At 35.1% G+C, this 144,179-nt stretch overlaps 10 protein-coding genes and 1 pseudogene across 15 annotated transcripts; 7 read left to right on the top strand and 4 right to left on the bottom strand.

Annotated features, from left to right (window-relative positions):
* The first annotated feature begins 27,437 nt into the window (after window positions 1-27,437).
* LOC145069202 (protein CANDIDATE G-PROTEIN COUPLED RECEPTOR 7 pseudogene) lies at window positions 27,438-28,968 on the top strand (annotated as a pseudogene).
* Window positions 28,969-32,760: 3,792 nt separating this feature from the next.
* LOC145090704 (peptidase uncH-like) lies at window positions 32,761-37,059 on the bottom strand. Its single transcript, XM_079028815.1, has 19 exons — window positions 36,700-37,059; window positions 36,429-36,616; window positions 36,228-36,332; window positions 36,077-36,148; window positions 35,821-35,968; window positions 35,605-35,687; window positions 35,466-35,521; window positions 35,220-35,350; window positions 35,042-35,132; window positions 34,887-34,952; window positions 34,583-34,805; window positions 34,404-34,505; window positions 34,093-34,178; window positions 33,893-34,015; window positions 33,734-33,803; window positions 33,545-33,636; window positions 33,365-33,469; window positions 33,163-33,278; window positions 32,761-32,995 (listed from the first exon to the last, which is right to left on the bottom strand). The coding sequence occupies exons 1-18, from the start codon at window positions 37,020-37,022 to the stop codon at window positions 33,165-33,167; spliced, it is 2,178 nt and encodes a 725-aa protein (XP_078884941.1). The 5' UTR covers window positions 37,023-37,059; the 3' UTR covers window positions 32,761-32,995; window positions 33,163-33,164.
* Window positions 37,060-62,333: 25,274 nt separating this feature from the next.
* Window positions 62,334-65,341, top strand: LOC145090676 (serine/arginine-rich splicing factor RS2Z33-like). Of its 3 annotated transcripts, none has more exons than XM_079028802.1 (7): window positions 62,334-62,422; window positions 63,238-63,351; window positions 63,970-64,009; window positions 64,129-64,224; window positions 64,307-64,503; window positions 64,594-64,689; window positions 64,777-65,341. In XM_079028802.1, exons 2-7 carry the CDS (start codon window positions 63,245-63,247, stop codon window positions 65,162-65,164), a joined length of 924 nt encoding a protein of 307 aa, XP_078884928.1. In that variant the 5' UTR covers window positions 62,334-62,422; window positions 63,238-63,244; the 3' UTR covers window positions 65,165-65,341. The 3 variants fall into 3 exon arrangements, with proteins under 3 accessions (XP_078884928.1, XP_078884936.1, XP_078884930.1); XM_079028810.1 differs by having other exon boundaries at window positions 62,404-62,422; window positions 63,700-64,009; XM_079028804.1 differs by lacking the exon at window positions 62,334-62,422 and having other exon boundaries at window positions 63,700-64,224.
* A 2,431-nt stretch (window positions 65,342-67,772) lies between these two features.
* LOC145090658 (valine-tRNA ligase) lies at window positions 67,773-69,205 on the bottom strand. 2 transcript variants are annotated; one of them, XM_079028796.1, is made up of 4 exons: window positions 68,919-69,205; window positions 68,480-68,655; window positions 68,214-68,406; window positions 67,773-68,139 (listed from the first exon to the last, which is right to left on the bottom strand). In XM_079028796.1, the coding sequence occupies exons 1-4, from the start codon at window positions 68,971-68,973 to the stop codon at window positions 67,898-67,900; spliced, it is 666 nt and encodes a 221-aa protein (XP_078884922.1). In that variant the 5' UTR covers window positions 68,974-69,205; the 3' UTR covers window positions 67,773-67,897. The 2 variants fall into 2 exon arrangements, with proteins under 2 accessions (XP_078884922.1, XP_078884916.1); XM_079028790.1 differs by having other exon boundaries at window positions 67,773-68,145; window positions 68,919-69,204.
* Window positions 69,206-73,285: 4,080 nt separating this feature from the next.
* Window positions 73,286-79,173, top strand: LOC145090633 (kinesin-like protein KIN-5D). 3 transcript variants are annotated; one of them, XM_079028775.1, is made up of 23 exons: window positions 73,286-73,474; window positions 73,837-74,007; window positions 74,120-74,249; window positions 74,340-74,498; window positions 74,583-75,038; window positions 75,122-75,219; window positions 75,292-75,448; window positions 75,533-75,602; window positions 75,677-75,753; window positions 75,972-76,004; window positions 76,085-76,165; window positions 76,254-76,365; window positions 76,436-76,522; window positions 76,612-76,787; window positions 76,868-77,029; window positions 77,112-77,219; window positions 77,318-77,476; window positions 77,571-77,654; window positions 77,725-77,930; window positions 78,063-78,164; window positions 78,287-78,387; window positions 78,499-78,650; window positions 78,733-79,173. In XM_079028775.1, the coding sequence occupies exons 2-23, from the start codon at window positions 73,865-73,867 to the stop codon at window positions 78,898-78,900; spliced, it is 3,021 nt and encodes a 1,006-aa protein (XP_078884901.1). In that variant the 5' UTR covers window positions 73,286-73,474; window positions 73,837-73,864; the 3' UTR covers window positions 78,901-79,173. The 3 variants fall into 3 exon arrangements, with proteins under 3 accessions (XP_078884901.1, XP_078884897.1, XP_078884908.1); XM_079028771.1 differs by lacking the exon at window positions 73,286-73,474 and adding an exon at window positions 73,519-73,656; XM_079028782.1 differs by lacking the exon at window positions 73,286-73,474 and adding an exon at window positions 73,621-73,757.
* Window positions 79,174-95,290: 16,117 nt separating this feature from the next.
* On the top strand, window positions 95,291-98,544 carry LOC145090625 (putative protein phosphatase 2C 48). The gene is made up of 4 exons (XM_079028763.1): window positions 95,291-96,208; window positions 97,142-97,509; window positions 97,749-97,985; window positions 98,114-98,544. The coding sequence occupies exons 1-4, from the start codon at window positions 95,899-95,901 to the stop codon at window positions 98,324-98,326; spliced, it is 1,128 nt and encodes a 375-aa protein (XP_078884889.1). The 5' UTR covers window positions 95,291-95,898; the 3' UTR covers window positions 98,327-98,544.
* A 3,691-nt stretch (window positions 98,545-102,235) lies between these two features.
* Window positions 102,236-105,266, top strand: PDE149 (integral membrane TerC family protein). Its single transcript, XM_079028755.1, has 14 exons — window positions 102,236-102,496; window positions 102,579-102,662; window positions 102,819-102,955; window positions 103,042-103,118; window positions 103,219-103,306; window positions 103,400-103,480; window positions 103,587-103,643; window positions 103,778-103,862; window positions 103,993-104,042; window positions 104,208-104,264; window positions 104,342-104,420; window positions 104,504-104,562; window positions 104,841-104,898; window positions 104,984-105,266. The coding sequence occupies exons 1-14, from the start codon at window positions 102,337-102,339 to the stop codon at window positions 105,073-105,075; spliced, it is 1,164 nt and encodes a 387-aa protein (XP_078884881.1). The 5' UTR covers window positions 102,236-102,336; the 3' UTR covers window positions 105,076-105,266.
* A 1,803-nt stretch (window positions 105,267-107,069) lies between these two features.
* LOC145090602 (Tmem18) lies at window positions 107,070-108,654 on the top strand. Its single transcript, XM_079028750.1, has 5 exons — window positions 107,070-107,207; window positions 107,581-107,745; window positions 107,918-108,023; window positions 108,132-108,280; window positions 108,403-108,654. Exons 2-5 carry the CDS (start codon window positions 107,605-107,607, stop codon window positions 108,496-108,498), a joined length of 492 nt encoding a protein of 163 aa, XP_078884876.1. The 5' UTR covers window positions 107,070-107,207; window positions 107,581-107,604; the 3' UTR covers window positions 108,499-108,654.
* Window positions 108,655-110,324: 1,670 nt separating this feature from the next.
* On the bottom strand, window positions 110,325-112,414 carry LOC145090593 (dynamin). Its single transcript, XM_079028740.1, has 7 exons — window positions 112,011-112,414; window positions 111,482-111,570; window positions 111,323-111,398; window positions 111,176-111,225; window positions 110,820-111,065; window positions 110,697-110,735; window positions 110,325-110,579 (listed from the first exon to the last, which is right to left on the bottom strand). The coding sequence occupies exons 1-7, from the start codon at window positions 112,144-112,146 to the stop codon at window positions 110,382-110,384; spliced, it is 834 nt and encodes a 277-aa protein (XP_078884866.1). The 5' UTR covers window positions 112,147-112,414; the 3' UTR covers window positions 110,325-110,381.
* Window positions 112,415-123,892: 11,478 nt separating this feature from the next.
* Window positions 123,893-128,987, top strand: LOC145069194 (uncharacterized). Its single transcript, XM_079016146.1, has 18 exons — window positions 123,893-124,428; window positions 124,586-124,655; window positions 124,730-125,215; window positions 125,346-125,528; window positions 125,620-125,733; window positions 125,842-125,900; window positions 126,077-126,143; window positions 126,265-126,316; window positions 126,408-126,500; window positions 126,611-126,694; window positions 126,777-127,183; window positions 127,273-127,334; window positions 127,406-127,475; window positions 127,886-127,966; window positions 128,059-128,160; window positions 128,285-128,409; window positions 128,500-128,581; window positions 128,678-128,987. Exons 1-18 carry the CDS (start codon window positions 124,382-124,384, stop codon window positions 128,771-128,773), a joined length of 2,280 nt encoding a protein of 759 aa, XP_078872272.1. The 5' UTR covers window positions 123,893-124,381; the 3' UTR covers window positions 128,774-128,987.
* Window positions 128,988-132,421: 3,434 nt separating this feature from the next.
* LOC145056801 (G-type lectin S-receptor-like serine/threonine-protein kinase At4g27290) lies at window positions 132,422-136,350 on the bottom strand. Its single transcript, XM_079004527.1, has 7 exons — window positions 135,027-136,350; window positions 134,363-134,503; window positions 134,111-134,268; window positions 133,825-134,035; window positions 133,504-133,738; window positions 133,257-133,407; window positions 132,422-133,152 (listed from the first exon to the last, which is right to left on the bottom strand). The coding sequence occupies exons 1-7, from the start codon at window positions 136,348-136,350 to the stop codon at window positions 132,835-132,837; spliced, it is 2,538 nt and encodes an 845-aa protein (XP_078860653.1). The 3' UTR covers window positions 132,422-132,834.
* Window positions 136,351-144,179: the final 7,829 nt, after the last annotated feature.

Raw genomic sequence — 144,179 nt, 5'->3', positions numbered from 1 at the left:
ATGTTTTTACTGCCAAGAGAAGGGGCATTAGTTGCGAAGCTGTCGTACCTACCTGAAGGATCAAGAGGATGGGAGAGTCAAGATATATGACTATGCTTCAGGTAAATCCACTATCTAACTTTATTAAGTTCCGATTTGGATATTCTTAATACATGATGTGATAAGATTACATTTTGATGTTTTGTGGGATCAAAGAAAAGAAAGGAAGCTTAAAGGAAAAGTGAGCTAAGTCTGATCACGAAGAAATAGGTTTCGATCGCATGGCTCGATGATCAGATTTTTGATCTGCTACTTAGAGAGTTATGATAGATTGGTTAGGAATATGTAATAACATAGTTTTCATTTGAATTACGCTATAAGGACAAGTTTTTCCGTGTTTTTATAAATAAAATAAAATTTAATTTTTTGTCTTATTTATAATTCCTTGCAATGGCATTTGTGAAAATTGATGTTTGTTTGTATTATTAGCAATGTTGAGATGGATGTGATTCTTAGTTATGTTATTTGTGGTAGTGTCGGAAATTTACAAAATAAGCAAAGATTTTCATCGCCCAAGTTTCAACTGAACAGAAACTTGGAATCATACAACTTGTATTGTGTGATGAATGAGAACCTTCGTATTTGGGAAATTAAGACTTATTCCTTGTTCACACAAGTATGTGAGTCAAGTGAAGGACTAAAGGACTAGAACACAATGTTGTGCACTGGTCAAGTCCACCACAAAAATGATAAGACTATTCGTCATAATTTACTAAAAGTTTAGTAAATATGGTCATGCTTACAAGATTAAGTGTGATTCTGAATCATTGGAAAAGTTCCAATGAATAGTAGAACGAATAAGAAGAATCAATTAGGTAGAAAGATAAAAGTTTCTCCAATTTGAAAAAAAGTTCCAATGAATAATAGAATGAATAAGAAGAATCAATTAGGTAGAAAGATAAAAGTTTCTCCAATTTGAAAAGAAGGGAGAGTACTTAAGTATCATGTTTTATGATCATCTTAGTGATTATGAAACCGTATCACAATTGATCCTCTAAGGACACCTTAGTGCATAAGTATGACTAAGAAGAGGAATTGGGAATTGGCGAAATGGTTAAATCAAAAGGATGAGTCATACTTCGTTCCAAAATCGAGTCTTAGAGTAATACTCCAAGATTGTGACTTGAGTGACAAAATCTTAAGAAAAGGTTGAAGAACACTCATCAAATGTGGAGTATAAAAGTTTCTTACTCTTGTACATTTGAAATTGGTAAGCTATGATGTCTTGGATAAGACAAAGACCAACTAGGACCAATTGTGTGAGGTGTTTATCATGATAAGAAACTGCACTAACTCTTGAATATTTGTTTGACAATAAATGTTTATTGACAAAAGAATCTTAAATGTCGAGAGGTAAGTGGGAGTCTTATTGATCTTGAAACCGCACTAACTCTTGAATATTTGTTTGACAATAAATGTTTATTGACAAAAGAATCTTAAATGTCGAGAGGTAAGTGGGAGTCTTATTGATCTTGAAAGGTTTCAAGAACTAATCAAGAGTAAACCTATTGTTAATCACTAGTTGACACAATTTTGTTTCTATGCCATTCCAGTAAAGTCACTTATGCATATGAGTTCTACGAGTTCTCAATTGACTGCATAAAGGCAAGCACCTTGTTCAATGAAAGACTAATATAGGTGAGCTGCTAAATAACTTGGAAGCAATGATGGGACCCTTGATGGCAAGAAATTAAGAATGAACAAGTTCTGTCCATAAGAGTTTGGATTTGTCTCAAACATTATCTTATGATTATGGTTATGACAATTCACATGGATAAGAGCACATACACCATAAAATCTAAGTGTCATAAGGTTTCTCTCCATTTCATGAAAATGATTGTGAGGAAACGCTTTCACTAAGAGAGATTTCAAGGAGATAGCAATTGTGATATTTGCGTTCTCAAATTCGATTATGATTACGGCATCCCTCTTCATAGTTCGAATTGTGAGATTTGGCAATTAGTCTAAACATTTATGACTTATTGCTATAAGTTTTGAATTAGTTTAGACATACATATGAGCTATCTAAGGAAAGGTGTATGAGTTTGAGAAGATTAGATAAAGGCTTATCGAAGCATATCGTATTAGAAATATGAACTTTGGAAGTCAATAAGTATTGATTTCTAGAAGTCCAACTGTTTTCTGAATATGTGTCAAAGCTAGTGGGAGCATAAATGTTATGCTGGTATGGATATAATATCATGTTAGTGGGAGCATGATTATTATTTTAAGTGTTGCAAGTTAGCATTATTAATTATAGAAAACAAAAGTTTCACTTTGCAAAGTTGCAGGGGTTGAAAAGTTGTTTTTCTATAATTAAGGGAGAGAATATTATACTTCATTTCAAAAATCTAAAAGATTGGATTGAGAAATTTTAGTTAAACTTAGTCAAAGGACATATATGGATGTTATGTTGAAACGGTTCAACTTAAAAGAATTCTATATATGACAATATTATAGCAAGAAACTGATAAAGTATCACGTTTTTTATGAATCGTGTCCCATACGCTTCTGGTATAAGATCGATTGCATATGCTATAATATTCGACCGTTCTAAATTTTCTAAATGCCTAGGGCATTAAGAGGGAAAAGGCCATAACCGGATATGACTAAAATAATCAAACAACTGTCAAGGACAATCTAAGGTTCGCCAAGGATTGGTCACTTGTGGGCAGTTGGAAGTATAGTAACGAATGGGCCATAATGAAATTATTATGATTAGATATCATTCTATTAATAATGAGTTGTCGTATGGAAAATATGGAAATGTTTCCATATTGGGAGTTTGATATCGAGAATCAATGTCTAGATTAGAAACTTTTATGCAAGAAGGATGTTCAAAGGAATGTACTTTGAATGTGAGACTTCATATCTATGGAATCGCCTTGTAACAATCTCCAATAGAGCGCTTTGTAATATCATTGGCAAAGTCTTGGTGGCTTTGGTGTTGTGACATTACGAAAGGATCGTTGCATAAAATGTTAGAATCTAACATATTCTAATAGTGGCAAGACTTTGGTATTCTTACGCTTATGACAAGGATTAGGAGTTGTGAAATGGGTATCATTGGAAATGTGTTCAATTGATCTATTTCACAAAGTATGGACCATAGGTAAACAGAGTGTGCATGCTTGGAGCATGGGACAACTGTTGTTCTAATTCAAGTAATAAGTTGATTATCCGAAACATTATACAATGAATAATGTGTGATCAATATGGTGACTAAATAAAAGGTGTTTTATTTATACTCAAAGGTTTGGGGCCATATTGGATTCGATTATTCTTGTGTTTCACTTTGCATGTTTTGACTTCCCGAATAATAAGATTATTCAAACCATCCACAGTCGATCATACTTTGGAAGTAGGTAATGAGGTAAGACTATCATGAATTCGATTGTAGATTGTCTGGAGCGTTTTAGACATAGCAAAAGTATGTTGCAGTGTTCATAAGTGCTCCTAAAATAAGATTTGAGTATTGGATTAAACTCACGCTCACTTGAATCACTTAATGGATTTTATCACGGGTGATTAGTGAGACAATAATATCTTATATTCTTGAAACCAAGACATGTGAATTGTAATTTACAAGTCGATTGCACATTGATAATATGTAAACGCACCAGTAACTTGGTGTTATAAAACATATTGTTGTGTGTGATTTGATAAGTAGATATAAGCGAGCATTTGAGACGAAGTTTATCCATTCCTTTTACCCAAAGTAGGATAAAAGTGATATTTGTTGGTCCCTCGATGATTTAGTGATGACTCCCTAAGCGTTTGGCCAAGCCTGGACTAAGTTGATGTGTTCAATGGTAGTCTGTTGCCAGTCGTCATAAATCGAAAAATCAGGAAACAACACATAGACAGAGAGAATGATTATAATCCATATCTTATGTCTATACGATATCTAGAATGGAGGAATATATGATCCCTTATCTAAAGGATGTGTTACTGATAAGATCAAAGTTAACAGTGGCTTTTGAAAGCTATGATTGATATTCGGATAATGAAGTCATATTTGCAAAATAGTTATCAGACTTATCCAAGTGGGAGACTGTTGGATTAGGTGTCTAAGCCCATAACTATTTTGGTATGTACTTGACCCGACTATGAGCATGGTCCTTTTGGGTTGCCTTCACTATAGCAACTAATAGGATGAATTAAGGAGAAAGAGGATTAGTTATGATTTATTAATATATTATATGAATAATATATTAAAAGAGAGATCATATTGTTTAATTAATACCGATCAAGATTTAATTTTGTGGTAAAAAAAGATTAATTAAATAAAGGGGACCGATACTGTAATTATAAGATAGTTACAAAGTTGGGCTTAGAATCCATAAGGAAGCAATGGAGGAATTCTATATGAGATTCCATATAGAAATTGTCCAAAGGGACTTCTGGAAGGATTTTTGGGTTGCTTAAGGAATAAGCAACTAGATTAGGGTTTCCTAGTTGATAACCCTAGAAGCCTAACTATAAAAGGAACCCTTAAGGCCACCAAATTCGTGCCTAACCCTATCTAGAGTACCTTGGGCGAATTTTGTGCCTCCTCCTCCCTCTCCTAAGTCATCTTGTTGCTAACGGTGTTTATGACTCCGTTAGAGGTGCAACATTTGAGGCACTAGGCTTTTAGAAGTCAAGATCAAGAAGGTTTGTGATTGTTATTACTACATAACAATCAAGGTAATATTCCTAACCCTATTCATATGTTAATTTCGATTATAGTATGCTAGATCTAGGGTTTATGAGTATTGGATGATTATTTCATGTACAACTAGACAAACTAGATCCAAAGCTTTAGGGTTTGCATGTGCACCATAGGATTGATTTAATGCTCAAAATCCATCAAAATGATCGTTGAATGGGTGTCCATTCTCATCCATTGTTGCCTTGTATGGTGGAGGGTCATTAGTTGAATGAATTTGATAGGACATAACCTCTAAAAGTATGATCACATAAAGTAACAAAACCATTAATAAATACCAACTCTAGTTACTTTAGGACAAATTTGTGAAATGTATGTTAATCCATGAAAACGCGCATGACTCTTTATATGTCGTTAGTGGAGCGTGCATGGTTAACCAGCACACTAATTTGGGACTATAAAGGTGAGTCACGGACAGATCAAAAATTATCATTGTTGATGGAGCGTGTGTGGTTTACCGGCACATCAATTTGAGATGATAAATGACATCGAGGTTATAAAGCGGGTCTGCATGGTTATTCACATCTTATTTGTGAACCTCGGCATCCTCGTCACAAATTTGAAGAACATAATCTGAGATTAAACATGTAATTGATAAGATTCAATGAATCTTAAATGACCTAGGAATTTCATGTTAGATTGAAATTGGTAAATTTGTATTACCTACCTTAATAAATTCGCAATTAGATTAAGGATTTATATCACCAACTAAAAACTATGTCTTTTTATATAGATGTCTGGAAACGGTGATCTCATTACTACTCAATCCGCCCCCACCAACTCAAACTTTTCTCTACTCTCGATTATGTCAAAAAAGAAGTTCACTGGTCCTAACTACATGGACTGGATGAGGAATTTGAAGATGACTCTTCGATACGATGGCAAAGAATATGTCCTCGATAAGCCTCTTGTTGAAATCGATCATTCCACCGTTACTCCTCAGGAAAGTGCCTCATATAACAAGCACTCTAACGATGCCACAAAGGCTGCATGCATCATGGTGGCCACTATGGAACCTGAGCTGGCTAAATTCTATGAGGACTACTGATCATATAAGATGGCTCTCGACCTGGCTGGAAAGTTCCACAAGAAGGCAAGACAAGAGTGCTTCGAAGTGGTCAAATCCCTTATGACATGCAAGCTCAAGGAAGTAGATTGTGTTTTCCCTCATGTGCAAAAGATGAAAAGGTACGTGGAGCAACTCCAAAGGCTCAATGTGTCGTTTGATGAGGAGTTGGCTATTGACATGGTCCTTAACTCCTTACCTCTTAGTTATGATCAGTTTGTTCTGACTTATCATTTGAACAACACGGAGACGACATTGACCCAGCTACATAACTTGCTACAAACTATTGACTCAGAGATGAAGAAAATTCATACCCATTTTGCAACAAATGCTCCTGTCCTGGCCATTGGATCTGGAAAAAGGAAAAAGAGGAAGGCTCATTCCCAATCCAACAGGAAATGGAAGGCCCATGCTGGAGGGTCTAGCAGTGGGTCCAAGTCGAAGCCCAACTTTGATGTCCCTGCGATCAGTGATCTAAAAGAGGAAACTTGCTTCCATTGTGGTGAAAAGGGTCATTGGAGAAGAAGTTTCCTGAACTACTTGCAGGACTTGAAGGATGGTAAAATCAAGGCGTCCTCTTCAGGTATTTAGTTTATTTAAGTTAATAACACATAACATTCTCATTCTTGGGTTCTTGATACAAGATATGGTTTCCACATTTGTTCTGATTTACAGAGACTAAGAGAAAGAAAGGAAGTGGATCATGGAAGGCAAAACTTGATCATAGGAAATAGGCAACCTTCACATGTTACCAAGAATGAGACTTATGAACTTGTGCCCGATAATGGTGTTACGGTTAATTTGATTAATTGTTGTTATTCGCTGGATATGACGCGAAACATTGTTTCATTTCATATATTGTTTAGACAAGGTTTTAGATATTCATTTAATAATGATATTGGATCTATTTCTTCTTTTCATAATGGTGTTTGTAACATCCCAAAATATCAAGAGTAGAGTTGAAGGGCTAAAAGAGTAAGTTGTGAAAGAGTGACTCGACGAGTCCATGGATGGAATCGGCGAGTAGAGTCGCGACTGGGTCGCGTGCTAAGTAGCCGACTCGGTGAGTCAGTGAGGAGGACTCGGCAAGTAGGCGCTGATTGGAGAAAACCCTAATTCTCGGGGTTGAGCCCTATATAAAGAACATTATGTTTTCCTCCCAGCCTCCTTATCACCCCTTGAGCCCCAGAAAACCCTAAATCGCGGAGAAGCACCATTGTTGAGTGGATTGGAGCTTGGAGAAGTAATTGTTGAAGGAATTTTGGGAGATTGAAGGCTTGGAGCAAGGGGCTTTGCTTGGATTCGAATTACATTGCAGTTGGGGCATCTCTTGGAGGTAATATCTCGTTCTTGGGCTGTTATTATGTGTTTCTTCATTTTGGGGTTAGTGGGAACTTGTCTATGGATGTAATGGGAAGTCTAGAGGTTAGATCTGAGGTTGCTACCTCAGATCTAGAAGGGAGAAGAATCAGAGAGCATGAAAGTCCCTGTGTTGGAGTGTTTAGTGAAGCTTTCATGTCCCAAACCCTAGCCCAATGTGCAAATGGCCTAGATCTCTTTGGATTCACGTAAAGTTTGCCACTTTACGTGATGGATGAGTGGTAGGAGGCTAGATCTATGTTTTTGAGCAATTGCATGGCCTGGAATGCTTCTGAATGGATTCAGACCGGTGGTACTCGGCGAGTCACATGGGTGTACTCGACGAGTTGGATGAAGATGGCCTGGAACTCGGTGAGTTGTATGAACAACTCGGCGAGTAGGTTGATGATAGTCTTGGACTCGACGAGTCTGTTCTTGGACTCAGCGAGTCTTGTCGAAGAGTCCCGATATTCCCTGGTTGAGTCGAGAATCGGTGAGTCAAGGCATGACTCGGTGAGTTGTGTGCGAGTGGACTCAGAGTTGTTGGACTCGGCGAGTCTCGGAGTGACTCGGCGAGTTAGGTCGCGGATTGAGTGAAGTTCTGATTATAGAAACTCGGCGAGTCATAGAGTTGACTCGGCGAGTAGGGTCAGTCAGGGGTTGACTTTGACTGAGGACTTTGATTTTGACCAAGGGTTGACTGTTGACTTTTAGGGTTTGGTCAGCGATGTGGCCTTTGGGCCAAGAGAGGGGTAAAATAGTCTTTTACCCTTAAGAGGGTGCATTGAGAGGATTGATTCTAGTCACGAGAGTTATAGTCATGAGAGTTTTGCCTTACGTGTTAGGCGGTGGCGAGTTCGAGATCCGAGTATGGAGATATCTGTTTTCTGCTTGCCAGGTGAGTCTTCTCACTATACTTTACCTTGAGTAGGTAACCAGAGTTATGTGACAGAGTATTTGTATGCTATGTATGTTATGTGTTGTACTGCATTATTTCTATGCGATTTATGTTGTGCATGTTTGCAGAGTTGGAACCGAAGGGTTCCTAGAGTTAGAACCGGAAGGTTCACAGAGTTAGAACCTGAGGGTTCATAGAGTTTGGGTGCACGGACCCATAGAGTTATAGCCTCAAGTGGCTTATATGTGTTATGTGTGTGGTATTTTGGGGAACTCACTAAGCTTCGTGCTTACAGTGTTTTGTGTTATGTTGTTTTCAGGTTTCTTTCAGTATCACGGTACGGCACCGGCTTGATTGTACACACCAGAGCAAGAGTCATATTTTGGAGGATCCTGGTTTTCTATGCAAGTGAAAATGGAGCTATGTTTTGTAATTCGATTATGAATGAGATTTTAAACAAGTGTTCTAAGAATAAAATGATTATTTAAAATGAAAATTTTGTCTTGAAATTTACGGTGTTACAGTGTTTTTATATTTAAAGCTTTACCTTGTAATGGTGTGTATGAAACTGTGACTTATGTGGATAATCTAGGCAATAGTGTGTTTCATATTGATTCGTCCAATGGTGTGGACAAGGCATGTTTGTGGCTTTATCGTCTTGGGCACATAAACAAGAAATGCATTTCCCAACTCCAAAAGGATGGAGTGTTGGAATCATTTGATCTTATGACAAATGATGAATGCTAATCTTGTCTTTTGGGCAAGATGACAAAATCACCTTTCACTAGATCATGTGAAAAATGTGAAGGGTTATTGGACCTAATCCATATGGATGTTTGTGGCCCATTTAGACCCACCACAGAGGATGCTAATTGATATTACGTGCCATTTACGGATGATTATAACAGATATGGTTATATCTACTTAATCAAACATAAAAATCAGAAACCCTTTGTGAAGTTCAAAGAGTTTAAGCATGAATTCGATAATCAATTAGGTAGGAAGATAAAGATGCTCAAATCTAATAGAGGTGGTGAGTATCTTAGTATTGAGTTCCAAGACTATCTTAAGGAATGCAGAATCATTTCACAACTAACTCCTCCCAGAACACCACAACTTAATGATATGGCTAAGAGGCGTAATCAAACCTTACTAGATAGGGTACAAGTCATAGCATACATGACTGAGCCAACATCGGAAACATATGGTAATCGAATCATCTCTTCTATCTCAGCCTCTTCTTTCCTTTGCCTTGCTCGATTTCCAAGACAAGTGTTGTGGTAGGAGTAGGAGTGGTAACAACCGACTTACCTTTAAGACCACTTTCTGCAGTCTTCAGAAGTCCTTGAAGTCTGTTGAGTGTAACTTCCTCCTTGTTCATGTGGTATGTTTTACGGAATTCATCATAACATGAAGGTAAGGAGTGCAAAATGATGTCCATTGCCAACTCCTCGGGGAAGTTCACATTCAGTTTCAGCAAACGGTCCACATACCTTTGCATTTTCTGCATGTGGACCGTGATGGGTTCACCATCCTTCATTCGGTTGGTTATCATAGAGGAGATGATTTCATATCTCTCTTGACGAGCATTCTGATGGTAGCGGTCCATAAAATCCTGGTGCATCTCAAAAGGAAAGTAGTCCTCATAGGACTTTTGGAGCTCAGCTGTCATAGTGGCCAACATGATGCATGCCACTTTGGTAGCATCTCTTTCATGGGCCTGATAATCAGCGATCTCCTCAGGAGTAGCAGACGGCTCGAGTTCTTTAAGCTCCTTGTCAATGACATATTCTTTGTCCTCATACCGAGTGACCATCCTGATGTTCCTGATCCAATCCAGAAAGTTGGATCCATCAAGATGACTCTCCCACAAAGGTTCATGAGAGAGAAGGAGCCGGTAGGGTTTGAGCCAGAAGCAGCATTATTGGAAGACATCTGAAAAGAAGAAAGACAAGATTAGATTAGATATAACGATAGTCCTTAATAAAACACCCAAATGTAATATTAAGGCTAGGACCCAACACAATATTTTATAACTTAGAAGAGGGATGTCGTAATCCAAACTATAGAATATTTGAAGGTAGCTAAATGATGATTCACCAATTTCCACCATGAAAAACGAAATAAATTATTAGGTTTTAATTGGTTTTGAAACTCCTAGATTATTTAAGATTCAATGAACTTTTCAATGTCATGTTTCAATCTCAAGTGTGCCCTTCAGGTTTTGTGACTGGAATGCTGAGGATCTCAAAACAAGGTGTGAAGTAACCATGCAAATTACTTGGTACCCTTAATATTTACCCCTCAATCGATGTGTCGGTTAACCACACGTGCTCCACCGATACTATGATAAATACTAAGTTACCCGTTGCCTACCATGTTAAGTGCAGGTTAGTGTGCCGGTTAACCACACACGCTCCACTAACGACTTAATCAAAGTGCAAAGTGTAATTTCATAGGTTAGCACCTTATTCACATTTTCCTAAAATAACTAAGATTGGGAATTTATAAAAATATTTAGTTACTTTATATTCATCATACTTTTAATGAAGACTTAAAGTCTTTGTCTTACCCGTTCGGCTAACGACCCTCCACCGATCAAGGAAGTGGTGGGTGAGAATGGACACCCATTAAGCTGCCATTTTATAAGTAGCAACCTTATACCCCCCTTATAGACGGGCTTCGTGAGTGAGGCCTACTAACGGTAAAACGACTTTTTCTTATATATAATTATTATTAAACTTATAATATTATAAAGTATAAGGGTTGAATTTTAACTTTTAAAATTCTTGGGGTTGGAACTAAAGTTTTTAGAGTGACTTTACATGTTCCAAAACTTGAGGGCAAGTTTTGTAACTTTCAAAACTTTTCATCTTTCATAACTTATGAGTTAAATGGTTTAATAAAATGAGTGGCTTTTCATTTTATGTAACCTATGAGTTTCTTTAATGGACTTTAAAAGAATGACTTCTTGTAATCCATAACTTGAGGACAAATTATGGATTCTATTAAAACACGTAATGATCAAGAATTAAACTAACAAGTAAGTTACAAATAATTCCTATGATCTTCTAAACTCATAAGTTCATGAACATGCATATCAACAATTTCAGGAATCATAAAATTAACCATATAAAACTTGAAATTTTGATAATAACTATGGAAAATGGATTAGCATAACCATTACACCATCTAAAACAAGTTTTATAGCACCAAAACAGTTTAGCGTACTGTTTCTAGTCCATTTCCAACAGCAAAACTCGAAAAACTTCATTTTATGGCTCCTACTCATCAAGTTCATGAACCTACTCGACGAGTAGGATGAGTTTACTCATGGACTCGGCGAGTTCATGCAGCAGAGTGCAGAAAAACTGAGGTTTTTTTCACAATTTTGCATCAAGTATCAAACAAACAAGCCTAGGCTCTGATACCACTGAAGGGTTTTATTCTAATACTCCTATGGTGTACATGCAACCCTAGAAACCTTGGATCTATGTTTTATCTATGATACATGCAAATTTGATTTCCAAGGTTTATATCCTATCTAACATACATGGGGAACTTTTAAACATAAAAGTAAGCAAGAAAACATACCTTGTAGTAGTTTGGATTCCTTGAAAACCTTGTGAGTCTAGCACCTCAAGTGTGATGCCTCAAATGTCTCACACAACACCAAATGCACTTGGAATAACTTAGAGAGAAATGAAGAACACTTAGAAATCGGCTATCCCTCACTTGTATATCTTAGTGGCCAATTTTGGTGAAGAACATGAAGCTTATATAGTGTGTTACAATTAGGGTTACACCATGTAAACCCTAATTGTCATGAGTTTTCATTTCCATGACCCATGGGTTCTATAAACACCATGGAGCATCCATGAAGCATCCTATGGGTTTTAGACCAACTTGATAATCCATGAAGCATTAACTCACTATATAAGTATGGATGATTTACACAATCAACCCATATATTTAATTAGTCTCTTTTGATCACTTAATTAATTCCAAATTAATTCTTGATCAATACTAATTAAATAATATTATCAATATATTAGAACTTATAATATATTAATAACCTTAAGTGTTATTTCTCTCAGTTTAGTCTATCCAAATGCATGATGTCATGCAACCCAAATGGACCATGCTAATAGATTTAATCTTCTCCACTGGTGAGAAGGTTTCATCATAGTCAACTCCCTATGTTTGGGTGAAGCCCTTCACAACCAATTGTGCCTTATAAGTGTGGACTTTCCCATCCATGTCAGTCTTCTACTTGAAGATCCATTTGCACCCGACTGTCTTACAACCCGGTACATTGTCAAACAAGTTCCAAACTTGATTGTCATACATGGACTGAATCTCGCTGTCCATAGCCTCTTTCCATTTAGCAGACTCAGAGCCTGCCATGGCTTCCTATAGTTGTTAGGTTCATCCAAATTTATCAGTGTACTATCACTGATAAATGTATCACCTTCTGAAGTAATATGGAAACCATAGTAATGCTCATGTGGATTCCTAACTCTTGTGGAATGCCTCAGAGGTACAGACTCGTCAGTCGGTTCAACAGGAGTTTCCTTATCAGGTTGATTGCTAGGGTTTGAGGTTCCTTCACCACTTGACTCTTGAAGCTCTTCAAGGTCAATCTTCCTCCCACTGTTTCCTTGGCTTATGAATTCTCTCTCGCGAAAGACCCCTATCCTTGCCACAAAGACCACATTTTCATTGGGTCTGTAGAAGAGGTAACCCAAGGATTTTTATGGGTAGCCAATGAAAATACACCGCTCACTACGAGGTTCAAGCTTATCGTGAGTCTCGCGCCTCACGAAAGCCTCGCAACCCCAAATCTTGATGTGGTCTAATGTGGGAGCTATCCCAATCCACATCTCGTGAGGTGTTTTGGCCACCTTTTTAGTTGGGACTAGATTAAGGATATGGGCATCTGTCTCTAAGGCATACCCCCAAAATGAGATTGGTAACGAAGCTCGACTCATCATGGAATGAACCATGTCCCACAAGGTTCGATTGCACCTCTCATCCACACCATTAAGGTGTGGTGTCCTGGGAGGTGTCAATTGTGAAACAATTCCACATTCCTTAAGATAGTCAAGGAACTTTGTACTGAGATACTCTCCACTTCGATCGGATCGAATCATCTTAATGTTCCTGCCCAGCTGATTCTCCACTTCCTGTTTAAACTCTTTGAGCTTTTCAAAGGTTTCTGACTTATGCTTGATTAAGTAAATATAGTCATATATACTATAATCATCAGTAAAAGGCACACAGAAGTGGCTAGCATCCCTTGTTACGATTTTGAAGGGTCCACACACATCTATGTGTATGAGGTCCAACAAACCTTCACCCCTAGCACAAGTACCAGTGAAGGGTGACTTTGTCATTTTACCAAGTAAACAGGACTCGCAACTATCATCCGACTTTAAGTCAAATGATTCCAAAACTCCAGCCTTTTGGAGTTGGCCTATGCGCTTATTGTTAACATGTCCAAGACGAAAATGCCACAAGGATGCTTTGTCCAAACTAGTGGAAGAATCAATATGCAATACATTATTTTCTAAGTTGTCTACAACTGACAAAGTTTCATATACATCATCACAAGGTAATGCTTTAAAATAAAAAACATCATTATAAAAAGCATTAATACCACCACATTCATTATCAAATGAAAAAGTAAATCCTTTCTTGTACAAACCATGAAAAGAAATAAGATTTCTCGGCATTTCAGACAAGTAACAGTATTTATACAAATCTAACATTAACCCACTACTCAGCAATAAAGAATAAACTCCAATCTTAGACAGGTGAAACTTTCCTATTCCCCATGATTAAGTTTTTCTTCCCGTGCTCCACATCCTCACTTCTTTTAAGGCCCTGCAAATCAGAACATATGTGAATTCCACAACCTATATCAAGGACCCAAGATATAGTATGTGGTGAGTTATTAGACAATATAGTGTAAATACCTGCATGGGTGGGTTTTACTTTCCCATCCTTAACATCCTGCAAGTACTTGGGGCAGCTTCGCATCCAGTTCCCCGTATCATGACAATAGAAACATTTAGCTTCTTTAGTGTTGGCAGATGGAGTAGCAGGACCACCTTTGGTTCCACTTGAAGAGGAACCATCAAGGGACTTTCCCTTGTGGCCCTTTGAATGGGTCTTCCTCTTCTTCACTTTACCTTTCCCGATTGCCAGAACATGGGCGGTGGTAAGAGTAGGAGTGGTAACAGCTGATTTAACTTTGAGACCACTTTCGGGGATCTTCAAAAGTCCCTGAAGGTTGTTGAGTGTGAACTCCTCCTTGTTCATATGATAGGTTATTCGGGACTGATCATAACATGGAGGTAAGGAGTGCAGTATGATATCAATAGCCAGCTCCTTGGGGAAGTTCACATTCAACTTCAGTAAACGGTCCACAAACCTTTGCATTTTCTGCATGTGACCCGTGATGGGTTCACCATCCTTCATTCGGTTTGTTATCATGGAAGAGATGATTTCATACCTCTCTTGACGAGCACTCTGATGGTATCTATCCATCAGGTCCATGTACATCTCAAAAGGGTAAAAGTCCTTATAGGACTTTTGGAGTTCAGTTGTCATTGTGGACAACATGATACATGCCACCTTGGTGGCATCTCTCTCACGAATCATAAAGTCAGCGATCTTCTGTGGAGTAGCAGAAGACTCATCAATTTCCTTCGGCTCCTTCTCGAGGACATATTCCTTGTCCTCATAACGTGTGACCATCCTGATGTTCCTGATCCAATCATTAAAGTTGGAACCATCAAAGATGACTCCCCCCCCCCCCCAAACATTCATGAGAGAGAAGGAGCTAGTAGGGTTTGAGCCAGAAGCATTGTTGGAAGACATCTGAAAACAAGGAAAGACAAGTTTAGATTAGATAATTAGACCTTAACAAGACACCCAAATGTAATATTAAGGCTACGACCCAACACAATATTTTATAACTTGGAAGAGGGATGTCGTAATCCAAGCTAAAAAATATTTGAAGGTAGGCGAATGATGATTCACCAATTTCCACCATGAAAAACGAAATAAATTATTAAGTTTTAATGAACTGAAATTCCTATATTCTTTTGAGATTCATTGAAGTTTTCAATGGAATGTTTAAGTATTGATTGTGCCCTTCAAGTTTGTGATTGGGATGCCGAGGATCACAAAACAATGTGTGAATAACCATGCAAATTAACTTGGTAACCTTAATTTTATCACCTAATCGATGTGCTTATTAACCACACGCGCTCCACCAATCTATGATAAACATTAATTTACCCTTTGCCACTCTTACTAGTCCATGTTAGTGTGTTAGTTAACCATACACGCTCCACTAACAACTTGGTAAGGTACAAAGTTTAATTTCATGGGTTAGCACCAAATTCACATTTTCCTAAAGTAACTAAGATTGGGAATTTATAAAACATTTAGTTACTTTGTAATAATCATTATACCTAATGAGAATTAGTGTCCTATCCTACCCGTTTGGCTAACGACACTCCACCAGTCAAGGAAGCGGTGGGTGAGAGTGGACACCCATTAAGCTGCCATTTTATAGGCAACAACCTTATACCCCCTTATAGACCGACTTCGTGAATGAGGCCTACTAACGGTAAAAGTGACTTGATCTTATACATACATACATACATACATACATACACACATACATACATACATACATACATATATACATACATACATACATACATACATATATATGTGTGTGTATATATATATATATATATATATATAATTAACTTATAATACTATAAAGTATAAGGGTTGAATTTTAAACTTTTAAAATTCTAGGGATGGAATTAAAGTCGTAATGTGTGTGAGACTTTACAAATTCCAAAACTTAAGGGCAAGTTTTGAAACTATTCAAAACCCTTCATTTCTATAACTTATGAGTTTTAATGATTTTAGTGGAAAAGACTCTTAGAATTCCATAACTTGAGGACAAGTTATGGAGTCCATTAAAAGGCATTCATGATCAATAATTAAACTAACATTCAATGTCAAATAATCTATGATCTATCAAAACTCATAAGCATGCATAGTCCATATCAACAATTTTCAAGAATCATATGAACTTAATATAAAACTTGAAACTTTGATAATTATCTTTGAAATTGGATTAGCATGATCATTACCACCTCAAAAACAGGTTTATAAGTTCAAAAACATTTAAGTATAATGATCCTAGTCTAATTCTAGCATTCAAACTCAAAATTCTGCACTCTGGGCCTCCTGCTCGTCGAGTGCATGAACCTACTCGACGAGTAGGATGAGTTTTCACATGGAATCGTCGAGTCCCCCTATGGACTCGGTGAGTTCACTGAACACTAAGTAGAAAATTTGATTTTTTTAGCAATTTGCATCAAGTATAACTGAAAACAAGCATAGGCTCTAATACCACTGATGGGTTTTGAGCATTCTAACACTCCTATGGTATGCATGCAATCCTAGAAACCTTGGATCTATGTTTTCTCTATTATACATGCAAACTTTCTTTTTCCAAGGTCTCATCCTAACTAGCATGTGATTGGGGTACATGTAATATAAAAACTAGTAGGATGACATACCTTTTCATGTAGTTGATTGCTTGGAGCTTTAAGATCCTAACACCAATAATGTGAATGCCTCAAGTGGAATCACAAATCACCAAAATAAATTGGAAGACTTTGAGAGAATTGATGGGTTTTGGACATAAGAACTTTCCCTATGTGCACATACAACCCTATAGCTTGGATCTAGGTTTTACTAATTGAACATGCCATAATTCCAAGACTTTCATGGCTAGATCTAAGAACAAAACATATGAAAAGAGATCTAGAATAATACCTTGAGTTACTTGCTTGAAACCTTCTTCTTCTTGGAGCTAAGAGTCACAAATGTCACTCCTCTAATGGCTTACAAACACCAACTAGCAAGAAGGTGACTTGAGAGAGATGAGGAAGAGGGAAGTCGGCTCTAGGGTTTCTCCAATCACAATGGTGGCCGATTTCCTCAACCCTATGGGTCTATTTATACTGTAAGCTCCTAGGGTTTCACCCTTAAACCCTAATTGGATAACTTAGCCTCAAAGAAATCCAAAGCAATCCAAATCCCTTTACTATGCACTAAAGAATACACTCCAATCTTGGTGACAGGCGTCGATCTTCTATTTCCCATGATTAGATTTATTCTTCCTTGCTCCACATCTCTATTTCTTCTTAGTCCCTGCAAATCAGAACAAATGTGGTAACCACATCCTGTATCAAGAACCCAAGAAATAGTGTGAGATGAATTACTAGATTTAATTATGTATATACCTGCAAAAGATGGCTTGATCTTTCCCTCCTTGATGTCTTGCAGATATTTCGGGCAGCTTCTCTTCCAATGCCCTATCTTGTAGCAATGATGGCACTCTGCCTCCTTCGGGTTAGGGTTGGGCTTAGTAGGATCAACTTTGGTCCCACTAGAAGAGGAACCATCTTGGGACTTTCCTTTGCGGTGGCTCTTTGAAGGAGCCTTCCTCTTCTTGCCCCTTCCCTGCCCTATAGCCAAAACAGGAGCAGCGGTTGATGCGGGAGTTGGTGCAACAGACATGTCCTTTAGGTTGCTCTCAACAGTCCTTAGGAGTCCTTGGAGTTTGCTTAGGGTGACCTCTTTCTTGTTAATGTGGTAGGTCATACTAAATTGGTTATAGCATGAAGGCAAGGAATGAAGAACAATGTCGATGGCCAAATCCTCCCCAAAGTTAACATTTAACTTGTGAAGACGATCAACATATCGTTGCATCTTTTGCAAGTGCACAGTCAACGATTCTCCATTTCCCATCTTAACGGTGATCATATTAGTAATGATCTTGTAGCGCTCTTGCCTCACACTTTGGTGGTACCTCTCCATCAAGTCTTGATGCATTTCATATGGATACATGTCCTCATAGGACTTTTGGAATTCTTGGTTCATAGTGGATATCATGATGCAATGTACATTCGTTGCATCACGTTCGTGTGTCTCAAAGACAGCCATCTCTTCGGGAGTAGCGATTTCTGGGTTGACCTTCTCGAGCTTTTCGTCGAGGACATACTCTTTGTCCTCATAGCATGCAATGGTGCGAATGTATCTTATCCATTCGCTAAAGTTGGTACCATCGAAGGTCACCTTTTGGCAAAGACTCATTAAGGTGAATGAGTTGGCAGCAACGTTGTTTGCGTTCGACATCTACAAATAGAAAGGACAAAGTTTGATTAGAATTTGGATCCCTAATTAAACACACAAAATGAAAAATTAGGGCTAGGACCCAACAACATTATTCACATATTAGAAAAGGGATGTCGTAATCCAATCATGCAAATAATTTGGAGGTAAGTGAATGAAGATTCACTAATTCTTCACCACGAAAACATAACTTTAAGTTTTATTGAGAATTCCTAGATTTTAGAGATTCATTGAACCTTTCAATGGCATGTTTAAATCTCGATATGCCCCTCTAGTTTGTGACTGGGATATCGAGGATCACAAAGCGGGTGTGAATTACCATGCAAATCTACATGGTGCCTTCATTGTTACAATCATCTATTCGATGTGCCGGTAAACCACACACGCTCCATCGAACTATGATAAACAATGAATCACTCTTTGCCACCTTTGCTTAGAACCAATTAGTGTGCCGGTAAACCACACACGCTCCACTAACTTCTTAGCAAGGGTGCAAAGTGCAATTCATGGGATTGCATAAATTCACTTTTCCTAAAGTAACTAAGATTGGGAATTTTATAAAATAGTTTAGTTACTTTATAGATTCATTATACTTATTAATGAGGAGAGAGATTTGCCCTATCCTACCCGTTCGGCTAACGACCCTCCACCGATCAAGCAAGCGGTAGGTGTGAGTGTAAACCCATTAAGCATCATTTTATAGGCAGCAACCTTATACCCACCTTATAGACCGGCTTCGTGAATGAGGCCTACTAACGGTAAGACTAGCATTTTAATCTCACTTATATATTTATTAAGCTTTTAATAATATAATAGTATAGGGTTTAATTTTAAACTTGTAAAACTCTAGGGGTTGAAATTTAAATTCTTCTAAATTAAACTATTAATCACAAAATTCAAATTTCAAAACTTCGGGATAGAAATTGAACTTTTCAAACAATAGGGATCAAATAACAAATAATTCAAATCAAACAATTAATTTCATAATTATCTATATTTGACCTAATCCAATTTTAGTCATTAGATAATTACCAAATAATCTTAAATAGTCAAATATTTATCATATAAATAATCAATATTTAAAAGATTTGAAATTATCTTTATTTATGTCAAGGATAATCATTAAATTAAGTTAAAATTCGGATTTTTACATAATAAAACGATTTAGGTATCAATCCAAGACAAAACAGCATCAAAATCCCGAATTATCCTTTGTCTGACGCTCGGACTCGTCGAGTCCAGCTTTGGGACTCGCCGAGTAGGGCCAACTCGCCGAGTCCAAAAACTGACTCGCCGAGTTGGGTCGACAGAGGGCAAGAAAAATGATTTTCATCAAGTAAAACAGTTAAGTATCATATTCAATTGAAACCAATCATGGCTCTGATACCACTGATGGGTTTTGGACATAAGAACTTTCCCTATGTGCACATACAACCCTATAGCTTGGATCTAGGTTTTACTAATTGAACATGCCATAATTCCAAGACTTTCATGGATAGATCTAAGAACAAAACATATGAAAAGAGATCTAGAATAATACCTTGAGTTACTTGCTTGAAACCTTCTTCTTCTTGGAGCTAAGAGTCACAAATGTCACTCCTCTAATGGCTTACGAACACCAACTAGCAAGAAGGTGACTTGAGAGAGATGAGGAAGAGGGAAGTCGGCTCTAGGGTTTCTCCAATCACAGTGGTGGCCGGTTTCCTCAACCCTATGGGTCTATTTATACTGTGAGCTCCTAGGGTTTCACCTTTAAACCCTAATTGGATAACTTAGCCTCAAAGCAATCCAAATCCCTTCCCAGATAAGGCCTTGGACGATTTCTAGGTGATCCATATCCCTAAAATCGTCCAACCCTATATCCATAAGGATTATCAGCTCAAAATACAACTTTCATACATTTGACAGTTTATACCCCTTTATTCAATTAATCTCTTTAAGTCACTAAATTAATTCCTTATTAATTTATGACTTATATTAATAAAATAATATATTTATTCTTTTAAGGCAACCATGGAGGGGTGGGATACCTGATTGAATGTATAATTCATTAACACCTACAGGTCGTAGACCTTCCCGTGCATGGTTCACTAACACCTACAAGTTGGGGACCTACCCATGTATTTAACACCTACAGGTGGCAAGCATGCCTGTGTTCTACCAAACAATCTAGAATAGTTTTGGGTCGTCGTCTATACTATTTTTGATGATTAATCTTTTAGTAGTACAATAATACAACACATGACAACTCACCATTATTTCATTTTCCACAACGCTTCACTAACCAATACAATATGATAAAATAAATACACAAGGAAAGCACATATCATATTATATCATCTAGAATCCCCAACAATCCCAATATCTACTGATCTATAGTTGCTAAGGAGTAACCAAGTAAGATCATATCGGAGGTAGGGTCCATTTGGTATACAAAGTATACTGTTTGAAAATCTCACTTTAAACACCTCAAAATCTAGCCTAGGCATCGCCCTAGTAAGTAGATCAATCGATATTATGAAAATGAATCACTGATAAATCTCATTTATAGGTTTATAATAACGCTTATAAACATAAATATAACTAAACTTGAAGTAAAATAAGTGCAGCTTAACTTACAGAGTTTTCTGACAAAAAGTCTGAACGTTCGCAGGCAGAACTCCAGCCAGAACGCTTCTATTTTTTGGACTCTACGACGAATCAAAGCCTCACTAAAACTTCTAAAATCTAGGGAAGTTTCAGACCAATGAAGTAGAAATTATAGAGAAATAGTTCTAGAGGTGTGAGGAGGAAGTGAGGGCTGAAGGTTGTATTTATAAGGCATTTTTACCAAGCGTGTTGTGCCCTAGGGCGGCATTGTTTCTCCATTTTGATGCCACGTGTCGCATTTACCCTTGCCCGCGTTGCCCTCTTAGAAGTTGTGCACACCGCGCCTGCGCATCACGCTTATAAGAACTAATTGTTTTCTAAAAATTTATCTTTCACATGTAAGCTCCGTTTTCGACGTTCTTTATATCCACTCATAGCTATCGACAAGTACTACAACTTTCATTTAGACTCCGTCAGCTAATTCTCACTTTATTTTAAATCTATATATTTTTAAAGGGCTTAGACTGTTAAACTCCGTATAAAAATCATAATTTTTTCATACAAATTCCATTCTCAACTGTCTTTATTTCGAAGAAATCGTTTTTACGATATCTTCAACTCTCGTTTACATTGTTTTGGCTAACAATCAACTGATCCAAATTTCTATTTATATGTCACACACTACTGTACTGAAACTTCGAAAAAACATAACTTACTCTTACGAAGTCAGATGTAGATGTTCTTTATATGCACGCTCTCGCTTTTACGATTACTACAACTTTCATCAAGATTATTTATCCTAAATAATATTCTATCAAAAATATATGTTTATCGCTCATAACGCGTACAACGAATAATTATCTTATTCAAGGATTTTTAATTATAATAATTATTACTATTATAGTTTAATCAGCTAGCCTTAATTTATGGGTGTTATAAGATAAATGGTATTGTGGCCAAACTCAAAAGTCTTGGTTCATCTCTTGAAGACGAGGTGATTGTAAGAAAAATTCTCAATTTGGTTTCAAAGAAGTATTTGCTAATTGTGGCTCCCATTGAACAATATTTTGATCTTGCAACTATGTCATTTGAAGAAGTTGTTGGAAGGGTTAAAGCTTATGTGGAAAGGCTTCAAAGTCTGGAAGAAAAAGATTATGAGCAAGATCAACTCCTGATGGCAAGTGAAAAAAAAAGCATGATGAAAGTAGTGGACGTGGAAGAGGACGTGGAAGGAACTATGAAAGAGGTGGAAGAGGTTGGGGAAGAGGAAGAGGTCAAAGTGTCTAAAATGGATTTCAGTGTTATGATTATGGAAATTTTAGACACTTTAGCTATGAGTGCACAAAGTGGAACGACAAAGACAACGACAACTAAGCAAATTTGATGCAAGAGGAAGAACCAACATTGGTTTGATGAAAAAATGGGTCAAGATTAAGAGGGTGAATGTTGGGTTTTTGATCTTAACAGGTTTTATAGTATTAATTTAGTATTTACTTTATTTAGTGAATTAAGTAAATGGTAGTAGGTTGAATAGGCCATGTAGGACCGAGTATTTAGAGGAGTATTAGAAAGTTGGGTTGTAGTAGGAAAAGAGGAAATGGAGGTTTAGTGTTTCCTCCTAGAGTTAAGCATGTATTGGCCATAAATAATGACTTAATTATCTATTGAATAAATACAAGCAATATTTTCACTTTACAAAAGTCTATGGTTTTTTTGTTATGTTTCATCCCAAAACACAAACACATAAACACAAAAGAAATGGCTGATATCAAACATGGTTTGTGACTTTTTAAAGGGAAGACTAACCGACTAACAAAAAGAATTTAGGTCGTTACGCGTATACTGTTATTTTGTTGGGACCACAATTTAAAGCAACATTTTTTGCCACATATCTTTGATAATATGTTCTTATACACGGTAGTAAAAGAAAAGCAATTTCCAAATTCGACGATACAGTTGATTGTGATATTTGTTCGTCAATTGTTTAAGTTTTATTTTTAAAATGTTATGCTTGTACTACAAATGATAATGTAATATTACTAATAAATAAATGTTTGTATTATATTTCTGTCACATGTTCAATGTACTCAATATCTGTAAACCATGACTACGTCGCGTAGCCCGATGATTTCGTCGTCGTCCGAGGGTGTGACACCTAACGTCGCAACCAAATACTACACCCCCTTCGACATCGAATTTTTACCAATTCAACTTATGCATTGAGCATTGGTGGTCTTCACGTCCTATTCTTCCTTATGCCACCACACAACATGATCATGCTTTGAAACTCCATTAACACCCTTCAAACCCCTATGTGTAATGGTGATCTATGTTCGCATACAGAGAAGGTGAACCATCCTCACAATTACTGAAGAAAAAACCACCACACAGGGAAAACCAACTCAAACCCAAATATATAAATCGAATAACAAATTAAAAAAACATGTACATTGGAGATCTGAGGGCCTTCTTTAAATCTTGGAAATATAAATTGATTTAAATATGTTAAAAAAATTTAAGAACAAGTTGAACGATGGTCGGCGTTGTAGGTTCGGTGATATTCGAGACACCCCCTTCAATTCGTCGCTTGAAACCCACCCCTACCTCCATAGACCCTCTCATCCCCTCGTCGACCGGCTCCACCCTTCACTCCGTTCATTAAAAATTGTCAATATGCTCTCCTACACCTCTTAGATTTGCTCACCTATCTCTCTATACTTTTTGTGTTGCCCCAATAAGATGTGCAAAAAAATATGCATATAATAGAAAACAATTACCAAAAGATCAACAAATCACAAACACTAAAACATAGTTTTACTCAAAAGTAAATAAATGGAAATACATATTTTCTGATCGAGAGAGATAAAAAAAATCCAGATAACGAGTTTGGAAGCACATATTGTCTTGGGTGGATGCAAATAATAGTTGCCGCTTGGTAGCTTGGGAGAGGCAGGATGAACGATGGGAGAGGTGTGATTCGGGATTTAGTTATGTTTGTTAATTTAAATATTTGGTCCGTGTAAGTTATTAAATTATAAAAAATCTAGAAAAAACTAAAAGAGGGCATGTTGGTCGTGTTATTTGGTTTCTAAGGCTGAAAGAAATGGTGTCATAGAAACCACACGTTTTGCCCAGCCATGTCACGATCATGTCATTCTTACCACAAAAGTGTGGTTTCTTTGCCACACACTAGGTGTGGTGCCACACTTTTTTATAAAAAATAAATAAATAAATAATCCAATTTTCATTAATTCAAATAAGAAAAATACATATTAAAAATAAAAATAACTTAAAAATGAAAAACAAAAAAACTTTAAAAAAAATCACAAATAAAATAACTAAAACATACTACATGAAGTCTTCATCCGATAACTCGTCTTTTGAGTCACTCGGGGGATCCAAATTGAGATTAACGTGTTAAATCACGTAAATGTGTTACACCAAGTCCATACGAAGATTGTGAAATGTTTCAGTGATACGTATATCTGCTCTCCTATCCATGTACTCATCGCCACCAATTTTCTGTTGGTTGTGTCTCGGGGACGGTTTCATACTCGCCATACACACATATCGCTTTTCTTTCATTTCAATAATCATATTATGCAATATGATACATGCATACATGACTTCTTGAAGTTTCCCCTCGCCGAAAAAAAAATGTTGGTTTTTTCAGTATGTACCAATGTTTCTTAAGAGCTCCAAAGGCTTGCTCGACATCCTTCCTAGCTCTTTCTTGAGCTCTCTTGAATTTTTTACGTATAAAATCATGTGGGCACGAAAATGATTAAAAAAACACAACATACTCAAGATAGATCTCATCAACAAGATAATAACCATACATATATAGCGTTCCATGCACTTGAAAAGAAGAATTTGGTGCAGATATTTCATATATGTTGTTAAATATAAGTGAACGATTAAGAACGTTAATGCCGTTAAACAAACTCAGGTAAATTGGCAATGGTATGAGCCTATGAGGTAGAGCAATTTTCCCATGCCTAATGGAGACAATCTAAACTTCCTATCATTTCAGGAAAGTCATGTACAATAGCATGATGAGCTTGAAATTGTAAGATGTCAGTGCATGTAGGTTCATGTAAATATTTTGGACCATAAATCTCAATCACATGTTTGCAAAAAAAAAGTGGAGACTATATCGTGCGGTCCTAGCAAACATCCTAAAACTCCCGTCCAATGCATCAAGAGGGATGCCATATGCTAATTGACGAAGTGCAGTTGTGTATTTTTGTAAGGGAGTGAAATCGGGTATACCTCTAACTTCAGGATGTTGTTGGAAAAAAATTACACTCGTTAAATCTTTGACTATACGTTCATATAAAGGTTTGAACATTCTAAAGCGTCTTCGAAAGTAGTACCCTTGAAAAGTGGCATTCTCATCAAAGTATTGTTGTATCAAGCGTTGCTAGGCATCTTCACGGTTTCTCTCTCTCTCTCTCTCTCTCTCTCTCTCTCTCTCTCTCTCTCTCTTATATATATATATATATATATATATATATATATATATATATATATATATATATATATATATATATATATATATGCATTCTCCATTGCAAACTTTTGGCTTTGTCATTGGATAAAGTGTTATACATTTGTTTCGCTATTTAAGCAACACCGACAACATCAAACATAAATTGAAATTCTTCAGAAGACGAAGATGACGATATTTTCCAGCGATTTTGAGATAATAGATATAGAAAGATATAAGAATTGGATTTAGATTTGGAGAAATAAGGGTTGTCAGGTTTTATTTATAAGTGAAAATGGTATATATATATATATATATATATATATATATATATATATATATATATATGTCATTTTTACTTATAAAGGAGGGAGAGAGAGAGAATGTGGCGACATATTACTGTGTGTGGCCAAACCGTGCCCCAAACCACACAGTGGGGGCGATGTTACTCAGCACCATCGTGGCAAAACCATGGTTCTACCGCACCCACTCCTTTGGTTTAAGGTTGGATGAAATGGTGACATAGAAACAACACTCCCTCCTATGTCATGTAGACACCACATCGGCTCAATGTCAACTTTACCATAAAAAGTGTGGCTATTTGCCAAACCGCACATTAGAGGCAGTGTTCCTTTTTGACATCGTGACAAAACTATGGTAGAACCACAACGACTACATTGAGTCTAATGGAGTTTGATAAAATGAGCAAGCACACAAACAACCGGAAAGCCACATAGACAAACACATACGGTTTTGTACTCAACTAACTAGTTTGCAAACTACGAGGACCGATCATGTACTTTTGTCAATATCCCTATACTAATAAAAGAGTAGTCATTTTGCCATGTGTCACTATATTAGACATCTTAATTAATATGATGCCACTTGTCAATCTATTAGTTCTCCATTTTAACTTTATTAGACCTCCTAATTAATGTGATGTTATTTGTCAATGTATTTATTCTCCATTTTAAATTTTAAATTTTATATCATTGTTTTCATTAATTCACAAATAAAAAATGTCTAATATATATTAAAAATTAATTATATATATTTATTTGAAGCAACGATTATAATTTCACAAAACTAATATAAATATATCGTAATTAATAATTTATTTAAAATAATTAATTATTAATTTTGAGGTTTTACTATAAAATTTCAATTAATTATATAACCGTGGTTTCCATAGGTTATAAACTAGTGTTTAGTATATTTTAAGATTGAGGGCCATAAATTTTTGAGAAAAAAAAAACAAATTTAACCAAAATCTTATATTAATAAAAGAGTAGTCATTTTGCCATGTGTCACTATATTAAACATCTTAATTAATATGATGTCACTTGTCAATCTATTAGTTCTCCATTTTAAATTTATTAGACCTCCTAATAATGTGATGTTATTTGTCAATGTATTGATTCTCCATTTTAAATTTTAAATTTTATATCATTGTTTTCATTAATTCACAAATAAAAAATGTCTAATATATATTAAAAATTAATTATATATACTTATTTGAAGCAACGATTATAATTTCACAAAACTAATATAAATATATCGTAATTAATAATTTATTTAAAATAATTAATTATTAATTTTGAGGTTTTACTATAAAATTTCAATCCTCTTTAATAAATGAAGGTTTTTTTGCCATATGTCATCTTCTCCTTCATTTTGACACTTGTCATTTTGTGAGAATTTAAGGAATTTTATTTTCCACTTGTCATTTTTTAGGGATTTCTATTTTCTTAAAATAAAATCCCATAAAATTATAATGAGTTTTATAAGGAAATAAAATATCCTATTAATTTGATAATAAATTTTTATAAATACTTCAAATAATTTAATTTTTTTTGCAAATTTTCAAAAAATAACGTTTTGTTATATAAAATATTATATTATAAAATATTTCATATTTATATATTAATATTAAATTTTTATTTTTAATAAACCCATATAATATACGGGTCTCTAGTATTATAATAAAAAAGATAAATATCTTAATACACGGTTCATCTTCTGCATGGCTTCCCCGCCTGTATTTTTTGGCATAAAAATCTCTGTACCATAAAATCTCAAAGCAGCCTATTTCCTTCTTTAGCCACCACCTTCCACCGCCGTCCACCACCACCGTAATTCTCAAAATGACGAACTTACCGAAAACTTTCGCCGTTATCCTCATTTTGCTCTTTATTTTCACCTCTACGTCCAACGCGGAGATCAAATCGTTAAAGATACGATCAGACGACCGTCCAATGATCCTCTTCGAGAAGTTCGGATTCACACGCCATGGCGTTGCCTCCGTTGAGATTTCTTCTGTCTCCGTCACCTCCAGCATCTCCCAAATCGATTCCTCCCGCCTCGGTTTCTTCCTTCTCACCGAAGAATCCTTGATTCAAGTCCTCATCGAATTCCAACAAAACCCTAATTTCTGCGTTGTTGATTCCAAATTCATTTCGCTACTCTTCACATTCCGCGATCTCTCCCCTCCGCCTCATCCTTCCTTCAACAAATCGTACCCTGTCAACTACCCGAATGAATACTCCCTCTTCTTCGCCAATTGCAATCCTGAATCGATCGTCTCAATGGACGTCCGTACCGAGCTATACAACACCGACGGCGACAAAAGGGATTACCTGTCCGCCGGATTAACTCAACTTCCGTTTCTATACACTATTTTCTCCCTCTCATACATGGCATTCCTAGGGTTTTGGATCATTGAATGCATAAAAAACAAGCTATCTGTTCACCGGATTCATCTGCTAATGTGTGTTTTGCTTCTCATGAAAGCCCTCAATTTGATTTGTGCGGCGGAGGACAAACATTTTGTAAAAGTAACAGGAACTCCTCATGGATGGGATGTGTTGTTCTACATATTTCAAGCCATTAGGGTTGTGCTATTGTTCACTGTAATCGTATTAATCGGCACTGGATGGTCGTTTCTGAAACCATTTCTGCAAGAGAAAGAGAAGAAGATCTTGATGATTGTGATCCCACTCCAGGTTTTAGCCAATGTAGCATCCATAGTAATAGGCGAAACAGGGCCCTTTATCAGAGATTGGGTAACTTGGAACCAAGTGTTCTTGTTGGTTGATGTGATCTGTTGTTGCGCCATTATCTTCCCCATAGTCTGGTCAATCAGATCATTGAGGGAGACCTCTAAAACAGATGGGAAGGCTGCTAGAACTCTTGCAAAGTTAACCCTTTTCAGACAGTTCTATGTTCTGGTTATTGGGTACTTGTATTTCACAAGAATCATTGTTTTTGCTCTGAAGACAATCGCAGATTATAACTACCAATGGGTGGCTAGTGGGGCTGAAGAATTAGCGAGCCTTGGGTTCTACATAGTTATGTTTTACATGTTCAGGCCAATTGAATCAAACCAGTACTTTCTTATTGAAGACGAAGAAGAGGCTGCAGCAGAGGTGGCTCTAAGGGAGGAGTTCGAGCTTTGATCAACTTCTTGTTCTTGATTAAGGTTTCTTTTTCGTTTTGATGTCAATATTACTTTCTAGCTAATCATATCTTTTTGTGTGAGTAAATTAGTGATGATACACGTAGTTTTGATTTGACAATTTGACTTCGATTCTCTTTGTTTTGTGTTGTAACAAATTACAACATGTCATTAATGATAATGGGATTCTTTCAGAAAAAATGTCATAAAAAAGCCTCTCTTTTGTATTGGTGTTGTTTGGACGGGTTTGATTGAGCTTTGGATTAACTGGATCGGGTTCGGGTAGTTCCTTCAATCCATTTAAAACATATTTACTATAATAACCCGATAATCATATCACTATGGGCTACTTTTGCATGATTTAATTTAACTTTTTCATTAGTATATAATCTTGGATTTTTTTTGAAACGTCAAATATACTAATTTACTCCTAAATTTTCCACTTATGTCCAGAATAGGACTTAAACTCTAGACCTCAAGAAGGGAGGGCAACACGGATGGGTTAGATTTCAAATTAGAGTTATTTATAAAATTTTCCCTTCTACCATGCTAAGTTCTAAGTTCTAACCCACATTTTGAAAAGTATCGCAAAAGACTAAAAAATCTGCAAAGAGTTAGCACCCTACGGTGCGGGTGGTTGCGGGGAACAATCGGTATTTCGCAAATAAATTTTGCTATATAAATGATGTTTTGTGATATTTGTTCAAAATATGATCATTAGACCATCTCCAATGCATTGAACTCATATGAGTTAAATGGATTGACACATATACATTCCACTCACTATACAACTTTACCCATTAAACTCTACACTCCATTGAACTCTATACAATTTAATGGATTGTCACATCATTTATCATTTTCTTTTTTTTATTATTATTTTTAAAAAATTAATTAACATGAAATTAAAAATTAAAAACTACAATTAAAATTAACATTAATTAAAAAATTAAAATAAAAATAATTTATATATATATATATATGTGTGTGTGTGTGTGTGTGTGTGAGAGAGAGAGAGAGGGGGGGGGGGGGGGGGGGGGGGAGAGAATATAGAGTTCAATGGGGATTGAACTCCCCATTCCATTGAATCCTAGTCACTTTCCCACAATGGAGATTTTGAGTTTAATGAGATTAAACTCCCCATTAAACCCTCCATTGAACTCCTATTGAAGATGGCCTTACGTGATAATCTCTCATATTTGTTTATTTTCGTGAATGAGGCATCTTTGGTAATTTTAGTTTCACCGAGCCATATATTGTGATTGAGATTTGTTGAGCTCATTGTGATTCAAAATGCACACATATAAGTTGATTTGATCTCAAGAGTACAGGGTCAAGTTGGGTAGCACCCCTGGTGAGCAGAGTCCCAGGTGACATAGGTGGCCGCCTTGCGAGGTGTGGGGCAACAATTGGTATGTATGTTAGTGAAATTTTCTGCCAAAACCAATTGACGCATTGATTGTCGACAAACACGACTTTTCACACCAAACCCAATCGTACTTAACTACCACATGCCTATATTTATAGGTTTTCGTTTTGGCATAATATCATTTTTTTCTCTACCGTTTTCTGCAAATTCGTTGTCTAAATAGAACATAGACCAAAACAAGTTTCTTTGTTCATCTCTTGTTTTTTCCCTGAAAATTGAGAGAATAGTATATTGGACTATCCAAATCTGACATCGCGTAAACTCAACATTGCTGAATCGAAATTACAAAATTCATTTGATATTTTTTATCCGTCTTTCTAACAAGTCCCTTTTAGATATAAATAAAGCTAAAAGGTGAATTAAGTACCTTTTTTAGCAGCCAATTTTATAAAATGAGCCCCCACTAGCAAGTAGCTAGAAGGAAAACCAGGAGCAAACAGTTACAAAAGTTTAAAGTCTAAATAAACAAAAACCTAGACAAAAATGTAAACAGAACTTAGAAACAAATGAATGGGGAGATCAACCACTTGTTCCACCCATAACAACCACCTTTAACCCTGCTTCTAATCCAGAAATAAACCACCAATGTAACATATTCAACGCCCTTGAGGGGACATATGAATCTTTGGGAAAAGATGTGATCATTTCGAAACTTCCACAAGCACCACATTAGTCCATAGATTATTCTAAGTCATTTTTGTCGTCTAGAAGTATTGTTCTAGTTAGCCAAAAAAGTGAGTCACTCACCCACATTAGTGAACACCTTATTGAACACCTGATCTGTTATTCTACACCAGTTTAAGATCTTGTCTATCACCAATCGAGCAAACAGACAACGAGTAAGAATATGGTCAGCACACTCAGATTCATTTATACAAGCACCACAATATATTGTTTCTACTTTAACACCTCTTGATCTAAGGGTCTACAGTGATGAAATTTTTGTTTGTGTTGCCCTCCAAAGAAAACAATTTACTTTTAATGGTAGTTCTTTGCACCAAGGGTGGATTAGGATCTACTCTTTGATCGATGGCCCTCCTAAGTGCAGATACATTGTACTTCTTAGTTGCATCGAGCTGACATGACCATTTGTCATCTCCATTGACCATACATGCGTTAGCTAGGTCGCTATGAAGATTATTGATGTTCTCATCCATCCCCTGTTGCGATGGGCATGAACTCCAATGACCCACAAACACGCCTTCATAGAATCTATCAGCCACAATACACCGTTTACAGGATTCCAAATCAAACAAAGAAGAATATTTGGATTTTAGAGTTTCTGATCCCACTCATTGATCATACCAAAATTACACATTTTCACCCGAGTGTACATGTAGCTGGAAAATGTCCCCAGTTACAATGTTGTGTTTCGTTAACTCCTTACTCACGATTGCGAGATTGTGCCATACCCCAATACCTCAGTAACAAGCTTTACTTATATCAACATTTAATGAAATAGACCACTCGGTGAGATGGCGCGTCAGGCGTGACTTCGCCGTTACGGAACGTCTCATAACGTTGCTGTTAGGCGTGGCGCGTGGCAGGGCGTGATATGACATGTCCTGGTGCGTTATGGTGTATTATGGCGCGTGTTTTTCCGTTTGAGACACGTTTTTTGTCTCTTTGTTATATCTTTTCTAATCAGGGATACAATTATTATGGTTTTTGTTAACTTTTTGTTATTAGTTATTGATATAACACTTCTAAAAAATAATTATATTTGATATAAATTTATATTTGTGTGGTAATATAATTATAAATTAATATAAAATTGTCGTCTTATATCACGCCTTGAAAAACGTCATGGCTCGTAAAGCTTGAGGCTTGGCCTTGTCACCACGTCTCACGCCATTTAGAACCTTGATAAAAACTCACATATATCAAAAACCAACTTAATCAAATTAATCATAACCTAATTAATTTGACGAACCAATAGTCCAATATTGCTTTGATGCTTTCCTTCGTATCAAATGGCCCTTAGCGACTCCATAACATGTATTCAGACATGCGTAATGAGCTTAAAACCCAACTCCATCTACTTTAAATAATAGTTTATAGGGAATGCTGAATGCTAAATACTAGAAACTAATTTTCAATTTATAATTAGTTAGATACTTATAAAATCAACATTTTAGGATTCATCCCTTCATGCATTAACCACCATCAAGGTGGCCTCCAATATCTGTATTTTTTGCTTTTAAGTCCCTTAATGGAATGTATTGCAACAGCTTGGCATCACATATGACATTCTATTTTGCAAATTTTCAACATATTGTGTCTGCATGGTGTTCATAAATAAAATCAACAGAATAAAATCGGCCCTAATCAAGTAATCATGTCTCGTGTGCATATAATTTAAACAGAATTTTTTCAAGTAGGTGCCACGTGGACACAGTATGTACAAATTTTGTCATATTATGACATTAACCATTTGGCAGATGTTATAAAAGATACAAACTTGGCCTACATATCAGATTTACCGATGTATTTAGGAAAAAAAAAAAGTCCAGTTTATTTATATACAATGCATAATCTGTATGATTGTAACTTACAGCAAGCAACCTCCGACATTGAAATCAAACAGAAGCACAATAAAACAAAAGTCGACACTCACCACCATAACTCAGAATTTTACATTTCAACACACTGAAAATCCTTTATAAAATAAAGTTGATGACATGGAGGCTTTTCTATGTGTGCCATGAGTCTTGAGAACTGAAGTCTGAAACCAAAATAACATATTAAAGATTATGTTATTTTTCCTTCATAAGATTTTCCAATTTTGTAGTAAGATCTCACCAATACTCAAAATAACTAATTGCATTTAACCATTTCGCTAACCAAATGTTGCATATATTTTATATGCAGAGAATGAAATGAAAAACAAACCTTTAGTCAAAGTTATCAATTTTGATGGGAACAATTTCATCAGCCACCTTAAATCCTCCCACCAAACGTGCAAAAAACACCATTTGTTGTTCAAGTGTAAACTTGATATTTTCAGCCTGCATATCACAAATCAAACCAATAAAATTTCTTTTCACCTAAAAAAAACAAATATTAAAAATAAAAACCATTATTTATCTCCAACCTTACGAAAACCATGTTGCTCCCCTTCATATTCCACTAAAGCAACAGGCAATCCTTTTGCTTTCAAAGCTTTATATATTTTTCTTGCTTGATCAGGTGGCACAACCTGCCCAACAATTTATATTAAAAAATAATTATAATCATTTCAAAGTAATTTATTTATTCATTTAAAAACACAAACCTTGTCTTCTAATCCCTGAAACAGAATTATAGGGCAAGAAAATTGATCCACAAAATTGATAGGTGACCTCTCAAAGAACTCCTTTTCACCCCCTGTTGCAAATTAAACATTTAATTAACCGACACTAGATTATTTATTTATTTATTTACTCAGGTTTAATAAAAAATAAATAAATAATATTTAGTTTACCAACAAGATTATCCATGTATCGCGACTCAAATTTGTGAGTTTCTTCTTTCAACAGCTTCAAATCAGCCACCTGTTCACATATTTTAGATATTTGACTCATAGTCAAACACTTTGATTAAAATTATAAAATATGTATTTGGTCAAAGGTTGACCACTTACACCATATAAAGAAGCACCAGCTTTGAATGTTTTCTTGAATGCAAGTGCAGCCAGAGTTGTGTAACCACCAGCAGAGCCTCCAGTTATGCATAGTCTTCCAGCATCTGCTTTTCCACTATCCACCTATAATTTTAAAAAAATAATAAACAATTAAAATGTGTTTATCTTGAAACTGTATGAGGGGTAAAAATGTAAAATACCAAGAACTGAGCACAGCTGCAACAATCATTGACATCGACTATACCCCATCGTTTCAAAAGCCTTTCACGAAATTCCCGACCATACCCTTCAACACATAATGTAGAAGAATTTCAAATATAGTAAACTACAGAAATCGTCCCTATAGTATGTCTATAATTACAGATTTGGTCCCTTAAACCTATTATTCAAGATGGGTTTGTAATGTTTTTCGTCCTTTAACCTATTATTCAAGATGGGTATGTCTATTTAATTACAGATTTGACTTTTACAAAAAAAAAGACGATTTTACCCTTGGTTAATATTTACATACCAGTACTTCCACCGTAATTCACATCCACAAAAGCCCAACCACGACTAGTCCAAAACTGGACTGGAAGGCTCAAGATGCCACGTGTCTCAGCTGTGGGTCCTCCTGTTTTTATTATCCATAAAAAATGTAAAATATAAAAATTGCAGATTTGATTTTTCTGAGTCTATTAAAATGATTACCATGGCTTTTTAACAACAATGGAGGTTTTTCTTCTTGACTGGATTGATAATTAGGATTTGTTGGGGGGTAATAGTATGCATACGCATTTTCTCCAGGGACTTCTGTTGGAAATTCAATAAATTCTGGGGAGCTGAAGTAAGATTTGTATTGTGAACTAGTAGGTGAAGAAGACCAAACAATCTTGAAGTCAACCACATTTGATGCCACGTCATCTAAAGTCACCTACAATTAGGTCACGAATAATTTTGAATAAAGACAAATTATACAAAAGTGTTAGATATTAAAGTAAAAAAAAACTAGCACCTTAGCTATAGATAAAGGATGAACTCCAGATGCCCCTTCAACATACAGACAACGTACACCTGAAGTCTACATAAAATATTTTTTAATTAATAAAAACATAAAAAAGGAAATAGATAACTAGAAAATACAAAGTGTATTGAGATTAGTCAGATTACAATATTCATTAAATCTGTGAAAGGAGTCTGGAGAATGGATAATGTGTTCTTATTCTTGTCCACAACTCCAAGATATGATCTTCCTTTTTGCCTAAATATTCAAAAACATGAAATGAAATGAATATAACAAAATGATGTGATGCAAAAGTTTAAGTAATAAATTACTTAAACTAAATACCTGTAACTACAAGCAATTAAGTTTTTATGTTCCTTGAGAATTTCATAAGAGTTCATGCCAAAAACCCATAATGGTTTTGCAAACTCAGCTTCTAGTGAATACACTGGTGCCACTGTGTTATCAGATTCAACCTGTTACATTATAACATAAATTACAGAAAACAGATGCTAAAAAAAACATTTCATTAAATCAAAATATATATATATATATATATATATATATATATATATATATTTCTGAAATTACCCATCTGTGAAGATTCCAGAAACCAGTTTTTCTATCTGTCACAAAGAACAATTCTCCTGCAGTAATAAGAGATACATAATGCAATTGAATCAGTGTGAACATTTATAAAATCAAAGTTATAAAAGGTGTAATTAATTACCTTCATCAGACCATTTTGGTTCAGTTGGAGATTCAATAATGGCAGAATCGCCCCCTGCAACACATACTCGTTTGTACACATCTCTGCAAAAAGCAACAAAATTGAGATAAAGAAACAAACACTCAAAATATAACCAACTATTACTAATTAATAGGGATATTGGCATGAAATAAAAATAAATGAAAATAAATAATAATCAGTGTGTTTAGTGTTTACCCAGTGTCTGAAATATAGCCAACCCATAGTTCAGATCTATCCCATGGCATGTTAGGGTGGCTCCATTCAATCCATGCCAATCTTTTTCCTTCAGGGTCAAGTCTAGGGAACGCATAGAAATCATTTCCACTGACTAACACTTTTGGTTCTACATATCACCATATGAAACAATCAGAAGATCATTATTTATCAGTTATCACCATGATTGAATTGAGAGAAAAATTAAATGAGTAACACTGTAAGTTTGTAACAGTACCTTTAACACCATTATCACCGAGGTCTATTGACACAATGCTTGTGATTGCATCCAAGCTACTTTCACGTCGATCTAACAAGATTACATATGACAGGATCAGTGATTGAAGATAAAGTGTTGAAGAAAAGTATGTAAAAAGTCAACAATGTACCTTCCATAACACTGATGTATCGATTAAGTGATGTATCATAAACTCCATCTGCATAGCTCACTAGAGGTCCACCATAATCAGGGGTAAGTGGCACAGGTGCAGAATCTACAGGCATAAAACAAGATGTTAGATATATGACTATAAGGTAATTTGAAAAGCATGTATGTTAATCCATCTGATGTGATAATCATGAGGTCGAACCTTTTGAATCTAGAGAATGTTTGTAAAGTCTCTGGTCTTTGTGATTGGAGAAAACTAGAGTGCCTCCTGAAATTGAAAAATCACCTCCACCATATTCTTGAGCAACTGTACGCACTGAGAACTCCTTGGGTGTTACATCAATGGTTTCTTCATTTTCGTCATTTCCCCCTTTAACTATAACCAATCGTCTGAAAGTATGAACAATAATACAACTGTTAGGGCTTCGGAGAAGAAGTCAACGATTAATTAACTGATAAAGCTATACACTTACCCTGATTCCGAAGGTCGTGATTCAAGCCAGAACAATCGGCCGTGAGAGTCGACGGCTGTGCCTCCCAGACCCTTGGAGGCTCCTGACACGACGTCTGAGGTGATGGGAGAGGACCATGAACCGTATGGTGCGGTGATTTTTTGCTCCGGTGTAAGCGTTGAAGAAGCCGCCATTGTTGTTATCAGCCTCCGAGAGTGATGAGGAGAGTGTTTTCTGATGAAGAGTAGAGTCAGGGTGGTAGTGAGGCTGCTTGATAATGATGGTGATAGAATTGGGCGGCGACTGGTGGTGGTAACGGCGGCTGCTACAGCCGAAAGTGCCATTGACAGGGAAAATAGCCTCTACTATTTATATGTACAAAGCTAAAATAATAAAGATAGATATGGAAAAAAAAAAAAAAAAATTGTTTATCATTTGCTCAGTTGTAATTTAATTTCTCCCGATTATTTTGAATTAATTTTTTTTTAAATGAATTTTATGAGTTTTTTATTTTATTAAATTTTAAATTTAATGATTACAATAAATATAATAATAAATAAATATCAATTTCATTAAAAATTATCTTTAAATTTTAAAACTCTTAAAATTAAAGCTCATCAATTTCTTTTATTTATTTAAATTTAAAAGATAAAAAAAAAACATTTTTATTATTATAATTCATTAGTTTTCTTATTTTCTTATAAATTCAAAGTTCTCAAATATTTAAATTAATTCATATAATGCATGGATCTCACAACTAGTAAATATGAAATGAAAATCATCATTCTTTTGCACAATTTCCTAAATATCATGTCTCATGTATTTTATCCGAACTTCCAAAATAATTTTATCAGAACTTTCAAAATAATTTCATGTCTCATCTATTTTATATGGTTAATCTCATTATAGGTTAACAGGGTAATAAACTATTTAGATTGTTTTTAAATTACCATTAAATTTAAAAAAAAAAATACGATCTAAAATAATGTGTTTACTGTTTATTGATTGTGGACCAATCATTTTAGTTATTTTAAAAAAATGATTAATACATATTATTGAATTAAAGATAATTGAAAAATACCATCTAATTTTATTATAAGGATATTTTAGTCAATTAACATAAATTTAAAAAATAATTGCAGATTTTAAGGGATAATTAATTCTAATTAAATTTAAGAATCTGATTTTTGGATAATAAATATATTAATTCGGACATTTTAAAAGAATGTGTTTGTGATTACCTTGAAAATATCATTAAATTTCGACAGAATACTATAAACATATATTATTAAGATTAATAATTTTTAATGAATACATATTATATATGAAAAGAATTTTAATATCTTAGAATCAGAAATTACATTCTTTCTTAAAAAATACAAGAATGAAAATAAATTACATTCATTATGAAGAAATGTGACAAATGATGGTTAACAAAAAGATTTATTCTTAAAGAATAAAGTTGAGAATGTTTAAAAACAAATAGAAACATTGAAATCTAAGTAAATCACTATTACACTCTACATTTTGATAGAATATTGCTGATTATCCATTCTGGTAGAATATATTGCTAATCCATTCTGACAGAAACAATTGCTAATCAATTCTCAATGAATATTGTTGGCTTACTTTCCATTATTCACCAGGCTTCAATCCGACTTTTCAATTGTTGTTGCATTTACACAAAGAATGTGTTTGTATTCATCATCTCCAAAATCAGCCACGACTTTTGTATTTCCACATATAAAAGTAGTTATAACATTAGACAGTAAAGTGGCCTTGAGATTGTGTGGCCTTGAGAGATTGTGTTTACCTTTCAAAATTAATATATATATATATATATATATATATATATATATATATATATATATATATATATATATATATATATATATATATATATATAAGAAATGAATCTTATGAATAGTAAACTTGCCATTTTTTTGGCAACTTTGCTCCTCGTTCTTTGGCCATTTTAACACTTTTGGTCCTTATAATCAATAATTTTACATTTTTTAGGAACCTTTTAATATTTAAAGTTTGGTCATAAAACTTTAATGGTTTGACAACTTTGATCCATTTTCGAAAAAGTTGCTAATTCCTACCCCTTTAATTCTTTAGCCATTTTGACACTTTTGGTCATTGCAGTCAAAACTTTTATATTTTTTCATAAAAACATGAAAAAAACGGTCCGTGGAAAAGCCCGAGCTTTTCATCCTTGCACTTTCTACGTCTGTCATATTTATCGATTCGGAAACAACATTAAAAGCTTATGGCCCCCGCGTAATGATGGGTTTTGGCCATATGAACATTCATATGTGCACATGCAAACCCTAATGCTTGGATCTAGGTTTCTCTAATTAAACATGCTTTGAATCCAAGACTTCTAATGACTAATTAGGTATAAGAACAATACAAAATCAGATCTAGAAGTTTACCTTTGAATCTCTTGTTTGATCTTGTTGTCTTGGAGCTCTAGAGTCACAATTGTCACTCCTCTAATGGCTTACAAACACCAACTAGCAAGGAGGATGATTTGAGAGAGAGAAGAGGGATTAGAAATCGGCCAGGGTTTCTTTGCTTTAGCAGAGGTGCCGATTTCCCTTGTCCTAGGGGTCTATTTATACTTATAAGGCTCCTAGGGTTTCACCCTTAAACCCTAGTTGGATAATCTTTCCTTAAAGCAATCCAAATCCTTTCCATGATAATGCCTTGGACGAATTTGAGGCTATCCCAAGCCCTAGAATTCGTCCAACCTCTATCCAAGAAGGATTTACAGCCCAAAGTGTAACTATCAAACAATTGACAGTTTATACCCTCTTATTTAATTAATTTCCTTAAGTCACCAAATTAATACTAATTAATCTATGACTTATATTAATCAAATAACAATATTATTATTCCTTATATTATTCTCATAATATATTAATAATATTTATTCTCTCATAATAAATCATCTTATCAAGTTGCTATGGTGAAGGCAACCCAAAAGGACCATGCACAATCGGGTCAAATACTTGCCTAATATAGTTGCATTCTTAGACACTATTCCAACAGTCTCCCACTTGGATAAGTCTAGTAACTATATGCACAAGTACAATTCGATTTGCAATCGTAGCTCTTAAAGACGCTGTCAAACTCTGATCTAATCAATCTTGTCCTTTAGATAAGGGATCGTACAGTCCTCTGTCAGATATCATGCTGACAATTCTATGGAATGATTAGTCAAGCATTTAGGTTTCTCGATCTCCGATTTATCTGACATAGAACTTAATCGAACACATCAATTCAGTTCTGACCGGGCCCGACACATAAGTCAAATCAAATCATCGAACGGTCGAGATATCACTTTTACTCTCTTGGGATAAAAGTTACAGATAAACTTCAACTTATATGCATTTACTTATTCATTAATCAACTATACACAACAATGTGTTTTATAACATCGAGTTACCAATGCGTTTTCGCATTATCAATGTACAATCAATTAACAAATAACAAACCATATATCTAGGTTTTAAGACTATATGATATTATCGTCTTGCGATCACCCTTTTATATCATATTCCATAAGGTGATTCCAGCAAGCGCAGGTTTGTTCCAATGCTCGAAACTAGTTCATAAGCACTCATGAATGTTGCAGCAACCCTTTGCTATGTCTAAAACCATTTAGAAAATCTACACACCAATTCATGACAATCTTCATTCATATCTACTTCCAACATATGAACGATTGTGGATAATTTGAATAATTCGATTATTCTTAATAAATTCAATTATTCTGGAAGTCAAAACATGCAAAATGAAACAATAGTTAAACAATTAACATAAGACAGTAACATTACTCATAAATAAAACTCCTTTATTTAATCATCAAATGTTAATTACATTTATCTATTACACGTTTCTAATACTATCTAATCTATGCTAATATCATCCTTCAGCCCAATACTCCTAGCATGCTGCAAGTGCTTAACCCTACTCAGTCCCTTCGTAAGCGGATCTGCTGGGTTATCTTCTGATGATATCCTCTTCACTACGAGTTGTCCTTTTTCTACACGATGTCTAATAAAGTGATATTTTCTGTCGATATGTCGAGATCTGCCATGATCCCTTGGTTCCTTAGTCAAGGCAACCGCTCCTTCATTATCACAGAAAATCTCCATGGGCTCCTTTATGGCAGGTAAAACTCCAAGATCACCAATGAAGTTCTTTAACCATATCGCCTCCTTCGACGCTTCCCTCGCTGCAATATACTCTGATTCGCACGTTGAATTAGCTACGGTTTCCTGCTTGGAACTTTTCCAAGTCACTGCTCCTCCATTTAGGGTAAAGACCCAGCCCGACTGCGAATGGTAGTTGTCCCTGTCAGTCTGAAAGCTGGCGTCACTATACCCTCGCACCTTCAAGTCATCACTCCCTCCGAGGACTAAGAACCATTCCTTCGTCCTCCGAAGGTACTTAAGGATATTCTTAACCGCAATCCAATGGGCTCTGCCAGGGTTCCCTTGATATCTACTAACCATGCTCAAAGCAAAGGCTACATCAGGGTGAGTACAAGTCATAGCGTACATGATTGAGCCAACAACGGAAGCGTATGGTACTCGGCTCATTTCTGCTATTTCAGCTTCGGTACTCGGACTTTGAGTCTTACTCAACTTGGCATTACTTTGTATCGGTAATTCTCCCTTCTTTGAGTTTTCCATACTAAAACGTTTTAGTACCTTCTCTAAGTAAGTGTTCTGACTAAGTCCTATTAGTCTCTTACTTCTTTCTCTCACTATCCTTATTCCCAAAATGTAAGAAGCCTCTCCGAGGTCCTTCATAGCGAAGCACTTCCCGAGCCAGGACTTAACCTCCTGCAGAGTCGGGATGCCATTTCCTATGAGTAATATGTCATTGACATATAGAACGAGGAAGCTTACTATACTCCCATTGGCTTTGACATATACACACGATTCATCTTCGCTTCGTACAAATCCAAACTCTTTGACTTTCTCATCGAAGCAAAGATTCCATCTGCGAGATGCTTGCTTAAGTCTATAAATGGACTTCTCAAGCTTACACACTCTATTCGGATGCTTCAGATCCACAAACCCCTCTGGCTGAGCCATATAAACATCCTCAGCCAACTTTTCGTTAAGGAAAGCGGTCTTGACATCCATTTGCCAAATCTCATAATCATGAAATGCGACAATAGCTAGCATCACACTAATAGATTTTATCTTTGCAACTGGTGAGAAGGTCTCATCATAGTCAACACCGGGAGTTTGAGTAAAGCCCTTCGCGACCAATCGCACTTTATATGTGTGTACGTTTCCATCCACGTCTGTCTTCACCCAACGGTCTTACGTCCGGGCACATTATCAACCAAATTACAAACTTGGTTATCATACATGGATTGGATCTCGCTATCCATTGCCTCTTTCCATTTCGCAGACTCCGGGCCTGCCATGGCTTCCTTATAGCTATTAGGTTCATCAAGGTTTATTAGTGTACCATCACTAATATACATGTCCGCTTCGGTAGTAATATGAAAACCATAAAACTGGGGTTGAACTCTAACTCTTTCGAAACGTCTAAGAGGTAAGGACTCGTCAATCGGTTCAACCGAAGTTTCCTCCTCGGGTTGAGTGCCAGCGGTATAGGTTCCTTCATCTATCGACTCTTGAATCTCTTCAAGCTCGATTTGCCTCCCACTGTCTCCTTGGCCTATGAGTTCTCGCTCTCGGAAAACTCCTCTCCTCGCAACAAAGACAACATTGTCCTTCGGTCTATAAAAGAGATATCCAAAGGATTTCTGCGGGTAGCCGATGAAAGTACATCGCTCACTACGAGGTTTGAGCTTGTTGTGAGTATCTCGTCTTACGAAAGCCTCGCAACCCCAAACCTTGATATGTACCAACGAGGGAGCTTTCCCTGTCCACATCTCGTGAGGTGTTTTGGCAACCTTCTTAGTAGGGACTCGGTTAAGGATATGGGCGGCAGTCTCTAAGGCATACCCCCAAAAAGAGATTGATAGTGAAGCACGACTCATCATAGAGCGAACCATGTCCAACAAGGTTCGATTACGCCTTTCTGCCACACCATTCAATTGTGGTGTCCTAGGTGGCGTCAATTGTGAAACTATTCCACACTCCTTGAGATAATCGTGGAATTCAAGACGTAGGTACTCTCCTCCTCGATCGGATCGAAGCATCTTGATTTTCCTGCCCAATTGATTCTCCACTTCATTCTTGAACTCTTTGAATTTTTCAAAAGTTTTTGACTTTTGCTTGAATAAGTATATATACCCATATCTACTATAGTCATCGGTAAAAGTCACATAGAAGCGGTTCCCATCCCTCGTGGTTGATCTAAACGGTCCACATACATCGGTATGTATTAGGTCCAATAGACCCTCACCCCTTTCACATGTACTTGTGAAGGGTGACTTAGTCATCTTTCCAAGTAAACAAGACTCGCATGTGTCATCTTCCCTAAGGTCGAATGACTCCAACACTCCATCCTTTTGGAGTTGGGCTATGCATTTCTTGTTGACATGTCCAAGACGACAATGCCACAAGGATGCTTTATCCATACTATTGGAAGAATCTATGTTCAAAACATCATTTCCTAAGTTATCAACAATCATAACAATTTCATAAATTCCATTACACGGTATTGCTTCAAAATAAAAGACACCATTTAGATAAGCCAAAATAGAATCATTCTCATTATTAAAAGAAAATCTAAAACCTTGTCTAAACAAACCATGAAATGAAATGATGTTTCTAGCCATTTCTGGCGAATAGAAACAATTGTTCAAATCTAAACTTAAACCATTCCTAAGCACTAAATAATACACTCCAATCTTGGTCACAGGCGACGATCTTATGTTCCCCATGATTAGATTAATCCTTCCATGCTCCACATCCCTATTTCTTCTTAGTCCCTGCACATTAGAACAAATGTGGTAACCACAACCGGTATCAAGAACCCAAGAAATAACATGAGATGAATCGTTAGATTTAATTGTGTATATACCTGCGAAAGACGGCTTGATCTTTCCTTCCTTGATGGCTTGCAGGTACTCTGGGCAACTTCTCTTCCAATGTCCTATCTTGTGGCAGTGGTGGCACTCTGCCTCCTTTGGGTTAGGGTAGGGCTTAGCAGGATCAACTTTGGTTCCACTAGAAGAGGCACCATCTCGGGCTTTAACCTTGCGATAGCTCCTAGACGAAGCCTTCCTCTTCTTTCCCTTTCCTTGTCCAATAGCCAAAACAGGAGCAACGGGTGGATTGGGAGTTGGTGCAACAGACTTGTCCTTGAAGTTGCTCTCAGCAACCCTCAAGAGACCTTGGAGTTTGCTTAGGGTGACCTCCTCTTTGTTCATGTGGTAGGTCATCCTAAATTGATTGTAGCTTGGAGGCAAAGAGTGAAGCACCATGTCGATCGCCAAGTCTTCCCCAAAGTCAACATTCAACTTGCGAAGACGGTCGACATACCTTTGCATCTTTTGCAGGTGCACGGTAAGAGACTCTCCATGATCCATCTTAGCGGAAATCATGTTAGTGAAAATCTCATAACGCTCTTGTCTCGCGTTTTGGTGGTATCTCTCCAATAAGTCTTGATGCATCTCGTACGGGTACATGTCCTCGTAGGACTTTTGGAATTCGGAGTTCATAGTGGCAATCATGATGCAATGTACCTTCGTTGCATCTCGCTCGTGAGTTTCAAAAGCGGTCATTTCAGCCGGAGTAGCGATTTCAGGATTGATTTTCTCAAGCTTCTCATCGAGGACATACTCCTTGTCCTCGTAGCGAGCAATTGTGAGAATGTATCTTATCCATTCGCTAAATTTCGTCCCATCGAAAGTGACCTTTTGACAAAGGCTCGTCAATGTGAAAGAACTAGTAGCAGCGTTGTTCGCGTTCGGCATCTACAAATAGAAAGGACAAAGATAGATTAGAATATGAATCCCTAATTATCACCCAATAAGAAAAATTAGGGCTAGGATCCAACAACAATATTTACATATTAGAAAATGGATGTCGTAATCTAACATGAAAACAATTTGAAGGTAAGTGAATGACGATTCACTAATTCTCCACCATGAAAACCTAACTTTAAGTTCTAAATGAATTTGAGAATTCCTAGGTTTAGATGAGATTCATTGAAACATTTCAATGGCATGTTTAAATCTCGATATGCCCCTCTTGTTTGTGATTGGGATACCGAGGATCACAAAGCGGGTGTGAATTACCATGCAAATTCACATGGTGCCTTCATTGTAACGATCACCTATTCGATGTGCCGGTAAACCACACACGCTCCATCGAACTATGATAAACAATGAATCACCCTTCGCCACCTTCTCTTAGAACCAATTAGTGTGCCAGTAAACCACACACGCTCCACTAACTTCTTAGCAAGGTGCAAAGTGTAATTTCATAGGATTGCATCAATTCACTTTTCCTAAAGTAACTAAGATTGGGAAATTTTTGAAAACATGTAGTTACTTTGTATTTCATATTATACTTTTAATGAGAGGATGAGGTTGCCCTATCCTACCCGTTCGGCTAACGACCCTCCACCGATCAAGCAAGCGGTGGGTGTGAGTGTACATCCATTAAGCGGCATTTTATAGGCCGCAACCTTATACCCACCTTATAGATCCGCTTCGTGAATGAGGCCTACTAACGGTAAGACTAACATTTTAGTTATATATATATATATATATATATATATATATATATATATATATATATGTTGTAATATTATATTAGTATAGGGTTGTATTTTAAACTTGTAAAATTCTAGGGTTTGAAATTTAAATTTTCTAAATTAAAACTTTTAATCACAAAACATAAATTTCAAAACTTGAGGATAAGTTTTAAACATTTAAAACATGGAGAATCAAATAACAATTAATCTTAATTAACAATTAATTCCATAATTATCCATATTTGATTTATTTAAGATTTCTTGCATAATAATTTACCAATTTAATCAAAATAATTAATTAATTATCACATAAGGAAATTAAATATTTTATTAATTGATAAATATCTTTAATTAGATCAAGATTATAGTCATATATATCAAAAAATCGGATTAGGGTTGATCTAATATGATAAAGGCAAGTTTCCATAAGATAAATATCAAAAAATCCCGAATTTGGCCCTTCCTGACGCTCGGACTCGCCGAGTGCACCATGGGACTCGACGAGTCAGGCCAACTCGCCGAGTCCACTATGGGACTCGCCGAGTCCATGACTCAGAAACATAAAATTCGAATTTTTCAAGCAAGATTCAAACAAACAAGCAACAGTTTAATAGAAACCAATCTAGGCTCTGATACCACTGATGGGTTTTGGCCATATGAACATTCCTATGTGCACATGCAAACCCTAATGCTTGGATCTAGGTTTCTCTAATTAAACATGCTTTGAATCCAAGACTTCTAATGACTAATTAGGTATAAGAACAATACAAAATCAGATCTAGAAGTTTACCTTTGAATCTCTTGTTTGATCTTGTTGTCTTGGAGCTCTAGAGTCACAATTGTCACTCCTCTAATGGCTTACAAACACCAACTAGCAAGGAGGATGATTTGAGAGAGAGAAGAGGGATTAGAAATCGGCCAGGGTTTCTTTGCTTTAGCATAGGTGCCGATTTCCCTTGCCCTAGGGGTCTATTTATACTTATAAGGCTCCTAGGGTTTCACCCTTAAACCCTAGTTGGATAATCTTTCCTTAAAGCAATCCAAATCCTTTCCATGATAATGCCTTGGACGAATTTGAGGCTATCCCAAGCCCTAGAATTCGTCCAACCTCTATCCAAGAAGGATTTACAGCCCAAAGTGTAACTATCAAACAATTGACAGTTTATACCCTCTTATTTAATTAATCTCCTTAAGTCACCAAATTAATACTAATTAATCTATGACTTATATTAATCAAATAACAATATTATTATTCCTTATATTATTCTCATAATATATTAATAATATTTAATCTCTCGTAATAAATCATCTTATCAAGTTGCTATGGTGAAGGCAACCCAAAAGGACCATGCACAATCGGGTCAAATAATTGCCTAATATAGTTGCAGCCTTAGACACTATTCCAACACGTAGCGGGGGTAACCTTTCTAGTTTATAGCAAGAATTCATAACCTTCTTGAACCTTGCTTCATCAATGTTCGTACACACAAAAAAACATTACAATTTACATAAGTAATGTCTGTACACACACACGCATAAACATAACAAAAACGAAGTAGTTGCAACCTAACTGGTTTGACTTTAACACTTTAAAGAGAACTCATACTAACAAAAAATTTGAGAAGATATGGAAAACCTGAAAGAAGAGCACACACAAGAGTTGAAAATATATTTGGGGGATTTACATGCAGCAAAACATGCAAAATATGCAAGAACTGACAAAGCAAAAAATAATTACAAAAAATAATATTAATCGAGGAGTTACATGATACTAAAGATCAAGAAACAACAAAGAGAATTCAACACCAACACTTCATAAATGATCAAATCGAAGTATAGGAAGCATCACATAGACTAAGGATCATAACATTATACATGGAAAATGAAGATTATCTGATTTCTAATCATAACGTATAGCATAAATTAAAAAAAAAATTGAAAAAAATTAAACATGAACTCATTTAAATTAATAATGTTTGAAATAGTAAATGTTTTGAGGACTTACTCCTTGACGGCCAAACAATGCTTAAAAAACAATCTGACCCTAATTAGATTATGTTCTTCACATAAATTTCATCCATAAACCCATAAACACATATTCGACTAGACATATATGTATCACTATAGAAACACATATTCTAATTGTTTTAGATTTCTTGATTTGTACTCCTAGAGTGATAACTTATACAAAACACCACAAAAAATTTATTGGACCTTAATTTCTTTCTAATAAATCTCACCGGAAGGAGCTTTTCTTATCAAGAATGATAGATTCGGTGTTGTAAGTTCATAAAAGGGAATAAGAAATCACCTCGATTAAACATGTAATGACAATGGAACGGTCCAGGCTGTTGACGAGGATGTGGCTGTAGCGCCCGATTCCTGGTACGTATTTAAACTCAAGGAAAATGTTGCAATTTACTCTGGGACGCGGCGAGTTGGAGGCCCAACTTGTCGAGTAGACTTGACTATTGATCGGGGGCTTAAGTGACCTGCTCGACGTGTCGGAATACCGACTCGACGAGTAGGAGCTGTCTGGACAAAACCCTAATATTCAGGGTTTGCATCCTATTTAAACACTTTATCTCGTCCCAAACCAACCTCCATCACCCTCCCAACTCAGAGAAACCGTAGATTGAAATCCTAAACCCTTTTTGAGTGATTTTGAACTCTTTGTGCCATTTTGTGCAAGTTAGAAGGTTGGAGAGAAGAAAAAGGAGCTTGGGATTTCAGAAAGAGCAAGGAGACCTAAAGGTTTTGCTTCATTTCCTGTTTTATTGGAGGTAAAGGTCCATACCTTGTTTCTTCTTTCATTAGATACTCTTTTGGAGTAACTTAGGGTTTTCAGAAGCCATTTTGGAGCCACGCTTGGATGCAACCACGATTTTGGGATAAGGACTTCAGATCTGGAACCATTGAGGGTTCCCATGGCATAAAGGTGCCAACTTTATGGCCATGGGAGACCCATGCATCATATAAACCCCTTTTTATGGCTTTTTGAGCCAAAAACCCCATGCATGGACATCAAGTTCATAACTTTACGTATAAAAGGGACCCTAGGAGGTCAGATCTATGTTTTGGATGCATTAAGACCCAGTATAATCGAGTGTATAGTCATGGACAAAAAGGGACTCGGCAAGTCGGGACGGTTTTTCCCCCAAAACGTCTTCTGGAAATGGTTTTGGTTGAGTAGAAGGAACAATCAGCCTGCTAGGGGTTTGTCTTGGAACTGGAGATCATAGGACTTGGTGAGTGTATGAAAAGACTCGACAAGTCCAAGGCAACCTCCTAAATCATGAAGACGGACTCGACGAGTTGTTCATAGAACTCAGCAAGTCATAGACTGGACATGTTCGTATGATGACGATGAACTCGACAGGTTCAAGGATGAACTCGGCGAGTCAGTTGAAAATGGTCCCGATACTATGGATGAAGGTGAACTCATCGAGTTCTTGCTAGACTCCGACAAGTAGAGTCGGGGGTTGTATTATTTTGAAATAATAGGGACTCGACGAGTTGGCAGACCAACTCGGCGAGTCAAGTCAACTGGATGTTGACTTTAACCAAAGTTGACCTTGACTTTGACTTTTACCTGGATTTGGGTTGACCATTGTAAGGGTTATGAGTATGCATTAGTAATCGGAAGAGGTAATTGTGTAGGGATTGAAGAGTGGAGTCGAGGACTGTGCAGATACTACACGACATCTAGGTGAGTTACCTTCCAGTAGAGGTGGGTCTACAACCACAATGTCGGCCCGCTAGTAGGGATTGTTTGTCGAGTAGTTGTTTTTGTGATAATTCCTTGGGTTTGCCTCTATCTGATGAGTTTTGCATGCTAGTATAATATGATGTTATGTGATAGCGACAGTGAGGGGGATAGTCCCCGGTTACCGGTCGATAGGGCCGAAGGAGTGGTATGGTACCCGACTATGCTGGATAGTATGGTTATGTTATATTATTGTGTGGTAGTAGTAGGGGTGAAATAGTACCCGGTCGAGATAAACTGGAGTGGTAGGTCGGACACCCCGATATGTCTGACATGGGTAGGTTAGGCACCCCGGTATGCTTAGCAGGGTAGGTCGGGCACCCAGATATGCCTGACATGTAACACCCCAAATTTATAATGTTCAAAGAAGGGCCAAAAGTGTAAATTTAGGGAAGGGACTCGACGAGTAGGTCTGCTTACACGCTGAGTCGGAGCGGGATTCTGTCGCGGTTTAAGCGTCCAACTCGCCGAGTCGGCGGCTTGGACTCGACGAGTTGGTGATGGAGAGAGAAAACCCTAATCCCGGGGGTTGTGTCCTATATAAAGCACATTATAACCCTAATCCCAGGGGTTGGGCCAGGTACGAGTGGTTACGCGTTATGTTTGGTTGATGGGTTATGGGAGTTGAAGGATGCAGTATCCCGTCAGCGCGTAAGGGATAGAACCAGAGGGCAAAACAGGATTCGTTACAGGTTGCATGTTATCAGGGTTATCGCCAATTTTGGGTGAAGGAAGATGGATTAGTGTCTTAGTAGAGCTTAGTGGGTGTTTGTGGTATCTAGCGTTCGCAGGGCGCGAAGGTGTGTTCCTGATATGAAGGGTAAGTCTTATCGGGTGATTCGTGGTTAACTCGTGGTGCTATTGAGTTGAAAGGCCGATGATCGGCTTGGAATAGTGGCAAGGATGCCACGTGAGAATAGGCCATTTTAAGAGAGATGCAGAAGTAGGGTTTGTAAGAGCATAAGTTGATTGAGAAGTCGGAGTCTGCAGTGCAAAGGGTTTGTTCTTAGGCGTATATTGCAGTAGGCTTCGAGGACGAAGCCTAATTTAAGTGGTCGAGAGTTGTAACACACCAAATTTCTAATGTTCAATGAAGGGCCAAAAGTGTAAATTTAGGAAAGTGACTCGACGAGTAGGTCCGCTTACTCGCCGAGTCGGAGTGGGATTCTATCGCGGTTTAAGTGGCCAACTCGCCGAGTCGGCGGCTTGGACTCGACGAGTTGATGCTGAAGAGATAAAACCCTAATCCCAAGTGTTGTGCCCTATATAAATCACATTATAACCCACCCTCAGCCTCTTTGCTACCCTTTTGAGATCCAGAAACCCTAAATCGTGAGTGAGAGCCCTTGGAAGCAATTTGAAGCCTTGATAAGTGATTTTGGTGGAAAGGGGATTGAAGATCAAGAGTTTTGCTGCAAAGGAGGGGTGTAGATCCAGGATCTACTTCAGTTGGAGCTTATATTAGAGGTAATAATTTGTTGTTTGGGCTCTTTTGCATCTAGATCTATTATCATGTGAGATTTGGGGCATTTTTGGTATGATTAAGAGCTATTTCGAGTTAGAGGCTTAGATCTGAGGTTGCCACTTCATATCTAGGCTTGTGATGATCCATAATGTCATAAAGTTTCAGTCATTGAGTTGTTGGTGAAGCCCCTTTGTCTAAAACCCAAGCCCTAGTGTGTTTTGGGCCTATATCTCCTTGATTTCACGTAAAGTTTGCAACTTTATGTGAGGGTTAGGCTGTAGAAGAGTGGATCTATGGATTGGAGCCCCTGTATAGCTCGAAAAGCCTCTATATGGATTGAGAACTGAAGAGACTCGACGAGTTACATGGGTGTACTCGATGAGTTGTATGAACATGTGCATGGACTCGGCGAGTTGGAAGAACAACTCGGCGAGTCTGTTGAAGATTGCCTTGGACTCGGCAAGTTTGTTCTTGGACTCGACGAGTCTGGTCGCAGAAACCAACCTCTTTTGGTTAAAGCTTTGGATTAGTGAGTCGGTTGGCAACTCAGTGAGTTGGTCAAGATGGAATTTCGAGATCATTCAACTCGACGAGTCTTGGGGCGACTCGGTGAGTTGAGTTGTGTTGTGGGAGTTTCTTAGGTATAGGAACTCAACGAGTCGACGGGCTGACTCGGCGAGTAGAGTCAACCAGGAAGGTTGACTTTGACTGAGGACTTTGTCTTTTACCAAGAGTTGATGTAGCACCTGGTTCCTAGTATGTATAACCTATCTAAGTAATTTACATTTTTAGCCTTGGACTCGGCGAGTTCTAGTCCCGAATCGCCGAGTAGAGTCAAGATATTAAGCACGTTTAAGTTGGTGACTCGGTGAGTCCATATTCTGGACTCGGCGATTCCCCGTTGTCTAGATGAAACCCTAATTTCAAGGGTTTGCACCCTATTTAAACCACCTTATGCGCCCCCAAGCTCGCCCCCTTCACTCTCAGAGCAACCTTAGCCAAACCCGAACCTTCCCCTTTGAGATTTGAGTGTTTGTGTGTGCTTCATTGAAGTTTTGAAGAAGATAAGGAGGGAAGATCAAGGAGAAGGAGGATGACAGAAGTTGTGAGCTCATTTTAGAGAATAGTAAGGTAAAAACTCGACCCCTTCTTCTGTTTCTAAGGTTGAACCTTCACTAGAGCATCTTTAAGACTTTTTGGAACCATTTATTGGCTTGGTTGTGGTTTAGAGGACTCCTTGGTTCGTTTAGCCTTCAGATCTGACCACATCTGGGCTCTAGAGGCTCAGATCTACAACCTTTGTGGGCCATTTTCATGAACAAGCCTAAATCTACACTTCTAACCCCATAAAAGTCCTTAAATGGCTTGTTTGAGCATGCATGCACGTAAAGTTGGAAGCTTTACGTGTAAAATCAACCCTAGGAACCTAGATCTATAAATGGCATGCACTGGATTCAAGCAGAATCGAGTATACAGTTTTTGCATGCATGCAACTCGGCGAGTCGTTCTTTAGACTCCGCGAGTCGAGTCGCGAGTCCTTAATTTTCCCCCCTTTTTGCGTGTATGCTGAGTAGCAGTGAGTCATGGGTGGACTCAGTGAGTCGGAAGCCAGACTCATCAGAAGAGAAACTCGGCGAGTCAATGCCCTGACTCAGCGAGTCCAAGGCAATCTTCTTACCTCAAGAATAGACTCGATGAGTTGTTCATGCAACTCAGCGAGTTTGGCATAGGGTGTTCATCGGATGAAGATGAACTCGACGAGTTGTTCATGCAACTCAGCGAGTTTGGCGAGGCCTTAGGACAAGAAATACATTTAGAGTATGTTTTCTTTATGTGCTAGTATGAGTATATGATATTGTTGTATGTGTATAGCTAGCGGGTCCCAGAGATAGGCGGGGCCTAAGAGAAATAGAATTGTATACCGAGCGGTGCTCGATGTCAGGCGGGGCCCGATGCTGGATTCGTCCGATGTCGGGCGGGGTTCGATGTAGCAGGCAGGGGCCCAATATATGTGTTTATGTGTATGGTATGTGGTAAGTTGGGAAACTCACTAAGTTTGTGCTTATGATTTTCAATTTTGGTTTTAGGTACTTCCAGTTGCAAAGAGAAGAACTCAGGATGACTGCATTGCACACACCAATATGTTTTAGACTGGGATGTTTACTCTGATGTTTTGAAACTCTGATAACAATGTTTGACATATTTAAAACGAATTTTTGGACCGTATTTTTGGGATGTTTCACATTCCATTTTTGTGATCATTTCATTACCTTGTCCGTTCATTTATTTGGTTATTCTTTTTCATCATACTAAAGAGAACCAATGTGTTAAAGATGATAAGAGCCCATCTTAGCACCATAATCTCTTTTGGTGTGGATATCAATCGAAGGAGGTAATTTCAGTTCCTTTTTATACTAGGTTTTCAATCATATATCAATCGGAACACGCCTCAGTTATATACTAGTGTAATGCATTGTGGTTGTTTTAAATATGTTTGTATGAAAGCATGGTCAATATCATGTGTCAATATTCCATTTTATAAAAAAAAGTGTTGTATTTATGCAAATGTTTTGCACGTTATAAAAACCTAAATTATGTATGTTATGCATTTGAGATGTTTAAGACGTTATGATTTGTTTGATGACGATAGTAACATGATATATATGGCATGTTATACCATTAATAGCTTACTTATAAGTTAACATGGGTAGATGCTAAAGAGTTTCGTGAAGGAAACCCTAGCAAAGATAATATTTTGTGGTGAAAAGTATAAGCTTTTGAGCCATTTTTATTGTACAAGAGTAATGTGACAAATTACATAAGCGTTGATTTCGTACTTAGTGAATTGTTATTAACAAATTTAGTTGAACGATGAATAACCATATGAAAGTAAAAGTGTAGACTTCATCCCAAATTGAGGTTAAGAGAAACTTGCATGTGAGTTTAATAAAACCACAAAAGGTTATTCGTTGGTGACCAAAATTTATGTAAGATGTATGAAGAATATATATATATATATATATATATATATATATATATATATATATATATATATATATATATATCGATTAATTGTGTATAAAGTATATTTTTATTGCTTATTAAAAGCTCAACATCACCTAAAACCATATTAAAACTCAATATTGATACATCAAATCCTTGAAGACTTTGAAAAGAGTCATGATATGTAAGTACAAGTTAAAATCGTTGACGTATAGGATGCTCATAAAACAACATGGCAAAAAACAAGACTCGTCTCAGTGGGATCGATTATTTGTCATCGGACGGGCGTAAATGTTCTTTCTTATTATCTTTTAATTAACGTGGACATGTATCCTACATTGCTAGATACTCATAGAGGATGCCTAATTGGGGAAGTGAAAGGATCTACTCGTAGTGGCGTAACAAAGATTTTGTTTTAGGGTAGGCCACATAATATACAAAATATAAACGAATGACAAAATTCTTCAAACGATAATAAAATGTAACTATATATGCATTCTTAACTAAATTGTTTATTTTAATTTGCACAAGATCTTATCTTGCATCATTAAAATAATATAAAATAGATTCTAATCGACATAGACAACAATATATTCTTTTCTACTAATTTCAAGTTTTGAATGTAATATGCAATATCACAATCCTATTTCCTTTTATTTAACAAAAATATATATTATAAATACCCTATATATGTAACCTTAATTTTGTGTGGGTGGGCCAAGACCTAATATTACCCTATATTGGCTACACCCCTGTCTACCCGCTGTTGATGTTATATGTTGATCTCATGATCGTGTTACATTAATGGCATATGACGCCATGATGGGTTGCATGCCATGTACCATCGTCGGGTGTGTCGACAGTAAAAAAACATGAACCCTTCTTATTTAACCCCATATATCTTCTACTGGAATCTTTGTGTTTATATAGTGGATTCACACTTATTATGAAAAACAATCGTTCGACGCCATTAACAATAAGAGAGGTGGGTATGGGCAACGCCACAAGGGGCGTTATTGGGTGTTATTGCGTGTTATAACACGTGAACACCGCCCCCTTCCCCGTTATCAGGCGTTATTAGCCTGCGCGTTACTCCCCATTACCACCATAATATGTTATAACGCGTTTTTTTTTTTTTTTTGTCTTTTTCCTAATAACGCTGGTATGGGCGTTGCCCACACTTACCAGTCTAATAGATACCTCAAACACCAATTACATCTCTAAGATAGGTTGGGTTTATCAGTCATATTTCAAGGCCTTAAAAGATTTATTACTCACCAAAAAAGTTATATGAACGAACATCTTAACATATAAAGATTTGTGTTCTTAGGCACCATCACTTAAAACTCAATAACTCAATGGACAAAGTTATTTCTCCGTATCCTTAAACCTCAAAATCTATCGATTATAACATGTTATCCTTTTCATTGATTTTCATTAACAGAAACATTAAATGAATTTTAATCTATCGATTATAACATGTTATCCTCTTCATTGATTTTCATTAACTGAAACATTAAATGACTTTTAATTTTATTTTAAATATCAATTGATCCGTAATAAAATAATTATATTTCTTAATTTAGTAATGATTACTTAACTAATATATGTGATAGCTCCTATAATGAACATGTTTTCCAATTCTTTTGTTATTTAGACGTCATATCAATTTTTCTTTATCATTTTTCTTTAATTTTCTTCAACCTTCAAATAAAAAAATTCCATATTACCGACCTACTCCCAATGTACAAATATTGAAGCATGTGGTACAAGTTTGTAGAGAAAAAAGAGTTGTGGGTTGGAAATGGTTACCATCCGGCTGAACTAGTGGCAGAGTTAGGATTTAGATACATTGGGGGCACATAACATTTATCAAATAATTTTTGGGCCAGTCAAATCAATTACAGTTTTTCGGGTCGGTCAAATCGGTTATAGATTTTTTGGTCGGGTCAAACCATTTATTAAACATTTTTACAATTTAAGTGGTGTTAAATGTCATAAAAACTTAAATTGAGTTAGAATGTTAAAATGTGTAAAATGTAATTAGGAGTAAATTACAAAAAAGTCCCTATGGTTTGATCAAATTCGTAAGTTTGGTCCAACCTTTGAAATTTTAACAAATACCATCCTTGTGGTTTTGAGAAATTACAGCGATGGTTCTGAGTGATAACCCCATTAAAAATCAGATGTGAAATCTTAGTAAAATGACAAATATACCTCTCATCTTTTAGTTTAAGATTTTTATTTTAATTTGTAGAGTTACAAAAACTAAAAATAAAACTACAAACAAAATAAAACTACAAAAAAATAAAACAATAAACCCTAACATAAAAATCCTACATCCTTCATTTCACACATACTTTCTATCTCTCCCCTACCACTACCACTGTCTCCAACATCATTATCGGCCATAATCGTCACCACCACCTACATCTCCTTCGATAACTCCCACTTCGTCTCCCATTTGTATGTCACAATCAGTATGGTCTCCCCCACTACAACTACCGTCACCTCCACCCAGCCATTCTTTTCCTCTTCCCATCCAACAACTTGAACCAACACCATCAAAAGAAACTAAAGCGATCCGCCATGCTTTCCCCCATCAGGTTTTACTCAATCATGACAACACATTATAATGCTTCTCCAACCAGATTCACAAGCAACAACTTGTTCAACCTCTTAAAACCTAAAAACCTATTAAAATCGGCTCAATAGAACCCAATATGAACTCGAAATATATGCAAATTAGATGTTGAATTTGTTTACTTTTGCTTGGGTTTATAAAATCCAGAAGTTGGATTTGTAGTTTGTCGATCTCTTATTTGTTGTTATCACGACCAAGGATTCAGGTTTTTGTTGTGTTGGTTTGATCTAATTGCAGGCGGTGGTTGTGAATCTGCAATGAACTTTGAAAGAAGACGAAGATAGTTGTTGTCGTTTTAATGAACTGGAACAAAGATGGTGTTTGCAAGGGGTGGTTGTGGATTTAATGAAACTTGGGACGAAGATGAAAGATGATATGCATACCATATTCATTTTTTGGGTACTATTTGCTTTTGATTTTGTGAATTTGGAATGAAAAATCATGGTAAATCATTGTGTTTTTATTTTTATTTTGCATCATTGTTTTGGTTGATTAATTATGATCCTAGTTTTGATTTTGTAAATATGCTTGAGAAGATGATCAAATGGAAGGAGAAGGACAATGGTTGGGTGGTGGTTGTGGTTGATTGATGTTCATTGGCGATGTGTCTGATAAGATGATCGGATGGAAGGGAGGAACGATGGTGAGGGGGTGGTTTGTTGTGAGGTGTTGGTAGCCATTAATACATACAAATGATTAAAAAAAATTAAAATAATAATAAAATGATCGAATAATAAAATGGGGGTAGTTTGGTCATTATATATATATTTAATGGAGTTTTTCTAACGGATTTAGACGGAAGGGACGCTTTTGTAATTTTTTGAAGTCATATGGATGTTAGTTATCAATTTTTCAAAGATTAGACCAAACCTACGAATCAGCCTAAACCATAGGGACTAAAACTATAATTTACTCTACAATTGGGAAAATTCAAACTGTTATTGTGTTATTTCTGTAAGTATGAAAAGATAAAGAAATTTAAAATGGGATTATATTATGAAACATAAAACATAAATAAGGGACTAAAGGTATGACATGTGATTATGTGATTGAATTAGAAACTTGCTTCGACTTTTATTTTTTCCCATGCTTTTCTCTTTCTTTTTTCTTTTGTCGTGAAATCATATGTCAAAAGAGAGCAAATACCAAAGGGCTTCTAGCCCAGCGGTATTAAGGCCCCGTTTGGTAGTTGCTGACTAAGAAAGTGCTGACTGAGAAAGGTATGTCTGAGTAAGAAATTTTGACCGAATAAGAAAACATGTTGTTTGATTGTACATCTGACTGAACGTGCCGACTGGTGCAAAATGACCATTTTACCCTTGGTTCTATTTGCAACTTAACATACATTTTTTCATAACAAAAAAGAAATATATATATATATATATATATATATATATATATATATATATATATATATATATACACACACACACACATACACATACACAACATCCAAACATCAACCGATACAAATTCATCTTTTCTACATAAATAAAAATCGTAACTACAAAAATAATACTAGAAACTTCATTTAGCAACAATTTATCACCACCAACAAACACACGTGTATATGAAAGAAAATTGCAATTCAAAGTGCTAAATGAATGGCTTGAGTTCATCATGTTGGCACCAAATGTAATTTCCATTACCAAAACATCTAACCAAAAGTCCATGATTGTTTCTTGATCATAGACAACAATAAACAACACACATCGACCCCACATTGTTGCTAAGCAGCAATAACCTAGCATTGATCTGTTGAAAGTTTTGGTCAAATTACATGTTTGTAATTATAGCACTTTGACTGTTATTTATGTTCCATATGGTAGCGTTCCTTTGTATACTCAACAATACCTCCCTGTCACAAATTTTTGTTTCACAAGCATATATAAGACAATTATCCTTTCGCAATCAATAATCAACAAAATAACTAATTCCAAATTTGATCCTTAATCGTATAAAACTAAAAAAAGGTTCGACCTTTGACATATCAACATATTGATTAAAAAAAACAAAAAGAAAAAAGCCACATAAAATCAAAAGGGGGGGGGGGGGAGGAAGATGGAGTACCTGGACGGTGCTGCTAGCTTCGGTGGAGAATGGAAGAGCAAGACGATGTGGTCGGTGCTGATGAAACAGAAGCCGGTGATGCAGAGGCCGACAAAGTGTGAAGAAGTCGCTGAAGAGAATTTTTGTTCAAGGAGGAGGAAAAGAAGTTTGATCGATTTGTTTGGAGGCGTCACTGGTGGAGGATCGCCCAACAGCGGCTCTGCTCGGTGAGAACGAAGGAAAGGGAGGAGAGAGGTGGGAGGATTTACAAGGAATTAGATGGGAACGGAAGGAAAATACGACCTTAGAGAAGGAGAAGGGCATGTGAGGGATAAAGAAGACAATCGGTCTCAGTCAGCTTCTCGTTTTTTCCTTACTGGGTCAGATGTCCAAGGGCCGAGTAAGATATTTATTTGCCCATATCAAACAAGCGGATCTGACCGAGTCAGACAAAAACATCTGACCAGACCCAGCCATATCAAAATCAAACAACCCCTAAGTGTTGCCTTCCCTTCTTGAGGTTAAAGGTTCAAGTCTTGTCGGAGACATAGGTGAATTTAGGAGTAGTTTAGGATCGTATTGTATGCCTAACGCGTGGGTATCTGCTAAACAGTTCGGGCCAAATCCTGAAGAAAGCTAAAAAGCGTTGTTTGATGAGCCTGCGTAGTATTAGGTAGTTGGTCAGGTAAAGGTTGACCAAGCCAATGATGCTTAGCTGGTCTTTTTCGGATAATCAGCCAGGGGGAAGTGTTCTTCGGAATGACTGGGCGTAAAGGGCACATAGGCGGTGAATTGTGTTGAAAGTGAAAGTCGCGCCGTTCAAAAAAAAAGAGCAAATGACAAGTTTGCCCTTCCTTGTCTCCTCTTTAGAATCACCTAGCTCTTTTCTTCTTCTTTTGCTTTGTATTGTTTCCTTTGCTTTTTTTTTTCTCTTGTGTGTTTTTCAGTAGCAGCCAAGAAAAATATACATTTCCTTCCAATCTTCTGGTCATGGAGGGGCACATCAATTTTGTGGTTGAGGGCACCCAAGGAAATTACAAGAAAAGTGGATACAATTTTAAGATTATCCCATATAAATTTTTTCTACCATTAGGGGCACTTCCCCCCACTATCTCCTTGCTAGATTTGTCCATGGGTTGAACACCTACCATTGTCACGAAATGGTGGTACCGCCCCCATCATTCACCGCCATTCACCCCATATCGTATGGGTGTTCGCAGTTGTTGTTGTTGTTGTTTTGTTTTTTTTAGGTCAATACGAAGCCAATAACACTCCAATGTCATTATTTTATCAATTAAATACAACTTAAAATAATAACACATAGTACGGTCTTGTCATATTTTTTTTTCAAGATATTCATTGACCAAATTGATCATTTGTCCATATATCATATACCAACCCAATCTTTATATAATTATCAGGGCCGGGCCAAGACGATTGGAGGCCTGGGGCAAAATCAAAAAATGGGGCCCTTTCGAAAATTTTATGTATTCGTATATTACACTATTTTATACATACATAACAATACATTTAAATTCGTACACCATAGAATGGGGAAAACTAAAAGTGCAATGCTATTAGAAGTACAAAAATACTAAAGTCCCATCCTCTTTGTTTCTTCATTAACTTGTTCACTTCTGTTTCTGTACATAAGTTGTTGACCTCCAACTGAAATAGGGGTGTTGATCAGGTAATTTTTTCGGGTTTCGGGTAATTCAGGTCGGGTAATTTGGATTTTTCATGTTAGAAAAAATATCTGTTACTCTATCCAAACTAAATCCGGGTAATTCAGGTTTGAGTAATTCGGGTATCGGGTCGGGTTTGGGTAATTTGGGTATTACCCGAAATATATAATTTTTTTTTTTGAATTTCACATGAAAATAAATTTAATGAAAATAAATACGTCGTGCTTTATTAGTCTTGTTTATATAAACAAACGAGACATAAACGAAGTTACTCAATCTTTGAAAATTGAGATTTTTTAGTCAATAATACATGAGATATCAAATAAATTTTTAACAACTTAATATAATCTAATAAGATGTTAAAAAAACAAATACTTAAAGATCTTAATTTAAAAGTTTAAAATGTTTAAGATAATTGTAGCCATAAGTTTTGCCATGTTCTGAAGTTTCGTAAATATAATGAGTTTGTTAGTTGCAACAAAAACTATAATCTAAAAAACAGTTAAGTTTTAAAGAACATGATGATATATAAACAATTACTTTTAATATTGTTAGTGTCATATTTTCATAATAAATAGATTCATGTTTTACAATAATAATAGTTAGTTTAAGTGTGATCAAATACCTGCTATATAGTACAAACTCTAAAAAAAAGGAAATTTTAAAATAATTCGGGTATGCCCGAAACCAAAACACTGCACCCTTTACCCGACCCGAAAAAAAATCGGGTTACCTGATTACCCGAAAAAATTTACCCGATACCCAATTTACCCGATACCCGAAAAAAACGGGTGGGTAATTCGGGTATCGGGTATTTTCGACAGTGCTAAACTGAAATAGATTTATCATCGACAAAAAGTTGTTAGGTGAATTGCTTAAATGGAGAATACTTGTTGTTGTTAATAACCTGTAAGTAGTTGAAAAAACTATACAACAATAGAAAATTCTATACATATAAAAAACATAGAGATAGAAATAAAAAAGAGTACCGTTCATAAATCAAAAATAAGAATATTAACATTGCAAACCGAAATTTAGCAATAAAGTTCAAGAATTGTCTTTAACTCAGAAATATTAACATTTGATTATGTCTCTAACTTGAACAGCCTCATAAAAATCAAATTTCAAAAAAGAATAAGAAATTTCAAGAGAGATAGAACATACAAAGATTCATAGTCATATTATCAGAAATCAATTTCACGTGTAAGAGTCGATTCTGAAAACTGAACCTTCAAATTTCTAGAAATTGAGAAAGAAATCCAATTGAGGTAGTGACTGGAACTCTCGATTCAAATCTCTAGGCGAGATTCCTAAAATAAATCAAATAACCTGATTAACTGCCCATTGGTGCTATATCAGAAAAAGGAAATCGACAACAAGAAGGGAAACAATAGAGGTTCCTGTTTTCTGAAATCATGAAAAGAACGAGACACAATCAGTCTCTCAATTCTAAAATAACATTCGATTCACTAATGGTTGTTATAGAAGGATTTAGAAAATCAGAAAGAATGAAAGAAATCGATTAACTTGAAATCTTGAATAAGAAATAGAAGAATGATCGTTAACTCTTGCTTTTGGAGAAGACGTCGTTTGAATTTTCCATGACAATGTTTGGATTTTCTATAAAAATCTGATTGTTGAAGAGTTATGACGCCTTGGAATTAGGACGCACGTCAGGTAAGTCTCGTTCTCTCCCACGCTCCATCTTTTGGATTAGTTCCTGATCAGAGTATTGGGGTTTGAAGTAGTCCAATAGGCTAAAAAGTAATGAGCTATTAATATATAACCAAAATAACAAGTTAAAAATTAGGGCCCTGCTATGTAGCATTTGGGGGCCCGGGGCGGTCGCCCAGCTTACCCATGCCCACAGGCCAGCCCTGATAATTATAGAAATTAAGTATTAGAACATTCTAAGATTATGAATGACTCACAATAATTTGCGTAGGTTACAATCATCATAAACAAACTATGATTTGGTATGACATTTAGACATTACGCAAAAATCCCGAAATTAATAGTCCAATTTTTTGAATCAAGTTAAATTGTCGCAACGAAGAATTTGCTTCATGAGGAGGAAGAATGTGGTGACCCGGGTCGAAAGTAGGATCACGCTATCTGAATGTTTGCCTTTGTTGCGTACCAAACTTTGTGTAAAAAAGATTTAAGCTTTTGATGTATAACAGAAAAAAAAAAAAACTAAAAAGATTATTATATTATATTGAAACAAAAGTTGATGACCCGACCCATTTCATGAAACCATAGTATGACCCGACCCAGTCTCAGTCCGTTGTTGTCCCTACGATGCGATTTTACTTCATCCTACGGTCAAAACTTGTCGGTTTAGAGTTTAAAAGGGGGGAGATCTCTACACCTTCTCCATCTTAGCAAGTCTAGGTCTAAATCGGATTTGGGAGAAATTCGCCAAGGTTCGTTCGTTCATATCTCTGATTCTTCATTTACTCACTAAAACACGAAATTAATTTTATGAAATTTTTGATTCATCTTGAGATTTTTTTATTTAACGAATCGATACGTGAGTACAGTAGTTTCTGAAAATGTTCTTGCGTGAGTGAATTTTATCCAGATGTAACGAAACAAGCAAATAAGTTATGTATATGTTGTTTATCGATATTAATTTTGGGGTAATTCATGGACGGTTTCGTAATTAGGTGGATAGAAGAAATTCACAACCGTATGTTTTAGGAACAGTAATCTTAGTGTTCGGTAGGAGATGCAGTAGAATCAGTTGATAATATGGAATTAAATCATACGTGATTCCAATTTCGAGACTAAAATTATTGCTTTTGAAAGATGATTTGGTTTTCACGCGGAATCCCAGTCGTGGATGAACTTGATGCGCATAACACTTTGCGTTTTTATGTCTCTTCAGCGAAAGTTCTCTTATTGAGCAACCCTAGCCTTCTGTTGCGTTTCTTTTTATTTTTGGTTTGTATTTGGGGAAGTGTATGTTCAAAGTAGCAATTGTAAATCGTTCTGATTTCACTAATTTGACTATCGTGCGTTGGCTCATATCTATGTATAGTTCTGTTCATATGTCATTAAATGTTTCACATGTATCAGGAACTCTTTTTATTGCTTCACCTAAATGATTCCACCTTCTTCTGTTTGTAATCTTGCTGATCTATAATGTTTAAGATCATATTGTAATCCATGGAGTCTTTATATACCTGAACTTTGTTTCTATCTACCATTCATTGTAACATAATAGTTATCATGTCAGGTTGAAAATGCCTCGCTATGATGATCGATATGGTACAACTCGCTTATATGTTGGTCGTTTATCTTCACGGACACGCTCTCGTGATTTGGAGTACCTCTTCAGCAAATACGGGAGGTAAGTGTGTATTTTGATCCCCCAAAAGATTTCTTTCTAGTGTTACTCTGTACACCATACATGATCATACATATCTAGGTTTATTGTAAGATGGTTTTGGCTGAAAGTGTCAATCTTTTTGGTCATATGCGTGTCTAGATGCTTAAAAACCTTTAGGTTTTAGGAAAAACTTTAGCTGTGGCAGTGGTTATGGTCAGTTTTCCATTAGAGTGTTGGAAAATGGGGAATGAATGAAAACTGAAAGAGAGGTGATTATGTATGCAAATGCAAATGCAAATGCAAATGCAAGGGGCATTGTGATTGTACCTGTAGGTAGTATGTGATTTAACTTGAATGAATTTGTTGAAGGTTTTCGGGCTTTTGCCTGACCTGGAGGTCAATGGTGATTGGTGGAAAAATGGTGGGAAGTCTTGCCGAGTGTTATAGGAGACTTTTGGCGAATACTTTCCCTCTCCCTCTCTGTAGTCTTAGTTCCTGTTTTTATGGAATTGGCAACATTCCAATCCAAATTCCAAACTGGTGTTTAGTTGGTCTTGAAGGGCGATGTGATGTATGATGCACTCTCTTCCTGTCCTTAAGTAATGATGCCCTTACTATTTATGGAAACCGTTTACGCAGAGTACGAGATGTGGATATGAAGCACGACTTTGCCTTTGTTGTATGTACCCCTCTTCTCTCCTCTTTCTCTTCCAAAATCACTTTTTATTTTTATCACATGATTATGTGTTTCTGGGGTTTTGTTCCCTTTTCTCTTCTTTCTTGATTTCAAAACAACAGGAGTTTAGTGACCCTCGGGATGCTGATGATGCAAGATACAGCTTAAATGGTAGAGACTTAAATGGGAGTCGGCTGCTTGTGGAATTCGCCAAGGGTGTAAGTAGTAACTTTTTATAACAGTGTAAAATTACGAATCTGCCCTTTTATGATTTTGAAATTATACATTTCCCGGTTTCAGACTCCACGAGGCCCAGGTGGCTCTAGAGAATATGTAGGAAGAGGCCCTCCGCCAGGGTCAGGGCGGTGTTTCAACTGCGGGCTTGATGGTCACTGGGCCCGCGACTGCAAAGCGGGTGACTGGAAGAACAAATGTTATCGATGTGGTGAAAGGGGCCACATTGAAAGGAACTGCCAAAACAGCCCTAAAAAACTCAAGTTTGTTTTCCTTCATATCTCCACCTCACCTTTATTGAATGCTATTTTTATTTAAAAAATAAAATTTAATTTATATTATTTGTTTTTCAGACGTGGCAGGAGCTACTCGAGATCACCGGTCCGATCACGCTCTCCCCGCCGTCGCCGGAACCGCAGCCCAAGTTACAGCCGAAGCCCCAGTTACAGGTAAGTAAAGTTGATTCAAGGACCAAAATTGCCAAAATCAGTTATACTTGGGGACCAAACATGTAATTTATTTATTTTTGGTAGCAGTCGTTCGAGGTCACCTCCTCAAAAGAAAGAGCGTGTGGAAAGGAGGACAAAAAGCCCGCGATACTCGAGGAGCAGGAGCCGGAGTCGCAGCCCTGAGCCATCTAAAAGAAGGAACCGTAGCCCAACACCCAATGAAGACCGAGTTAGCCCGTCTCCTGAACGAGTTAACTCGGAGTATAGCATGAGCCCACAGAGGGGAAAGAGCCAGAGTCCAGGTGGCAGCCCGTCTGAAGCCAATGGGCGTAGTAGGAGCCCTAGCCCGGTTGGTGATGTGGGCCAGGGTGAGGGTGAGGGTAGCCCGGTTGATGAAGAAGGTGAGGGTCCGGTTGTTGAAGGGAGCCCGAGCCCGGGTGATGGTGAGGAAGAAAATCGGGAGGGTAGTGAGTAGTGAGTGATGAAACGGTGAGGGAGGTGTCTTTGTCTTTTGGTTTTAACCAAGACTTTGAAAAACTACTACATGGCATGTTATGTCATATCTGTTTTTTTTTTTTTTTCTTGTTGAGAAATATGACTTAAATGTTGAGATATTTACCTTTTACATATCCTGAATTTTGATGTTGGTGCATGCATGTGTACTTCGTGTTCTGAACATCCCAATACCTTTAAACATGTTTTGAAATGTTATTTTTACCTTTTTCCACTTGTTTGCTTTGGTTAACAGTCCAACTTTCGGCCATATGGTTCATTTGTGGAAGATATAGACCAAGTAGGGACTTGTAAAGGTAGTTTTATTGACATTTTTAAATTTCATAAATAATTTTATAAACAATCAGCATATTAAATATGTAGCTATAAACATTATAATAATTAAACTAATATTTTTCCTGGTTTTAAAGCATGCCATGGCGCGATGAGTTGGTTTAGCTGTTACGAAGATGTCCAAGGCGGGTTTGTTAGGTGTGTCGCCCACATAACGTGTCAAGGCATGACTTATCGCATTATGATACGAGTTTTTTTCAAGGCTGGGTTTTTTTTTTTTGTTTTTTTTATCGGGCATAAAATAGATGAGTTTTTGTTAACTTTTTTCTATTAGATATTAATATAACAATTCTAAAAACTTTATATATAACAGATAAAATTTAATAATTATATGATTTATATATTTTAATATATATAATATAGTCACGCCTTGAAAAACATCATGGCTCGCCAAGGCCTGCCATGACTTAACTTTTACCTTGCCGCCAAGTAGGGGTGAGCAAAAACCGCACCGCAACTAAAATTAACCGCAAAAACCGCAACCGATAAACCCAACCGCAACAAAAATCGATGGTGGGGTTTTCTGTTTTTCAAAAACCGCAATTTGCGGTGCGGTGCGTTTATTAGTTTTCAAAAACAGTAAAAAAAAAAAAAACCGCACCGCACCGCATATATTGTACACAACTTTTTTTTATTAATTATTAATATATTAAATACTAAAAATAAGACAAGTTTCATGAATGAAAGATGAATAAAATACTAGAAGACAAAAACATTGTTTTTTGTTATGTTTAACTTTGAAAAATGGAGAAATTAGACAATTTTAAGAAATTTATTTTTAATTACTATTGATTTGACATTTTTAAAATATTAATTGTTTGTGATTTAAGTTAATTGTTTTATACATTATGGTTTTTTTTTTTATTTATTTTATTTTATTTATTTATTTATTTACTATTACATGTAATATGATTGAACTCTTAAAACCGTTTGAGCTCTAAAATATGGTTAAAAACCACACAAATAACCACGCCAAATCCATGCAGTTAATAACCGCAACACAAGAAATACAAAACCGCACCGCAAAAATAACCGCCTAATCACACCGCAAAAATAACCGCACCAAACGGTTTTGAAAATGGATTAACCGCATTTGTGGTTAGTGATGAGGTTTTGGCTAATAACCGCACCACGCTCATCCCTACCGCCAAGCCACGTCTTATATTATTTAGAACTTTGATATCTTTCAACATATCACTCTTAGTCTCACTCTTAGGTTGTGTTGGTGCGCTACAATTTACTTATTTTTTGAGTTTTGTCAAGTTGTGATGTTTTGAAAAACGTAGCTTAAGGAGGACGGAATCGATTTGCTGAAACACTCCAACCCATCGAACCCAAGGTGGATGAAGTCGAACCCGCCCAAGCCGGATCCCTCCCAACCCATCTTCCCCATATTCCTTCTCCTCCAGCAGTTTGAGGAACCCTCAATACGCTCTGTTTCTCTCTTGCTCTCCTCGCGCCCATCCCTCTCCTCTTGCCTGGTCAAACCCTCTCAATTACTTATAATAGTTTTTCAGAAGTTTTTTTAATAGATATTTTAAATATATTCTTAATTAATTATCAAAAACACATCATCCTAAATGTCATTTTATATCTTCTAGCTAGTTTATCAATTTGTTTTTACTAAAGTTATTTTTTATCGGCTAATATTTGAACTAAATGATAGATTTTCAGTTAATAAGCCAAACATAACCTTACTAGGTATTTTATTTTTTTATGTTTTAAGTTGGATGACAACTAGTACTTTTTCTAACATTAATGTTATTTTCAGCCTAAGCTTAATAGAAAAAATTTATCCAAATTGATTAGACTGTAGAAATATCGCTCCATGTACTACAGTTTGATATACATTTTCTGAGTAAAAAGGTATTAAGAAAAATGAAGACCATTAAAGTAAATTTTATGTAAAAATAGGCCAAATTAGTCAAAAGTTGTCTAAATATTGTTTTCAGTGGTATGGTTTCCTGTATTGTTTCATTCAAAATATTAGATTAGATATTTAAAATATTGGACAAAAAATGTTTGACATCAACATGACAACTAATTTTTTTGTTTCCTTCATGCCATCCAACCCCACCCAACCAATTGCGCCACTTTTAAATTCTAATAATTAGTATAATACTTCCAGGATTCTCTATCAGGCTATTATGCATTTAATAACAATTTTTCTTATAGAATATACACTACTACAATAACAAAATTTCATTTTCTATTTGTTCAAATCAATTCATTCCCTCTTGCAGTATAAAGAAACTACTATTATCACATCATAATACCATCCATATAACCACTCTTTCAGTACAAAAATGCTCTCAACTGTTTTCTTTCTTTCATATACACGTAAAGGTAAATCAAACATTTTTCAGATTGAATCACTAAGAGGACCAAGACCTAAATCATCTTCTATATCATCTTCTTCTTCAAACAGTTTCAAAAACCTGGCTTGGTCTTGCTGTCTTTTCCTCTTCAACCAATACTTATATGCCACAAATACTCCCATCATCAATAAAATTGAACCCACAATACTCACAACTATAATCACTATATACCATTGCACCCCATGTCCTTCATTATGATGATGCGAATCACCATCTAAGTTATCAACTGCACCTATATCTCAATCATCAAAATATTTTTACATAAAATCAATTTCTTGATTTAAACTCAAGTTAACATACCTCTTTTCACGCATTCATCACACAAGAATGTGGCATTGAATTCCTTGTCTTTGGAGTGAATGTATATACCATTAGGGGATGTAAAATCAGAAGGACAGAATTCCCACTCATCAAACACATCATCGAATTTGATACGATCCTTTTCATAGAACCCGCATCTCTTGCATTTTTTACTTGTGAAATTCGTGAGAGGCTGGAAATGTTGAGGAAAGTTATCAATGGAAGTTATGAAGCAGTGAGAAAAGATATGATTGTTGGTTGCATACCTGGAAAGATTCTTCACCTTTAAAATGATACACTGCGTGTGCTTTCTTCACATCTGGAAGAAGTGTCTTCTTCTCCTCATTACATTTGAAGTAGACTGTGGGTGTTGATGTTAGCCATTCATGGGTTGTGTATATTTCAAGAGAATCGAGTGTAACAACTGCTGACAATAAGAGTTCTGCAAACAGAAAAGGAAAATCATATTGGTGTCTTGATCGTTTGATTGGTTCCTAACAGTTTGAACCAAGATTCCATTTTGTTATGCGATTTATGATTTAAATCAGAAGCTCAATTTCTTATATAGAAATGGTCGATAACCAATAATATACTCACCACCTCATTCAGATACAGAATCATAAACAGCTAAAGCTAATTTATTCATGAATGGTTTTCAATCTGATAATCAGTTCTCAAGTACAGTAATTATCGAGAAGAATTTACCTGGAAAACAGAAAAGAAAAATAATCGAAACCCTAGAATTCCAACGACTCGCCATTAACGTGATGGAACAAATCAATCGGTCATTGATAATCTAAACTTTTTAGGAGGAATAGTTAAACAGATCAATTGCTTCGTCTTAACGGAGGCGATGGTGGCGAGTCTTGCTCCGGCAGCGACAGAGAGAGGGGAGGATTCGCGCGTGATTCAATATTTGTAGTGATGGGTCCGTCAATTTACGTCGAAGGTGCAGTTTAGATCAAGATCATGTTGTTAACCGACTTTATTAGGTTAGTTGATTGTTTGATATCATATAATACAAAAAACAATATTAAACAAGATAAGTTAATTGAAGACTAAATTACATAAACAGTCCTCTGATTTATACAATAAATAAATAAATAAATAAATACTTCAAGATAAGTTAATTGAAGACTAAATTCCTAAATGGTCTTTTGATTTTAAAAAAAAAAATTCACAGGTTTAATTCCTAACTTCTTTATGGTCAATGTCATTATAAAAATTTACACTAGTCGTTCTTATAGCTCACTCCCTTTGATTTTTGCCGTTTAGTGTAGATTATAGCCCACTCCATTTGATTTTTGCAGTTTGGTGTAAATTATCGCTCACTCCATTTGATTTTTGCTGTTAAGTGTAAATATGTGTCCATCATGTGAGGGTAGTTTTGACACGTCTTAAATGACAAATTAGACAAAGATTTGCACAATTAATCCCTAAACTATTATTGTTCATCGCCCCTAAGAAACCATGTAGGATGTTGTGGAATAAAGTAGGGTGATGGCGAATGATCGGATTTCTAATAGATCGTGTAAGTTCACTTTCTGAATTGATATTTTTATCATATGACTTTGTTTTAATAAATTCAGTTTAGGATAATCTAAAATGACACATGAGTATCTATGGGTGTCAATTGATGACACGATACGACAAAAATGCAGGACACAAAACGAAACTGAAATTCAGATTTGTGTTCGTGTCGTGTTTGTGTCAAGTGTAAAAAACACGACATCGAGTTGTGTCGTCTTCAAAATTTGATACGAAATTGACGTGATTTAGCATCTGTTTGTTGTGTTTTTCGTGTTATGTATAATTAAATATTAATTAGATAAACTAATTGTTATATTTTGTTATCATTGTTGTGTCGTGTTTGTTGTTTTTTAATTGATTCGTTTTTTGTGTTAGTTAAAAAAAACATAATATCGTGTCGTGTCGTGTCAGACAAAAACACGACAAGATGACCCGATTTACCACCCCTATGTGTATTTAGGCACAAAACACAAACCAGATTGTCAGAAGAATTTTGAAATTGTAGTAGAATAAAGAGAGCCCATAAGGGTTATGTACGACTCAAAAGAGGAGCCATATATATGCATGACAAATTAGAGTTTTTATTTCTAACTTAGTTACGAGAATCTCAAAATTAATGGCTTAATTAATGGTTTCCAAATCTGAAAAGATTTGTCAATCTTACCATTCAGTTTTTCCATAATGAAACTAATCCAAATTTCCGAAAACCTTTTGGGGCGCTACCCCTAGGACCCTGCAAGGGGGCGCAACCCTCTTGACCCCCATCATTGTATCGTACTGACTTATAATTCGATCTTATATATGCATGCATTTCACATTCACCGAACATATAATATATAGTACAAATAATAAACCCCTTAGCTCACATTTTAGCTCCAGTTACCCAAAATGCCTGACGTCACTAAAATCAACAACATATGAAACTAAACTTAACTGTACATCTTAATGAATTATTTGATTTTAATCCACCCCAAACCCGTGGAGTCCCTTCAGTCCTTTCTCCATTCAGATGATTTTAAGCCACCCAAAAGCTCCATATTGCAGATCTAAGCTCCTAAGGCATACTTCCTACGTAAAGTTGCAAACTTTACGTACATACAAGGTGATAATGGCCCAAACAAGCTAAGGAAGAGGTTCAAGGTAAGGGAAATGCATTATCTTGCTAAATGATGAAACTTTATCATTATAAGGACCAAGCTGAGCCTAGATTTGAGGTTGCAACTTCAGATAATGGTCCAACATCCGAAATGAAACACCAACATGCTAAAATGGCCCCAAAACTCAAATATAGAAAGATCTAGCAATAAAGAGATCAAGGTAACGACTTGTTACCTTCAAAGGATGCTAAACTATAGTAGACTTCATATCCACAACCGTTCCTTGCCTCAAACTTCTTAATCTTCAAGCTTCTTGCAACAAGATCTTCCTTCCAAGCTTATCAACACACAAATTATGGAGAGAAAACACGATTTAGGGTTTCTGAGCTTAAAGGGGGCTGTAAGGGAGGCTAATGACCCTTTAAATAGGGTGCAAAAACCCTGGAAATTAGGGTTTCATCCTCCAGCTCCAACTCTTCGAGTCGTGTCCTCCGACTCGTCAAGTTGGTCACTTAAGTTATGCGGCCAAAACAGTTCCTACTTGACGAGTCAGGGCATCCAACTCGTCGAGTCAACCTTTCAAAATGAAAATATAAGACTGTAAAGTTTATACTTGAGAGTCGGGGAGTTACAAAAACCCTAAAATACACCACAAAACCGTCCACCGCCTTAGGAAGGTTTTGGAACTCCTTTTGTTCAACTATTAAACAATTACAACTTATGTCATAACACTTTTAATTAATCCAATTAATCCCAAAATGAATTCTAATTAGTTTATGATTAATTCTTAATTAAATAATACTATTTATAATTGATATATTATTTTCATAATATAGTAATAATCATTTATTTGTATTTATTAATCATATAATAAAACAATAAGCCAATCTCTCTCTCTAGAAATCATCCAATCCAATTACTAGGCTTGAGGCAACTCAAAAGGATTTTGCTTTTAATTCAAATATATACAAATTCAGTTATTGACTTATACACCTAATCCAACAATAATTACATAATTTTATTCACATAACAAGTAGTAAATGATCCAAAATAACAACCAATAACATAAAATTTATCCATTAGGTCATTGAAGTTTTAAATGCACCAAACTGACCAACAAACCTTGTTTATGTTTTATTATACATTGATACTAGTGATAGTCGATTACCAACCCATGTGACGTCCATGTCACCGGTTGTGTCCATGAAATCGATAATATATTATAGTAAAAAAAAAGTCTGTTGGTCAATTAGATACAATCATATAAGTTTGGTGACTTAAAAAACAAATAAAATGTTATTAGTTGTCATTTTATTATATTTTCATAGAAAATATTCGAAAAATTTTAAACACCATTTATATATATATATATATATATATATATATATATATATATATATATATATATATATATATATATATAAATCTTCGATTTTGACTCAACTTACTTGTCTTAAAAATATTTAGATCAGTCATAAGACAATAAATATTTTTTTCAACGAGGGTTTTTCATTTTCTTCTAACTTCATTGTTAAACCCATATAACCATTTCTAAGTCTTACCAATTTATATGTAATGAACTGTTTGTAAAAAGAAATAATGTAATAAACAAAATAATTTTTAATATCTTTGAATATATAATGCATAAATTGTTAAGCCTTAGAAATAGTTATATAAGTTTAACAATAAAGTTATAAGAAAATAAAATATTCTCATTGAAAAAGATCTTAATTGTGTTTGAATATTTTTAAAACAAATAAGTTGAGATAAAATCGAAGATTTTGGATATATCCTATATAAATGGTGTGTAAAAGTTTCTAATATTTTCTATGAAAATATCATAAAATGGCAACCAATAACATTTTATTTGCTTTTTAAGTCACCAAACTTATATAGCTGTATCCAGTTGACCAACAATTTTTTTTCGATTTTATTATACCATCGATTATGTGGACAAAACCGGTAACGTAGACTCCACGTGGGTTGATAACCCACTGTCACCGATATCAATGGTATAATAAAACAAAAAAAAAGTTTGATGGATGCAATTAAAACTTTAATGATCTAATAGATAAATTTTGTGTTATTAGTTGCCATTTTAAATAATTTCCTATTACTTTTATATAAGTAATAGCCATATAAAAATCCTCAAATATTTAGTCCCAAAATAAATGGAAACTAAAATATGTTATTCTGAATAAAAATTATATCCAAGGCCCACCAACCCACCCAATAGGGACAGCACACCCCCACTCCAAGAGCACCTTTGTATTGATCCATATTATAACAAGCTATTATTGCATTTGCATCATCTAACCCTTTATTTTGTAGGAACAATACAAATTTTATAACTGTTAGCAGCATCTTTCTATGTGATATTTAAATTCAAATTTAATTGAAACAAATATTAAGACATGTATGACGGAAATTTGAAAAGGAAACTATAAATGCTTCAAATGCTAACAGTCAAAAGTTGCTAAACGCTCATTAATCATCCTTCAAGTAAAACTTCTTTGTACATGTTCTTCGTAACGCCATAGCTCACAGCTCTCTGTAGCTTTTCAATCTTGTAATCCTCTCTCTAACACACGCACAAGAATACAAAATTACCATTTTGTTTTTCTCGAGAAAAAGGTAGTATTCATCGCCGATCGTTTGTTGACTTCTTGACTTGTCTCTAATCAGCCGGCTGTGGTTGTTTACCGACTTTCTTCATCACTTTTTCACTGTTTTTTCGTTGAAAATTTTGTAATTATTGATCAGGGGATCACTGTATCAATCTAATCTAATCACTATACCACTAATCAAGCAATCATGTACGTTCCCCACATGTTTGTAAATATGCCTCTTCCAGAAATTTTTAGTAATTCGTTAATTTTTTACTCCAAACATGTTTCTAATCCGTAATTCTGATATGGTAATCATGTAGCTATAATCGATTCAAGTTTTTTGACATGCTCTGCGCTCATAACTTCCGTTTAATTATGAATTTTCAGGCAACGAGTTGCTAATCGGGCTTCATATATGGATAATACGAAGCTGCATCAACAGAGACGAGGGAGTTTAATCCCTCTTTCACCAACGCAGATGCTATGGTCAAGTGAAAATGGCACCACGTGTATCAAGGATGATAAAGGTGTCAACGTTCAAGTTATCCTTCGTTGCAGGTTTGTTTCAAGCATCTTTTTCTGTATTTTTAACTTATAATTAACATAAACTGAAATTCTTTCTGTTTATCAAGGTTAATTTCTTTGTTAATGTGTGTTTTTCACTTTTCAGGCCATTTAGTGAGGACGATGTAAAGGCAAAAACACCAGTGGTGGTTACTTGTAATGAAGATAAACAAGAAGTTATTGTTACCCAAAACATTGGTAATAAGCAGACAGATAAAATCTTTGGTTTTGATAAGGTTTGTTTGTTTCTTAATTGGTGTTTATTTATAGTTTTATATCGAATTCCATTTTTGTTTCTTGATAAAAGATCTCCTTTTTCTATATAGGTGTTTGGTCCATCTTCAAAACAAAAGGATTTATATGATCAAGTTGTTGATCCTATTGTGAAAGAAGCTCTTGAAGGCTATAATTGGACCATTTTTGCATATGGTCAAACTGGAACAGGAAAGACTTACACAATGGAAGGCGAAGGAGGAAAATCCAAGGTCAAAACTTTTGACTTTTGAGGTCAAATCCTGAATGGTCAAACCATAGCATAAGAACTAAATTGTTGTCTTGTTTATGTGCAGAATGGAGAGTTTCATGAAGATGTTGGAGTTATTCCAAGAGCTGTGGAGCAACTTTTCGACACTCTTGAAGCTCAAAAAGCAGAATATTCCATGAAGGTGACATACATTGAGCTTTACAATGAGGAAATAACAGATCTTTTGGCTACAGATGAAAAGTTAAAGAAACACATATCTTTAATGGAAGATGGAAAAGGTGCAGTTTTTATGAGAGGCTTAGAAGAAGAACTTGTAAACAGTGCAGATGAAATACACCAAATTTTACAAAAAGGGTCAGCTAGAAAACACAAAGCTGACACTCTCATTAACACACAAAGCAATCGTTCTCATTCTTTGTTCACAATCACAATTCAAATTAAGGAAATTAGTTCAATTGGGGAAGAAGTAATCAAATGTGGAAAGCTAAATCTAGTTGATCTTGCTGGATCAGAAAACATATTACGTTCTGGTGCGCGTGAGGTACATACACAATAACTCCACAAAAAAAAAGTTTGACTTTTTTCGGTCAAAGTCAAAATGTTGACTTTTTATGTTTATGACAGGGAAGAGCAAGGGAAGCTGGTGAGATAAACAAAAGCTTGCTTACACTTGGTCGTGTTATAAATGCATTGGTTGATCACTCTGGACATGTTCCTTATAGGTAATAATTTGTTACAAAAAAAACATTAAAAATATAAAGTGATTTTATTGAATTTGTGGTGAATAATATCAGGGATAGTAAATTAACGAGGTTGTTGAGAGATTCTTTAGGAGGGAAAACAAAGACATGCATAATAGCTACTGTGTCCTCTTCTATTCACTCTTTGGAAGAAACACAAAACACTTTAGATTATGCATACAAGGCTAAAAGCATCAAGAATAGACCAGAGGTTAGTGTTCTTTTCTAGAAGGGCAAATTTGGAAAATAGCAACGTACTTTCTCAAAAAGTTTAATTTTTTTAATTTGTAATCAGGTTAACCATAAGGTGACAAAATCAGCGTCTGTTAAAGAGTTATACACGGAAATAAAAAGTCTTAAACAAGGTAAAAAAAATCATATTATTTTTTTTGTGATTATTGATAATTAAAAAATACATAACTTTTTTTTGTATCATTAGAATTACATGCTACAAGGGAGAAAAACGGAATTTACATACCACATGATCGTTACATGAGTGAAGAAGCTGCCAAGAAGGTTTACTTCTATATTATTTTTTTCTTATTCAATCTCATGAAAATCGCATGTGTTACTTAACGTGTAATTTAATGAAAGTGTAGCATTGTGTGACTCCAGATTAAGTTAATTAAAGTTTCTGATTAGTACTCAAATGTCCAAAATACCCTTTAAGTAATAAAAATAGTATCAAAATCAAAATCATGGATGATTTAATTTCAGTAATCAATTTTTTGTAGGCAACATCCGAGAAGTTAGAGTTAAAAAGTAAGGTAAAATATCTATTTTTAAATATTATACATCCCCTCTCGTTATACTATCAAACACTGAGAAAATTGATTATTTTTAATAGGAACTCATAGATCTTCAAGAACTCTTAATTCATCAGCAAAATTTGACTTCAGAACTAAGTCAAAAACTTGAGAACACCGAGGTTAGATTGAATTCCAAAAATGGTTCATTTGTATTTTAATTACAATTTAAGTATGATTTGTTTTTTTTTTTTTTTTTTTAAACTTCAGAGAGAACTCAAGCAAAGTAAGCAAGATGTCTCGGATCTAAAAGATAAACTGAAACAAGCGAATGAAACGACAAAAGAAAAGGAATATTTTATACTTAATCTTCTTGGATCAGGTGAGTAAATTTAAAGTGATATCCACTAACAAAAAAGTTGCATTTTCTAACAATTTTTAGTAATGTTTAGAGAAAACACTCACTGAAAGAGCAGTTGAGCTTCATAGTGAGCTTGAGAATGCAACATCAGAGGTATCAAGCTTGTTCGCGAAAATTGGTTTGTATCTTTTGTTTGAAAAACAGAGCCTTTTGTTACAGTTTGATATATAAAAATTGTAACAATATTGTATTTTACGTGTTATATAGAGCACAAAAACCACATAGAAGAAGGAAATAAAGCGGTGATCAAGAGCTTTCAGAAGCTTTTAGCTCAACACCTTGAAGTTCTTCACAAGACAATTGTTGATTCAGTAACGCATCAAGAGCAACAACTAAATGCAATCGAAGAACATATGAAATCTTTTGTTTCTGAACACAATTCGGTAAGTTACATCTCGTTTAGGCATTTCATCGAACAGTTGGTGTGCATTCAGCTGTCAAAATGTAATGATGTAATGAATAGGCTGCTGAAGGACTTCAAATTCGGGTAGAAAAGATTAATGACGTATTTGCTGGTGGAATCAAATCCTTAGTTGAATTAGCGACCGAATTCAGTGGTAATTCAGAGAAAACACTTGGAAATATAAATTCTGAAGTCGTGAAGCATTCTTCAGCCCTAGCAGAAGTGAGTAAACTAAATCTTGTTTAATTACGATTTTTATTCAAAAACTTGATTTGATGTTCACAATATTTATGGTGCTTTTTAGCTAATAAGAGAAGCTTCGGTCAAAGTTGGTGATATACTTGATGATTTGCATGGTAACCTTGATGATCAGGAGCAAAGTATAGCTGCAATTTGGCAAAAACAGCATGAGGTACATAAATAGATATTAGTCAAATGTCTGAAATACCCCTGACCATGACAAATAAGAGTATGAATTTAACCTTTTTTGTGATTTTTCTGTGTAACCAGAGTCAATTGAGAGCTTATCAGACAACTCAATCTGCATCCAGTATTACAGTGAAGTTCTTCAAGACTCTAAGCACAGACATTTTGAGTGTGATTCAAATGTTGGAAGAAGCTAAAGGGATGTATGATCAGAAATTAGATGAATTCAGCAAGAAATATGAGGTTTTTTTTTTGTATCATCAATTATATCGATAACTCCCTTTTCATCTTTAATCACAATCATTTTATAATCATCTTAAAAAAATTACCTTTTTAGGAATATGCCGATGATGAAAACAAGCAACTTTTAGACAAAATGGCAGAGCTTTTAACAAATTCAAATGCCAAGAAGAAACAGATGGTAATTAACTAATTATGATATCTCTTGATCCCTTTGATTGGAAAAAGTAAAGTGTTGATTTTTTTTATAGGTTCAAACAGAAGTGGATGGAATTCGAAGCTATATTGGGAGTAACACCTACACGCTTCATGACAAAATGTCAAATATTCATAGTCTCACATCATCAACAGACGATGAATATGCAAGTTTTTTGGGAAAAACAGAAAAGAATTACATTGAGGATAAAAACACAACTCAAATTGGGAAAGATGGTGTCATATCCATATTCCAAAACTGGTAAAAGACTTCATGCATTATAGCAAAATATAGCAATTTACTTTCAAACTCTTTTCGTATTATAAAAATTGCTATAATTTGGGTAATGAAGTATGTATTAATGATGTTTTACTTTTACTTGAAAATGAAAAGGACAACAAAGGCAAAAATGGGTAATGAAGGGTGGAGCCAAGTTCAAGAATCTATTAACAGTCTACAGAAAATGCATTTAGAATCTTTTGATTCCAAAATCAAGTAAGTTTATGTAAAAAAAAAAGTTACTTCAATTTTTTAGGTCAATAATACTTTCAATTTTTATTAGAAAAGAGTTTTATTTATTTGTTTTTTTGTTTAATTTTTATGATTTCCTAATTCAGGGATGCTCTTGAAACAAATCAAGCAATCCATAATCGATTGTCATCTGTGGGCTCCACAACACTAGAAGAAGTACACAGTCAATCTCTCACATCCACCGAATGTAATCCATTTCTATATATGTAATTTGTAATGACATAACTTTTTTAAAATATTCCTTGATTAAACTAATAATTGTATTATGTTTTAATATTTTTATGTTTAATTTGTGCAGATTTTTTGAAGCTTAACGAGGAAGAAAATGAGGGGATTGATTCCTTAACAAGAAATTCTCGTGATGCTATGAAAGATATGGAAGTTGCTCACTCTTCCAAAATAATTGAGATCACAAAAGATACAGAAAAGTGCTTGATAAATGAATACATGGTATACGAAAATATTAAGAAAAAACTGCTGTTTTTATTTTACTTTGTAGAAAAATATTCTAAGTTATTTTTGCAACAAACAGGTGGATGATTCTTTTTTCTCAACACCAAAATTCTGTAAATTACCTAGCAAGATAAACACAGAAGAACTCAATACTCCACCATTTGAGGTGTTGCTGGATTCATTTCAAAAAGTACAAGAAAGTGGAGATGCAAATGGAGCTTTTTTAGGGATCATCAATGGAGGGTGAAGACTTATTATGCACAATCATCTTTTTTTCTTTCACCTCTTTTTATAGTTTTTGTTATTGGCTAGAAGCTATTTCAAGAGCTCAACTTTCGGGTGCTAAGGTTTTAATCTTAAATAATCTTTTATTAAATTGTATGTCAAGTTACGTGTTGCATTTATCTTGGGACGTGTTAATTTAGGAAGTTGTATATTCCTTCTCAAATGTAACAAATATAATAATACATGTGAAAACCAAAAGTGTGCATCAATACCAATTCTTATGCAATTTGTAGCCTCCTTGAATTCTATGCATTGTGTTGGACCGGGACCCACATTGGCACCCGTACCGGTTTATATACATCAAACCGGTTATCAGTTCTTGCTAAGCTACAATACTGATTCCAGGTAACAATTCTAGACCGGAAGTTTAAAAGACATAATCTTTGAAAAACTTTAAAATATCATAACTCATTCGTTGAAGTTGGATTGACATATATCTTTCCCAAAATGTAGTTTAACTAAGGGCTTCAACCGATGCCTTCAAGCTCACCTAACTTGGTTCTAGTGTTGCGACTGACACTGTTTTTACTGCATTTTAGGCTATAGTTTCACTTTTTTGGGTTAAATATTCATTAAGTTAAAGTCGAGGTGTCAAATTGTAATTAAAATACAAGTTTTGGTGTTACGATAATTAAAGAATTATTTTTGTAAGTTTTGTCATAACAATTACTTTTATATAGTTTTGTCGGCATAGCTTTGTCATAATAATTTCTTTTATAAGTTTTTATAGAGAAAATGACTAAACTAACCATTTCCCCAAATTATCTATCAAAAAATAGCCAAAAAAAACATTAGTCAAAAATAGCCCATGAAAGAGTAGTTCGGCCAGCGTTGACTACGGTCAACGTGCGTAGACTATGGACAATGGGAGAAGTCTATGAATTTAGGGCAATAGGCTATTGTTTCCCAGTCCGTCTACTTTTTCGGGGCCCATTGGCCTATAGCATATAACATATTGATTTTCAGATTAGGTTATTTTTTACTACTTTTTTTCTTAGTTTATCTACTGTTTTCTCTCAATGGAGCACCCGAAGAACAATGAGATATAGGGATAGAAATTTCACTCGACCCGGTGGGGAACCCGGTTGACCCGCTCCAATCGGGAACGGGTATTTCGCGCCAAAACGGGTACCGGGTACGGAGTTAGGGATCCCCATTATGCTAAAACCAGGGATGGGGCAGGGGCCGGGTATAACAATCCCCAACCCGCCCCGCCCCCACTTTGATAACTATATATATATATATATATATATATATATATATATATATATATATATATATATATATATATATATATCGATCATTTATTGAATTTGAATTAAGTCCACTAAAATGAATTGATCTACATTAGACCATCAGAGATAGAGTCCATAAACCAAATTATGTTCCTAATTCCAAGAGTTCATCAATCGTCACTTTGTTCGTCGATCTATATACCAAATCGTCACTTTTCGTTTTGATGTTTGTTAAACTTTATGAATGATGTAAACAGAATCTAATTATGACATATGGTTTTGATCATTATTAAACTTGTTTTTTTTATAAAGTTGAGTTTATTATGTTGATAGATTGGGGATGGCCTGGGGATAGGCTGGGGAAAAGCCCAAAATACAAAGGGGAGGAGATTTGATTCCCCGCATCCGTCGGGGATGAGGATGAGGAAGGGGACGAGGTTAGACAATCGGGGATGGGGACATATATGGTCAAACCCGCCCCATTTCCATCCCTAATGAGGCACGTCTATTTTTACCAAAATTTTAGCGTATTCTTGATTAGGAGTAGTTTTTGTACATGGGGATAACCAAAAAAAATTAGTAAAACCGTAGGCTTCATACGAAACCTACGGTGTACAAGTTCACAATGAACAGGTTGTGTAGTGTGGACTTGTATACCGTAAGTTTTGTATGAACCCTACGAATTTTATTTTATTTTTTTCTTGTAACACCGTAAATTTTCAAACAATTTTTCACATTTTAAAAACATATTTTCATTCATAATATAATAAAAATCTCATTGTATCATATATCAATCCATAAAACACAACCCAAGATCATAATGTATAGAAACTCCTCATGTGTGTGTACTGATCATGTCGGTGCCTTCCCGCGATCCTCAATGGTACCTGAAACACATAACACAACACTGTAAGTATAAATGCTTAGTGAGTTCCCCAAAATACCACATACAACACATATTAGCCACTCGAGGCTATAACTTTGTATGACCCTCTGGTCAAAGTGTCTCAGTGGGACCCTCCAGTCCCATAACTCTGTGGACCCTCTTGTCCTAACTCTATGGACCATTCGGTCCTAACTTTGTAACTCTAGATCACATATAGCACAGAATCATATAGATACCACATCATATAATAGCATACAACATACTCTATCACATAACTCTAATTACCACTTCAGGTAAAGTATAGTGAGAAGACTCACCTCGGATAACTCGGTAAACCTCGAACTATGAGATACTGCACTAGCCTCCGCCTAATCACATAAATAATTACTTTAATTAATACAACTTCTAAAGTCTAGGCTAACCCTTCTCTATAAGTTCTCTAAGAAGGGTAAAAGACCATTCTACCCCTCTAATGGCTTATATGTCCAAACACTGACTAAACCCTAAAAGTCAACAAAAGTCAACGGTCAAACTTTGACCAGACTCGTCGCGTGCACTCGTGTGACTCGGTGAGTACATGCGTGTCCTCTTCACCCCTGGTCCTCACTCGACTCATTGAGTCAACCCTACACTTAATGGGTTATCACAAGTCACGAATCGCGGGGCAACCCGACTCGACTCGTTGAGTCCCTTATGGGCTCGACGAGTTCCTCTCATGAAAACACTCATCTATCGTCCTGAGGTCAGATATGCTTCTCTAGTCTATAGATTTGACTTCCCCATGACCAATAAACACGTAAAGGTCGAATCTTGGTACACATGCAAGGCACTCTAGGCTTATTTTGGTGAAATCCTTTCTAACATGGCAACCAATGTCCCTTTCCTCCATAGAACCACAAAAAGCAAGGTGGCTCAAGCTCTTTGGACCTCAAAAGGTCCAAATCTGGAGTTGAGCACTCAATGGGACACTATACTCAACTAAACAAGCCATAAAAGGGTATAGAAAACCCTAAATTCAACGCCCTTAGCAAAACAGAAGGATAGGATCGAATAGCTACCTCAAACTTGAAGATCCAAGCTGAAAACCCACTGAAATGCAATCCTCTTGACCTCCCTTTGCTGGAAACACTTTCTCCTTTGCAAAATCACACAAAAAATGATCAAAATAGCTCATTCTCTCTTACAACTCGCCAAGCTCTCTAGGGTTTCTCTCTCAAGACTGGTAGCCGCAAATGGAGGACATAAAGGTCTTTAAATAGGGCACAGACCCCGATAATTAGGGTTTCAATCCACAACGCGGACTCGTCGAGTCCACCCTTTCAGACTCGTCGAGTCCGCTCATTAATCCAGTCAGCAACCGCGGTCCTAATCGACGAGTCTACGACTCAACTCATCGACTCCCTCTCTTTTTCTCAAAAATAAAATGATAAAATATAATACCATGAAATCCGGATGTCACATTTCTTTTTAAAAAAATGGTTGTAACCTGTAAACAATTGTATATATGATACGATTCCGTGATTTTTTTTTTGGAAAAAATAATTTTTTTTTACAGAAACCGTAAGTTTTTTGGAAATATACGATGTACAATCAATTATTGCACAATTTGTGTATTAAATGGTTGTACACTGTGGGTTTCCTTAAGCCTATGGTTTTTATTTTTTTTTTTCGTTTTAAAAAAAAAAGTAGTTGTAACCTGTAAACAATTATACATACGTTACGATTCCGTGATGTTTTTTTATCAAAATAATTGTCAAAAAACTACTCTCCATTTATTTAAAAAAATTATAAAACCATAGATTTTTTACCCATGATTTGGGAAACCGTACTTCGTCGAGAGGAAATCGTAGGTTATAAAATAACATACGGTTTTAGAATTCCAAATATTTTTTATTTATTGTTATACTTAACCCGAAACAGTAAGTCATTTGGCGAAACAGTAGCACACTCTAATTACCTACGATTTCGTGGCTATTTTTGGACAATTATTAATTTTTGGCTAAAAATAATTAAGTAACTAGTTAATTAGACTAGATTAGTAATTTTCTCTTTTTTATATACGTAAATACGGCATTTTCTTAAATAAAACATCATCTTATGATTGTATTTTCTTAAACAAATATCATCTAAACTAAATAAATATTCAAGCAAATAACTCATCTAAACCTTTAGATAGAAACTGTTTCATCAACATGTACCATACGCATTGCATATTTTACTAGTCCAGCGGTCCAAGAACCGGAAAACCGACATCGACGCCAATACACACCTATCGGTCCGGTCCATGGTCTAAAATTTTTTGGCTTTAAATTTTGGGACGTTACACTATTGTTTCATGAAAGCTCACAATAACATAGGTTCTTCGTTAGTTTAAGAAATTTGGATATGTTTTCAAAGACCTCTTAAGGATATAGATGAACTAAATAAACTTACATAGAATGATTAGCATTGGTTTCAAAGAACCATCAAATCTAATTGTAATTTCAAAAGCTCAAAACTACTAATTAGAGGATACACTAAGGTTTGAAGATATAGTAAGGATCTTCTTTTCAAACTATTTGTCACTAGATTTGTTTAAGAAATTGATTGTGTAATTATGGGACACAAATTACAAAAATCATTATAGTATTTTGAATCAAAAGTTTGACATAAGAATAGTCTAGATGTTCGTATAAATTTGTATTCATATCTTCCTACTCTAATAAAAAAAATATGTTTCATATACTTCTGTCATGTGTTAAAGTATTCCTTATTAATTTCATATGTCACCTCTCACTTTTGTGGTTCTCTCTTTTGAATTGCATTTTCTCGCATTAAATAAGGGACAAATTACATGAATGGTCCCTATGGTTTGGTGTTTGTTACGCACCTAGTCCCTAACTTCATTTTTTAACCTTGCCAATCCTTAATAGTTTGGTTTAGTGCACGCCTGGTCCTTTATCTAACCTTCTGTTTGATTTTGGAGTTAAAACCCCCACGTGCCTTGCACGTTGAGGGTTATTTTCGTCATTTTACTTATTCATCCTTTAAAAACCCTAGATCAGTGCATCTCCCTTTTCTTCCTCTACATTTGTTCTCTCATTTCATCTCTCGTTTCTTTAATGGACAAAAAATCAACAATGATGAAATGTAATTGCGGGCAACCAAGTGTTATACTGACATCATGGACCGACGACAACCCTGGAAGAAAGTTTTATGGTTGCACAAAAAAGGTAAGGTCGTTTTGATTCTAACTCAAGCTTTTGTGTGACAACGACCGCAAATCTGTTGGATTTGAACTTGACAGGGACCTAAATGTAAGTTTATTGGATGGGTTGATGAGGAAGGATGTGGACGATGTACTAGGATAATTCCAGGGTTGTTGAAGGCTAAGAACAAAGTTGAAGCTGAGAATCGGCTGCTGAAGATAATCATTATTTTAAGTTGGGTGTTCATAAGAATCATTATTTACAAGTTGTAGTGCTTAAGAAGATCCAACTAGTATGCTATGTAGGATGTTTGTATTTTTTGAACTTATTTTGACTTCTATGATCCATCTAGGTGGTTGTTGTATGTGAATTTGAAGTGTTTCTGGAATGTATTTTGATTAAGTGTTTGTGAATTTGATAATATTTTGGTTAAGTGTTTTTGGTGCTTATTTTGACTTCTATGATCCATGTATTTTCATCAAGTGTTTCTGGAACTTATTTGGAAAAGTAAACACTAACATTTGACAAAAACAACCAATAACATATGCTAACAATCGACATAAACAACCAATAGCACAAGTGGGATTTAATAAAGGGTAATTTAGTTTCCATACTTTCCATAACATAGTTTCATACATCAACAAAATGGTTAACCAAAAGAAACATAATTTACCCAAAAGTATTAACCATAAGGACACAATTTTACCAAAAAGACACAGTTTAGCCAAAAGAACTGATTAACCAACAAAACAAACTTTCACTAATGGATCAAGTCCCTTTCCCTCAACCAGCTTTTCCTTTTCCCTTACCAGAACCACCAGGACCACCAGAACCACTAGGAGCACTAGGAGTACTAACTTTTTGTCCCTTACAACTCCTTGCATTATGACCAATGTTGTTGCACTTTGAACAAGTAATTGACTGAAGGATTCTTGATGCACTATTACCCTTCACCATGTCATCAATTTTATAAGCTGATTTTCTGCGTTTCTTCTTTGCTCTACCTATTTTGACACGATGTTTAGGAGGAACCAAAGTTGTTGGACACACAGAATTTTCCCACATGCTTCTCCCATTAATGGGCTCAATTTTGAATGAGTACATCTGTTTCCAAGTTTTTAGCCAATATACCTCATGCACCCAAGTTTCTAGTATTCCAACATCCTTACTATTCTTCCTCATTTCCCATATAGTAGCAACAACATGTTTGCATGGCATCCCAATGAGTTCCCATTTCCTGCAGGAGCATGTTTGTTGAACCACATCCACCGCGCATTGGTCCATCCAAGGTCCACTTATCTGATACTTACCATTTCCACAAAATACAGATCTATAATCTTCTGCCTTTTTTTTTATATATTTTCCAAAGTCTGCATAGTTGTAGGTGTCAAAGGACTAGTACATTTCCCAATGGCTTTTTCTACATTCACAATCTTCTTCATTAGATATTCCCTAATGAACTCTAGGCAAGTAATGATTGGTTTATCACAACCCTCATTTAGTTTTCCATTGAATGTTTCACACAAGTTATTAAGAATCACATCAGAATGTGCTCTCCCTGTCCAATCACATCACTTAAAGTCAATTCTAAAAAACTATACAAACCAGGAAAACATAAAGAATGTTATTAGAGTGAAATGTTATACCAGTGAAATGGGACCTAGACCAGTGCTGAGGTGGTATTTTCTTAAGCCACTCATAACAATCCTTGTTTAATTTCTTTAGCTCTTCCATGCCTTTGTTAAACTGCTGTACATGTGTTGCAGTTGCACATGTCCATAAGAGGTCTTCGAAAGGTTTACCCCTCCATTGCTTCCTCATGTTATCCCGAATGTGACGAACACATTAACGATTTTCAACACAAGGAAACAAGGTTGCAATTGCATTTAGAATACCCTAACAATCATACATATATTTTGTTAGTAAACAATTTAGAAATAAAGTAAAAAATCTATGATTTTAGTACCTTTTGTCTGTCTGTTATAAAAGTGAAATTAGAATTAGTATTCAAGCCAAGATCCTCCCCAAGACAACTCAAAAACCAAGTCCATGAATTGATGTTCTCTGTTTCAACCACCGCATATGCCAATGGATATGTGCCATTATTACCATCTAGTCCCTGCATTTTATGATAAATAACAATCATGAATAGATTTTTACTTATTTTTATGTATAACAATAAGTAAAAGAACAATAACTAAAACTTACCACGGCTGAAAGAATTTGTCCTGGAAATGGACCCTTCATGAAAGCATCATCAAAGCCAAGAAAATCCCTCTTTCCAGCTGCGAAGCCTTTCTTTAAAGCTCCTAAGCATATGTAAATGCGTCTGAATGTCCTCGTTTCACTGTGTGGATTTCCTTCACTTTAAACATCAACCCTAACAGTCGTATCTGGGTTACGAGTTTGCAACTCAACAATGTAATCTCTGAGTAAACTATACTGAGTAACGAAATCTCCTTGCACAAGGTTTAGAGCCTCAAATTTTGCCCTAAATGTTTTCATCCTAGAAAGATCTACCTTAAACCTCCGTTGTAGCTGTTCTTGCAAAGCCCTAATTGGAATAGTAGGGTTACTTTCAACCTGTTCAACAATGTTAGAAGAGAGGAATTTATATGTACATGCTTTTACTGTTCTAGTTTGAAGACATTTATGGACTTTGTTGTACGTTTTAACTGTCCAGTTGACATCTTTTTCCATTTACTAGCTAATAAGACCCAAGGACATATTTCTTCTTCATCGTTGACTTCTACATTAGGCCCAAGCTTTGGTATTGTTCCCTTACAAACCCATCTCACTCTATTCTTGTCATTTTTTTCAAGGGCTAGCTCCCTTCTAGTCTCTATGGCATGGAGTTTTACCTTATCCTTAAACTCCTTTGCTGAACCAAATTTTTGAAAAATATAGACGGGTTCACTAACAAGTGCTTCATCATTCTCATGTGCCCTTTGAATTGCTCTTATTGACTTCTTTCTTTGACCATTAATCCCCTCATCTGATGATGAATCAGATGCTAAAAAGTCAGTGTTAATCACCTCTAAAGCTTCATCCTGTGTGCCTTCATCAACCACAGTGTTAGACGACCCTCCAACCCATTCCACATCTTTGTCGATATTCATTTCAAAGTCTTGCATATCCACATTAATATCATCCAATATATTGTCAATGTCCACAAAAAAAATCACTATCATCACTTTCATCATTGTCACTCTCTAACTCACCAAACTTACCAAATTCATTAGCATCATTAACCAAGTCATTCTCCATATGATCAGTGAGAGTAGCATCATTACCCAAATCATTCTCCATATGATCAGTGAGAGTAGCATCATTACCCAAATCCTTCTCCATATGACCAGTGGGTGTAGGATCATTACCCGATTCTTTCTCCATGTGATCCATGTCATCCTCCAAGTCAACAGCAGGTGTGTTATGCCACTCCAGGAATAGTCTCTTTGAACAAGATGGAGGTTCAATAATCTCCGTTATACGAACTTTACTGTGGGTTGGGGACATTAAATAGGTGTGCAAAGTATTTTTGTCATGCTCTATATATACCTCAATTAACTTATGCTTAGCCACAAAACTCCCCAAATAACGAACATCTTCATCACTAGCTAAAGCGAATAACCCAAAATCTAAATCGTCTAAAGGCCTTTGAAAGTGATAGTAAAGTGGTTTACCTATTGAAGCATACCCTAGGTCTTCCATCATCTCATCAATGTCATGAATGGAAAAGGTATCAATGTCCAGTAAATCAACAAATGTTTGCTTCCCATGAATATACTTCCTTCCAGGAAAGCTTGTAAACTCACCTCCATGGTGCATTCTTATTGAAAACACTGTCGGATGTCCAGCTGTAGAGGAGAGAATCGTTTTTAGCTAACAAAATTAAACCTTTAACAATCAATATCATTCAAACGAAAGTCAATCAAACATACCATAACTTTGATCAACGTCGATTTCAGCCATTTCACCACGAATGCGCCAAGAAACCATTGCAATTCTTCGTTCTTGCAGTCGTCGCTACTAGGGTTTTCACATAAGGATTTTGCACATAGCTGTGTGTTTTTTTGGGTATACGATTGTGTTGTACAATGTAGAGTATGATCGTTTAATTGAACGCATCGATTTCTTAAACTGGCGGTATGAAGAATACGTAAAATGACAGAAATAACCCTCAACGTGCAGGGCACGTGGGGGTTTTAACTCCAAAATCAAACGGAAGGTTAGATGAGGGACCAGGCGTGCACTAAACCAAACTATTAAGGATTGACAGGGTTAAAAAATGGAGTTAGGGACTAGGCGCGTAACAAACACCAAACCATAGGGACCATTCATGTAATTTTTCCTTAAATAAGTTTTCATAAAAAAATAGAATTACTTTATTTCCTTCTTGGGCGTTAGTATGCGATGACTATAGCCATTTTCTTATATATTGATACATATTAAAATTTAATTTAATTACTTAAATTAAAACATTACAATTAAAATCTAAATTTAAAATCAAACAAATATATTTATAGATTTTACAAAAGAAATATATTTTTTAAAACATTATAATTAACATGTAAATTTAAAATTAAACAAATTAAAAGGTGATATATTTACAGTTTTTACAAAACAATTAAAATATGAATTTGTATTACATTTTGAAACTAAATTTACCATGATAATATATCTTTTCTAAAGCCTTCACAATATCAACAATATATTTTTTGCTTTTTAGCATACATAATTATTTTTTTGTTTTCTGTTTTCATTTATTGCATGATATCACATGTTGGTCAAATTGATACTCGAAGATGCAAGTACAAATCCAAGATTCCAAGATGCCAAATATGTTTTTTATAACCTACAACATCGATGTATATTAACTATTTACATTGGAATAACCAATAGTATTTTTTTTGTTAGTGGTTTGCAATTGGATGTTAATATTTAGGGAGATTATAGTTACACATTGTCACATTATATCTAAAAGAACCCAAACATTCTCCATATCCTCGTAATCCTTCAATTTGGTAGGATCGATGTTTGGCAAGGTATAATGATTCTTTCATTCTGTCTTATATTGTAACGATTCTTATTCATTTTATATATTTTTTTTATAGATCGCCGATACATTAATACCTACTTTGATGTATCGAACAACTTAATATATGCTTATTTGAACAACTTAATTATCTAATTTATATAACAATTTTGATTTATTTCATTAACATTCATTGTATTATATCGTTATTTTTTTATTTTATTCACAATTAAAAACTTTCTAATCTTGAAAATTAATTTTACATTTTTATTTTAATCAACGATTATAATTTTACATAACTAAATAAAATATCTTTTAGTTAATAGTTTATTTAAATTAATTAATTAATGATTATGTGTTTCTACTATGAAAATGTAATTAATTTGGTAACCATAATTGTCACGGTTTATAAACTAGTATAGAAAATAAAACCCTCGTAAATCTTTATTAACTAACCACTTGTTTTTTTGGATTTACCTAATGTTAGATACAAGAAACTTAACTACACATAATTGTAAACAAAAAAATAAAATGTACCAAGCAACCCACAAGTTCACAAGTTTAAAGCCTACATAAATGTCTTTAAAAACCTTCAAAACTCAAGAGAAAAATGCTCCAAAACCTCTATGTTTGATTTAGGAAAAACCCACATAACATGCCACAAATAACAATCAAAACGTGAAATAACAAAAATGTTCCTTAAGTACTTACATGAACCGACTAGGTTTGAGTGTAAAATCCTACTCGGACCAAGTAGTCCTGCTCGACTCCGAATTTTGCAGCCACATGTCCTTTTCGATGAGATTATGTATTTCTTGTTGTCTCTTCTTGACTTAATGAGATTATGATGTCTTTCGTGCTGTCTCCTCTTGAATTATTTGGACTAACAATTTAACCCATCTTTAGTCCACTTCATTTGCCTTCAAGTGTTAACCTAAGTTTTCTTTTTCAATCTCTTCGTCGTAGTCTAATTTGCACAATCTCACCTGTAATCTTTCGTATTTTCTCTAGTCTTTTAAAATTTTGAAATTAAATACAAAAACTATAAAGTACCTAAAATAGTCGTAAAAATGAAAATACACATGATGATTTACACAAAAACAAACAAAAATATGCCAAAATAAAATATAAAGAAGTAAATAGCATGCAAGTATCATTACATCACAATACTATTGTTTTCTATGTGATTAATATACGTATGTTGTTGCATCCATAAAATCTATTTGAAAAGGATTTTCTTTGGAAAATACTATATATGATTGAAAACGTATCTAAGCATATCGTACTTGTTGTATATCACATAGAACTGATTGAAGTATATGTTTCCAGACACTCATAGGGATTTACTCCCATTTTTGTTTTCGTGACTATACATAATAGAGCATTTGAGTTTAATTAATTAAATCTCTCGAGATCTAAAAACAAAGAACTCCATATTTAACATTATTTCTCAAGTAATATATTAGACCGCAAAAATGCTTTTGGGATGAGGGTGGATTTTAAGTACATAAAATTAAGTTATTTATTGATTTTGTGCATTGTTTCTATGAAAAAATATTGAATACTGTAGCAAAAATAAAATAATAATAATAATAATGTTTTGCCATAAATGATAAATCTAGTAGACACGACAGGGAGACTAACTTCTGAACCCAACATACAATTTGGTCCCTTATTGGGTTAACAATTCAACCAATGTAGCCCATAACATGTTATCATGCAGCGTCACTAAATTTCCACATTTTTTTATATTTATATAATATTTATGTAACTTTTCATGTAAAAACGTTGTGTATCTTTTTTTAACTTTACAAAAGAGTAGGAAATTGAAATACAATAAACGATAGAAAATATACAATTAAGCTCAAAGGAAATACTTAGTTGTTTAAATATTTTTTTTGTTAATTAATTAAACTTAAATATATACAATGTGCTCTCATTTACTTAAATACTTCTATAATACTATTTATGTAGACTTACATTGAATGATAAAAGAGAAAACATGAAACCCTAGAACAAAGACATCCAATATATCCGATATATGCAATTTTTTATAAATAATTGAACCCATAATACTCTAAAAAATCATATGTGAACAAATGGTCCATTTTTGGTTGTTTGTGCCTTTGTTGGTTCTTATGCATTAGAAGAAGAATGGAAGTGCTACACTGCTATGTAAAGGTCATGATTTATGGGTGTGTGGGCCTAAAAGGTCTCCTTTCATTTCATGTGTCGTACATATAACATAGGGACGGAATATGAATGGTGTTAAAACATGTTTTAAAACAACTTAGGTCATATCAAACTATAGTCCAAATAAATAAATAAATAGAATACAAGTAAGTGTACCCAATCCAATTGTGGTTTAGAATTTGCTCTCAAATCGGACCAAAGTGTATATAGTCCATACCCTGATAATGTTTTTTTTTTTTTTTTTTTTATTTATTTTTTTTTTTTATTTTTTTTTTTTAAGACAAACCTAAGATTGAAGTTTATGGGATTTAAACATATGTTAGCTATATTTTGGAGTGTTTTATATCATCAGACGATCACCACTAATCCATATTGATGGTGGTAGACTGATAATGATTTTTTTAACTTTGAAACTGAAAATCAAGTTGAATATACAATATGGTATGTCCTAATTGTGCTATGATAGTTTATCATCGAATATGTAATATGCGAACTATGATTGAAACACCCACTTTATATTGCGAGATAAACATTATTTATTTATTTTATTATTTACATATGGATGAGTTTTGGACATCAGTATTTTCTAATTTTTTTGCAACTAAAAGTCTAAAATCTCTTACTATGAGATCTATCATTGTCCAACTTGGACTTCGTGCGATCTTTGTTGCTTATCTAAAAAAAGTATTTTATGGAAAACGGTTATGAGATCCCACTCAAACGAAGCCCTAGGGAAATTGTTTGAATTTCTTTAATAAAAAACAATAGCAAGCAAATTTGTATATTCTAAGTTGTAACCATTTCCTCTTAGGCTGAGCGAGTAGAGTTTGTAAAAGCTCGGTATTGGCCTAGGTGTTGTTTGTTTTTTCTTTTTTTAAATCACTTCAGACCACTTATTGCTGCGCCGCGCAACACTTGACACTTCGCAATTGTTTGTTTTTCAGAAGACTCCTGACTTAAAAACTGTTGCGCGTGTGCTGCGTGGTGTAACACTAAACCAACTGCTTCAAACCTCTTCACGCCTTAGTTTAACTTACTGCAACAGTCTGCAGATGTTAAAAAACAAACATACTTTTTATTACATGTTGTAGCCGTTTGTTCCACCTCTTCTGATACAGAGGATTGCAGAGATAGTCCGCAGACTTCACGTATTTTATCTTCGAAAAAACAAACAACACCTTAGTCAACTCGACAAACATCATCCCTTTGAGCTCGGCATGTCAAACCCAATAACACAACTTGGAAGCCACTTGTGGAGTCTCTTCTCCCTCTCTTTTCCCCACATTCCCTTGTCATAGTAGTGGTCTCAACATGTCTACCACCAGCTAGGATGAATGGTTGTTTGGCTGATGTAGAGCTCGTGAGCTCAACATCACTCCATTTAGCCATAACCATTGTTGTAAAATCCTCATTGACCATAAAATTAATATTTGAGGCTAAAACATTGTTTTAATTCGATTAATATATGAAAAAAAATGCAACTTTTTAGACGTTTCTTAAAAAACTCAACAAGTTTTTGTTTACTAAAACTTCATGTCAAAATCCAAAATTGTTGATGTTGAAAAACTATACAAATAATATGATTTTGGACCATTTAATTAAAACAATGCTTCATCATATACATATATTAATTTGTCTTCATATATATTGCATGTTTTATGTCTAAAAAACGTTGTTTTGTTTATATGTTAATGTCATGTATATAATTTTTTTTTTGTTTTTAAATATGAGGTGTGATCGTAAAACCAGAAATTAGATTATGACATTTTAATAAATATTTCATATACATGGAGAAATGATAAATTAGTTATATGCTTGTGATAACAACTATTTATTAAATTAAACTAATAAAATAAAAAATAACAAGTCATTGAAAAACTTAACCATTAGACCATCTACATTCTACAACGGTTGTCAAGATGAGTTAGCAACAATCTTTTCAAAATCGGTTTGAACCGGAGGGTCGATCCGGTTGGACCAAAACCGGATAAAAAACGGTTCAGCTAGCACCAAATTTATATCTATTTCTAAATTGAAACGAAATGCCTAGGTTTTTTAAAAACCTAGCCGAATCCCTTAATTTGAATAAAATCACATAGAAATGAAATATTTTACATAACAAGTTTTGGTAGTCTTTTCGTATCTAATTAGATATTTCTTAAATTAAATAAAAACACATGATAAATGTTATGAAGCTTTTTGATGCATTTGTATTCATTTAAAATTATATTTTGTTTCAATATTATAATTTATTTTCTTTTTGGTGTATGTGTATGTGTTGGTGTGTGTGTGTAAATAAAAAAAAATCATGAAAATTGTAGAAACTGATTTTACCCGACAGTCGAACCGGTTAAATCTAAAATGACCACCATACTTCTTATATTATTATACTTTTTAATCATTTATATATACTTATTATATTAATTTATGATTATATAAATATATTTATGTATTAAAAATCTTTAGTTTATATATTATTGCTATCTGTTTAATTAAAATTTAAATTATAAATATATATATATTTATTAAGTACAGAGAAATAGAATATATATTAAGATAGTTGTTGAATGTTAGTGGTGACCGTCTTTGAAAATGCTGGTAATGGGTTGATGATGATAGTGACATAATTAAAAGATGAATATATACACATAACTTAATTAAAAGATGAGTTCAATTAAACCGATATTGATGACATAATTAAAAGATGAGTAGACTTTTAAACCGATGTGGATGACTTTAGATGACCATCTTTGAAAATGTTGGTATTACACTAATGTTGATATGATAAATGATATACGTAGAAAAACACAACGAATTTTATATATATATATATATATATATATATATATATATATATATATATATAAACCCTTTATATTATTTTTATGTTAAAAAAAACCCTTATATTAATAGTTATCATTTGAAAAATACAAAAATACAGGTTTTTAAGAGAAATTGACGACTACAAATATGATGTTGCTTACATTTTTGTTTTTAATATGACATTGATGTTAATTATGCTAAATAATATTTGTTAAGGAAGGAAAAAATCAATCATATAATTTAATATGGAAAACACAATCGAGCAAGAGTAATCGAAATAAATATAGGTTTTAACATGTTTTTTCATACAATCAAGGAAATATAAGGAATATCTATGTTAAATCATATATTTTAGCTGATCATTTCTCTTATATATTTACAATTTGGTTTTATTTGAAATGTAAGTAATAATATAAGAGTTTTTCTTAATATAAAAATAATATAATGGTTTATATATATATATATATATATATATATATATATATATATATATATATATATATATATATATATATATATATATATTACATAAGGGTGGAAATAAACCCAAGTGGATGATATAATTAAAAGATGAGTAGAATTAAGTGGATATAGATGACCTAATTAGAAGATGAGTGAAATTAAACCGATGTTAATAGCTTATGAATAATCTAAAATCCAGCATATCTTCATCTTTATCATCATTTTAATTTGTTATTTTTGTTTTCTTTTTCTTCAAATGGAAATTGAAAATATATTTAACAATTATAAAATTAGAATACAACTTACAAAAATATTTGATCAAATCATGGCTTTTACCAAACTACCCTTAAAGTAAAGGAGTGGTCCACATACATGTAACGAAACATTCAGCCAAAAAAGGCTAAAAACGTGGATTACTATTCGAACAAAGTCATAAAATTTTAATATTCAACCATCCACCCACAAAACAAATCCAAATAAAAAGGAGAGGTAAAAGAAATCAGAAGGTCAAATTCATTTCAATTGGGGAAGAAAAATAAACCCTTATTGCTAACAATTTCTAGAGTTTTTTTCCTTTCTTTAAAAACCTCATCAGCCCATCATCTCCAAGATCTCAAATTTACAAAGATTGTCTGCCAAAAAACGCCAAAAACCCTGCCTTCTTCATCTGATCCATGAACATACTCTGTCAAAAAATCAAAATCTTATGGGTTTTACAGCTAAGGATGTTCTTGAAAAGGGACAAATAAATAAGAGGTATAGGGTATGTACTTGAAGAACACATCTCCATATTCTCTGAACTCCATTAAAGACAGTTGTTTTCTTGTCCTTTGAGTCACACTAGATTCGTTTTTAGGCAATTTTGACCCATACCCATTTTGCCCCCTTTTGCATTTCTTGACATTAATGGTGTCTAGTCCTTTTATCTCTTGTGGGTCTTTTATAAATTCAAGAATCTTGGTCGTTGGGTTAGAACATAAGCAAAAACTGGAGCTGAGATTGACTTTACGTTTGAGTCTTGATCATAATTCGATAAACATATTGTTTGCTGGTTGTTTTGGATGATAGAATTTTCAATAATGTATTTGGATTAATCTGATTGGTGAAAACATATAAGTAATATTTATGCTAAAGTTTCATGTGGGGTAATAGTTATAGCTACTTAGATATGATGAAACCTTTTTGGAGACCATGTGTTGGGGGTGCACAAAGTGGAAGAACAGATGGGTTGTTGTGGTATAAAGATTTGGGGTCTCATGTTAATGGAGAGTTTTCAATGGCTGTGGTTCAAGCTAACAGTTTGATGGAGGATCAAAGCCAGATCGAATCAGGACCGTTGGATTCGATGAATTTAGGGCTTTACGGGACGTTTATTGGGGTCTATGATGGACATGGTGGGCCAGAAGCATCACGGTTTGTCAACGAAAATATGTTCTCCAATCTCAAGAGTAAGTTGCCAATTCTTATATTGAATCCTTTTTTATACTTTGATTCAAGAATGATATGATATGAGCTAATGTGTGTCATTTTCTTTTTATCATTTTGTGTACCCCTGAATATTTTTCTTTTGTTTGTGTGTTTAATTGACCATGGTTATGATTTTATGACTATGGTTATGATTTTATGACTAGTTATTCTAAAAAGAAGGTTTACATGCAAGAAATAGCAATATATTTAGGTTGGTTTGTTTATACTAGCATCCATATTTTCATTATTTCATATTATAAAATTGTATTTTGAAAAATCTATCGAATTACAACAATGTCATCCAAATACAAGCAACTTTTACGTACAACTCGGTGATACTAATAAAAAAAGAGAAAATACAATGCTATGATTGGACAAATCTTTCCAAGTACAATGACATAATAAGAAAAAAGTCCGAAATTAAAAAGCAATTCTCACTTGCTATGATTTGGTAGATATTTCTAAGTATAATCTCCTAATAAATTTTTTTTGAAAGTACAATGCTATAATAGGGTAGTTCTTTCAAAATACAATGTCATAATAACTAATTAAAAAATTTTGGAAGTACAATATTGTAATAGGAAGAAACGAAAGTAAAGTCAAAATTGAATTTATTTGTTAGTGTGATTTCAATTAGTTATGTTATTTATCTATATAGATTTTTGAATCTATTTTAGATATTTTCTTAGAGATAGATATTTATAGTTAAAAGTTCCAATCATACAACCAAAACTACAATACACAAATAAATGAAAGTACGTTGCCGTTTCTTGCTTTTAGCCCACAAAAGATAAACTTACTAGAAGTTACTCTAAGAAAAAACCGATCATTTAGATAAATGTAAAAATAACTACCCGTCACCTAGCTACAATCAATTAATTATTTATTTATCTGATTATCTATTTTGATTTCAGGGTTTGTATCCGAAGATGAAGAAATGTCGGAGGATGCAATTAGAAAGGCATTCTTGTCAACCGAGCATCAATTTATATCTCTTGTTAGAGATCAATGGCGCACGTGCCCACAATTTGCATGTGTGGGCACGTGTTGTTTGGTTGGAGTTATTGTTGATGGGGTCATTTACACTGCGAATGCGGGGGATTCGCGTGTAGTTTTGGGGAGAGTAGACAAAGATAGTGGTGGCGTCTCTGCCATTCAGTTATCTCAAGAACACAATGTCAACCATGAGTGTGTAAGAGATGAGCTTCGTTCCTTACACCCCGATGATCCAAAGATTGTGGTTATGAAACATAACGTTTGGCGTGTTAAAGGACTCATACAGGTATAAGACTTGTCTTAATTCATTCAGATATATCATATATGTATGTAGTTTCATTTAGCATCTTTTTAGACTTAATGTAGAAAGACCACTTAATCGTTTAAGGAAACTAGGGTTTCTCAATTAGGTTTAACTTTATACAAATTTTGTCCCATTTATTTTTCTCTTTCTATTTTCCCAAATGAGCATCAAGAAGTTTTGAAACAAATACGATTTGATTATGTTGATGAATTTTCTCTCAGGTGTCCAGATCGATAGGCGATGCGTATCTGAAGAATCCGGAGTTCAATCGAGCCCCACTTTTGCCAAAGTTTAGGATTCCACAATCGTTTTCAAAGCAAATTCTTAGTCCTGAGCCAACAATCTCCATACAAAATGTTGATCCAAATGACGAATTTCTCATATTCGCATCCGATGGTCTATGGGAGCAGCTCAGCAATGAAGAAGCCGTCGATATTGTCCACACTTACCCACGTAACGTAAGTTCATAATCTATTTCCTAGAGAAAACGCCTACATACCTGAGGAACTGAATCGAATAAGAACATCATTTTCACTGTTAAGTTGTTCTATTGGATTATGCATCTTTATTTTCTGTCTTCATGCAGGGGATCGCAAGGAGGTTAGTGAAGGCAGCGCTTCAGGCAGCAGCGAAGAAAAGAGAAGTGAGATATTTGGACCTGAAGAAGATCGAAAGAGGGGTGAGGAGACATTTTCACGATGATATTACAGTTGTTGTCGTTTTTCTCGATTCCGCGAACCCTAATTCGAGTGTCTCGATGAAAGGGGGCGTAGGATTACCGACGACTAAAAAATTCTGAGGTAGACATGGAGTGTTGGGCTTGGACCTGACCCGGCCCAAAGGTGATTGTTACATGAGAATCGAGCCCATTTGATTTCAATTCCATTTATAAACAACTTTATAGAAAGTATTGGTATGCATTTGAGTTCGACCTATTTATGTAATAATATATTAATTTGATATGTTCTATTGTCACATTTCAAATACATAAAAGGAAAGGTTTAGTTGTAAAGAAAATGGAGCAAATGTCTTTGTACTCTCTATCTACTAATATGTTAATAATAAGAAATGGATCTTTGGTTCAATTATATTTCATATATACTAGTGTGTAGTTATATATGATAACTATCAAGGATCAAAATCGTTGTGGCTTCGAATGTGCTTGACATAATCCATTTCAACTCCAAGATAATTTAATCTAAACTTATTTTGAGCGGTTATTATTAAACCTGTATAGGAACCTTCTGTTAAAAACTGTCAACAAAGTATGGTCCTAGGAAATTTATGGGAAAAAATTTTCCTAACAAAATCCTCAAAGATATAATTCCTCGGAACTCCTTGCAAGATGGGTATATGGGGAAAGTGTGGTGACTTCCGACAAAAGAAGCTCCTTGAAAATGCATAAGGTTCCTTGGAAGTTCGATCACAATTAGTTTCCCCATAATATATTTTCTTTGGAATTTCTTCGAAACACCTTTCCCCATTGAATATATGAGGAATGTGTTCCTATGAAAAACGCTTTATTTTAGTTGTGATTTGACCCTTTGTCACTTTCCTAACAGTGTGCACTTCTGATGATAGTTTACATTTCTTTAAGGGGGATTTCAGATTTTTACTTTGATCAAATTTCTAGCAATTGAGAGAAACATAAAATATTATTTAATATCTTTAAATACAAAAAAAAAATCATATATTAAAATTATATAGTGCATTTTCAATGGTTTACCTAATACCTATACTATAACTCAAAATAAATGTCACATCATCATCGTTTTAACTTTAATCCAAAATTAAATAACAGTTTCAATAGTTAACCTATTATATAGACCATTTTTTTTTATAAATTTAACTAATTCATGCCAACTATCTAAAATATTTTATAAAACTCTTTCATATCTATTAAAATTAACTACAAGTATTAATGTGTTTGCTATGGTTTGTATTAAACTTTATAATAATTTGTATTATATAATAATTGTCATATATGGTATATAACAGAATAACTAAACATTAGAAAATAAAAAATATTCAAAACTTTAAGATAATTAAAATGGTAGTATGACATATTATTAAAAAGAAATGGGTTAGAACTAACATAGTTTATTGACCATTCAATATAGATTGGTCACCTGGAAAAATCAAATAAGCTATGTACTCCAATAAGGATGAGTGTTTATTAAAAAAAATAATAATAAGTCATAAAAAAACTCCATAAGCGTTGAAAGCTCAATAAACACATACGAACACGATGCAAGACATAGCATAAATGAAACAACTAATCATTTCATAAAACATATATGTTTGACCTTTCTCGATGCTTTTTTTGGGTGACTCACCAAGCAACCCAGTTGTGATTGATGACAAAATGGTACAGACTAATAATGTCATTGGATTTGGTGGTTCTCCATGGACTTCTCTCTTTAGCCCTTTGTATATGTTCATAAATGGGTGTGCACCTCCAGATGGGTGGGGGCCGACCTCCCACTTTCTTATCTAATGCAACATTTATTAGCGGTTGGGCGTATCGTGCAGTAAGCCTCTCTCGACCCTCCAGGAGAGGAACAACAAACACATATGGAGGAAAAATTCATTCCAAACCTGGGAAAACTGCTATTAACAGCAATGACATTCTTAATTAGTCTTAGTTTCCACAAAAAACACTCATTTTCAAGGGCAACCATTTGTTCAAAAGATTTTGATAGAGTCTTCTTTTGAGAGACAACTCAATCAACTCGGCGAATCCTCTCTTGTCAAAATACTGAAAGCGAGAGTGAAACATGTGTTTTGGTTACATTCTAACTATTTTACCATAGTTAAGAGAGTCAAGAAGATCTTCCTTTTCTTTTTCCTTAAGCCCCAGTCATCCGTGGAGTTAAGCCTCCTCTTTTTCGATGACTTAGGAGGGAAATTCTCTTCTCGCAATTAGGATTCAGTGGATGACATCCCGTTCTACGAGTTTACTTACGACTGGAGTAAGAAGAGAGTCAAAAAAGTCCAAGGAAGCTTTTCAAGTAGGATTTGAACCTGCGTCCGAATAGTCAGTTACCAGCCGACCGCTCTACCACAAAGCTTGAAATAAAAAAAGGGTTTTCCAGTCGGAAGGTAATACTAGGAAACTAAGAAAAAATCCTCTCTTTGTAGCCAGCCGGTCTAGCTTTTAAATATGAGTGAAAAGTAGCTTCTGCTTCGCTATTAAATCCCTCACTTTCTAAGAAGATCAAGGGCAGCCCCTCATACGATTACGATGACTGTAATGAAGTCTTGAAAGATAGAGAACATCTTTCTTTACACGAGAGGATGAACCATACAACAATGGTTCTAGACCCGTAACCCCATAAATGTAGATATCAGAATACGAGAATAGGCTTTGTTAGGGGATAATAGAAGACATCCAAAGATGCTCTTAGATTAATTAACTTCAAGCTTATTTAGAAAATGTATTGCTTTTAATCATTTATAATAAATTTACATTAAAAAAATGATCAAGAATTCCACAGCACTTTATTATGGACTCTTCATTTTTGTCTGAAACTATTAAAGAACTTATGAGACGTGACATATAGTAATAAATTTTTTGACATCTTAATGTGAATGTACATTACATATCGGCGCCTCTTACATTATGGATTGATATTACAAAAAAGTTAATTCAAAAGATCATATAGGCTTTACTCCTAAGTTTTATCTCAATACACCATTATTTTATTGAGAATGAATTCATATAATATTTTTTAAGAGCTCCTACATGTAATGGATGATAGTGTGAGCAAATCAATGGCATTATGTAGTATATGACAATAGATTACAAATGTTATGGTGTGGATTTAACCTATAATATCAACTTTTGTGGGTTTGTCAACTTGGTTTCTTCAAGTCAAGGTTACAAATAATTAATGATAATGATGTCAAATATTTTGTTAGTATTGTCACTAATATGTCTTTCGCATCCAATGCAATTTTTTGTTGTAAATCATATCGAAAATGGTGTTTACCAATTACTTACAAAGAAATCTAACATATCATGCTATTCATTTAAATATGTATCATACTTCAATAAACACACTTTTCATTTAAATAAGAAATTATAAAACAAAACTTTAATACTTTCATTTATATGTGATGAAATATAACAATACGTAAGTCATCCTAAACCATAAACCCTAAACTTTAAACCATTAGATCAAACCTTACTCAATAGAGTAAGTGATCATGTTTCTTCCTCTTAAAAACGTAAGTCTGCGACTATGAGTTTTATGTACCGAGACCAGATCCATAAAATTGTTGCCACAAGGTCTAGGACTAGAAAAATTAAAACAATCACCATAGACGAAAACTAACTTTTCAAAATTCTTCTTGATAAGCAACCACTTTTTAGATTCTTTACACTTCGAATTTAAGTACATATATTAAAAAAACAAATGATTGGCTTTAGTTTTAGTAAATAAAATATGTGGATTATATATATCTGATTGTTTTGGAATGGCCGAAATAAATGATCATTTGGTAACTACCTGAAATGTTAATCATATCCAATAAATCATATAAATCATAGATAAGTTGTGGTCATTGTGTTAATATTCCAAATAAAAATAATATACCAAATATTGATGGATTTTAAACTATGTGTTTAGATAGAATAAGTTTTATAAACGAGGGGAGCAAAGTGAATATTTTTCAATTTTTCGGTGGATCATAACCACTAGCGACGGTGGACACCCCTCTCATATCAACAACCCAAAACCCCCTGTGCGTCTCACATTCATCTGCAACCGTATTCCGTTGATTATAACACGAATTGAATTTCGAGCCATGAAATTAGTTTCGATAATTCAAAATGGGATGCATCACCCGCTTAAATTTGATTTGGGAGTGGGATTGCTTAGATTTACTCCAGTTTCAACTTCTACTCGGTATCCTAAATGGGTTCATCTTCAAATCACTCATTTCCCCAATCGTTCCTTCAGTTCAGGTAACGTTACTATTTGAATGTTGAGGGTGATGGATGTAAGAGACAATATTTTTTTCCTCTGAAAAACAAAATTTGATTGCAGGTGTTTGTCGAAATCGTTGGACGCGGAAGTTATCGATTGTACGCTCGAAAGGAGTTGAACAAGAAGAAGGATCTGTTTCTTCAGGTGAGAAAATAAACATCTAATGTTTCTAATGCGAAATTCAATATAAACAAAATGCCTACGTACATATACATATACGTCTACATATCATAATACTATTGATCTTTGCGAAATGAATGCGTTTACCATAAATTACTCACTATTTGTTCTTACTGGCAGAGAGGGAGACATCCTCCTCCAATCCATTCGATGACACCACCAAATCTAAAGGCCATCTCATTATTGATGATGTTCTAGAAGAAAAGACCAAAGATGTTGAAAATTACAAGACATCTGTGAAAACTGTAGCCTTGTGCGTAAGTATAACCTCACTATAAGTTCAAATTCATGAAGTTTTAATTACCCTCGTTTAAAGGTCAAAATAGTATTTTCATTGTATTAGGTGTTCTCAGCTGTAGCATTTGGTGTTGGTCTGGGATTGAAAGATGGAGTTGGAAAAGCATCAGAATTCTTTGCAGGGTATGAGATTGAATTTCTTTTTTTGCTCATGAAAGTATTTCAATTATTTTAGTTATCTCATCATTTCTTGATTTTTTTTTTCTTTTTGAAATTCACATAGGTACTTGCTTGAACAAAGCTTGTCTGTGGATAATCTTTTTGTGTTCGTTTTGATATTCAAATACTTCAAAGTTCCACTTCCTTATCAGGTAGTCTAATCTCTAATAAACTCTCTCATCAGTCAAAGTCAAATCACTTAATAAATAATCATTTATTGATATTTCTTCATGTTGTAATTACAGAATCGAGTGCTTTCATATGGTATATCTGGTGCAGTAATCTTTAGATTGTCATTAATACTTCTTGGAACTGCAACACTTCAGGTAATTTTTTACATTGAATAAATAAAAAATACTCAATTTGTTTTTATGAAAATTGCAACAAATCAATATGAAAAGTTACTAAAACTATTAATGTAAAACATTTTAGAGGTTTGAGGCTGTTAACTTGCTACTGGCATCAATACTTCTGTACTCATCCTTTAAGGTACTGTTTCTTTCCTTAAATAATTAATTACTTAATATTTAATACATTAAATACGATTGTAAAAAGTATTTACGAAATTTTATTCTATCTTACAGTTTAAACCATGATCATAACATTTCCATCTTTTTCTATAGCTGTTTTTTACTGGTGAAGATGATGATGAGGATCTATCAGAAAATTTTATTGTGAAGACATGCCAAAAGATTATTCCTGTAACATGTAATAATTAATTTCTTTTCAATTGTCAGATGTTATAATTTTTTGATTTGGAAAGATGCTAACTTTCTGCATTTTTTTTCAAGGGTAAATCTGGTATTTATTTCATTCATTCTTTTTCCTGATTTGGCAGCTCAATATGATGGCAATAGGTTTTTTACAGTTGTGAATGGAGCTTGGAAAGTAAGTGAAAAGATATGGTTATTTGTTTTTGTTTGTTAATATGGTTAAAAACATGTGCAATTTTTTTTTTTTTTAAATGGGAATCTTTTCTTGATTCTTTTTTTTTTTTCAAAAAGTGTCATCTTGAATTGTTGGTTTCTAACAGGCATCAAACATTTTGGGCAGGCTACACCTTTGCTTCTAACTGTAGCAGTAATTGAACTCAGTGACATTGCATTTGCTGTAAGTTTATTCATTTAAAATATTTTTATAATATTTTAAAACTTCTGTTCACTTATTTTATGTAATTTTTTTTCTAGGTTGACTCTATACCTGCAGTTTTTGGTGTGACAAGAGATCCCTTCATTGTTTTTTCATCTAATCTCTTTGCCATTTTAGGTAAAGTATGATGCCAGAGTTGACTTTTATCTAATTGGTCAAACACAACAAATTTTGGGCTGAATTTTTTGCTTCTGATGCAGGTCTACGATCTCTATATACACTGGTTTCAGAAAGCATGGCAGAGTTAGAGTATCTACAGGTAAGTTTTTTTGTTTGAAAACTTTTCATGTTAAATGACCTATTTGCCCATGTCCATTGTTATGAATGAATTGGTAGTATATATAGTATCTGTCTACAAATAAATTGATGTTAGGTCAACATTTTCTTCTATATCTCTGTGTTTGAATTTACATATTTGCCCATTATTAACATTAGAAATGAGTCAATGGTGTATTGATTTTACTTCAAGATTTCTTTTTGGTAATTTATAATTTTTTAAACCAATAATATGTTAGCATTGTTTGGTATGATCATCAGCCCTCCATTGGCGTAGTTCTGGGCTTCATTGGATGCAAAATGATCCTAGATTTCTTTGGTAAGTGTATTATTGATTAGGTCACTCATAATCAAAGATAATTTCTTATGTTTCTCATTTATGAGGGCAAATATGTCTTTTGCAGGGTATCATGTATCAACTGAGGTTTCTCTAGGATGTGTAGCCACTACTCTTAGTGCTGGGGTTCTGCTGAGTTTGTTGAAGAAATCAGCTTAGAATTTGGTCATTCTTGAAAGAAACTAAAAAAAAAAAAAAGGTAGTGATCTATTGAATAGAAAGAGAATTTTGAGAGATTGTTAAATCTTCATTTCTGTGTAAACATGTGATGAAGCATGACAAGCATCTCGTTGATCATCTTTTATGAATAATAATAATAGTAACAATAATAATGCATTTTTGTTTGTTAATACTTAATAATATGATGGATGCATCTTGTTAACCATTGTTTACTTTATTTTAAATGCGGAAATAGGGCGTGTTTAAATAGTACTTGTTATTCATAGATGGATTGACTAAAACATTTCATGCAAATTATTTAGTTTATAATTGACCAAATTGATCATTTTAAACCCAAAAAATCATAAATCAAAATAAGTTTAACATTAGACTCTACCAAACTAATTATTGTAAATTAACTGCCGAAATAATTTTTTCTTGTTTTAACTTTTAACCACTGAGAATTTGTCTTTTTTTTTTTTTTTTTTTTTTTTTTGAAAATACCATAGTAAGTTTTTCTCGGTAATCAATTGCAAAAACGATTGGAAGAATACTTTTCCGGTTGGAGTTGTTCTCTTTAGAAAAAGAAAACGCCAAACTATAATAGTTAAATCCTAAGAAAAAAATTTGGATACTTAAACTAAACACAATCCAATTTTTATAGAATTCAAAATTTTATGAGTAGTTTTTTAGAAATAAAAAATGCAAACTCTTAATGGCTAAACAAGAAAAAAAAACACTCTTCCAATCATTAAACAAGAAAATAAAATTCAAATTATAATAGTTTTAATGGAATTTGACCTACAAAATATATAAAAGAACTGATAAAATGATAAAAAAGTTCTTTACCTTTTTCTTTGCATCAACAGTTTGATTCTACTCGTCCATGTTAGTAAATTTGGGTTAATTTGTATATTTTTATTTTGTTCCGTATGATATATTTTAAATCAGACTAAATATAATTTTATTCGGTCTTTTTAACCAATTCAAAAGAAGATGATTGACAATGAGAGTTGAATGGTGATATTGGGTTCACGATGGATGAAGTTAGAAAACATATTGATTTTGAGTGTTTTTCGGATAGCACTCATGCGACTAGGTGGAATCGTTTTGTCCGAATAAAGGTAAACATCTTTATTTGAAGATTGTTATTAGATAGATTACCTACCAGCTGAAATCTTAGCATCAAAGACTTGGATATTCATTCGTTTGCTTTGCCCTTTATATTATAAACAAGTGGAAAAAATAGGTTATGTTTTTTATTATGTGAAGAAGTATGTGTCATTTAGCAAATGTGTTTAGATGGGTGGATATGACACTACAATGTGCAAATATTTTAGGAGATTTATTTTCTTGGATTGATACGATCTCGCTCTCGATTAATAGAAAAAAACGGTTTTGGAGACTATTATGCATACGACTTTCAGGGTGATTTGGAGATATCACAATGATATCATTTTTGGAGACTCCAATCCTGTTAAAAGTTATACTTTTGAAGATATAATAGATTTTTCTTATAATTGGTTTACTTTTTGAAATGTAAAACTAATGATAATTGGGTTGATTGGTTTAAAAACCCAATTCTAATTAATTCCTTGCTTCTTGTTAGATTTTTATAATAAATTCATATGGTTAAAAAAATAACATATAATACATGTACATATAATTTTATTGTTTCATGTAATATATCCTTATCGACCATCAATATTATAACCTTATATCATTCTATGTAACTGTTATATAAAATGGTAAAGGATCATAAAGATGTTATATAAAATTATAATTTTATTATATACTATGTTTTTAGATTTTATATAAAATAATTCAATTTTAATTTTAAAATATATATTAAACAAGCTCATAAGGTGGCCTCAATGTGTTAATTTTGTTATAATTAACCCTTTAAATTTTGCTTAATCATCAATATTTTCCATATAATCAAATAAAGTGTTAAATTGTACAATTTGGGGATATAAAGCGATAAACCCTTTTTAATTCTCTAGAACAAGATCTACGCTTCAAATCTCACCAATCACTACTTCAAACTGAATCATAACTTCGGCGATTTCGTGAGGAACAAGTCCGTCGCCGTCGCCGTGGCTCTCGCTCTCACTGTCTTCAATCGCTACACTGTAATTTCTTCTTCTATTTTCCGATTTGAGAATGTTTTCATCTAAACTTCGTTTTGTCAGGTAATAGTATAAATTTGTCTGTCTGAACTCGTAATTTAGCTGGTGATCTCAGTCTCATGCTCCTTTGGTTTATAATTGCATCATCCGATCCCCCAGATCGTCATCATTTGAGCTTAGAGTTTCCTCTATTGTACTTTCCAAATTCAAGTTGTAAATAAGTTTTTTTCTTCTTTCTAAAACGTTTATAGAGATCTAATTGATATTGAAATTTGAAACAAACCAGTTTTTGGTTATAAAGTTGCTTATGATGAGATCTAATTGTCATGAGTCATGATGTCTTGTTAATTACTACTTCCGTCAACTTCTTGTGCAGTAAATTGAGACAAAGCTAAATCAAATGGATGAACTAAAGACAGCTATGAATGGGCACATGGATCAAATGCAAGAACTTGTTGAGAAAATTTCATCTGAGCTTCGAATTGGAATGCAACCAGCAATGGATAACTTCATTGGTTTCTTTCATGCCATTGATTGGAAGGTAAGGTAACACCTTTCCACATGGGATCCACAAGTTTACTAAGTACACTAAATTACCAGCTAAGTTTTATATAACATAACCTAACCTAACCTAGAAAAACTTCAATTTGGTACTTGTGATGTGTTTGTTGTTCTTTAAGCTGATTGCTTTCTGTTCTATATGTATCTCTCAGGAACCATGGTTAGTGGGGTTGATGGTGTTCCACTTTGTGACACTTATAATAATCCTCACTTCAAGAAAGAATATCAACTTTCAGATGTCCCTTTTCCTTCTGTCATGTAAGTTTACTATAGTATCCCTTTAGCAACAAACATATAATATAGGTTAAGGAAGTTGTTAACTGGTGAAATCTCTATAATACCCTTGAATCTTGATTCTTGATGCAGTGGCTGGTGTGTATCTTGCTGAAAGACTAAACACAGTTTTGAGTGATAACTGGAAAAGCTTTGCTGGTCAAAATTATTTTGACCGCAATGGAGTCTTCCTCTCTGTGCTCTGGTCTGGTCCTCTTCTTGTTTTCTCATTGATCATTCTGGTAATTTAACTTTTGAATGTTCTTAATTTGATTATTGTCAATATTGCACAATTCACTATTTTTTAATCTTATAGTTAAAGTTTTGGTATTATAAGATTACCTATTGGCTATTGTTTTTGCAGGTGAACACACTGTTTTCTTTATGTCAACTTATGGTGAAGTGGAAAAGAGCAGAACTCAGGCACCGAGCTAAACTTTCTACCACCAAACAGGATTGATGTTCATGATTTCTATCTAGCCTTTTAGGGGTAGTTACTTCATTAATCGTTAATGGTGTAGATCTTCATGATAGTTTTTATATACTTTTTTTAATCATGTTTTGGAAGATTTCAGTTTGTTGCTTATATTATATTTATATGTTTTTCATACACAAATTGAAGTTCACCCCTCCGCTTCTTTTGTTGTGATATTGATTTTGCAATTGATGGGTCAAAAGAGGTTTGGTTAGATCCGTATGTCCATTTTTTGTATTTTATGTTAGGGAAAAGCTCATAAAAAATGAAAAATCCAACGTATTATCATTTGATATTTTGATGCCTAAAAACACCATTATGTTATTTTTGTGTGTATTAAAACCATTATACTGTATAATTATATAATGAAACAAGGAATAGTAATCACATAACATTGGACATCTTTAATGGCAAAAATCTATTCAAATACTATGTATGTTACACAAGCTATTCGGTTATAACTAATTATTATAAGATATTAAATAACAATTGTGATTGTTCAAATTATATAAACCCGAACACGACCCATATAGATAATCATGTCGTATTGTTCAACCCTCACTTGCATATGTCAAACCCGAACACGATCCATCTAACCCGTTTAACTATATGGGTTTTGGGTTCGCAGGTTGATGGGTCATATAATTGGGTTGGCAGGTCACTTTTGTTTAATTAGAGAAAATTCCAGAAAAAAAAAACTGCTAAACACATCCAAAATCTAGAAAAATAACTGATACATATATCCAAATAAAAAGTTAAAAACATTCGTTCAAACACACAAACAAACACATCTAAATAAAAAGTAAAAACCTTCATGCAAACACACAAACAAACACATCTAAATAAAAAGTAAAAACCTTCATGCAAACACACAAATCAACACATCCAAATCCAAGATACGAACAAAAAAAAACGTTAATGAAAAAGAGACATGTCTACAATTCCAATTTTTCTCCAAACAAATTCCTTTGTCGCTTAGTATGATACATGCCGTGTTTAGGTTGGCAAATAGTTTCATGGATTAACCAACCAACCCGTTTATTTCATTAGATAAAAATTATATTTACTCATTTATTTAATAAATAAATATTTTATTTTTTTAATCTAACAAAATAAACCAAAACTTTTTGCCAACAAGAACATGACCCGTATAATAAACTAGTTATGCGGGTCGATAAACTAAACCCAAACCCAAACCCAAACCCAAACCCATTTATTTCCGTGGCCCTACTTTTGATTATAGTTGTTATCAACTTATCATCATCTACCCTAATAAATAAGAATGGTTTTGCCATATGTCATTCTCTCATTCAATTGGCCATATGTCATTTTGTCATAATTTTGAGATATATTTATTTTCCACTTGTCATTTACTTCATTTTTTATTTCCAATATATAATTAATATAATTTCCATAAATTAAACCTACCATAATGACTATTAATTTCAAATTTCAAATTCTAAATTTTAATTTCAATTTCAAATAAGTTTACAATTTAAACCTTTGTATTTAGCATTTTGTTATAATTTACCCGTTTAGTACACAAATTTGATAACTAAACACATAATTTTAATTTATTTATTTTTTGCATGTTTTTTCTCATAATTTTCAATTATCTCAAATTTCAAATTCAAATAAATTTTCCATTTAATCATTTATATTAACATTTTGTTTTAATCAACCCGTATAATATACGGGTCTCACACCTAGTATTATTATTAGAGTAAATTACAGTTGGTTCTAATTTTGCAAACCAAAAATGTGTGCCAACCAGAAGGACCAAACTGTAATTTTACTCTTAATATTATTGGTTGTGAAAGAAAAAAAGCATTTCTCATTGATTTAAGCAATTGAGTATAAACTTTTACTTACTTTCTCCTATCTCTTCTTTGTCTCCTTCGACACTCCAAACAATCATTACATGTATACATATTTGTACCTGAATAATACCCATTCACTTTGACTTTAAACTTATCAGGTGAAACTTTCAAGTCTTCCACTAATATTTCCCGAAGCTTCTCATTTTCTTCTTTAAGCTTCTCAAGAGCAAGTTGTTGTTTTAAAACCTACAACATAAATATTCAATGATTTTACTTGCTACTTTTCATGTTCATAACTTCAAAAACTCATCCAACATCAAAATTGAAACTTCATTTTCACTTCAAAAGTCAACAAAACCATACCAATTCAATGACCTCCTCCTTAGAATGCAAGGGACCCACCTACAAATAATACATGACATAAAAAGCATCAAGCCACAAGTTGTAAACATTTCAAGAAAAAAAAAAGTTACATTTTTTGCATACCTGATTCTTCGCTTCACCTTCTAGAAGAGGATTTTTCAAGAAGTTGTTGATAACCTTCTCTGTATGATTTGCATATGATGAAGTCCATGGAGGTTTTGATGACACATTTTCTTGTGTCATACTTGTGGTTATGGTCTTAGTCTTACTACCACTTTGTAATTGTAATGATTGGGGAAACATGCCTCCAGTAACACTTGATAAGTTGGGTGTCATTCCAAATTTCATCATCAACTTTGTAGCTGTTTGCTGAAGAATATTTGAAGTGTTGTCATATAATTAAGATGCAAAAAACTTAGGGTTTATAGAAAACACAACAGACTAGATGATGATGATTATATCCAAGAGAAGTGACATACTACAAGGCTTGTTTGTATTTGCTGTAACACCCAAGGCTTTATACCAAGACCTGCAATGAAAATAAAATATTGTTTTTGATTTTTTGATTAACAAAAAGGGTAAAAGAAATTGCTATCATCACAATAGGTGATATATAAAATGCATACCAACTCCAAAACCATGGCCAAAACCAACTCCACACCCAATGCCCACTTTAATGTTTTTTGCTCCCACTTTATTCAACTGAAATGGATATGATTATTATTATTATTATTATGATCTAATAATAATATAGAAAAGTAAGTATACAACCTAAATGAGCTTACAGAGTTGTTGACATGTCTTCCAACATCTGAAAAAACATCTGTTGCTCCTCTAGCAGCACCCATTACTTGATTTAATACTGGTATTGCACCTGTTAAATTCAAACATAACCAGTAATGCATCCAAAATTGTAATGGAATGAGTAAGAATAGAGGAAACAAATGAACATCACAAATGTCACATACAGTTTCTTTACTTCTATAAAAGCTTAAACTTTTGTGAGTTTTTTCCAGTTCGTAGAACTAATTTTACCATGTATTAACATTAAGCCAAACTTTTGTTGGAAATTATGACCTAAATGGACGGATAAAGCTATATATTACAACCGAAATGACATAAATATATCTTCGAGGGACATATAATGCAATCAGAATTCAATAACAAAACGAGCCCACATTTCAAAATAGCAAAACATGCAATTAAATAGTTGAAAAAACAGCATACTAGTATCATGGTTTTCCCCCTCTTTAGGTTTAAAAATTCCCCCAAATTTCATCGTGTTATTGAGCAACATAGATGAAGAGCAATTACCTAGATTTATAGGTCTGCCAACGCCGATACCAGCACCACAGCCGACGCCAAATCCAGTGAATACTTTACCCACCTTCAAAGTAAATGGATTCTGCATCCCTTTTGATACAATTACGCCTCCGCTACTACTTTCCATATTTTAGAAGTCGCAAGAAGCTTGTCCAAATTGTGGTTGATTAACTCAAAAGATGGCGGCTTCCTTGGGGATTTGAGTTGGCGATGGATCCGTAGAATTGGATAAATGAGGCAGCAGTCAAAGACCTTCTATTTTTCACAGAAATTGATGTCCCATTGATGTAGTTACTGTAGTGTTATCGGCTTTTCTTGTGTAAGCATCCATTGTCTCAATCCGGTTTGGACAGAAAACCTGTCAAATTGAACTTTTGTAATTGTCTCGCCCACAAGAAGTGTTTTCCTTATAATTTCAAAAGCCTGTTTATGTGGTTTTGTGTCTTAGTGGTTGGCCCAAGTAGAAATCTAAAAGAAAAAGTGAATGTGAACTTGTGGCAATGTGGCAATGAGTAAAACTTGAAGGCACGAGGCATTTTTTGGGAGCAATTTTCTTAATTTTCTTTTTCATTTTTTTGGTTGTAGAAATACATAAAAGAATGAAATAATACATCTTCAAACATAAATACATAAAAAAACATAAAGCATAATTGTCGTCGTAGTTCTTGTTTTTTTTTCCTTATTCTTTTTGGTTATTTTGACCGTTCCTAGTGATTGTTGTGTGGATTTAGTCTTCTTCTTCTATGTTGCATAATTCACCTTCATAAGCAAAGTTTTGTATAGTAAGTAGTATCGACATTCACATCATTATTTCTTCCTAATAGATTTCTTGTTTAACCCTCTACAATTCGTTTTCAAGTGGTTAAATATTTTTAAATAAACGATATTATTGATGTTATCATTAATAATTGTTATTTAAAATAAAATATCGGCTTCATCATTTTCCATATTGGGATTTACCCAATGATAGTAACACAGAAGTTCAAATCTAGTAAACTATGTGGAATTGTCTAAAATCACAAGTTAAGTTAACACTGATTTTTAGAGAATAAAATCACGAAATCATTTCATTTTGTACAAGTTTCAATGATTCTATGCAATCATGTCTAAACGTTGAACGACTTACATGAAAATAATGCGGTTGACGAGTTTTCTTGGATGAGTTTTGTCAAGGATTGTCGAAGTGGTCAAAAGACAAATTCTCTTGAATCAAGAACTTCACCATCCTATTCCGAACTCGAGTTGCTCTGTAATGCCACAATGTAACATCATTCCTCATTCTTGTTTGATTATGTCCCAACCCAAATTTCATCGCTTTGCAATAAATATTCGAGTGTTTTAGCAAAGTTGAATTTTCGTCTTCCTGGAGAAAAAAAACTACCACATTTCCTGCATCATGCATTTCTTGGACCGCTCAACATTTTACACAAATCATAACTGCACCAAATTGTTGGATTTCTTGTCGTCGTTTTGATGGAAACAATCATAATATTACTTGACGATTCTCTAACACCAAGGGAAGTAGAGATGCACAAAGACCCGATCCGATTCGGTTTGATGATGTCACACAGAATCCGATTTCGCCCTTAATCCGAACCGGTTTCAAACCGGATTTGATCGGTTTTCCGAGCCCCGAATCCGAATCGGTTTAATCCGATCCGAAATCTGATCTGATTTTGCTTTTTTTTTTTTTTAAATAAACATTTTTTTGGACCTCATATATAACACAAAATGCAATATAGGTTTATTAAAATAGTTAAAACATACATCAAACGTCGAATTAGAAAGACTTTTAAACTAGTTAACTAATAATAATAATAAAGTGACGTTATAACATTTAGCCAAATAGAAATAGTTTTTGTGGTCTTCCACTTCATGTCACATTCATTTAATTATTCTTCAACCGCCACGCAAATAACTAGAGGTCTCATCAATACCATATTCTTCATCTTCGTCTTCAGCGTCACCGTCTTCATCTTCCAGAGGTGTTGATAAGCCTTGTGCATATTCTTCATCCATGATCTCCGGTTCAACATTTTGTGCTAGTGGGTCTTCTAGTGATGCCAAGTGTTGTATACGTTCCACATAATCCAAGTAATCCTTTAAGCAAACGCAAACCTCTACCGCAACCGGGGTAAGATTCGTCCTCAACTTTGATAAAACTTTACCACTAAAAGAAAAAGCGGATTCCGAAGCTACCGTGGAAGCTTGGACGGTTAGTAAATCATGGACCATGATGGAGAGAATATGAAATTGTGCTTCCTTTTCTCTTCACCAAGCCAAAAGATCCAAAATTTTAAATTGTGGTGCACTCATGAATTTTAAAAAGTTTGAACCCATATAAATTCCAAGTTCGCTACTAGGCGTTAATGCGCGTGGTCTTTTGTTTTGCTCCTCCAAAAGGTAGTTATAGAGGTTGATATGAAAATCCATTCGACCCCCACCACTACCCGATGCACCGCTAGTAGAGTCGGTTACACTTGCAAAAGTGTTTCACATATTGCCATATTTTGTAGCGTAAATGTCAAACAAATTAGTAAAAGTATTATTAGAAGTGTTTATTTGGTTACGGATGTAGTTTGAGTTATCTTTGTGCAAATTTAAAGACATGGAAATTTTGGTAATCAAAGCCTCTACACCCGTAATATTGATACATGGGTTTATGCCGCGGCGCAAGTAAAAAACGGTGACATTTCTTTGAAATATTTGACTAGTTTTTGTCTCAATGGTCTCGTAACCAAAACAAATATTTCACTTCTTTGTTCAAAACGTTCAAATTGTGCGGACATCAACCATAATTCATTTAGTAACAACGGACTTGTAGGGTAATACACGCTCGATAAAAAAGTGGTTGATTGTTTAAAAACTTTTAACATTTCCACAAACTCTTCCATCAAATCCCAATCATAATCCGAAACCGGGTTTTTTCCTTTTGAAATTGTGTCGTAAAATAATTGCAAAACGATTCTTTGACGTGTCAAAACTTTCAAACATCATGCATGTTGAACTTCATCTAGTGTCAACATCCCAATGAGGACTATATGGAGTTACGTTAATGGAAGTGACAAACTTTCGATATTTTTTCCCAAAAACTCTAGTTAACACAGTTTTGAATTTTTCAATCGTCAAATCTATCATTTTTAAACCATCTTGTACCACAAGATTAATAATGTGACAAACACATCTAGTATGAAAAAACGAGCCATCCAAAATAGGTTTATATTTTGCAATTAATCTTTTTGACGCGACGGTATTGTTACTTGCATTGTCAAATGAAATAGAGAAGATTTTGTCGCGTAAATTATAAGTCTCTATAACGCTTACTAAAATTGAAAATAACCGTGCCCCCGTGTGAGGATGCACAAAAAGTTCAAAAGCAATAACTCGTTTGTTCATTACCCAAGTAGAGAGATCTATCCAATGTGCCGTGACATAAAGATAGCTTTTGGGACAACTTCCGGTGGAGGACCAAACATCACAGGTTAAAAAACACCGGTTTTTATATTTAAAAATCCCAATTGCATATCTTTTTTGGTTATATCCCAATACTTTAAAGCATCACGTCTAAGAGAAGTGCGACTTACTTGCCGGTATTGTGGATGCTTTTTTTCCCGCAAAATCCTTGTTAATCGTGGGTTGTCGAAGTGGTTGAAAGGCAAACCCTCTTGAATCACGAATTTGCAAAAGCTTTCACGAAGGTCATCATTGTTGTAAATAAAGATCGACCCATCGGGAGTAATATTTGGTTGATTTGGATCGCTTTAACCTTTTACAGTCGAACAAGTTTTTGTTGTATGACTCCTCAACGTGCTATTGCCATCTTTTCCCAAAAACATTCCGCACTTCTTGCATCTTTCTTTTTCCTTCCCGTTCGACCACAAACACAAATCGTAATGTTCCCATACTTTTTTACTCCGAGTGGTTGGTATGATTTTAACCACCGTTGCATCCGAATCTTGACCCACGGTTGAATTTCTCGAGCTCATTTTTTGGAGTATTATGAAAATAAGTAGTAGAATTTTTATGTAAAATTGAAATGTAACAAATGAAAGGTATTTATAGGTGTTTGGAAGGGCCAAAAATTCAAGAAAAGTCAAAGTAGCCGTTTTTTAGGGGTTCCAACGGCTAGAAAAAAAAAACCCAAAAAAATCGAATTTTTCCGTTTTTTAACGGTAACAAAAAAATCCGGTTTGAAACTAGTTTTGGATCTGGTTTCCTTTAAATCCGGTTCATGATCCAGGGTGCAATCCGATTTTGTCTCCGAAGCGTTGATCCGGTTCGAATCCAGTCACCGGTTTAATCCGAACCGGTTCGGTCAAAACCGGTTTTGACCAAATCCGGTTTCTGGATTGGATCGGATCCTATGGGCCAAACCGGTTTTCTTGTGCATCTCTAAATGGAAGATTATGATTGCCCACATGTAGACGCCTGTAACAACCCAATTTTCACGCCCAAAAATTTCATTTAAAATAAGTGGTTTGTAAAATATTTATAGCAAAACATCATCCGATCATATCATTTCATAAAACATATTACGTGTCTGAAAACCTAAAACAAGAAAATACTAATAATGTCAGAGTACAATCCCAGAACATCTCATAATGCGGAAATCCAAAGTGTGTGTGTATGATGTGCCACTACCGCGCAGACTCCTTCCCCTTCGCTGAAGAGGTATCTGAAACCAAAACTGAAAACTGTAAGCACGAAGCTTAGTGAGTCCCCCATCGTACCACATGCCATACAATCATATCACATACATACTGCTAGGCATTTCTGGGGTGCCGACCTACCCATACGACCATTCTGGGGTGCCGACCTACCCATGTCAAGCCATTCTGGGGTGCTGACTACCCTTCGTTCCTAACAACCGAACCTCGGGAACTATTTCACCCCCTACTACTACTATCACATATAACATAACATAAGCATATTATCAGACATATCTGGGGTGCCTGAACCACCCTTCGGTCCTAACAACCGAACTCGGGGACTAGTCCCCTTCTACTACCTCTATCGGATATAACATAACAAGCCAGCATGCAAACATATCATCACATACTGTTAGACGTACCTGGGGTGTCTGACTACCCTTCGGTCCTAACAACCGAACTCTACTACTATCACATACAACATATCATGCTAGCATATAACATATCAGGTAGTAACAAACCTAGATGATATCACAAAGACAATCATCTATCATACGTATCCTACTGGTGGGGCGGCATTGTGGCCTTAGACCCACCGCTACTAGAAGGTAACTCACCTCAAAAAGTAGTTGTTGAAAGCCTGCTTGCTAAGCACCTGACAGCTGAATCGATAATCCTCCGGCTATAAATTATAAACATAGATTAGCCACTCATTCACACCCTTAGGTCAGATGACTGACCCACCCCTGGTCCCAGGTCAACTCCTTGGTCAAAGTCAACTTCCAGTTGACTGGACTCGCCGAGTCATGGCACCGACTCGCCGAGTCCTTCTCCCACTAACCCGGTCCTACTCTACAAGCCCCTCTTCCCACTCACTAAGTCACTCTTAACTCACTACTTGGGACGATAGAACCGGCTCGCGATCCGACTCGCCGAGTCCAAGAACAACTCGCCGAGTCCATACGAGCAGACCTCCCACTCGCTTCCAAATCCTCACCAGATCATCCCTTATGAGGATTTGGGTTTCTGGGACTATTGCAACACGTTAAATTGCTAATTCCACATGTAAATACGAAGGGTTGGACCTTCAACATCTAAACCCCTCTTACTCAGTAACTATTCATCTAACTCGCCGAGTTTGAAGAACAACTCGTCGAGTACCAGGCAATCTTCATAGGGCTCATCGAGTTGTTCATCCAACTCGCCGAGTCTAAGGCCGTCTTCAAAGAACTCGTCGAGTTCCTCTTTGGGACTCGCTGAGTCCCTTGACCCATTTCCCATATAGACCAAATCTGAGACATGCAACGCTTCAAAACCATAGATCTATGTTCCTAGGGCATGCTTATCACGTAAAGTTGCAAACTTTACGTGCATGCATGGCCCTACAAGCTTCAAAAGGCAAATCCAAGCTCTTTATGAGGTCATACACTTAATGGGGACCTCAATCACTTCATCCACAGGAACTTTATGCTTCTAATACGTCCACAAGGTCTAGATCTAAAGTCCCTTCGGATCATTAAGCACAAACACATGGAGTTTGGTGTTTTAGGCCTTGAAAACCACCAATTTGGGACAAAAATGGTATCTACTGAACTAGTGATCAAGGTATGAACTTTTCTACCTGAATAGAAGCTTCTCACAGTGTAGATTTCGGATCTACTCCCTTCCTTGCACTATTCAACCTCCTTCTTCTTCTTCTAAGCTCCAAACTTCCTTCACCAAGTAGAAATCACTCACAAGAACAATATGGGGGCTAGGGTCTCTCACTACAGCTCTCTGGAAGTGTTAGGGACAAGGGAGGTCGAGTTAGTGTGCTTAAATAGGGTGCCAACACTCAGGTTAGGGTTTTTGCCCAACAGGGCCTACTCGCCGAGTCCAAGGCTCAGACTTCGCGTCTCATCCCGCTCCTACTCGGCGAGTCGGTCCTTCAACTCGCCGATTCCAAGGCAAAATGCATGAATTTAGAATTATTAATTACAAAAAATACGTACCGGGAACCAGGTGCTACAACGCCATTGCTTGAGAGTGTTTTTGCGTTTTATGAATGTTTTTGAGTTGGGTGATTAAACCTCAAGATCCAATATCTATATATACAATCAATTGAGGGGAAAATGGAACTTTAGGTAAAAACGACCATAAAAGATGAAAAACAATCATATGTGTAACATCCTGTTTCAAATAAATAAATAAATAAATAAATAATAAACCCTAAAACCCCCGAGATGTATTTTTATATTTCCTTTTAGAACTAAACCCGTAATACTTTATCAGAGTGTTAGTCACAAGGAGTTAAATGTTGTAAATTCTAGAAATCGAGGGTTAAAGTGTAACTTTTAGACTAGTTATGAATAGAATTGTGGAAGCTGGGGCTGTTTGGTAATTAATGGACTTAATCTGAAAATGATTTTGGTGGCAATGGCTAAAGTTAAATAAAATAAATTAACTTTGAATGAAGGAGGCAGGACTAAAACCCAACACCCCCTTCCCTTTTACTCTCGTTTAAAACCCTACTACAAACCCTAACCCTAATATTAGAAGCAACAACCACCTTATCCCTCCAATATCTAGCCGCCACCTTCACCTTTTTCGTTACCTAGAACCACCAAGCGACCACCCTTACACCTGCTGTCGGTGAGGACGAGGACCGACATGAGTGGAACTCGTGACCGTTGGGGGGGTCGGAAGAGCCGAAGCTTGTAGCTGCTGCTGCCGGTCTCGGTTGGGTGTTGCGAACCCTTCTCTTATCTGATTCACTTTCGGTTACTCCACCGATCGTGCCGACTGATAGTGTTGCCGCCGCTCCGAGAGGCTGTCCCTTTTGTTGTTCCTCTGACCGTCATTTTCCTCCAAGAAGGTGGTAGCGGTGGTGTTCTTGTTTCGTGTGTGTGTATGTGTGTTGTTGCATGTTTGTGAGGTGAGTGTGTGTGTCTTGGTTGGCCGAAAAACGAAGAAAACCACCATGGCAGCCAACCATGGTGGTTGCCGCCTTGTTGCCAATTTTTGGCACCACTAGCCACCTTGTAAGGTGGCCGTGTACGTGTAATATTATGTGTATATGTGTTTTTTTGCATGGTTGTTGTAGTGGGAGTTATTTGGTCGGATTCTAACTCGAAAACCACCACCGTCGTCGTGAGGTGGTGGTTGCCGCCGTACCATCGTTGACCACCGCTGCCCGTGGTGGCAGTAGGTGGTGGTTGTTAGACTCGAACCCTAAAACCTTGAAGGAATGCATCGTGGACTTGAAACCCCGATGTCAAGAAAATCCTAGTTTTCGAGTTTTGCCGAGACCTACATTGAACTGTTAATTGGACTTTAAATTATACCCGATAATGCCCTATGATTAACTTAATGCAATATAGGACTTAATGAATTAATTCCCTCAGGGGTTAAGTGTGGAACACTAACCCTAGTTATGATTTTATGTGGGAAACCCTAGAAACGGAAGCCCTATGTTGGACACAATGATCAGGGCGGGTATTTGGGCTATTGCTTGGATTATTATACCCGGAAACGACTAGGTCAAACCTTAATTAGTCCTACTCTTAGGTTGTTAAGTCCTTAATGGGTTAAGTGTCTTTACTTAACCCTAATCGTCATTTTATGTGGAACCCTAATCATCATTTCATGTGAGGAAGTCATTGTTACAAGTGACTATGACATATGATCGGGTATTGACCCAAGTATCTTCCTGTAGGTGCTGGTAGAGTTCTTCGTTACTATGGTGGCTACCTACACGCATATCGAGGTGAGTTTCGCCTCACTATGCCCGTGGGTCGAAGGCACCAATGCCGACCCACTAGTTTTGGTTACCTATTAGTAGAGGGATGTCTAGGGACTGTACGCAGTCATGTAGGATAGACTGAGGACTCTTGATGTAGTATCGTTTACCCCTTCCTTGTTTAGTTGTGGTTCTAGGGTAGGATCACCCGTCTGGGTGTCCATCTCACCTTTGATTATATACGGTCATTCATTCCTTGGATTGTTGATATTTAGTATGCTGCTATGCTATAGTGATTTGTTAGATTGGTGTCCTGGTATCGAGTATGCTGTTATGCCGTGGTGATCTGTTAGATTTGTATCCTGGTATCGAGTATGTTGCGTTGCTGTAGTGATCTGTAGAACTGTATCTTATGTGTACTTTTTGGTTATCATCTGGTGGAGGGCCCTAGGGACTGTCTGTGGTCATGTAGGATAACTTGAGACCTTTTGATCTAGGCTTTCTTGTCTGTTCCTTGGTTGTGGCTCTAGAGTAGGATCATCTGTTTGGGTGGCTATCTCACCTCTGGTTACTTGTCGTTACACATTTCATGGAGTTTAGCTGGTAGCGGGACTGTATGTTGTGAGAGGACTAGTAAGCGGTAGTGAGATGTATATGTGCCTACTTGATCCTCAATTGTTTACATGTTGAGATATTGTGTGTGGTTTGGGTTGAAGCGGTCATGCTTTATGTTGTAGGCCAAGATACCTGGTGCAAGTCGACTGTAAGCCGTAGGCATGAAGGCTCGGGATGAGTGGTTAGGTTGAGGCAGTAGGACCAACAAACCCGGTATAGTTGGGCATTCCAGTCTGATGACTGATTGGACTCGTTGCTCGTTTATCTGTTTGGTTATGTGTAGTATTCTGAAGAAACTCACTAAGATTTATGCTTATCCAGTTGTTTATTGTTTCATGTATCATTGGTGTCTATGAGAAAGCGAATGTAGGACTGTACACACTCATCAGCAACTTGGGAATAAACGGTTTTCTTAATAATGAATTTATAATTTGAGAAGTTTTACCTTAATAAAAACGAAAAAAATTGGATTGTAAAAATGGGACGTTACAATATGATTGTTCCTCAAAGAAAAGAGGCGACAAAAAATGTTAGTATTCTTCTTGGAATAAACGATTTCAAATCGGACTGAAAATCGATTCGTCAAATCGCTTTGTGAAAAACCAGTCTCAAACGATGTTAATAGATATAATATCAATCTGGATCGAACTGCCAGATCAGATTAAGAATCGAACCGGTTTCACCAAAACTGGTTTAAGAGAAGATCGACTTCGGATTCAAAACCGGTTTCGCATCATGAAGCAATTTTTTTGCCCACCTCTAATCTCAACTGGTAGTGAACATTATGATGGTAAACGGGTCTCAAAAACTACGAATTAATCTCAGTCTGGCGGGTCTTACCCCGTCTATATTCTAGATGCAAGTCCAATGGTCCCGAATCAGCCAATAGAGCTTCAATCTTCGACCCAATGCAGCTTATAAAAACACCAAGTAATTTTCTTCTTCTTTCCGTAGAAGTGCGCTGCCAAAACCAAACAATCTTCTCTTTGTCTTTCATCCCATCTCAAACTTTCCTAGATCTAAGAACTATCAACTTTAAACTTTGAAGCGGAATCTTAAAAGATTCCTTTCCCTAGTACTTTTTACTATGATTAATAGCGATATATAACCTCTTTTTTGTGAATACCCCACCACCTTTTTATTGGCTTGGTAATGATTTGGTGCAATCCCATTTTTGAATAAGTGTGTTTGTCAACAATATTATAGAATAAGAAAACTTCAATATACTTAACTAGCCTAGTCATAACAGGTTATGTGCATTTTCACCGATAACTATTGCCTTAAACCTTTATTTTGTATATATTTTGATACTTTATTGATAACCCTTTTGAACACATTTAAATCCAAAGAGCTAGTCGAAGATCTTTGTTTTTTGATGTTTGTAGGTGTTACCTTCAAATTAATAAACTAGGTTTGGATATGGCATTGTGGGGATCATACCGTATATAGATGTTTTTATTCCATCATTCCGACAAGCCATCTTTGAAATTACTTTTTTTTTTCAATGTTAAATGCCCCGAATAATATTTTAAAGGCTCTCCATGAGGATATATATTAAAATCATAAACAAGAAGAAGCAAGTTTCAATAATGATAATCCTTATATGTAGCAACATCACCATCAACACATGTAACAACGCGTCATCACCTACATACTTATAATTCTCCAAAGAAACCTATTGAATATGTTTATTGGTTTCTACGGAACCCTTTTCCACTAGATCAATTTCTACACATGATAGATTTCTGCTTGATTGTTGCTTTCCACACTTAATTAATTGATTTCTACGGGACCTTATAGATTTTTATCAAACCAGCTTTCACTAAATTGGTTTCTACATGACCTCTTCCACCATATCGGTTTCCACTAACTAACGTAATCACTACAGTAAATGTGTGTGTGTGTGTGTGTGTATATATATATATATATATATATATATATATATATATACACACACACACACACATTTACTGTAGTGATTACGTTAGTTAGTGGAAACCGATATGGTGTATATATATATATATATATATATATATATATATATATATATATATATATATATATATAGGTAGGGGTGTCAATTTATGACACGACACGACAAAATTACACGAAACGAAACGAAATCAAAATTTGAATTTGTGTTCGTGTCGTTTTCGTGTTAAGATTAAAAAACACGATGTCATGTCGTATCGTGTTCGTGTTCATAAATCAACACGAAATTGAAACGATTAAGCATGTGGTTATTGTGTTTGTCGCTTTTGTCGTGTTATATATCTTTAAGTATGAACACAATACACTAATAGTTATGTAATATTATTTTTGTTGTGTCGTGTTGTCGTGTTTTAATTGGTTCGTTTTCGTGTTAATGAAAAAAAACACGACATCGTGTCGTGTCGTGTTCGTGTTATACAAAACATTGTCGTGTCGTGTCGTGTCAGATAAAACGACATCACTGCCCGACACGACAACCCTATATATGGGCACGACTATATGTACAACATTTGAGTGTGATTACACACAACGATTTAGCAGGGTAGGAGTCTCATAAAAGTTTTTGACATCCTCTAAAGTCTAACTCATACTATAATAGCATAAATAAAATAAAATATTTCTTTCATAGCTTTTTTTGTAATAACTTCATTATTTGATATTGAATAAATTGAATAAATTCAAATGAAAGCGCTGGATCAATCGAAATTGCCGGAAATGGCGCTATAATATTTCTTCCAGGATATCGAGACCAAACGGTAATTTTACAAGCACATACATGATGCATATACGTATCGTTATATCTATACATACAACACTGCATGCATAGATATATGTGTTCTTTAATTACACGCGTACTCAATTCCGTTATTTTCAGTTAAATTATTTTTGAGCTATTGTTTTAGATAAAATTAACGTCAGAAATTTCAGGAAGGTCGTTTCAGACATTCGCAATCAAGGTGAAGAAGGGGATCGATCACATTTCAATCGAGAATTAGGGCTGTTTGTTCTACGAGTTTTCGGAATTGGGTTCTTTAGTTCGATTATGTTGGGGTTTTTCCACTTTTTGACGCTAAAAGAAGTCGGTATTCGATCTCAGCTTTTATGCGCATTCAAATTTAATGGCATTATACGGATTAATCTCTGTTTCTCCGTAGGGTTTGAGTTATTTGATTCGGATTAGTTTGACGATTTAGTGGGAAATATTATATTATACGATGATTATGCTCTGGATTTCGTGTATTTGGCACCAACAATTAGTGTAGAGTGGGAATCCTAGATCTTAGTTTTCACTTCAGATTTTAGAATCGTTTTATCAACATGAACTTCGCATTCATGGTTTGAAGCAAAAGCAACGATATGGGAAGTAGAATTGGTAACGTTTATGAAGTATGTTGTTATCCTTGCTGAGTAAGAGAACATTAAATGCAGATTCCAGGTATGATTTCGGTTATCTTCTTCGTTTTCTTCCAGCTTATGGTTTTTTGCAGCATAAAAAAGATACCACCTGAGAAATTACACACATGCACTTGTAATAATATGCTAATTTACCTAATAAATCATGAATTAATTGGGCATTGAAATTGAACCCACAGGGATGCATATGGATTTACTGTGAGACCTCAGTACCTTGACACGTTCAAAGAGTTTGATAGTATCTATAAGGTAATATGTGAATGTTTCAGTATTCTAAATTAGGTCAAAAAATATACATCAATTATGTTCCATTCATACTGCAGAAGGAGGAAGAAGAAAGGGCAACAAAATGGAGGTCCTTTCTCGAGCAGCAAGAAGAGCTTGTTCGATTGAACTCGAGCATCAAAAAACCTGATGATGCTGAGGTTACAGAAGAGAACACCAATCATGTCTTGGAATCAACTCAAAAAGAAGGAGATGTTTTAAGTGACAAGAAGCCAACAGAAGATAATAATAATAATAACAACAATCAAACAGAAAATGTTCCTGAAAAAGTTGTCTCAGAGGCAGCAAAACCAGCAAAGAAGCATGCCTTGCAAAACTGGACAGATGTCAGAACATCTCTCAACACCATGGAAGATATGATGTGTCATCGTGTCAACAATCCTCAAAAACATGTTCAAGAGGAGGGAGTGGGACCCTCCACAGAGGAGTTAACAACAGATGATGAAAAACCAAATCCTGTATTTCCATGGAAAGAACTTGAGTCACTTGTTCGTGGTGGTGTGCCTAGAGAACTTAGAGGAGAGGTGCCTTTTTCTTCTTCTTCTTCTTCTTCTTCTTCTTCTTCTTCTTCTTCTTCTTCTTCTTCTGCTTCTCAATATTATTATACTTTTTAAGCATTAAAAAAGCTTATTAGTTATATAATTGTTACTGCAGGTATGGCAAGCTTTTGTTGGTGTGAAAGCACGTAGGGTGGAGAGATACTACCAGAATTTGTTGGAGGTAGGAGATGCTGGAAACAAACAATTGCATGATCAGATCAAATCAAATCCAGAAAGATTAGGGGAAAAAGGAGAAAAGGCAGCTGTGCCTGAAAAATGTAAAAAACAGATTGAAAAGGTCATTAATTGGTGTTAATTCCCCCTTCTATTCACATTAACTTCTTTAATTTTTTTTGTGGACTAATAGTATATTTTTTTGAACAAGGCAGGATTTACCAAGAACATTTCCAGGTCATCCTGCATTAAATGAAGAGGGCAGGGACTCCTTGAGACGTTTACTTTTAGCATATGCTCGCCATAACCCTGATGTTGGATATTGCCAGGTGTCACTTTGTTTACATTTTCACAAATTCATTCCCTTGTTATGTATGCATTAATGTTTTGTTTCTTTTCTTTTGTGTTGACATATATAAATAAACCTGTGTGTGTAGGCAATGAATTTTTTTGCTGCAATGTTACTACTAATGATGCCTGAAGAAAATGCCTTTTGGTATGTATTCGTTTTTGTTATCCTTGTTTATTATAGTGAAGGTGACATGGTATACTTTCATTATCACTTTTTACACAACTAAGATAAGATACTGTAACTTTTTCACCAAAATTACTCTTTTGATAAACCCCTTGACATATTACTTGATTACTTAAAACTACAATGAATCTTTTCAGGACTTTGGTGGGCATGATTGATGATTACTTTGATGGATACTTCACCACAGACATGATCGAATCCCAGGTATATCTTTCAATTATCCCTACATTTCATAAAAAACAATACTTTTTTAATAACAGGTGAAATTGGTTATTATCTTTATGTTATATGTTTACTTTCTGAATGAAAGACTCTTGTTATTCAGGTGGATCAACTTGTTTTTGAAGATTTAATGCGTGAACGATATCCTAAACTAGGTTTCTCCATTGACACCATTTATAAGAGAATTCATTTTACCTTTTCATTTATAAGTTATAACATCCCCATGATTTTCTTCTTTTTCTACAGTCAATCATTTTAATATGTTGGGAGTTGAAATGGGTTGGATTTGTGGACCATGGTTTCTTTCCATCTTTGTAAACATGATCCCATGGGAAAGTGGTAACCCTTATTATATATATATCTATCTTTACACATAACACTCCACAAACAAAAAAATTATCTTTCAACAATAACAATAACAATAAACATTACTTTTGTTTTACCTTCAGTTCTTCGTGTTTGGGATGTAATTTTATTCGAAGGAAATCGTGCAATGTTACTACGAACTGCATTGGCTTTAATGGAGCTATATGGTAATCCCAAACTTATTCCCATTTTAATAATTATGTAGTATTCCTATGTGGCTAATAAGTAACAACAAGTTTTTACATACAGGTCCTGATTTATGTACAACAAGAGATGCAGGAGATGCAATCACTTCAATGCAATCACTTGTCAGTTCAACATTTGATAGCAGCAATCTAGTTGTGACTGCTTGCATAAGTTTCTCATATGTAACAGAAGATACATTACAACAACTTAGAGAGAAACACAGACCTGATGTGATTGCAGCAGTTGAAGAAAGAAAAAGAGGAGATGCTATAAGGAAAGATCCAAAAGGACTTGCTACTAAATTATACAGTTTCAAACATGAACCTAAGCCACTTGTACGCCAACCTAGTATGAAACAAGGATTAACAAATGACAACACAAATTTGAACACTGCTCCTAAACCTGATGACTCTCTTAATATTGCTGCCATGACTACAGAAGTTGACTCTCTTCCTGATTTTCAAGATCAGGTAATTCGAATTATAGATTTATAGGAAATAGCAATATAATCTTTCTTGTATTTATTCAATATCAATAGTTTACATGTATGTATGTATAGGTTGTATGGTTGAAGGCTCAGTTGTGTTCAATGCTGGATGACAAGAGATCTGCTACAATAAGGTTTATTTTTCTAGATTTTAAGTAATGTTTTGGCATAAATTCTGTTGTTAAATTTGTTCATGGTTTTTTAGAGCTGAGGAGTTGGAGATAGCACTCATGGAGATGGCTAAAGAAGATAATAGGCGTGAATTGACAGCAAAGGTATATATTCATTCAGGGAAATTACAGAATTGCCATTGTATTTTGGGCAATTTTTATGGTTTAACCATAACCATTTATATGTTATTGTTTCCCAATTAAACCATAAACGTTTCAGACATGTTTCCAAGTTAACCATTTTGACTGTATATAATGGTTAATTTGGAAAATTACTGATATAAAGAAATTTGCCAAATTAGTGGTTAATTTGGCAAAAATTCTCATTTTGTTGCTTGATAAAAATTTATATACACCAGAAGCTATATATATGCTTTTGGAAATGTTATATTGGTATGTATGCCTTAGTAAACATGACTTTCTACCAACTTTATTGATTAAATAAAAAGGACTCCCTTATGTTATATGTGGCAACACATAACGGAAAAAATGATTATTAATATAATAAATTGCAGATTGAGCATATGGAACGAGAGGTTAATGAGTTGCACCAACTTCTTGCTGATAAGAAAGAACAAGAGAAGAAAATGCTTGAGGTTTAAATAAATATTTTAATTTTTAATTTGTTGTGATTTACGATTCATATTGATTCAGATAAATCTTAATCTTTAAAATGTATGTAATTTAGGTTTTAATGCGAGTTGAGCAAGAACAGAAGGTGGCAGAAGATGCTCGTAAATCTGCAGAGCAAGATGCAGCTGCTCAGAGATATTTAGTGAATGTACTTGAGGTACTCAATCCTTTTCTACTGATCTTGTCTTTATAAACAAATATTAATTTACTCTTCTAGAACAAATGAAATCAAATGAATGAAAAGTAGATAAATTTTTTTTATATATATATTTTATATGCAGAGGAAGTATGAAGAAGCTGTGTATACTCTTGCTCAAATGGAAAAGAGGGTTGTAATGGCGGAATCTACTTTAGAGGCGACAATGCAATACAATTCTGGCCAAGTCAAAGCAGTACAACCAACAGGGTAAGGCTACTTATCTTATTGCTATTATTACAATTACTATTATTAAATAATATTACTATATGTTAATTTTTTTTTTAAAAATATATATAGGTTAATTCGTCCGGAATCTAACACAGCTGGAAGAAGGCCAGGGATACTTTCATTTGGACTTGGTTGGCGTGACAGGAACAAGGTACATAGTATTCTTAATGGGACCCACTTCGTTGAATCTTTCTATTAAGTCTTTTTTCTACATTAAGTTAAAAAGAAATGTGAATAAATGTGGCAGGCAAAAGCTGTGGGAGAAAGTAAAAGCACCACCGAGGTATCAGATGCAACAAAAGCTGCATCTGAGACCAATGGTTACCAAGAACCAGAAAAATAGAAAGAAATCTCTGGGATGGGATTTCTCAAATTAAACAATCCTATAATTTTTTTTTGGTACTTGTGACCCAGGACTTAGAGACTTGCTCGTATGTGGAAAAGACATAAATGCCCTTACTGTTCTTATCATAAAAAAATTTGTCCCTTGTATCAAATGCAACCTAGCTTATTTCACACTTGAATTTCGAGTTTGTTTTAGGTTAGTTATTAAAGTCTTTCAATTTATTATCTAAATGACGTTGTTTGTTTAATCAAAGTAAAATAAGAATGAATTACACTAAGAACAAGTTTTTGTTTTATTTAATTGTTAAATTTAGAATTACTGTTGGTTTATATCGTTCAGCTGTCAGTTTTATGTCCCATACCAAGTTTTGCATGCACCTAAGATCCTGCTATATGAACACATGTACTATCTGTTAGAAATTTGGGTGTAGAAAGGCTTGGAAATTCTGAGAATTGTGATTATCACTTTCAAATCGAAGTATTTGGTGGTACTCCCAAATCTTTAATTGGATAAGACTCAGAGAGACAAGAACCGAGAATGTTTGATGATATTTTCGTATATACCAGAAAATGAGACCAAAACCAACTTTAATATCTTTGTCTGAAAACTGTCATATGACAGTTATAAACTGTCATAAAACCATAAAAACTGTCATAAAACGGATATATGGATAAAGGTCAAACCAATGGTCAATTATCTGAGCCAGGGGCTCTGCCCCTTGGACCCCGCCAGGGGCTGCCGCCCCTTGGACCCCGCTCCCAGGGGCGCTGCCCCCGGACCCCCATTTGTTCAGGGGCTTCGTCCCTAAATGACAGTGTACTTTGAAACTTGATCAAACTCAAACAAGTGTGTACTCCACACCTTCCTTACTAGTTTAATATTTATCAAGATCATTTTTGGTCAACACAAAGTAATCTCATTACACTTAAATAACATTGATGATCAAAATCACCAACACTATCTTGACTTGAATATTTAAACATTATATCTATCCATCTATCTTGACTTGGGAGTTGGGTTATCGTTATTACCCAGTTATATTCCATAACTGGATTTCGGTATTGCTCACTAGGCTTTCCAAGCCTAACGTATTATTTTGATATGTACTCGTAAATGAAAAGGAAGCATAGAGTTAGCATGTTGAATTATTTAAACTTTTATGGTTTATTTAAACTTTTGCGAAGATTTTGGATTGTAAACACCCTCTTAGTTGAATTATTAAAACATTAAATATACACATGTTGATATATACATTATATTAATTACAAAAAATATTTCAAAGTTCAAAAATTGGACTCCATCGAAAAATTAGCAATCTGCAAAGATCATTTTTGTAGTTTTCTCTGTATAGAATGAGGAGTATTTTACTAATTCCGTATGTGGTTTGCAAAAAAAAATTGGTGGATTAAAGTAGTGTCAATTACTAAATATATAGAAGATTGAACTATAGATCCCTAATTACCCTAGCGAACTATAGTTTAAGTCTATAAACTCTCCTAAATAGCACCTAGTTCACTTAAACCATCAATTGTAACAACCCTCTTATGGGCTCTTTTAAAAAGAGTCTACAAGTTCATTTTTAACAAAGTCAAATATAAACCATAAAAGTTTACGAAGTCCAAACAATCAACTAAAAAGTTATAGTTGTGGAATATTCAGTCCCAAAGTTTAACAAAACATAATTGTTTAAAAATGTCAGGACGTAACAACTGAATATCATGAAACATTGGTAAAGTATAGTCATACAAGGCAAAGTCTTCTAAAATGTCCAAAAAACATGTTTAATTCTAACAACATCATGTAAACCGAGTCACACTACAAGCGTAAGGCTTTGGAAAGTATCGTGATTGTACCTGAGGTTGACCCTTTAAGGGCATTGGTTGAGTGCGACCAACCATTCCCACGATCAAACCCTCAGAAATAGTTGAAAATACCTTTGTAATATAACACCATAGAGGTATACATAGAACTTAGAAATTCATCATAAATCACCTTTCGAAAGTAATGGAACATAATGTCTAAAAACACCGTAATAAGTAGTGACCATAACGTTCCGTTGGTAATCCACCAAAATGGTCAAACCGAGTCATAGCTGATCAAACCCCATTCTGTCATAAATCTGTCAAAAATGGTGAAACCTGGTCAACCGTGTGTTATGAACCGGACTTATAAGAATAGATTCAATAACAACAATTCAACCAAAAGCTTCAAATACTGATTGATAACCTCAAATTTTCCCAAAAGATTACAAGAACAAATGATAGGTTAGCTGATTGATAACCTCAAATTTTCCCAAAAGATTACAAGAACAAATGATAGGTTAGCTGATTCGAGATAGATACTCTCCCAAGGAATAAATTCCAGATTCACAAAAAGATTGATGGATCACTCCCCATTCTCACTACCATCTTATACTATCTGACCTAACAAACTAAATAATATAAAATACCTAAATTGCCCTTGAACTAATAAGATTCTCTTTATTTATTGAATTTCCCATATTGCCCTTATCTAGCATATGTGACATAAGTTGATGCATAACACCGTGCTCAAAGTTGACAAACCCCATTGTATTGGTAATCTGTCAAAAATGGTCAAAGTTAGCCAAACCCCATTTTCTCAAAAACAAAATATTCCATCGGAAATCTGTGACTAATTTTGTTGGAAATCTGTCGTAAATGGTTTCCTACAACCCTTTTTCTTATGGAAGTAATTTTGTCAGAAATCCGTTAGTAAACGACATGAATTACCGACGAAAGTGGCCATCATTTTTTTTTCTAGTAGTGCTTGAGGTTTCTCATTAAGCGTAAGACTTGATATTTTCGATAATTAACAATGTCTAATCGGACAACCTTGCTCCTATATAAATATGTGACTTGTATTGCCGGATTGCGCCTGTTAATCATCTCCCTATGTGGGTCATCACTGGGGCATTGGTCTTCACTTGTCTTGTTGCCCTATCATGTGACAACACAACTGAAATAGGGGATCCCTTATCTACACTCCATGTCATATTGCCAACTCGCTTTAGGCTAAGGTGTAATATTCAGAATCCCTTGTATATGGACATCCCTTCTCCTAAACGGTTCAGATGTAGGAGTTCAAGAAGATGTATGGGTGTAGTGGTGCTCAACACTTTTGGGGCTATATGAAGCTATTGAAATGTTGTTTTCAAGGAGAAAAAGTCGCGAAGCGATACTTTGTTTGACATAATTGTGATTCAATTATTTAGTTGGATTTCAATAGATCTAAAAAGTATAGTTGTGACTCGCAAGATATCCCAATTGGCTTTCTCTCTAATGTAATCCCTTTTAGTTAGCCATTGGCTAGTCCCATCTAAAACAATCTTATGTTTTATAACGATTAATGATGATGTTACAATGCAATAGAATGGAGAAAAATGCGATCAATCGCTATCGTTAATGGTGTAAATATTGACATAAATGGAATAATGATTAAGAAGTCTTAATATCGTATAAGCCTTATTTTGGTTTATAAAACCCATAAGCACCCAAATGTGACACTGAGGCACTGATGAAAGCTCTATCACAAATGTAGCTACATGTAATTGATGTTCGTTCCAGATTTGAAATCGCACAATTACAGTTGTTAAATAGTAGATGGAAACTTAAGATATTTCCTTGCTATTGCTAATAACATAAAATCAATGAAGAATCACATTAACAGCCTAATGATAGAAAAAGCCTTGTGCAACAAGGTGCAACGAAAGGGGAACTATTACCTATTTTCACAATCTCTTGTTCGGTCCTTAGCTGAGAAAGGAGATATGCGCTAATGTAACAAAGCCGATTTTTTCAGATTACTTTCAATAACATGCACAAACTGAGAAGTTGTCAACATTTGTATACATGATAAACAACAAGTGAAGATGATCGATATCTGCATTCCATTCCAGTTTTTAAACTCAGGAATGCATATATCGATCGCTGTATGCATGCTTTTATAGATCTGCAAAGTATCTACTCTCTACATATATGTATCCATGTATCCCACTCATCTAAAAGGATATACATACATTTTTGTTCTTCAGAACTCAACTATCTTCCACTTATAGTTGTCATCGTCACCTCATTTACACTTTCAAGATTTCTTTCTGCAGTTGTAGAAAAACCTAGTCCCATCATAGACCTTCCTGCAAAAAAACCAGGTTCATCTGGTTGGCGCACATTAATACAATGTTCACCTTGTAGTATGTTGACCACTTCAGACATTGTAAGCCGATCTTCAGGCTGTTTTTGGACACATAACAATCCAATATGTATACACTTTACAATCTCATCCTCCTGAATGATTGAGTCACCTAATACAGGTTCCATCAGTTCTGAGGACCTTCCTTCAGTCCACAACTTCCATGCCTGCAACACACACACACACACATTAATCTTATATGATTTCTACTAATCAGAATGCAAAACTATATAGCTACACAGCATGATGAATCATAGATTTCATTACTTACATGACCTAACAGGTTCAAGTTATGGTCAGGATGCTGAAATCCCCAATTCTTTTTCCCACTTATTATCTCCAACGCCAAAACACCAAAGCTGTAAACATCAGACTTGGTAGAAAAATGGCCATTCATTATGTATTCTGGAGACATATAACCACTGCATGTTTGCACATAAGAAAGCAAGTAGTTTATATCCACTACACATGAAGTTGTGTTTTTTTTTTCTAGAAATCTGTTACACATATATACTTACTGTGTTCCAATTACTCGGTTTGTCGTTTCCCCTTTCTCACTTGCAAGAATTCTTGCCAATCCAAAGTCAGAAATCTTGGGGTTCATTTCACTATCAAGCAGAATATTACTTGCTTTTAGATCACGGTGAATTACTCTTAGCCTAGAATCATCATGGAGATATAAAAGTCCTTTTGCTACTCCCTTGATAATCTTGAAACGATTGTCCCACATCAGGAGTCTTTTCTTGAATTGATCTACACATTTCCATGTGTAAATTATAACAAAACTAAAAGAATACGTATACGTACATAAAACATGAAATTCTATGATATTAATTTACCAAAAATGATATGATCTAGGCTGTGGTTTGACAGGTATTCATATACTAGTATTCTTTCATTTCCTTCAATGCAATATCCCAAGAGCTTCACAAGATTCCGATGTTGAAGCTTTGCTATTAAAGTAACTTCATTCTTGAATTCCCGAATGCCTTGCCAAGAACTCTCGGCTAGTCTCTTCACAGCTACTTCTTCTCCTCTTGGTAATTCACCCTGAAAATAAATCATTTGATTTGATCATATATTTTTTTTCTTTCAGGAAATATGGCTTTCATCAAAGAAATTTACCTTATACACCCTTCCAAAACCTCCTGAGCCAATCTCATTAGAGGTACAGAAGTTATTAGTTGCAGTGGCAATTTCATCCAATTCAAAGACACGGCAATCTGAATCTTCCTCTTGAGATCCTCCAAATTCTGTCAATGGACTTTGTTCCTGTTCCAATGCTGAATATAGTGTGGCAAATTTACAGAATACAAAAGTTATGGCAAAAAAGCTGCAGGCATATATAGGATATGTGAAAGATAAAAAGGGCATTACCTCTTGTCTTTGATCTTTTTAGCATAGTAAAATATCGAACTATGATAATAAGTAGAAGTGCACAAGTAATAATTGTTGACAAGAGAACAATAGAGGCAACCCATATTACTTTCTTCCTCTTCGTCTTGTGGATGATGGAATCTGAGTATGAAAACATTTCAAAGAAAATCAAACAAGTAGATTATAGATTATGATCAAATCAAAAACAGTGTAGTAAATTAATGTCATTAAAACACATTTTTTGTTTTACATTTTGAGGTCTAAAAAGGTAATGAACTGAAGAAGATCGTATAGTTCTACTGCACATTGTGTTTACCATTATGATGAGTTCAAGAATGATGAGGATTATGCAAAACTGAAAGGAGAAGAAAAGAGATGAAGGAATGAATAAATACATGAGATCTAATGCTTTATATATGACCTTACAAATAGTCTTAATGAAACTTAAATAACCGGAAATATTCTTAATAGACAACTAACTTGAGAGCCAAGCAAATAACTCCATAATGAAACAGTACTTCAAAAACAGTTCAAGCAAGAAAAAAAAGTTTCAGAGTATTTTCAATAGTCTAAACCTTATAGGGATCCTCAAGAGTTAAAGTAACTATAATTACATAAATAAAAGGAAACGAAAAGCAAAAGAAATTAGTTAACAGATGGATACCTAGCTCGATGTGTGACATGCGTATGTAAATATCGTTTCCACCTCCATGAACTGTTCGCAGATCAATAAGATCATTAAGCCAAACCACACAAATAATACTCCCATTTCCATACATGTTCAAGCTAGTGTATGCCATACAACTGCATTCCTTTGCACACTTATTTTCACATTCATTGATGCTTAAAGCACCCCAAACAGATGAATTATCAGGCAGCTTCATTTGTTCATACTTCAGAAACCCATCTCCTGCAGTGCAATTCAGATCATTTTTTCTCTTGCATCCACTTGAGCACTCAAATCCACACCAATCCACTGACGAAATCGCCATGAATCCTTCTTCCAAGCATCTACAACTTGGATCATCACTATAACATATACCATAAGGTCCACATGATCCAATTCGATCACAGTTATCTTTATTTAGAGTCAGAATTGTTATCCAACCTTCGTTTTTACTCTTCCACCACAAGAACTGCAGACTCCCTAGTGGACTTAACACCAACCTCAATAAGATCGACCGGTTTAATGCCTCAAATTTCAAAGAAACTTGGTCATTATCAAACCTCAATGTGGGTGACAAAATTGGATTATCCATTAACGAGTTCATACCACTGAACTTTTGGCCATCCCATGGACCCCATCTTGAGAGTCGAACCCCATTCTCTTTCGTGAGCACCAATTGGGGAGCTTGAACTGATCTGTCGAACCCAAACTTAAAATCGCCATCAGATGGATCATCTTTCTTTCTCCATGAAGTGATTGCACGATATCTAAGCCTAGATCCATAATCCAGACTGAGCTCCATTCCTGGTAATAATGTATCACTTGGATGATTAAAGCTTTCCCAGATGTATCCACCACATGAAAGATTAATATCACAATCTCTAACCACAAGATTTCCAGATTGCAGAAGCTGCAAAACTGGTTTTCGACCCACAGATGGAGAGTAATTCTTGGGAGGGCTCCTCCAGATGACTCGCTTACTACCATCTTGAATAACAAAAACCCCATAATCGTCTAGCATCAAATGTACACCTGAAGATGTTCTTCGAATTGGCCTTTTCCGATTGGCTACCCAAACAACAGTAGTCGGTGCTATGTTTTTGTACCAAATTCCCAAGAATTTTACATCTTTGCATGGATTTGAAGGGCAGAAAAAACCTAATTCAAATCGCTGATCTGGAGAAACTAAGGTTTCCCCATCATAGAGTTGTTGATTTGTAGCGAGGCTCTCGATGGTTTTTGAACTGGAAATACCGGTGATCGGAGAAGCATTTGATGTGTATAAGTAGAGGGTTGTGAATACCCAAAAACAAGCAGACATTTTTGCGCTTTCTTTTTTTTATTCTTAATGGAATAAAGAATCGAAGAAGATTTTCTGATATGATGTTGACCTCTTTCAATTGTTTACCCTAAACTACAGACTGGAGTCCTCATTTGTCAATGCCAGACGCGCTTTTTTGGTGTGAAAATCACGAATAAAAGAATTGTACGAGTGGGCTGAGTTTGTGTTGATGCTGTAAGCCACGTTCAAAGGGTTGACATTTTTCAAAATTAAAAAAATCAGAAGTTAATTATTTTTAAACAGCGATAAAGACAACTCTGCAAAAAGCTACGTGCTTGGTCGATGCCAAGACACACCTTTCTTCCTCGCTCTCTTTTTCCCAATTCCGTCTTTCTCTCCCTCTTCTCCCGGCTCTTTCTTTCTCCTTCTATGGAGTATTGGACTATTGGCTGCTCACTCACACTAGGGCTTTGAATTATCGAATACGATCATATTTAATTATTTATACACAACAGGGGAAAGAATACGCGTATATGGGCTACAAGAAACGAGTGTATTTGGCTGCGTAGTGCACTAGTGCGTATAACCTCATCGTCGTCGCATGGGGGAGTTTTAAACCAAATTTACAATATGGGTCCCTGAAGTTTCGGATCTTTGCGAATCCTGCCCCAAACCCGATTTTGCTGAAATAGTTGGTACCTTAAGAGTAGGGATGCAAATGGGGGCAGATATTGGTGAGGATTGTGGTCCCCGTCCCCGACCTCTGATTACCACATCCATCCCTGCCTCCACCCCGTTTAATCCCCGACGGAGTCGAGTAAAAAAATCCCCATCGGATTCGGGGAACCTGTTGGATACCCGTTTAGTAAATGAAATTCATTTTTATAAATATGAAATTCAAAAAACATAAACAATAATCACAATAAATAAAAAGTTCAATGGTTCATATTTCATTCTTAAAGACAACAAAATACAAAAACTAAAATAAGAACTTCACTCTAATCACAAAAAAGTCTTTGGTATTAGGGTCGGTCTAAACATATATGAGACCCGAGGTAAAAAGAATAAAAAAGGCATCTCAAAGACAAATATAATAAAGATTAAAAAAAATATCAATTACTCTTCAATATAAACGTGTTCAATTAGAAATAACAAACAAACTAAATTGTTTATCTTTTGAGCTAATTTGAGTCTCAACCAACTTTAAACCCTAAAAATGATTTAGATAATAATTTTTTATATATATAAACTATATAACCCATAAATTTTGGGCCTCCTAGAGTCATGGGCCCTAGATGGTCGCCCGAGTTGCCTACCGTCTGGACCGACCCTGTTTGGTATTCATCACCATCAATCATAGATGCAACATTAGTTGTTCCGGTAGCTTCTGAACTTGGTTGCACAAGTTGTTGAATTTGATCGTGAGTCTCACTACAAGAACACATCAAACAAAATGCATTAAGTTAATACAGGTAACTAAGAAAACAAACAATGCATACCATGTAACTAAGAAAACATGTTAAGTTAATACTAGGTAACTAAGAAAAAAAGATAATGCGTATCAGATAAATAAAAAAACATATGAAATAGATATTAGATAATAATCAAGCAAAATAAAAAATAGAAATAGAGAATAGATTTAAACAGTTAAAGAATATAACTATAGAACACTTAAATATATAGGAGTAATGATCAATTATTGCAATGAAATTTATATATGTTAAAACCAGGCAACAGCAAACAGAAAATGTATATAAGGGGCGTGTTTGGCAAAAATAGTTGTTAGCTGGAAGCGGGTAGTGGTTAGCTGGTAGCTGGTAGCGGGAAGCTGTAGCTTTTATTCGTTATATGAATGTTTGGCAAAAGTAGCTGGAAGCTTTTGAAATATATAAAATTACATAAAATGACAATTGATTAAAAATAATATATATATATATATATATATATATATATATATATATATATATATATATAAATATATTTTTAAAGGTAATTATGGAAATTGATTTCAAAAGCTCCGAAACGTTTTGTTAAAAGCTACATGAAGTAGCTTTTAGAATCGGAGCGTTTTGTTAAAACTAAAAGCTAAATGCTCGTACTGCCAAACGAAGCTTTTTGTTTAAACTAGAGCTTTTTGTCAAAAGCTAAAAGCTAGAAGCTTCCAAACGCTTCCAAAAGCTCTATGCCAAACACGCTCAAGGTAACTAAGAAATCGTATGAAACAGTTATATATATATAGTAGCAAGGATAAATAGCAACCGAAAAATTCCAATTTTTTTTCACACACATGAAATTTATATAAGTAAGGATAACCTACAAACATGAAATCCATATCCCCAACATAACCTGCTTCAAATATCCCTTATATAAAACTTCAAATATTCTCTTTAGAAGGATGTCTAGGCATTGTTCTTATTTTATAAAACAAGCCAATAAATCTGGTGCAGTAAACCACAACAATGCATTGATTATTCAAAAAACAAGTAAATGAAATGGGTTATTGGAACGATTATAGAAAAAAAGATTTTTTTGAATACGATTATTGCAGAAAATGATTACAAAAAGCGATTGTTGCAGAAAACGATTATAGAAATCAATTGCTGCGAAAAAAAAGACTACAAAAAACATATTAAAAGAAATCAATTTATAAATAAAACGAGTTCAATATGAAAAAGAAACTGATTGATCGATTGGAGAGTAATCATTAATGGTAATGGCTAATCTTGATGTAACATCCAGTTTGCATGTATTCTTTTCATAAGTTAATCATTTAATATTTTGGAGTTTTTGTATGGCCAGGACGTGACATCGGGTGGGCCACGACATGGCATTAGCTAAGAAGAACGCGTTTTTGGTGCGATGCCACGACGTGACAGTATGTTTGCCACGACGTGGCAACCATTTTGGGCCAAAACCCTAATTTCGGGACTGGTTCCCTATTTAAGGGCACTAACTCCTAGGGTCACCTCATTTGACAGCCTCCACCCCCCTGAGATCTTATCTCATCCAACCCTAGACTCCATTGTTGAAGATCTTGAGCTTTTGTTGGTGTTTTGAAGGAAAAGGAAGCACACTTGGTGGACCGATCTAGCTTGCAAACATCATCATCATCTTCTATTTTATATTATGGACACTTGTAAGTATTCAAGATCCAAGCTTTATTGTTCTATGTCTCTAGATCTAGGTTTTTGTTCCATTTTCTTCAAAAATGAGCATATTGGAATGGTGGGATTCCATAAAGCTAGCAACTATATGGATCATTGTAAAAACTGTTTCCAGGTATTTTATTTTCCAGTCCCTTATGTTTTTAATAGTTTGCAAAAGAGGTCCTTAAGTTGGGTGTACAAAATCATACGCCGGGCGTAAGTCAACACATTGTGGCGGGTCAACATTTGAGTACACTGGGCGTACATTTGTGCATGTCGGGCATAGTCGTGCATTCTCCAAACCCTAATATTATGGGTTGTGACCCCTATTAAAACATCATAATCCCTCTTGGACCTTCTTATGACCAACATCCATATCCTCCAAACCCTAAAATCTACCCCCTAGCTTTTGTGAGTGAGATTTGAAGCTTGAGAGTATTTCTTGAGTGTTCTTGATAGATAAAGAAGATCATTCAAAAAGTGGTGGTGCATCCTAGCTTCTAGATCCAAAATCTTCATCTTTGTGTCTACTTTTTTGAGGTATAAAGTTCAAACCTTGGAGCTTATTTTGATAGATCTTGTTTGGTCTTGGATTTGAGTTCATTTTGTCACAAAATATGGATCTTCATGAGTATGGAATTGTAACATCCATAAAAATCATGCCAAATTTAAACTTTTTTAAAACATTCAGAAATCTGTCAATTATTACAAATTTGTTTTAAAAATGGTTCTACATCAGAGTATCCCAAAAACAAAGTCAGAAAATGTGAGGAGCTGTACAATCACGCCTTTGCCTTCCCGCGATCATCCGATGTACCTGAAACCAAAACTGAAACTGTAAGCCCGAAGCTCAGTGAGTTCCCCCAAAAGACACATACACACAATAATATACATATAATCACAAACTCATTACTATGGGTCCAGTAAACCATCGGGTTGGAATACCCCAGACCTTCAACAATCAGGTAGGAATGCCAACATACTATGGGTCCAATCATCCTCGGGATGGAATACCCCAGGACCACAACCATTAGGTTGGAATGCCTACATACTACGAGTCCAATCATCGTCGGGATGGAATACTCACGACCCACAACCATCGGGTTGGAATGCCCTGGTCTATTGGCTTTCGCACAAAGCAAATAAGCCTCAACCACCAATCAAAAATGTGTACATATAACAGATAATCACGTAACAAGCTATAGACATACAAAGAGATCTAATGGATCATAACAACGTAATAACATCCTATCTACCAGGATACTGATCTAATAGATCTTAATAGCATAATACCATCCTATCTACCAGGATACTGATATAACAGATCATACTAGCATAACATATAAGGATAACAATCCAAAAAGGGTCGGCCTTGGTGCCTTCGACCCTTGAGTATAGTGAGGAAAACTCACCTCACAAATGTCGAACTGAAGTAATAAGCTCAAACCCTCGAATCATAGCCACGGACTCGACCACCTATATTTGCCATAAGACCACTTCCATAAATTTCCAATTTACTAAAATACCCCCTAGAAGTGAAACTGGTCAATCCTTGGTCAAAGTCAAGGTCAACAGTCCATGTTGACCCAACTCGTCGAGTGCAGCTCACTGACTCGTCGAGTCCTTCCAGAACTCGAGAAGTCGTGAACCCCCCAGTTGACTCGTCGAGTTTCCACACAACTCGCCGAGTCCATGCGTGTTCTCAAGTGGTGAAAACCATAATTGACTCGTTAAGTTGTCATGCTGACTCGCCGAGTTCATGCAGAACCCTCAAAGGCTAATCTTCATCAGACTCTCCGAGTTGGCCATGCAACTCGTCGATTCCCTTTAGTCCTTTCTCCATTTAGATGTTTATAAGCCACCCCAAATCTCCATATTGCAGATCTAAGTTCCTAAGGCATATTTCCTATGTAAAGTTGCGAACTTTACATACATGCAAGGTGCTAAGGGCCAAAATCAAGCTATAGAAGAGGTTCTAGGTGAGGAAAATGCATTATCTTGATAAAGGTTGAAGCTTTATGACTATAAGGACCAAGATGAGCCTAGATCTGAAGTTGCAACTTCAGATCATGCCCAACACCTGAAATGCATTACCAACATGCTAAAATGGCCCTAATCTCAAGCATTGAGAGATCTAGCTAGAAGAAAGTTAAGGTAACAACTTGTTACCTTCAAAGTGATGCTAAGATGGATTAGAATTCGGATCCACAACTTTCCTTGCTCCAAGCTCCTTGATCTTTAAGCTCTTCTCACCAAAATCCACCTTCCAAGCTTAATAACACACAAATATGGAGAGTAAATACGATTTAGGGTTTCTGAGCTCAAGGGGGGCTGTAAGGGAGGATAACAACCGTTTAAATAGGGTGCAAAACCCTGGAAATTAGGGTTTCATCCTCCAGCTCCAACTCGTCGAGTTGTGTCCTCCATCTCGTCGAGTTGGTCACTTAAGACACACAACTAAATCCGCTCCTACTCGACGAGTCATGGCATCCGACTCGTCGAGTAGACCTTTCAAAATGAATATAACACTGTAAAGTTTATACCTGAGAGTCGAGGTGTTACGCTATAGAGCTTATAAGTTTTCCTTACAGACATTCTAAGATGTTTAAAGTCATAAAAATGTTAGCTTGGCCCTTTCCCTTCTCCCATGCAAGATTTATGTAGTCTTTAATGAAGTGAAATGTTAGGGTTTTGGGTTTTATCTCTTTATGGCCATGAAAACGCTTAAATCCAGAGACTTTATGGTTTAAAATGTCTCTTTATGGTCATATCTAAAGTTTGAATAAGTGTCTTAATGTTTAAGACCCTAAATTGTAACACTTGAATCCTGGTAAGTTCCTCTTTTGCCCTTGAATTATTTAATTAGTCCATTTTAGTCATTGTGTTGTATGCGGGACCTACCACATGGCACACTTGGTGTATAAGCTATAAAGCGAGTACGCGGGGTGTACCACATGGTACACTTAGCGTACTCATGCAAGGCGGATCGGGACTTCGGACACATCCGCTGGGCGTACGTGTATGTATGCAGGGCATATGTGGGTCATTTAGAAACCCTAATTCTTGGGGTTGGACACTATATAAACATCATTATGGACAATGAAACCCTCATTCTCAGCCTCCTCTATCCTCCTAGCCCTATACTCGAAACCTTAAGCCTCACTCTTGCGTTTTGAGCTTATAATGTCCATTTTGGTGTATTTTGATCCATATTCAAGAAGGGGAAGATTGGTGCAAGGTGGTGGATCAAGGAAGAGCTTGTGGATCTGGATTATCTATTCTATTTCTAGCTTGTTTAAGGTATAAAGCTTTGAACTTGTTATTTAGAAGCTTAGATCTTCCTTGTTTAAGTTTTGGACCCTTCTTGGTCCCATGGATGAGATCTAGTGGTTTGATACCACACCATGAGCTTAGATTTTCCACTCTTGGTGTTTCTATGGTCCTAGATTCATGAAGTTGACACCTTTAGGGCTTAGAATCCCCATGCATGAGTTTGAGTTCATTTAATGGAAGTAGAATGCTAAATTTCGAAGTTGGGACCTTTTAGGGCATGAATTGTGTGACATTCTATTTTGAAATTTAAATAAATAAGATAAGATAAAATAAATAAATAAACGAACCCCGAGATGAGGAATATATTTCATATTATTATATTGAAGCCTAAATCCATAATAGTTTATTTGTGTGAGCCTTGGGGGTAAAATGTTATAAATTCAGGAATTTATGGTCTAATTGGTATCATTGGGACTTGCGTAGAATAGATTTTTGGGAAGCAGGGGCTAAAGGGAAAAATCCGGATTCAGTTTGTAATGTTTAAGGAAGGAGGGGCCGATTGTGTAAAAGTGAAGGAAGTTTATTATGGAGTCGGGTTTAAGATAGTCAATTCCCGCTTTCCCCTCTTAGCATCTTTAGAACCTTAATCCTAAGTTTTTGCAGCCGCCACCTCACTTCTTCGTTCGCTTTTCCGATCAGACAAGGCCGCCAAGCGGTTACTTCGCCATTGAAGCGCCACCACCACAACCTTGATGTCGGATATCGTGGGCAACTGGAGAACCACCGAGGACCGTGAAATACGTTGTGGGCGTTGATTTGTGGGTCACGAGCAACTAGAAGCTCTTGGTAAGTTATATGCGATCTATCTCTCATTTCCTTGTTCATTCCGACGAGTGTGACGTGGGGTATGCCCTAGCTGCCGCTACTAGCATTGGCCTTTGTTTCCGTTAATTTCGACGTTGCCAGCCGTCAAGTTGGTGGCTGAGGGCTATTGTTTCTCGTCGTATTTTACGCTTGATGTTGCTGGAACTCGTGAAGAATGTTGGTCGGAGGCGAGGCGAACCACCATGGCAGCCAACCATGGTGGTTGCCGCTTTCTGCCACCTTTTGCTGCCACCAACCACCGTGGGAGGTGGCTATGTGTGTATATTTTGTGTGTGTTAAAGGTGAATGTTATATCAGCTTTTCTTAGTAAAAAATGAAGAAGATCACCACCACCACCGTGAGGTGGTGGCTGCTGCCGTGAGCCGCTGGCGACCACCACCGCCTGAGGTGGCAGTGGGTGGTGCATGACATAGTGAAACCCTAATTGCCCCAATAGCTTAATCTTGGACTTAATTGGCTTGTGATTGGGTTGGAAACCCTAATTAGGGTTTAGAAAACCCTAATTTTGGAAATGTTAGTTTGGGATTTTCCGGGACCCGCGTTTGGATTGTTAGATTGGAATTT

This window comes from Lactuca serriola, chromosome 1 (genome assembly GCF_051521515.1).
Source record: "Lactuca serriola cultivar US96UC23 chromosome 1, Lser_US96UC23_V15, whole genome shotgun sequence".
In the NCBI taxonomy this organism is placed as follows: domain Eukaryota; kingdom Viridiplantae; phylum Streptophyta; class Magnoliopsida; order Asterales; family Asteraceae; genus Lactuca; species Lactuca serriola.
This window is presented reverse-complemented; position numbering and strand designations above follow the sequence as displayed.

Bases quoted from the DNA above. Each gene is read 5' to 3' on its own strand.
- LOC145090704 (XM_079028815.1), bottom strand. From the start codon at position 37,022: ATGGCACTTTCGGCTGTAGCAGCCGCCGTTACCACCACCAGTCGCCGC. The intron at 36,333-36,428 runs GTTCGACCTCAT...TTATGCCTGTAG, and splicing joins ACATTCTCTAGATTCAAAAG to ATTCTGCACCTGTGCCACTT. The intron at 35,969-36,076 runs GTACTGTTACAA...GGTGATATGTAG, and splicing joins CGGTGATAATGGTGTTAAAG to AACCAAAAGTGTTAGTCAGT.
- LOC145090676 (XM_079028802.1), top strand. From the start codon at position 63,245: ATGCCTCGCTATGATGATCGATATGGTACAACTCGCTTATATGTTGGT. The intron at 64,010-64,128 runs GTATGTACCCCT...TCAAAACAACAG, and splicing joins AGCACGACTTTGCCTTTGTT to GAGTTTAGTGACCCTCGGGA. The intron at 64,690-64,776 runs GTAAGTAAAGTT...TTTTGGTAGCAG, and splicing joins AGCCGAAGCCCCAGTTACAG to TCGTTCGAGGTCACCTCCTC.
- LOC145090658 (XM_079028790.1), bottom strand. From the start codon at position 68,973: ATGGCGAGTCGTTGGAATTCTAGGGTTTCGATTATTTTTCTTTTCTGT. The intron at 68,407-68,479 runs GTATGCAACCAA...CAACATTTCCAG, and splicing joins AAGGTGAAGAATCTTTCCAG to CCTCTCACGAATTTCACAAG. The intron at 68,146-68,213 runs GTATGTTAACTT...ATTGAGATATAG, and splicing joins TGATGAATGCGTGAAAAGAG to GTGCAGTTGATAACTTAGAT.
- LOC145090633 (XM_079028771.1), top strand. The intron at 74,250-74,339 runs GTTTGTTTGTTT...TTTTCTATATAG, and splicing joins AAATCTTTGGTTTTGATAAG to GTGTTTGGTCCATCTTCAAA. The intron at 77,655-77,724 runs GTAATTAACTAA...TTTTTTTTATAG, and splicing joins ATGCCAAGAAGAAACAGATG to GTTCAAACAGAAGTGGATGG.
- LOC145090625 (XM_079028763.1), top strand. From the start codon at position 95,899: ATGTGGGGTAATAGTTATAGCTACTTAGATATGATGAAACCTTTTTGG. The intron at 96,209-97,141 runs GTAAGTTGCCAA...TTTTGATTTCAG, and splicing joins TATGTTCTCCAATCTCAAGA to GGTTTGTATCCGAAGATGAA. The intron at 97,510-97,748 runs GTATAAGACTTG...ATTTTCTCTCAG, and splicing joins GTGTTAAAGGACTCATACAG to GTGTCCAGATCGATAGGCGA.
- PDE149 (XM_079028755.1), top strand. From the start codon at position 102,337: ATGAAATTAGTTTCGATAATTCAAAATGGGATGCATCACCCGCTTAAA. The intron at 102,956-103,041 runs GTAAGTATAACC...TCATTGTATTAG, and splicing joins TGAAAACTGTAGCCTTGTGC to GTGTTCTCAGCTGTAGCATT. The intron at 103,863-103,992 runs GTAATAATTAAT...CTGATTTGGCAG, and splicing joins AAAGATTATTCCTGTAACAT to CTCAATATGATGGCAATAGG.
- LOC145090602 (XM_079028750.1), top strand. From the start codon at position 107,605: ATGGATGAACTAAAGACAGCTATGAATGGGCACATGGATCAAATGCAA. The intron at 107,746-107,917 runs GTAAGGTAACAC...TGTATCTCTCAG, and splicing joins TTCATGCCATTGATTGGAAG to GAACCATGGTTAGTGGGGTT. The intron at 108,024-108,131 runs GTAAGTTTACTA...TTCTTGATGCAG, and splicing joins GTCCCTTTTCCTTCTGTCAT to TGGCTGGTGTGTATCTTGCT.
- LOC145090593 (XM_079028740.1), bottom strand. From the start codon at position 112,146: ATGGAAAGTAGTAGCGGAGGCGTAATTGTATCAAAAGGGATGCAGAAT. The intron at 111,571-112,010 runs GTAATTGCTCTT...TGAATTTAACAG, and splicing joins TGGCAGACCTATAAATCTAG to GTGCAATACCAGTATTAAAT. The intron at 111,399-111,481 runs GTAAGCTCATTT...TATCCATTTCAG, and splicing joins GAAGACATGTCAACAACTCT to TTGAATAAAGTGGGAGCAAA.
- LOC145069194 (XM_079016146.1), top strand. From the start codon at position 124,382: ATGTTGTTATCCTTGCTGAGTAAGAGAACATTAAATGCAGATTCCAG. The intron at 124,429-124,585 runs GTATGATTTCGG...TTGAACCCACAG, and splicing joins ACATTAAATGCAGATTCCAG to GGATGCATATGGATTTACTG. The intron at 127,476-127,885 runs GTATATATTCAT...AATAAATTGCAG, and splicing joins GGCGTGAATTGACAGCAAAG to ATTGAGCATATGGAACGAGA.
- LOC145056801 (XM_079004527.1), bottom strand. From the start codon at position 136,350: ATGTCTGCTTGTTTTTGGGTATTCACAACCCTCTACTTATACACATCA. The intron at 134,269-134,362 runs GTAATGCCCTTT...CACTATATTCAG, and splicing joins AAAAAGATCAAAGACAAGAG to CATTGGAACAGGAACAAAGT. The intron at 133,153-133,256 runs GTAAGTAATGAA...TGTGTGTTGCAG, and splicing joins ACTTGAACCTGTTAGGTCAT to GCATGGAAGTTGTGGACTGA.